The sequence below is a fragment of the Mercenaria mercenaria genome, chromosome 16 (genome assembly GCF_021730395.1).
Source record: "Mercenaria mercenaria strain notata chromosome 16, MADL_Memer_1, whole genome shotgun sequence".
Classification (NCBI taxonomy): domain Eukaryota; kingdom Metazoa; phylum Mollusca; class Bivalvia; order Venerida; family Veneridae; genus Mercenaria; species Mercenaria mercenaria.
In genome coordinates, this window is record NC_069376.1 from 39408763 (window position 1) to 39546953 (window position 138191).

Below are 138191 nucleotides of genomic sequence, written 5' to 3' on the forward strand. Positions count from 1 at the left end.
GCGTTAATGCAGGCTTTCCTTTGTCGACTATGTGCTAAAAGTAATATAACAAACATATTTTATCTATTACCTTTTCAAGCATGTTACAAATGGAGAACTTTAAACAAGACACAGCCTTTAAAACACTCATTACGTAATAGGAAACACGAAAACAACATATTTCGTTCTAACGGATTTATTTTTAAAAACGACATCTTATTCAATGGTCAAAAAATGCTATAACATATGAGCCGCACCATGAGGATACCAACATAGTGCGTTTGCGACCAGCATGGATTCAGACCGCATCTGCGCAGTCTGATCAGGATCCATGCTGTTCGCTTTCAAACCCTATTGCAGTTAGAGAAACCGTTAGAGAACAGCATGGATCCTGCTGGTCACAAAGCCACTGTGTTTGTTTTCTCATGTATGATTAGTCTTTAATTGACGAATCTAGTCCATACAACGTGATTTCTTTTATATACATTTGTATAAGCCTTGCTCTCGTTGCTTTATGCGTACCAAAACTAAATCAGTTTAAATATTTCTTACGATCGAAGGATGGACACAATTTTCTGAAACCCGTATGATTGTGTTTATTTGAAACCCTGCTCCTTTTATAATCTCTCTCGTCTTGTAATACATTTTTGCACATACCTTTTAGAAGTAAACCGAACTTCAACGCGCTCTTTCTTTCTCAAAGTAGTTTACTGTTTTCTATCCTAAGGTATCGTGGGTGCCTAAGAAGTAGTACAAGTAGTAATAATACATAATGTATAAGACATGTTTTTACATCGACTGTAGAGATCTGTCTTCACTTGCTGAAGCAACTAAAATACCTCGCTCAGATCCACAAAGGGGAATAAGTGATTGTTGATTGAATTCGACCAATGCGGCAATCCTCGGCCAAATAACATAGTAAGTATGAAATATCTCCTAATTTTTAATATTGTATTATATTGAAACAAATAACTATCACAGTTCGATTGTTTGGTATGTCCGTTAAAGCCGTTATGAATCTCCGAAATTCCATGCTCGCACATAATTGGAAACAAAATTGAATTATAAAAAATATTATTTTGTTTTTAAAAATAATGTAGAAATTACTGAACTGTTTTTTTCTAATATCGACCCCTAAGTGAATCCAGGTGCTACATTTTCGTGCATTTTTCATGATTATGAGAGAAATATCGTTTAAAGGTTTGATACCATACATACATTGTACTATAATTCACCATTCACTTACTTCCGAACGGAATATAGTATATACCGCTTTATCATGCTACAAATAGGAAAGTTTTTTTATTATAATATTCAAGTAATCATGACTTTTGGTCCCTTCTTGTCCGATAGCACCTCGTAAAAATCTAATTAATTCCTTCGGCACCAATTAAAAGCATCATTAATGTGCTATTTGCTCAATAGTACCTTGGTGTAGTTGATTTATGTCCAAATAAACGTGCTATTTGCCAAATAGCTCTTTCATGCATGAACATAATGCACACAGTAGTTTTACGCATTAATGTAGAGCACATATTAGGCGGATTGCCTAGATGTGTAATAAATCTGAAAATCGTCTGGCAGTGATTTCAGGGATATTTTCTCAATTTTGAATTGATATGTTTGATTTATACATAAAAAGCAGTCCGCATTAATCTTTATTGTCACAAACGGCATATTTCATACAGATGTAATAAAAGACAGGACGGCATGCATAAAGCATTATTACTTTGAACACAAGCATTATAAATTCATACATATTTAAAATACACACGTCGGAAGGAATAACATGAACAGTTAGCAATGAAATACATAAAACAGAACATAGCATGTTTATTTTCATTTCATTCTCAAGACAAAAATTGACATATTCATCAAAATAAATTGTGCTGTATCCAAGAAGAAAGAGTCAAAGTGATCACTTCTGTACGTTTATTAAGCAATATGTCAAAATGTATGCATTTTGTACCACTGAAAAGCTATACGTGTCTTATTTCGTATGTTCTAATGAACCAAGAATTTTCCCCTATAGCAACACACTTACTTTACACTCTTTATGTGAGAATACTTGTAAATTGGTGACTGTGATTGTTGTTAACCTTTACCCTGCTAAATTCCTTAAATGGACTGGTCCTTTCAGTTCGGGCAGTACCATTTATTATTTGAAGGGTTGTTCACTGAAAATTTACTGACTGAATAGCGAACAGTGCAGACCATGATCAGTCTGCACAGAAGTGCAGGCTGATTTTGGTCTGCACTGGTCGCAAAGGCAGAATCTCTTGCCGCCAGTAAGCTAAAGGTTAATATGAAACGCGTTTGTATTCTGTAAAATATATAAAAGCGCTCACTAAAGTCACAGGTAAAACCTATGGTGTAATATCGCAGTACTTTAGTTGAGCTGCAGTTTACAAGGTATGTATCGTTACAAGAATTTCTGCTTTTAGATTTTTGTCTTTTAGGCAATGAAAAACTTTCTGACATTTATTTGGAAGTCATTCTTTTTAACCAGAAAGTAATACGTGTATATTATGTTGGCACGGTTTTGGTCTGGAGAAACTTCGAGATTGCCATATTTAGGTATATTTCGAATTTTATGAAACAGCTGTTACAATATACTGTAGTAAGGTTTGGCGCTAGATGTTGTTTTTGCCATTGATCAAATGTCTCTTCATTCTTCTTCTACTTTATGTAAGACCCTTTTTTCATATGGAATGTTCTATGCCCTGCTGTGTTCTTTACAGATTATATATATTCTTGGATTTTCGTCTTTGTTGTTTTTAAGATCTACCAATGCTATAATCAATAACAGCCTTCGACATTGTGTTCTTGAAATAAAACCAAAATGATAAATGATATGAAAATAAGTGTGTGTGATAATTTGCGGAGAAAAATACAAGGACAAATGTCCAACAGGAAAAAAAGTCATATTTAAAGAACGTAGCCAACTATATTACACTCCACATGGAAACAGATATATATGTTAATATATTCACGTACACAAAGGCTTTGCATATGTACATAAAACACAAATGAATGCAATAATGGTAACATAGAAGGAATTCAGTGTCAAAACCTTTGGAACTGCCAGTGGCAAAGCACTTATCGGAATTTTTAACTAGTTTGCTGCCATCATACCTCACTTTTGCACCAATGTCATGATGCTATATTACATTAACTGTGGAAATAAACTGAAACCTCAACGGGTCTATTACTTTTAATTTACTAAATACTTGCGCAAGGAAAACAGTTAAAGATTTAGTTAGAGAGAAACTATATATAACGATTCAAATAGACTTAATGAATGACATAATTGCTCACAATAACACTTCAAGCAGTCTTAACAAATGGCAGAATGTCACAAGATTACGTTTAAAAGAACCCAACGAATGACAGAATAGCACAAAGGTCTTAACAAATGACATAATTACTCAAAATAACGTTTCAAACAGACTGAGCGTGTAATGTACTTACACACAACCAGCGTAATAGGTTTTGATATAAGATGACCCCACAATCGGTTTCCAGTAAGTACTGGCGAGGTTATGTGATCAGAAAAGTGAAAGAATTTGACTCATTACATAGCATAAAGAATGATACAAGAAAGCTCCTTGATAAATGGGTCCATTGGTTAGGCTACGTTTCAATGCATAATTAAGCTTCGTATAAATGTTGAAAAAATCGGCAGTTAATGTAGCAAACCTAAAATATCAATCGGTAGTTTCCATGCTACGAGTAGCTGGCTTTCCATTTATACCGGAGAATGCCGAAATCATTTTCAGAAATTACGGACCGTCATTATGGGTCCACCACATTAATGCAGAATTTTAGTTATGCATTTTTATTAAAGTTAGTGGGCGACTGTGCGTTATATAGTTCGAAATAAATATAAGATTATCAGCACATAATAAATGACTTTATTACAAGCCATATGTATGGAAAATTCCTTATAACCACCGTTGAAGGATGTCTACTGTCTCCTTGAATATTTAATCCCTGTGTGGAATGGGAGTTCTTTTCTTAATGGAAACACCTCATAAAAGTAAATCTATTACGTTGTTAAAACTTACTTTAATAACATGTTTCATTAATCATTTTATAATAAGTAAAGTACGAGAATTGATATCGGACTTGCTTTCTGGTATTTACCACTATGATGATTTTATGTCAGTACTGAAAATACCTAAGACATTCGATAGAATAATTGTTTACTGTTATTGGTAATAAACACGGGAACAGGTGCAGTCAACAGATATAAAACAGTAACAAAACTCTGTTTCCATGGAGACAAGTTTTCTGTTCCGACGAAACGTCAATAATATTGAAAAAAAGTCTCTCTTATTTAATGTGGGATGACTGTTTTGAAATTTGAATGTCAAAAAAACCTACTTTATGTAAAATGTCAAAACATTTATTAAAAGATTTAAAGAGCAATAATGTCTTTATTATTCATTTCCGCTCAAGAAAGTAATAAGATTTTGTTAGTCGTTTTTGTATTAATACGGTGTTAGCGTATACAAGTTACAGCCTATGAAAATGTCACTTAGATATCATTTAAAGAGTAAAGAAAACATGACGTTTTCTTCAAACTGTACCGCGCGAGTCTAGAAATTAGTGCCACAAGCAACGTTATTATGGCGTGCTGAAACAAATATGAATGAAAACAAGGATGATGAAATAACAACTAACTTAAGCAAATGACATAGCAGTTTTTAAAAGACGTATACTGTACAATATTAAGTTAATTGATTAATATTGTTTTCACTTTCCCTCATTTTTGGTCCCATCAATCGTTCTAACACCCATTTTTTCGTTTCCTTAGTTTTGTAAGTACAAAGAATGTCTATGTGTCCATCAATCTAAGCTTTAATGCTTTAATTACTATTTTTCTGGATTAAATTAAGCATTGATAAATAGATGAGCACTTCGCATGTTTGCAATGAATTCTAGAAATGAGACCTTTATGATCTTAGGCTAACATATTCAACAAATAACTTAAGCACAAATCAAAAACCCAACTAGCTTAGAAGAACAAATCATGTACGCTCCAATAAGTGATCAGAATACACCACAAATAAACGAAATACAACCTTAGAGCTTTCGCATGTGTTAAACGAGGAACACCTAGTATAAGGCCGTACAGTTGATACTGGATGTAGAGTCTGTACCTGCACAATAAAGATAATTGTCTTTCCTTTCTTCCACCTATTTTTAAAACATAATGAGCAAAAAAAAACGATCATTTGATCACTATTTTTTTAATTTTTTAAAATAAGTTTAAACGGAATTTGAGTAGTTTGGATAAATGTTAATGAATGTTTAAACTACTTTATGACTAATCCTTTCATCACAACAAATGAACTTGTTTTGGGCTGTCATGTCTTAGGTTAAAGCAATTATCCAATTGTATTTTTTTTTTTCAAACAATACTTCTCCGAAATCTGAACAAGTCCCAGGAATTAAATGGTGGAAGGTTTAAATACAATTGCCTATTCTTGATATCGACCATGGAATTTAACATTGAGTGAAAATCCTAGGTCTAATAAACTTCTTTTGAGTTGGCAGACCTATTAATGGAGGAGCAGGAAACTGTGGTTGGTAGCCCGTTTGAAACCTATAGAATGCCTTATAGGACGTACAGACTAGAATAATAGGGAAGTAACGTAACAAAATCATGAATGGTGGATTTAAGGTAATATTGTCTGTAAAAACATGACTTCGCGACAAAGAAATCATAACAATTTCTGGCACCATCAAGAACGCTGGCTGGTTCTGATCGTGGATAGCTTGGCAATGCATATATAACACCTTTAGTTATGGGTCAATGTTTCCCAGTTAACATTAGATTATGTCATGGGTCGAAAATGTCATGTTCATAATCAGACTGTTACTTATTTCAAACGGTGTCTACTTGTAGCGCTGAGCATAATACCAACCTTTATAAAGTGCTACATAATTGGACTTGCATTGGGGATAAAACCGAAATATGCGATTGACATATCAAGGCAATAGCTGTGCCCTTTATCCTATAATCCTATAATTTCGCAATACATGTGCATGTTTAAACACTAAAATAATTAATCACTGAATGTAAATAACTTCAGGACTGTGGAGATAATACCAAAAGAAATGATGGTTATCAATTTAACAAAAGGTTTACAGTTGTTGACGCCTTTCCTTTAGTAATTCACACCAAGAAAAGAACACTTCACTTCTTTGAATATGAGGTAAAATAGGAGTTACACCAGGCTCATAATAGATAAACCATTTTGGTGTACTCTGTGCGATGTTAACCCTTACCCTGCTAAATTTCTATAATGAACTTTGTACCATTAACTGTTAAAAGGGGTGTTCAACAAAAAGGTCCTGAGTGAATGGCGAACAGTGCAGATCTTGACCAGACTGCACGGATGTGCAGGTTGATCGTGATCTACACTGGTCGCAAAGGCAGAATCAATGGTGTCCAGTATGAGTAGGGCTAAGAATTATCTCATACCATTTCAACTGAGACTGATCAATGATACTGAAATTCTCTAAACCCTACGTTTCAGATATATAACAGCATATTAGAACAATGACAGAAATAAACAATTGAATTTGTAAATTAACACAGGTAACAATTTTTAAGACTTCTTTATTATTTAATTGACTAATCTTTTCTTAGTTTTATCAAAGCAACCGTTAAATTATACATCTAGATATGAAAACAAATTGTAATCATTATTTACTTGTACCCAATAGCTCTTCTACTTGTACTTAATGTAACCACCTTTGTTGTTGTTGTTGTTTTGTTGTTCTTTTGCAGCATTGACTTACCAGTTCCATGATGTACAGTAATCATTCATTGAATTTAGTGTTCCAAACTTTGTGGCAAAGTAAGTATTTCGTTGGCATACGGAAATTCGAAAGGTCTGAAGATTTGAAAAACCTTTGCAAGTGCTAACATCCATACGCGTCTTTCCACACAGCAATGACGTAATATGTGTAAAAGATGCTTTGTGCATGTTTCAAAAGCAAATAGAAATGTAAGGTCTCTTTTGCGGCGACCACTGATGTAATAAACAAAATGTTCACTCGTCTCACATTTTAGATAATGTATGGGGCACATTTATGTACTTTGCAGTATATGTTAGTAAGTAAGTAAGTAAATTGTTTATTAACGTAATATACAGTACATACATAGTACGATGTATTATCATTCCACACACACACAACAACCGGCCCATTGGGTATATATAACCTGTAAATTCATTACACATTTATATCATGTTCTAAAATGGGTATAATAAATAAAAGCTGAATAAATGGATATTATAACTTTATCTTATTATAATAGTCCATTCCATTGGTCTAGATGTAGTCACATGATCAATGATAAAAAGTCGTATTGACTCAAAGGCTGAGCCAAAACAATGCGACGTCGTACTAAATTTACTACGAAAAATGACCAAAGGCTGCAGATATTTGTATTTATTTTTTATACTTATAAGAAGGCTAGATTTAATAATAAAAGAATTGTTGCCTTTTAGGTTTGGTCGATATGTGGATTTATCGACCTCACCAAAAGGCAATAATTGTATAATATTAATTCATAAAGTTTTACAGATAGAAAAAATAACCATTTTAACACATATACTAAATTTTTCAAATAATTCTGTATCAAAGTTTGAAATCAAATTACAGCAATTATGTATTTTACATATACATAGTGTTTAAGTTATTGCAAGCTGGTATATGTCTCGACGGGAGTCTAACAAAACAGTGTAGGCCTACATAATTTTATGTTTAAACTGAAACAATTAACCTTTCACAGGACTAAGTACGTGTTTGTGCACGAAAGAATATCTAGAATAACTGAGAATAATTTCATTTGTAATCAAACCAGGAATTGTCATTGCAAATTATTCAACTGCATAATAAATGGAATTATTTTCGATGATATTCTGTTATCTGTTATAATTTTGGTGTAAAGTTTTGTTTTGCTAATCAATTGAAATGAAATATGCTCGCAATTTTAGATAATATGGTTTCTTTTAAACTGACGCAAAGCTATCAGACAAAGTATATAATGTCAGCTATAACTGTTGTTTCTCAAAGACAAATAATGCAGTTTTGGTGATTTTCCTGTTTGATTTGAGAATTTCTCGTCAGCAAACGACAAAATGTTTGTGATTTAACAAAAAGTCCTCGATAACTTATATTCGATGAAATGTATTCAGGCTTAATCAATTTCCTTTCTTAGAAACATTTTCTACAGCGTATTATATTAGATTAAAGTTTATTTGATATACTTTAAAGATGTCTCATGTATATAATTTTAATTTTACCATTACAATATTCGTATCTTTATATCATACCGTTTTGAGAGGCGGAGGCATTGATGTGAGTTTGTTATTGACAACCCAATTATCAATTGTTTTTATTACCCTGTGCTATTTATGTAAAAGTTTCAATATTAGTATACTTTGATGTTAGAAAGATCATGTATCGTTCAATACATGAGATACTATCCCTTTTCCGCATGCCTCTTGACAAAATATACTATCATGACAGTTGAAAACGTTCAAGTCGTACAGTAGAAAATCTAACACCGTCGGTATTTATTCATTCAGCAACATTGAAAAATTTGAATTTTCATTGCGAGTATGGCCTTTAACGTTTTTGTAAAATCAAAGTTAGTCTTGTTGAAATCTGTGCCATTCGCTTTCACTCCAAAAGAAATAGCCCTCAGAGCAGATTACAATACACCTAGCTTGCATTTTGGAGAGATTAGATTAAACATTGGCTATTCGAGAGTAAATGTAAAAGTGACAGAAAGTCGTTAAAATGATCTTTTTGATATGGCAATTTCTAAGTGCAATTTTCATTACATCTGGATAGGTCCCGGCCTAAATCTGGTGAAGATTTATAATGCTTTTCCTAATTGAGATATTCTATTTTAAGTTATGTCGATTCTTAACAAATAAGGTTAAGGAGGCCCTTTGCATGGTCGTTACATATCAGGTTTATCAAAACTGATATCAATTTATTATTTTGTTTCTTGTTGCCATTACATTTTGAAACAACAACATGATTACAGAATAAATAAGGTGCAGTTGCAAGCTAGGCTCAATGTGTAGCACAATGTTATCTAAATGTTTATAGTGTCATATCGAGGAACTGGACCGGTAGAAAAGGTCAAAAGATCTAGGTTACTGTAAAGATAAACTATTATTTTTACACTTGAAAAATCTCTATCTACAGATCTTTACAGTAGAATTTTAAAACAAAGATTTGGTGAAACAAAACACATTTCTTTATTATTCACTTTATTATTCAATTTTAAAAGCTTTTTTCAAGATGAACTTTGAAACAAAAAAGGATTCTTTAAACAAAGTATATGCTCGGAGCTGTGTTTCCAAGACAACATACTTACAACACTGTCTTCCTTAATTAAATGTTTTGAAAGAAAACATCTCATTTAGTTGTCTTAAATTTACATTCTGATAATAATTTAAGTATCACACTTTACAAGAATAATCTCCTACTGTCTATCAAAACACATATTTATTATAAGATCTGTAAGAAAATCCTTTAAAAGCATAGAAAATAATAACTGACACACGATATATTTGTACTTGAACAACAGAGGACTTTCGATAAACATTTTAACGAAAGAAATCTGTACATCTAAGTGAAAGATAAACTGCACTGAATTTATCGTTTTAAAGAAAACAAATTAATTCTTATCCCTAAAACGGCCTTATAATTATGTGAAAGCAGATTCGTTTATGGTATAATTTTCAGAAATCGTTTTAAGTATTTTCCATCAGCACAAATACATAAAGTATGGTTTAAAAGCTGCGTTTGATCTTAGTTTATCACCGGACAAGGTATTACCTCTTGCGTATATAGCAACCGTTCGGCAGACACAGCCACTATGGTTACCTAGCAGGTAAACCGAAAACCCATTCAGTTGACGAGGAATGCAAAAAATGGGTTATTCATTTTACCCCAATGCTTATTTAGGGGGCCTCCGTGACTGGTTAAGGCCACTGACTTAAAAGCACATGCCCCTCACCGATGTGGGTTCGAGCCTTACTCGGGGCGTTGAATTCTTCATGTGAGGGAGCCATCCAGCTGGCTTACGGAAGGCTGGTGGTTCTACCCAGGTACCCACTCGTGATGAAATAACGCACAAAGGGGCACCTGGGGTCTTCCTCCACAATCAAAGCTGGAAAGTCGCCATATGACCTATAATTTGTTCGGTGCGACGTAAAACCCAACAAAAACAAAATCAATGCTTATTTCCACTTTTTTCATCTCTCCTGCTATTTTCGCATTTAGCCTGCAAAGATTAAAGACGACTATTGGCTTGTAGAGCGTTCGTCTAATGACAGACAAAAAACTTAAAATTTCGGCTGATTTTGTTTCGGCTTTTATGGCGCACCAAAAACAGTATAGGTTAAATGGCGCTAAACAGGTCTAAAACATTTGGTTTCTCATCTCATAAACACGGAAGCATTAGGTATGGAGTCAACACTTACGCCTTCTGGACTCACCGAATTACAGTAAAACCAAGTGTTCATACCCTATTAGCCGCCTCTTACCATCAGGCAAGTGTAGTTCCAATTCTTTTCATACACAGAGAACAACATGGTGCATAGGTAAAGGTAGCTCTTAAAACAAATTCACCACAATTTCGGATTTAGGATTATCTCTATTCAGTACAAATAGACTCCACACCTTTTTCTATATTTTATTCGTGTTACTATTCTACATTTCATTGTTTATTTCAATAAAATTATATAGATCTACCAGTTAATAAATATGTTGATTTTTCCAAAACCAAAATGTTAAGTTCCTTTATATGTTTTCGATGAAATGAAATAAGTGCTGCATTCCTGAGAGGTTGTTTCAAAATTTTCTCTGCTCGACACCGACGCCTCGGTCAATATTCATATTTCTCGAGGTCAACATTACTGATATTAGGAATGCAATCACATATTCATTATCGGTTAACAGTAAGTCGGGAAATATGCAGCTGAAATATTATTCGCATGAATGCACATTTATTACATACGCATGTACATACGATATAAGTTCTTTATTAGCCTAAGCAAAACTTTCACGTGACGACACACATTGAAATGACGTCACAAATAACGCCATGCGCCGGTATTGAATTAGCGCATCATTATGGATAACTGTAGCGTCTCAGGTCTTGTTATAAGGAAGTAAGGACTGTTTCAAACTACATGACACCTGAAAAACAGTTTTAGATCCATATCGTGACTACATACAAGACGTTTCGTTATGCATGATACATAATGTCTTGTTATATGGTAATCTATTTTCTACATAATTATTACCTGAATTTCGTTCGGAAAGAAATAAGGGACACTAAATAAATAGAAAATTACAAATAAAATAAAAACGTAAACTAAATATGGATCGTAATTACGTCTTGTCACAAAACATGGCGTGTTCAACTGAAAAGGGCAGATAATATAACGCAGCGCGTCTCCGGATTAATGTAACTCTGAGACAGATAATTAAGGGCAGCGTTCATGTGGCTGTTCATGTAATGTTATGTGACAATAAAATTAAGATTTTATACATTTTACAAGTATTAGTTTAGACAAAAAACAAATCGCTAGTGTTACATGTAAAAGATAATCTCTGAATCCTAAGGAAAAGCCGGATATATTAATGTAAGATAGTCGATGAAATGCTTGCTAAAGATATTTATGGTATTAGGATATAGAATCTATAATAGTCTGTGAACGTTCAAAATGTTATTTTACCCAGAATCACCTGACATTAACATGCAAGACTAAGCATTTTATGCTTTGATTGAAAACAAAATATTTTCTTTTTTCTAATTTTTACTGCGCACAAAACATCACTCTTAATACACGAGATGTAATGTAATATATTTACAGGACAAACATAACAAAAGGGTACGATAATATTTAAAAGGCCCATTTAAGGCAAAAGGGAACCATATACTGTTATACATAATTTATGTTCTCATTACTTTGCAGAAGGCAAACATCAAGAGAAACATCATTGTAGACCCAACGGAACGGGACATTTTTCTTCAAATAATAAATCAGCGTGGTTGATGTTTTGTGCGAGAATACTGTTAATTCTTTTCATTCTAGATCAAACAGAAACGTATTATTTCATGTTTTTCAGTGAATTATTGAAATATTGGAGAGGAATATTATTTGTATTTGGTATTTTCACAGTGAAATATATTACTACACTTAAATATGTAAGAATATGAATGATAAATATTCGGTAATTGTCTAGGCTATTATAAATTTTAAAGTAGCTTGATCTGGGATAATAAAATGCCATTTTGTTATTGAATGAAATACTCCGTGTTTAAACAGATTATCGATGAGTGTAGTTTTTGTGAGCGCTATTTATGGTACTGTATCAGGTCATGCATATTAAATGAAAGTAGTCCGGCAACATACAATACAAAAGGTACAAAACGGATTTTTTCTGCCTGTTCGTACTTACTTGTAAAATACGTGCCGTATTTTTGACAGAATGTATATAGGTATATAATAAAGGTAGACACCTACATAATCGATATACATCTCACTGAATTATTTGTTTTTTCTTAACTGAGTATTGCGACGTCGAGATGATGCGCTCATGCCCTAATGTTGGATGTGACGTTTCGTCGGAATTCTGGTTTAACTAAAATGAGTTTTATCATATGTACGATCGAGTAACATTTCCTTAAACCTACACAGATCTTTGTACCAAAAGAAAAAACATTACAATATGCTTCATATATTGTATAATGTGTAGAGAGCACTTGGGCACGACTGGCTTACATTGTTTCTTCTTCCAATATTATCATATCCATTACATTTACATATAATAAAATACTGACATGAATCATATAGCAACATCAAATACCATTCAATTCATAAACATCAATTCAATAATTGAACATGCATAACATTCACTTAACATCGACTTAATATCAAAGTAATGAATAGTTTCCCGTGATTTACACTTAAAAAATAATCGGTAAGCATAGGTGCCCAAAGCTAAATTACATTACAAATCAAAACAATCGACACGATAACTCGCCTTACCAGCGTTACTAAGGCTACCAACAAAACAACCATTAAAACAAGATTTAGACTGGCCTGATACAACAAAATATCTATACCTATTCAAGGAAAATATGTCCCGCCTAATTCGCTTCGCTTGTCCGACGGAAAATTTATTTCGTTCATGAACATGAGATTTCAAATTTCCATGTGGTGTTCATTCGGTCTGAGAAATAGTTTGTCAAGGAGATCTTACATTGAAACAAACAAAACGTTTTCAGTCTATGTATTTATAGTTACCGAGGTTGTTTTCTTTCTGCTGAAGCGACCGTCTATTTCTAGGTATTAATACTGTAAGATGAAAACACTTCTGTCATCAAACTTGATTATTTTATTGTAAATAGATGGTTATCAGTAAATGATTTACACGGATCTGTTACAATTGTGTTACTTTTTTGTGTGGTTAAGTTGCCTGGCTCCCTGGATGCATGATTATTTTTTCAAATACTGCAAACCTTTTCAAAGTTAAGCCTCTAAATTAGCACAATTTATCTGATGGCTAAACCTATGTTCGGAGCCAGGGGCAATAAAAAATGCCAATACAGAAACAATCTGCTGGAGTTACTTCCACTGTTAAGGAAGAAAAATCATACGTGAGAAATATGACAGAACAAACATAGGAACGGGAGCCAGTCTAGCGTTTAAGGTAAATTAAATTTTACGTAACGTTTATTTTGTACACTGAACTCAAAAGTGATGCAATGCCATAACAGTCAGCAGCGGTAATCTTGGTGTACATGTGTAATCTCAAACATTAGTTAGTTAATAGGAACGAAAGACTCTCGTAAATACAAACTGGTAATATTATTGTGACTAGATAGGAAGACTTGGAATATTTATTTTAGTCATTATGCGACTCGCGCGAACGTTTTGTGTATAACAAAAGCAACATTATAGTTTTAATTCGTTTTTGAAAATTGTAAAAAGCACTGTACACAGATTGTGTCATTACTTGGTTGGGAGACTCGTATCGATGTTAGCACCTTTATTCACAAATCTTAACAACTTCAGACATATTTAATTTGGCCGTTTTTTCTTGACAACTTATTATACTAGATCCATAATTATAAAATTCATTGACCCTTCTGGTCCTGAACGGTAACTGAGCTTACATATATACATGTATATATATGGCCAAGATCTGCTCTAGAAAAAAGCAGACTAAATCACTCAAAGAATTCTCTTTGAAAAATTTGGCTCAAAAGTACTTCTTTCAACAAAATTAAATAATTTATTTGATTTCAAATTACATAATTCCCTCTGTTCATTATGAAGTAACTAAAAAGTCATATCAAATCTCCTAAGAAATTTGCATTTGGCACCTCATAAGCAATCAAACGCTGTAAACATCCCGTGCTAGTTTGTATTCCTTTATCATCTATCTTCGCGCAAACTCTTAGATAGCGCCCTTTGAAAACAAGCAGGAAAGGAGTGTTTTCTGGCGCGGTTTAATTTCCGGAATACCACGTATTTGATCAGACAAGAAAAAAGCATTCAAGATCAAGATAGGTATAATTGATGTATTATTAATGAAGAAACTTTGGACACGAAATCTTCGTGCGCTTAAATTAGAAAACAATGACAAACTTATATTAGCGTGTTTGTTTATCTATAATAAATTTGTATTTATCACAATCGTTCATCTAATGGATAATTCCACCATAATGTATTGTGTGTTTGATGTTGCACTGATTGGAAAAGCAAGTCTCGTACATTTTCTGATTTCTGATTCCAAGAAATCGGAAACATATAAAATTTTCTCAAAGGAAACATTTACATATCATACCATATTCATTTGACAATCTAAGATAACTAAAGAGACCATTTGATTTTTCAACTATTCTAATGGTAATCTGAAATTTGCCAGATGCATAAAGTTCACCTTTCATTTTTTACTTTTACAAGCCAGCAAATTATATTACAAATAACAGCATGTACGTTTTCTTGAATTTGAGTCAGTCAACATTTCCTACTATTTAATCTTAACATCCCTTTTAGTTACAGCCGTACTTTTGAAAAATACAATGTTTGCGTCATACATTGTAAGAAAATTTGGAACTGTACTTGTCCAAAATTATAGGTGTACTATCTATATTTATAGCCATTGATATAACATAAAATCAATGATTGCGGCCATGGAAATACTTTTTGTAAAATAATATCAACTAAATTAATATCTACGTAATCCAGACAATAATCTTACAGATCAGATTTGGGTTTTTTCTGCTAAATATAGAATACTGGAACTGTGGCGATATTTTTAAAATACAATCAAAGTTTATACGAAACAAGAATTACGTAATAGCGTCAAAAGTCAAACGTCATAGCGGCACGTTGGAAAGGAAAACCACACAAAACCGGCAAATATTTGGCGGAGGTAATATTCATGAATATCGTGTGAGATTCGGTGCAGGCCTCCAGAAATCATTCCTTTCTTATCTAGGCTCCAAACAACGATTCTATTAAACAGCAATTCACTGTTTGTGATAATACTTTAACAGAGTATCATTGAACACTGAGTGTAATACTAAAGTATTTACAAGTTATAGATCAAGCAGATAGCAGACGAATATTTTCACGACCGACGTAGTAAAAGTTTCGAATATATCCTAAATTCATTTTTAATATCATTGTACAAGTGCCTAAATATTCAAGTGTCTGTTTATGCAGCCTGTTTTTAGGTTTGTCAGGATACAAATAAATTTAATTTAATTTTATGAACTTGAGGATGATTTCACAAATTTAATTTAATTTAACTTAAATAAAACCTTCCTGAGAGGCCTTAGAACTCAAGACACCTTCCGAAAAATGACGAGCAGTTTCTACAAGCTGAACAAAAAATATGCAGGGCATTTATTACAGCGGCATTGTCAGCTGTAGTTTTAGCCCAATTCCGCTGACTTCTGCAAGTGAAATTAGAATTGTTTTACGCATATTATTATAGCTGTTCCACATATCTGTTTTTCTCTATACGGGATGGTATAATAAAACGTTTAATTTTTGGGGGGTATATCCTTATTGCAAGTAAGTTTTCTATTTTCTTGTCCAGATCTTAGATAGAATTCATAATCATCATGGTAAAATAACGTATAATGTATCCCTATTGACCCATTCCTAAATAATTTTATCAACCGTAGTTTAAGTATACCAAATAATTTATACAGTTTGGCCTTTCCAAATGGTAGTCGTTGCTTATCGCTATGACCGCATTTCTTAATGCATTCTTGTGGACTTTATAACGCTTTAAATATGGACGCTAAAAGAGGTGCATTTTCTTTAGTATGCATCTTGGTGACGTGTAGCGTCATAGGTAACTTTTTTATATTCACTGGATTCTGGATTTATGTTTTTCACATTGTACTCAAATTTGAAATAAATAAAACCATTAAGAAATACATATACTACATGTACATATGTATTTTATTGCAAATAAAAAAAATACGTAATAGATATACAAACACGTTCAGTTGGATATTTGGATTACCACATTGTATACTTTTTCATATATAAATCGAGTTATTCTAGGAGACGTTTTGTTTGCTTGTTTGGGGTTTAATGGCTTTTTTTTCAACAGTATTTCAGTTATGTTACGGCGGGCAGTTAACCTATAGCTAACTAGTGTTCCTAGATTCTCTACCAGTAGAAACCCGTTCTCCGCAAGTAATTGCCAGCTTCACTACATGAATCAGAGGTGGAGGACGAATTATATCAGACAAAATGTCTTTTATTAAATCGTCACGGAGAACATACGCCCCGGCCGGGGATCGATCTCATGACACTGCGCTGTCCATATTGAGTTAAGCGGGCTGACGTAGTTGTATGTAGAACGTCACAAGCAAAATGAATGTAACAAGTAAACAAGACATGAAAATACCTGTTGAAACCAATTCTTACTAGCAAAACAAGTTAATCCTGCTAACAATTAGAAATATAAAGCAGTATGTATCAGAACACTCATATGCCTATAACACTTGACCTTATACTTTTATAGATTGCACTGATTGCCCAGACACATGGGTACCTTTCGAAGGTTCATGTTATCTGTTTGGTCATCAAAAGCTAACATTTGTGGAGGCGGAGGTAAAATGTGTATACACTAGATTGCACCGATAACTTATCTGGTTGAAGCTCGCTAGCGGGAAACCCTGCAGTTTTGGAAATATGGATTTCAAAACATTACAAATCTGAATCTTTATATGTATATACATTTTAAGACAGTTCCAAAACTAATTTTGAAATGTACTATCGATATCAGCGTAAATGACCTTAAGTTTGTGATGAAAGATACATTTGAATTGTCTTTGGCTAACCCACATTCGAATTAGTACTGAAGTGTTTTTAATATTTGTATCAGATTAAGAAAATTTTAAAAGATCCGGATTTGCGAACGAAAAGTTGAACACTCAGTTCAAATTTTTTGAAGTTTACTTACCTGTTTTCTCTCATTTAGACACACGTTTTGTTTATTGTTATCGCTTATAACATTTGCTCCTTGCTTTCTATGACAAAATAATAGTTGTCATCTAGAGCATAACAACTACATATAACACTTAACTTACGTATAACCCGCACAACAAAGTTATACTGAGACATTTAGTACGAATCATTAATAATAATAAAAATGCGTTTCCCGGTATTTAAACATTGGCTGCATTAGAAAAGACTTGACCAGGTTGTATAAAGCCGAATCTTCCATAATTTGACTTTTTGTGTGATATGCTTTCAAAGAACATGCTTATGACTTTGACTGACTCGTCACCGTACCTTTCAGCATTACTGTAACCAGCATAGTGCTCACCTAGTGCACGTAGAAGGCCAAGAGGAGAATGCATTTATAAAGGACTACTTACGGTTTGAAAAAGGTAAAACTTTTAATCTTATTACGTGTACTTGAGTTGACAGGTTTTAAATCGTTCATAGATTTTGTGATATTTAAAAGAAGACCAGCATCATTGTTTGTGCCGTGTGGCGGCCGTAAAGTCTCACCGTACATTCAATCAGAGCTGTTATATTTCGATCTTTTCAGATCCTCCAGCACGTTATTTATGTTGTGTAAGTAGTACTTGTCAGTTTTTCAGCTTGAACATTTCAGTTTGGGTTGTTCTAATACTCCCGCTTTCAAAATAATCACCACTTGGATATGGTGCGTGTTTTTTTTATTTTTATTTATTTTTTTTTGTGGGGGGGGGGGGGTTGTTTTTGTTTTTGGCAGTCTCTGTGATATGCAGGCTCCATAGCCTGAGATGCTTACTCCAAATTTCATTTTGTTTAGTTCTGACCATTGTTTTCTAGTTTAGGGCAAGTCCTTTATTTTAATTTGGGACCATACGCAGCTTTTCATAGAATTTCGCTCTATGCATTATTGAAGGTTCCATTTACACCGTCTTATGAGCCCATCTTAGGATGTTTGTAAATTGTTTAGTACTTGTAGCATGCGCAAATGATAATTTCTACTCACGGAACGCATGGACGATAGCATGCATTTCCACTTGTGTTCTTGAACAGGTTCAATCAAATCGAGCCTGCAACTTTTCTTTTATGTCGTGCTGGGCGAACTGTGGAGTGTCGGCTTTTTCTATTTTATCTTGACAAGGAAAAATGAAAGAGTTCTGTCTCGGTGTGCTTGTTTTTAATACACATCAGTTTGTCTACTTTATACCAATGTTGTTATTGTCTTAAGAGACAATGATATAACTAGGAAAATGCAATTTTCAATTTTGTAAATATATAGAATTAATTCCACTGCTAAGACTACAAAACCAGGGTATCCAGTTAGAAACTTAATAACGTCGGTCAAAACTACTATTATTCGTGTACGATTGTGAGGAATTTGTATAGGGTTTTACACGTTGCCCGCTTAAAAATGAGGGAGGCATCCAAAACTGGAGTTTAACTTGTACTATCTACCAAACTAAAACAATATTTGTTTTGTTTGTCTAACGTGCCACCGGCATAATTATAGTGGTGCTTGAAGACCTAAGTATGTCCTCTGAACATTATTGCAGGCACAGACTGACACATGGGTATAACTACCGGCTGTTATCAATTAAAAAACACTAATGAATATTTCAAGAATAATAAAGCGATTTTTAGCTCACCTGATCACTGCTCAGGTGAGTTTTTGTGATCGCTCAATGTCCGGCGTCTGTCTGTCGTCTGTCGTCTGTCAACATTTAGCTTGTGTATGCGATAGAGGCTGTATTTTTCAACTGATCTTCATGAAATTTGTCAGAATGATTACCTTGATGAAATCTAGGCCGAGTTCGAAAATGGGTCATCTGGGGTCAAAAACTAGATCAATTCAAAGAAAAACCTTGTGTATGCGATAGAGGCTGTATTTTTCAACTGATCTTCATGAAATTTGGTCAGAATGATTATCTCGATGAAATCTAAGCTGAGTTCGAAAATGGGTCATCTGAGGTTAAAAACTAGGTCACTAGGTCAAATCAAAGGAAAACCTTGTGTATGCAATAGAGGCTGTATTTTTCAATTAATCTTCATGAATTTTGGTCAGAATGATTACATTGATGAAATCTAGGCCGAGTTTGAAAATAGGTCATCTTGGATCAAAAACTAGGTCACTAGGTCAAATCAAAGGAAAACCTTGTGTATGCAATAGAGGCTGTATTTTTCAATTGATCTTCCTGAAATTAAGTCAGAATGATAACCTAAATGAAATTTAGGCCGAGTTTGAAAATGGGTCATCTGGGGTCAAAAAGTAGGTCACTAGGTCAAATCAAAGAAAAACCTTGTGTTTGCAATAGAGGCTGTATTTTTCAATTGATCTTCATGAAATTTGGTCAGAATAATTGCATTGATGAAATCTAGGATAAGTGCAAATATGGGTCATCTGGGTCAAAAAGTAGGTCACTACGTCAAATCAAATAAAAACCTTGTGTATGCGATAGAGGCTGTATTTTTCAATTGATCTTCCTGAAATTAAGTCAGAATGATTGTCTTGATGAAATTTAGATAGAATTTGAATATGGGTCGTCTGGGGTTAAAAAGTAGGTCACTAGGTAAAATCAAAGGAAAACTTTGTGTATGCGATAGAGGCTGTATTTTTCAACTGATCTTCATGAAATTTTTTCAGAATGATAACCTTGATTAAATCTAGGTCAGGTTCGAATATGGGTCAACTGGGTTCAAAAACTAGGTCACTAGGTCAAATAAAAATAATACTTGTTTATACTTAAGATTTTTGCTCCAATTTTAATGATAATTGGTCAGAATATTTTTTTCCATGAAATCACTAGGTCAAACATGTTTACACTGTTATGGTGTGTTTCTCAGGTGAGCGACCTAGGGCCATCAAAACCTTGTGTATGCAATAGGGGCTGCAATTTAGACTGGATTTTCATAAAATTTGGTCAGAATGGTTGCCTTGATAAAGTCTAGGTCAAGTGTGAATATGGGTAGCCTGGGGTCAAAAACTTGGTCACTAGGTCAAATCAAAGAAAAACCTTGTGTATGCGATAGAGGCTGTATTTTTCAATTGATCTTCATGAAATTTGGTCAGAATGATAGCCTTGATGACATCTAGGTCAAGTTCGAATATGGGTCATCTGGGTCAAAAACTAAGTCACTAGGTCAAATAAAAAAATACTTGTTTATACTTAAGATTTTTGCTCCAATTTTAATGATAATTGGTCAGAATATTTTTTTCCATGAAATCACTAGGTCAAACATGTTTACACTGTTATGGTGTGTTTCTCAGGTGAGCGACCTAGGGCCATCTTGGCCCTCTTGTTATCTTTATTTATTAAATAGGACAAATTCCTGGAGTCCAATGTCATGCTTAAAGGATTTTTTTAAGATAAAAACAGTTGAAACTCGATATCTCAAACCTGCTCACCTAAAATTTTTGTCTATATCGAAGACATTTTCAATTCCCATCCAAAAAACACGAACACAAAACATCAATTTTCAAAAGTCAAGTATCGTTTATCTTGAACTAAAACTTTTCATCCCTTGGAATTCGAGGTACCGATTTTCAATCGTATCTCTATTTCGGCAGGAGATATGTGGTGGATGGGTTTGACAGATGATGAGGTTGAAGGTATATGGAAATGGTATGGTGAAGTAGAGAAACCGGAATTTACAAGTAAGTAAACGTGTGAAGCCGGGGTTTACTAATTAGTAAAGTAAGTTTGATTGAAATGGTACGGAATGATTTCGAACTCAAAATTTTCTAGCAAAAACAGAAAGCTGATGGAGAAAATGTTTGATATATTGGAAAAGCCAGAATTTACTAGAGAAAACAAAGTGGATGGAAAAATGATTTGACACACAAAATCCGGAATTTGCTAGTAAAAATGCAAGGTTTGATATGTAAAAAGCCGGACTTTACTGGTCAAATGTATGATGCCTGCAGACATTGTTATGCTTATCAGAAATACCGGAATTAACTTTTAAATAAGCAAGGTGGACACAATGGAAAAATTGGAACTTATTACTTCATTAATTTATTGTTAATTACTTTATGGTATAATAGAAGCCTCAGATTTTGCTTCAATGAGCCTTTATCACTAACCAGAGTTTCACAGTTTGAACTGGTATAACAAGAAACATCTGTGTCAACCACTTATGGCCTGCATATTCAGAGAATATTTTCAAAGTTTCAGAGCCAAATTGGGAAAGCTAGACCCGCCTCCGACGGCTATGCGTTTTGTTTCTTTCACGAATCAAGATGGCTGTTAATAATTTTAGCGCAGGGCTACCTAAGAAACATTTCTGTCTCTGAAATTGGACCAGTGTTTTGGGAGATGGGATTTGACAATTATTTTTTACCTCTAAAGACATTGTTTACTAATCAAAATATTACAAACAATCTTGGTATATCATCACTAAGCAATATTTCTATGATTGTTTCAGAATTAAACTAATGATTACGGAGATGTTGTTTGGACACCTATATTTAGCTCTATCGGTCAGGTGTTTAATCGATTCGGAATAACTGGAACAGTCTTTGTTAACTTTATCTATGAAAGCGACACACTAATTCAAAATTCGTTCAAACACACTGCAATGAGGCGCCAAACTATTTTAAATATGACGTTTTAGAACGAACTTTATGATATAAATGAGAAATCTACATGTTTTATGATTAATTTTATACTGCAAGTTGCCTGATTTGAAAATGGTGAATCATCAAAAAGGTTTTTTCATAATGAAAAGCTTTAGGATATCATAGGTTTGATCACTGAAAACACATAGTTCCGAGTAATGCAGATTTATTAAAGTACATGCAGCATAAGATCAACAGAAATTTATAGCGCAATGTTCCTTGAGATATGTCAAGAAAATTCTGTATTCTCTAATTTCATGTCCTTAACGCGAAAAAATATTAAGGTTATCCATTTTTAGATAATAATAATTTACCTAAAAGGCCAGGGTTTTTTTATATTTATTTAGCAATAGACGAAACATTCCAAACACATTAATATTACAAATCGACTTCTTTTACTAGACTGGGCGCCGGGACAACCAGATAACGGAGCATCTCATGAGGATTGTGCGGAGTTTGATCTAAGAACACATTATGGCTGGGACGGCAAATGGAATGATGTGTATTGTCACGCTCTTCTCCTACCCATATGCGAGCGCACGTAAGTAACAATGCGGTGGGGGAGACATATTTAATGACTGACTGCCAGACTGTCTGTCACAAAGTTTTTGAACGCAACTCCTCCGACACCACCAAGTGGATAAACACCAAACTTCACAAAAGTGTAAATGTGCATATAGTCAGTACATATCAGATAGGTGCTGCTCAGTGAATGTATGGGCCTTTATCTATCAAATTTCATTATGTTTTGGCCTATTCACCCTTTTTCATTTAGGAGAATTTACTTCACACCTTAAAAATGGTGTGTTTATTTTCTGGTGAACACTTGACTTGCGACACGTTAAATCGAAGCAAACAATATTTTTAAGAAATTTAAATGTTAAACCGCTTAGATACGTTTGATTTTGTTTAACTTTTAGGCATTTAAAACGATCTATGTCCAGAATTATTTCTGAAGATTCTGCTGTTCATTGTTTTAGGTGTATGTTCTTCTTCTCTGCTCACTTTAACTTTCAGAACAAAACCATTTCAGAATACCAAATATATCTTTATGTATTATAGGGGTCTTTCTTTTGACAACAATGGAATAATCGGATAAACATACAGTTTAAAATCGGGAATGAAATAACAATGATAAATGAATAAAAATACAGAAAGCAAAACGTTAGCGTTGTTATATCTTAATCAAAGTTACAGGATATTGTCTCCTTGACTTTGTTTCTGGGCATTATATTCTGCACACATCCTACAGGCTAACGACCGAGTTTTTCCTTTAGACCCATGTTCATGGCATCTGAGCATACTTTACAGACACATGAACGCTGAGGAAATCCTGCAGTCCATTACATCTAAGCATATTATACAGGTATATGACAGCTGCGAACATTCCCACAGGTCCATTACCTATGATCATATCCTAAACTTATATTGTCACTGAGCACATCCTGCAAATCTATGGCCTCTGAGCATATCCTACAGTTACATGACCGCTTAGCACATCATATATGTCCAAGACATCTGATCGTATCTTACAGTTACATAAACGCCAAGCATATCCTAAAGGTCCGTTGCCATAGAGCGTATCTTACAGGGCCGTCTCCTATGAGCATATCGTATTGGTTATTGACCTCTAAGCATATATTACATGTTAATGAACTCTCTGCATATCTAACAGTCACAAGACCATTGAACCTATCTTATAGGTCCATTACCTCTGAGCATTTTTATTTAACCGCCACGGTAGTCTACTGATAGGAACCCGCATTGAATTCTGGAGGCATTGGGTTCGGTCCCTGGCCGCGTCATACCAAAGACGTGACAAATGGTACTAGTAGCTTCCTCGCTTAGCATAAATAGGATAGTTCTAAGGCCGGTTGGCCAGATTTAACTTGATGGTGTGGGACATCATGTCACATGAACCTATCTTACAGGTCAATTACCTCTGAGCATTATTATTTAACCGCCACGGTAGTCAACTGGGCTCGCATTGAATTCTGGAGGCCGTGGGTTCGCTCCCTTGCCGCGTCATACCAAAGACGTGAAAAATGGTATTAGTAGCTTCCTCGCTTAGCATTAACAGAACAGTTCTAAGGCTGGTTAACCAGGTTTAATTTGATGGTGTGGGGCATCATGTCACATGTCTACAAAGTCAGCTCTATAAAGTTAGTAATTGTGTTCCCTTCTACAAGAAGACAGATTTGTTTACATGACTAAAAAAACGTTGAAAAAGACGCTAAACTCGAACATATACACACAAACTGAGCATTATTATCTTACAGGTCAATGGCTTCTGAGCATATGTGAAATGCACATGATCTCTGAGTATATCGTCTGCAGACACATGACCTCTGAATATATCCTACAGGCCCATGACCTGTGTGAAAGTTTAAACTGACAAAGCAGCAATATCGGTTTCAAAATTATCTGACTGAGGGAAGTACTCTCTTTGTATCTGCTACGGGATGTCCCGAAATCGAATGTTATCAGTTTTCATACTATTAATAGAATATTGTGTTATCTTCTGACTTTCAAAACTGATCTTGACACTAAAACTTTCTTTCTTGTCACTTGGTATCATCTTTTATTGTTAACGCAGAACAGTAGTTATTTATGTTACTTGTACTCACAGGATATCCCGCTACTTATTCGTGTGAGTGATACCGTGCTCATGTGGTTTCTATACATGTAGGCTGTTTAGGGTAAATAAAAACAATGCCAACGTATGACACGTATTTAAGAATGTTGAAAATTTTATAGACACATTCGTCCGTGGCAATGCATTAATTCGTACTGGTGAAAATATCAGTCATCAATAATGTTCATATGATTATAACATTTGAAGAAATGTATCGAAATTCATGTATTTTGACGTTTTGAAACGTATTAGTTCAGATAACTACATTTGCCACTCACCTTTGTAGATCTATACATACTCAACTACTAATCGTATGGACACTATACCTGCAATTTATTTTTGTTGATAAAATTTCAGTTATACGCATTCTGTCGCTGTTTTTGAAGATACCTCTGACGATGGACGAAAATAAACAAAGATACCTACCCGTTTGCACATAGATACCGTCCTCGTTATGTCAAAGATCAGTTAACTCTCCGCAGCGATTACTTCCCCTTACGGTACACTAAATGAACGCAATGGAAGGTAACCTCTCTGAGGAGCTTGGTAATTTATAAGAACTAGATGGTGGGTAACATCATGTGAAATCCGACCTTTAGTAGATCTATATGATTAGAATGTTGATTTTTAAGATGTAAAGAAGTGAGAGTGGATCGTGTTGGCAGTATTTTACCAATATTAAGCCTTCCCTAACACCCACCCTCTACTCCTACACATTCTATCCCCTCGTCTTCTTGAAGTTCTTCTTCTTTTCCTCTGTCAGTCTCTTTCTAAAAACGACAAAACTTGTGGACGCACCATGCACCTGTGCGTATGATAAGACCTTCCTTTTCTTCCCGAAAGGGAATTCGGACCCCCACTCCTGCATATATACGTATAGAGAGAGGCTTCGGCTTCATCAGTTTGCCTTATATCGTATAGGGTAATATACGCATCTGTTTATAGGCGCACCCTCCTTTAAGGTAGTGCTCATTACGCGACTTATTTACAAGTGCATACAATATACACTAGAGTGTATATAAAGTGTCTTACAGATGTACACTAACTGACGGAAATTAGAGTATCAGACCATATTTCTTCTTAAATAGAACCTTTTGTGTTTGTTCACACACTCCTCACAGCGGATACGTCAGGCTACGCTGCTTTAATGTACGTCAAGGGACTTAATCTGTGAGCAGATGTGTTTGTTCATACTTAAACTTACTCCCCTTAGATTCATAATCACCATTTGCAATACATGTATTCACAACATGACGACAGACGCCAAAACAGGTATTCCCGTAAGATGATATTTTAATAAAGTTTTGGTATCAGATGAGCTCTAATCACTCTGGAATAATATACAAATAGTTACCTAGAACAAGCACAAGGTGGATCCAGGATTTTTATCAATGAGGCCCGCCAAACTGCTAAAAAGTATATAATTTCACTAAAATATCTCGTCGTTTTCATTTTTTCATTTCCAGCCATTCCCCCCCCCCCCCCCCCCCCCCACCCGATAAAAGTCATGGCCAAAATTAACAAATTTTCTTAATTTAACACTGAAATTGTACGAAACTTTTGGCTGTGTCCCCCAAAATTTATGAAAACAATCCCAAAATGCTTCCTACGGACCTGGTTCAGGAACACATCACTGGCTTTGTGTATCAATTTCAGTCTCTTACTGATCAGTTACATTCATCAGGATACTCAATTTTCAATGCCTGTTAGATTATTAAAGTATTTTGAGAACCCTGAATCGATTTTAAACACTCTAAAATTGCTTGAGTTTGCAGGGCGTCGGAACGTGGGGAATGGAAATATATAAATTGTACCTACAAAAGTTAGTTTTAGTGGTTGTTTCTAGTAGCAGACATTTACAAAAGGGACAGAAAACCTGCCAAGGCAAATTTACAGCTGTAGAAATGGAGCGTCACAATGTCTGTAGGCAATACTTCTATCTGTAGACACCGCTGCAATGAAATATTAGTGGAACAACCGAATTATTATCTTCTCCTTGATCGGTAAATATTTTAGATAAGACAAGACAACACGTGCTGACAGACTTTGCTGCTTCTGAAGAAGTCGCAATTCAGTTGGTAAGTACACACAAGAATGGGTTTAAGTGGATCTTGGTGAAGAAATTTGAAGAAATTATGCGAGAAGTTTTCTTCGGATAGGCTACTTCCAGTAGTTGAATGGTATAGAAGACCCGGGTTTTATCTTTATCTTGGTTGGATTGCATATTATCGCTAAACTTTAGAAAAGGGGTCTCCGTCAATGTAATGTTCATTTCAATAACGAGGACGGTATCCGCTCGGTTGACAAAAACAACGAGGATGGTATCATGGTACGTCGTCAGATTTGTCGTATTTGTTCACAATTATTCATATCATATGAGATAGAAATTTGATATGGATGTAAATGAGGTATGATCTTACACTTTCAATACTCTTACGTAAAATACGGAATAAATATCTGTTTAATGTGTGAATATCCATTAGGCCTACACGTATATAAATCACACGAGGACGGTATCGCTCACATGAGTAAGTAGCCGAATACCCGGTGTGTTTTAGGACAACATACATATAACTCTTGTACTGTTGCAAAACAGTGTATAGTGGAAAGAATTAAACGAATTTCAATCTGCATTATATATTTAGAATATGTTTCACATGATATATCAGCCGATTATTGCCATACCGTTGTTGCTGTCTGCACTTGTCGATCTAAAGGAGAAATATTCAGGTTCATGTTTGAGAACTATAAATCTAATACACATTGAAACCATATACACATGTTAAATTCTACATAGGAAATATTATAAAACAGAATGAAATGCAAGAAGACTCCAAAACGGTAGCGGAAACAGACGTCCTCTCAACCAGCTCGAAAATTTTCGCAGCTTGTTCTCTGCTAATTTCCGTCAAAATATTCGTCCTCGTTTTTATTTGGTGAGGTAGTTACATCAAAATTTTACCTGGCTAATTAAGACATTTAAGGACATTTTTAATGCAAGTAATCACACGTACTATTAGAATTCCCAATTGGTCTGCCTGCATATGTCTCAAGTTATTACACACGAATTTAGCATGTTAAAAGACCTCTCACAGTTTAATTTGTCTAATAAATTACTCTTTACATTTTTGCACGGACATTTCGTAAATAAATTATAACATTTGTCCAGTATATATAGTTTATTTTGTAAAATAAATTATAAAATTGCTATTTTTGAAGCCAAAACAAAAAAAAATACGGTTATATGTATGGGAAACAGAAATGAGATGATTTTCTCCCAACCCACCGCATTGTCCTAATTGATAATTTTGCACGAATTTTGTATACATATTCAACACAATATAAAGTACATGTTTCGAAATAACATAATCATAGATTTTTAAAAAAAAATCTGAACATGTAAAAATGATATTTATCTTTGCAGAGTTTAAGTACACATCGAATTCATTGTTTTTATATGATGTATAAACAAGAAATTGAACTTAAGAAACCAAAAATTGAAAATAATAATATATTGTAATGTTTCGAAAAATGACTCCTGAACACTTTAATTAATAATAGATAAAAAACGTAAAGTTGGTTGACAATGTCATTTCAATTTGGTAAAGCATGTATCTTTAAATTTATACCAAATATATGTGTATTTATATGTATTTCGGAGGAATGTGAGTGAATTATAGACAGATCTCGTAAAAGTCAGAAGTTCTTTGTCTACATGCACGTAGTCACACACAAATATAGCATGCCAAAGTGGTCATCCCGTGTCTACTACAAATACTTAGATACAAATGCACACAGATTGACCGTGGCCGATTGGTCACCCTATGTCTACAGCAAAAAAAATACACATGGATTTGATTTGCCAAATTAGTCACCCTGTATCTACAGCAAAAATTACACACAGATTCAACATGCCAATTTAGCCAACTTGTGTCTACAGCAAACAATTACACACCGATTTAACATGCCAAATCTGTCACCCTGTGACTACAGCAAATAATTACACACATATCTAACATGCAACACACAGATTTAAGGTGGCAGGTTGGCCATCATATAACTTGAGCAAATAAGTAAACGAAACAGGATTCATTTTGCCAACTGGTCATTTTTGCACAAAACTTGATGTTCCAGATGTGCAATTGAGTAAGAATCAATGAAAAAAAAAATAACCAATTTTATTTCTCTATTCAGAAGTTAATTATTTACCGCACTTCTCAGGTGTAACGATACATCATTTCTGAATCTGTATAAAATAATTTGATGTATTGCCGTTTAGCTAAAATGCTAAAACAAACTTCCTTTAAACATGAACGTACTTTTTCTCACACAGAGCATATCCAATTCTCGCAGTGCAACCACCATCGCTCCAACAGAAACCATATGCTCCATTTAAAGCAACACAATCTTCTTTATTTAACGGAGTGATATCTGGTCGGGGTCGGATTGAACTACAACGGGAACAGAGTTTTATGTTTATCACTGTACTGACTTTATACTTAAAGACCAACCACAGAATAACTATTCTTTTGTGTTTCCACGAAGGCATTATACATGATTTGCACTGAAACATTAAGATATACAAGAATCTATTCTGTTTTACAGTTTTAAATTGACAGTGACATGTCGGAGGCCAAATGTCTAACCATTTCATTGATTTAATGTAGCAGTATGCACAGTACTTGATGTCGTTACTAAACTTTGTACCGTACTTTGTTTTTAACGTGTAAGATAGTAATTTAGCTGTGTAATATTTAAAACTTTACAATACAATGAAAAGAAATTATCTGCATAAAATTACTTGAAGTAATTTTTATTTTAGAAAAAATATTTCTTTATAAATGGTTGGCCGTCTTTTGGGCAAGTGAATACTCTTTCAGAAAAATCTGACTTCAGAGCCCAGTTGCAAACCGTTTACGCACACACGAGCGAGCAGACCTGGAAGCAATGTACATATCAAAATGCTCATAAACACCTTTCTAATGGCTCATTGTCACGTGAGCAAACAATTTTCAAAATGACTTTTTGGCATTTTTTTTTCTAAGAAAACATTATAATTGTAATATATTTAAGTGTATATGGCTCACAGACCAATACTGTATCCTAGGTACGTTACTGCCACCTGTGTGCTTACCGGGATTTTAGAACAACGTCTTTTTGAGTCAGCGTCATAAACGTCTATTGCAAAAAAAAACAACACTTAAGACTTGATATTCCTCCATAGACATACGTGCCGATGAAGCAATATTATGCATGAATATTATATACCCTTCTAAAATGCACTCATTTGATTGGTCGAAAGGGGTGCACGCGCGGGTCCGCAAAAAGCGATTTTGACCAGCAAAAGTGATAATGACTCTTGTGATATCACTTTTTCTTATGTGTATGAAATATAGGCCAGTCAAATGCACATGCGTTTGAGAAGGGCATATAATATAACAATTATAGACTTATGTTTCGGTCAATATGTGTTTTTACGGGCCTGTAAAGATGATATTGACCGAGGACGCAAAAACACGGACCTGTAAAGAGGATATTAACCTCGGACTGCGTCCTCGGTCAATATCATTTTTACAGGCCCGTAAAACACATATTGAGCTCAACATAAGTAAATAACTATATAATATTATATACCCTTCTCAAATGCGCTCATTTGATTGGTCGAAATGTGTGCACGCGCGGGTCCGCAAAAAGCGAAATTGACCTGCAAAAAGTGATAATGACTCTTGTGATATCACCTTTTCTTAAATGTGTGAAATATGGACCAGTCAAATGAATGCATTTGAGAAGGGCATATAATATAACAATTATAGACTTATGTTTCGGTCAATATGTGTTTTTACGGACATGTAAAAAAGATATTGACATCGGACTGCGTCCTCGGTCAATATATGTTTTTACAGGTCCGTAAAACATATATTGACCTCAACTTATCCGAGGTCAATATCATTGTACAGGTCCGTAAAAACACATATTGACCGAAACTAAGTCAATAACTGTATAATAAATCATCGGAATTGTTCTTGGTTCTCCTAAATTTTACTAGGGCCGAATACGTATTTTTCAGGAAAACTTTTAATTTTCCCAAGTGTAATATTTCCTTAGCGTCTAAGCAGATTTCTTTTTTGTCGCAGGAATAGGTAAAACACTGCATATACATGTATCCTATATGTATATATATGTTTAATTGGTTTTAAACAAATAGACAGTACTAGAGCTAAAGTAATTGCACATATAAAAAGTAGACACACGACTGAATTATGTTTGAACATGTATAAAAGAAAGTGATACCTATGGCATTCGTTTGTGTTCCATTCAACAAACGTTAGTTCAGCGTCTGTTGCAACCCATTTCCATATACCTTCGATATCAGCATCACTAGCTCCTATCCAGAATGCCGTAATATTACGCTGGGGTAGTTCTGTAAAATAACAAAGCCCATTTTTTGCTTCAGATGTTAGTCGTCACAAACATTAAAAATCAATTAAAGATCAGAATTAAAGATCTGTTTACAATTTACATCTAAGACGTCATCATAATTATTAAAATTTGCAAGTGTGCATGAACTCATATTTAAGCAAATACTGTAAACGAAGTTGCTCATAATGATAAAAATATTCTTATATAGGGTCTAATTGTCATTAAAATGTTTGTATTATTTTTCTCAATATTCTTAAATTGGGGGAACTTAGCAGTGCACTGCGGTACAAAATGGTAAACAAAATTGTATTCTTGCTAGAAACACCTTTCAAAGCAATGTAATATGTTTACATGTAGTTGCTTACCTGGTTTATAAAGTTTGTTTGTAAAGTACTTGATGAATCGATTTTCAGTTTCCGTCTCGATTGTTACAAGCTCACCTTTCTTGATTCTACAATAGCTCTGAAATATTGTCTTTGTGGTTTTCCTATTGAATATGCATTATTCGCAGACTAAACAAGCGAAGAATTCATTTAACTGTGCTACAGGCAGATTTTCTGGTTTGAGCGATAAAGCAGGTAAGAGGAAGAAAATACATTTTGGTTTGATACCGTTAATAATTCTGTAACTCAGACGCCTACATAAACCCAAAGATACTGAACACAAATTCCATTCCAACAGGGATATATATAAATAATGTTTTATCCTATACGTTTGTTTTTTTGTTGTTGTTTTTTTTGTTGTTGTTGGGCTTAACGTCGCGCCGACACAATTACAGGTCATATGGCGACTTTCCAGCTTTGATGGTAGAGGAAGACTCCATGTGCCCCTACGTGCATTATTCCATCACGGGCGGGCACCTGGGTAGAACCACCGACCTACCGTAAGCCAGCTTAATGGCTTCCTCACGTGAAAAATTCAACGCCCCGGGTGAGACTCGAACCCACATGGGCAAGTGATTTGAAGTCAGCGACTTTAACCACTTGGCCACCGGAGGCCCCCTTATCCTAAACGATGCTTCAATTTAATGCATATAAACATTCGACGCAATCATTCATGATGATGCATTTGAAACGTCACGTGACACACAATCATTAAGAAAAGGGGAGCAGAAATACCTTTTGGACATGCTCAATTTAATGTAATTTGTGTTTTCTTTATATTATTGTTTTAGATATTACAAGATGAATTTTAGGTCGTTTCTTTTGTTAACATTATCTGACGTAACATCGACGGATAAACAAGAAGTTCATGTATTATTGTCTATTCATAGAATTCTTGGGAAGTGCTTATCCAGCTTTAATAATCTGCGTTTTTAGTGAATATCAATTTACTAGAATCTTTTTGGGTGTAGAAAATATTGATCTTGCTCTTGGAGTATGACAGAAAACAGTTGAACGTAATGCTAGTTAAGACGTGTAAATATATTAACTATGATGTACGGAGTACGGACGAAATCACTCCCTAGTTCTACTTTAATGGCCAATGGATAACTTTCATCTTAGAAATTATAAGATTAATAATACTTTCCATTGAATATTTCGCATAGTTATGACAGGCTTGTCAATCACAATGTACTTGGACTCGTTGGTGTTATATTTTCTGGTCTTTTGCAGTCAAGAAGTCCGTTCAATATTTCTATAATAGAATTGGCTTAAGTAGGTTCCAGAGGCACTTTTTATTTCCGCCTATGAACAGCCTCAGTCAGAACAAATCTTTTTTTTTATGCTTCAAAATAATCTTATAGATTTTATTTACTTGAACTTATTTTTATTAGTATCATTATTATGTTGAAGATATGTAGATGAGCTTACCACTGCCTCGTTCCAGTCATTTTTTTGTTCGTCGGCAAAGAGGTAACATGATTGCTTGTATGTTATCCATCCATCGGGACAACATGAAGAAGCTAAAGATAATGAAAACAAATATACTAGCATTCCATTAAACATATATCTTACCTCATTTCCTTATAAAAATGCAGTAAGCATTTAACAAAACATATACAAATGAAAGCAAGATGTTTGGCCTAAAAGTATATAACGTATATAATGGCTATAATCAAAAAGTTAGTTCTGGTAAAATATGTTCTGATAAATCATGATAAATACTATAAATAAAAACTCCCAAACTTGTAAAACAAACAATAATGATAATAGTATTTATGAAAAAAGCGAACCTTCACTGACATCTAAAATTGCTGACACTATAAAAATCACAAACAACATTGCCAGCATATCTCCCAAATATGATGCCATCCGTGATCAAAAGCTGTAGATAAGAAACATCAATAAGATAAGTACGTAGGTTAATGTTATATGGTAAATAATGATATCTAATTTGATCAGTTCCTACTATATATTCTGACATAGTTTGGAGGCAAAATTAGTTCTACTTCTGGTAACAATTTTGACGTTCATATAAAGATTATATCATGAATTATCAAGTATTATATATTTATAAAATAAGAAGATCTTTCCGAAGCACAGAAGGCAACCAAGGATGATAATTGTAGCAGACTAGGTTTAACTGAGTCTTTTTGCGATCGGTATTGAAATGTGCAACACCTCTCACGTCTCCATAGTACCTCTATTATAGTAAATTTGAAAGCACTCCATGACCCCAAAGAACCAGAAAATATAACAGACCTAAGTCCAAGTACAGTGTTATATGTATTGTTGGGCCTTATTCCAGACTGACAGAATGAACAGAAAAAAAATGTTGTTACTTGCATTATTTTCTGTATTTCTTTTTTAAACCTGAAAGAAAGATAACTTGTGGGACATCATTTACAACTCTTAAAAAGCACAGTAATACCTCGTGAAGAAATCTAATCTTTTTGGTAAAACGTCATTACTATATTTTAACACAACTGTATCTTCAGTGCTAAAGTTTTGAACATTTTATGCAAAGCGAGTTGCAAAGGAACTGTTTTTGTATTTTGAACCGGAATCATTTCTAGAAAGAATCGATAGATGAGACTGATGATTCACGGGCTTCTTTACATCTCGTTTTACTTTGCAGACTGAACTCCAATACAACCTAATAAAAAAGCAAGAATGGGGAATATGCTGAATTTATCAAATACCTTGCTTAACTTTGTAGATTTGACTGTGTACGACAACCGGATATCATAACGGCTATAAGGAGGACTAGTTGAATTTGATCTCACGTCTGGTTTTACTTTGAAAACTTGGTTCCAAGGTAGCTATATAATAAAGACAATATTTAGGACTGTGCTAAATTTGATGTAACACTTTTACTCTTGGTTCCAGGGCCACCAGATAATCAAGGCATTAATGAGAAGTATGCTGAATTCGATCTAATGGCTGGTTCTACTTTAAGTATAGACTACTTCTTTATGAACCTCACCCTATCCAGCCTATATCAACCTCGACCCGATACCATTGATATCAAAAGACTTTAGCCTCTTATTCTCTATTCTTCAGTTTCGTACTCCTTATGACAATTTGAAATTACAGGTGCATGTAAATCTCAGTATCACTAGCTATGTTTTGTTTAGGATAACATTTTAAATACATTGTATTTTTTAAAATTCTACGGCACTTAATTAATGCTGCCAATAACTGTAATGATATCAGTTTAACGACTCGATCCCCGGCCGCGTCATACCAAAGACGTAAATAAATGGTACTAGTAGCTTCCTCGCTTGGCGCTCAAGCATTAAGAGGATAGTGCTAGGACTGGTCAGCCCGGTGTCTGTATAATGTGACTGGGTGGGGTATCATGTCACGTGTCTACGGCGTGATATTCCAGTGAGGCAGCACTATAAAGTTGGGCATTGTGCTCACTGCTACAAGTAGACACCGTCGTTTATATGACTGAAAAATTGTTGAAAAGGACGTTAAACTCGAACACACACACACACTCGAGTGTTATGCAGCCATCTTCCAAAGCATATCAAACAAACTTTCGCAATTATTTGTACCAAGCAATGTCAAAGGGAAGTTACCTACTATTCAACAGTCATTCTTTAAGGTTGATCAGTTATCTATCGTGTATATCTCCATTTTACTTGTGTGAATATATACCTTTAAAAATTGTTACGTACATGGGACAGTTCGATGTAACTTACTACAAGAGAGGTGGCAGCATACCTGTCCGAACCAGTCTGATAAGATACATTTTTAGTATATCGTCAAAAAAGGGGTATATTGACAAAAATATTAATGGAGTTCTCAAAACATAATTTATTTATACTATACAACCGGGCATAAATAAGTAAAATTTCCTGTGCAGATTTTTTAAGCATACTGGGTAATGTTAGACTGTCACATTTAAGGTAAAGGACCCGTATTAACAATCGGCAAATTAATTGGCAAATTACGTACTACATAACCGAACAATGCCTAATTGCAAAACGAGACTTATATTTTAATCACACGAAAATTGCCAAGAGATATCACGGGTGTATTACCTCTTAAATACTGGAGGTAATACCGCAGAATTCCTGATACTTTTAAAGCCGATGGAGGGACACACCTTATTTCAAAACTGAAAGTATCTATTGAAACTGTTTTAATTTACTAATCACCGATGAACGTTGTAATTTAAGAATGTTATAATGCCCTGTCGATGTATTTCACCGTTAAAAATGTTCTTGATGCGTAAACTACTTACTGCCTTTTTCATTTAAATATTTTACTACTTTGGAGGTGCATGATAACCAATGCGCTTTGATAACAATTTTCTTCCTTTAAGAATTTACCGTTGTGTCCATCATTATGTAACTTCCTGTGTATCAAGTCACCATTTCGATCCCCGCCAACTCATTTTGTTAAAGTGACATTAGATATTAGCTGCACTCGAAAAGAGAATCAATCTCGACTTTACGTACTTGAATTCAGAAAAGACAGAGGTGTAGAAAAGCAGAATAATTATAAAAAGTATATTATATCTATGTAAAAGCTGGTACAAAGTCTTTAAAACTAACAGCACTGTTACAAGCCTTTAATAATGTAATGAAAACACCCTTGCAGCTGTACCTCTAAATTGTATTGATGTCATATTTTTTAAACAAACACTAATCGAAGCAGATGTGATAAGTATTACATAATTATATAGCTTTGGATACTCTCAATTGTTAAGTGTAATACACTATTGCCTTTTATTTTGTTTTCCCATCAGGATTATGTTTAAATACTTAAATTTTTAAACAACATATATTTTTTGACATTGACATTGACAACGAGCAATTTATGTTTTACTAGGTGTTAATAGTTCGATTTCATTACGTATCTTTTATATTTAAGCAAAATATGAAAAAATAAATTATAAAAATGTTACAAAGTAATAAATGAGTTCGAAAGCCTTGTTTTTTTTTCGTTTTTTTTTTTTTTTTTTTTTTTCGTTTTTTTTTTTTCGTTTGATTAGTAATTATTTATCAGAGCAAATGCATCAGCCACAGTAAATGAGCTGTGGCACTAAACGCTTTGAGGAAAGTCCAAAAAGACTTATAAAAAGTTGTTTTTTTTTAAATAATTTAAACCTTTCCACACGACCACAAATGGTGAGCATCATTTTAAAGAGGTTTATTTTGTTGGATTTATCGTCACACCGACACATGATAGGTCATATGGCGACTGTCCAGTTTTAATGGTGGAGGAAGACCCCAGGTGCCCCTCCGTGCATTATTTCATCGCTTTTAATTTAAAGAGGTAGCCATACACTTCATAAACCTCTGTATTATACTAATTTGATTTTTTACCCTTAAGTTTCAATTTATAGTAGTATTTCACCGTATATTGAAGAATTAAGTAGTGTAAACGAAAACTTTTAATATGAATTCGACAACTTTCCGGAAAATAAACGTACACAAAGAGATTAAGTCATACCAGTTTAATGCATAAAATTATGTTCTAAAGGTTATCCTGAAATTCAGAAAATCTTAATGTGTTTCTCAACAGCATTACAACTATGAAACGATGGCAGTTAACCTAGCAAGTGTTCCTGGATTCTATACCAGTACTAACCTGTTCTTTGCAAGTTACTGCCAACTTCTAAGGTGGTTGATTTCTGCCATTTTGTGTTTTCGTGTTGGCGTGAGAAAACACGATAACACGACAAATTTTACACGCAAACACGACGTCTAGAGGGCGTCGACACGACACATTTATTTGTGTTTTTCGTGTTGGCGGGTGTAAATATGTCGTATTGGCGCCCTTTATTTGTCGCACTGTCGTGTTTTCACCCCGCCGAAATGAAAACACAAAAACTCAACAAATTAGGCAACACGTAAACACGACAAGTAAATTATTTGTCGACTTTTCGTGTTTTCGCCCAGCCGGCACGAAAACAAGAAAACTCGGAAACGCAACAAATATCTTATTTGTTGAGTTTTCGCTTTCTCGCTTTGGCATCTTCCGTAAAACATGCGCAGAACAATTACTAAACTGAACTCAAAGCAACTGCATGCTAGAAAATATATGTTTAAAATGAAAATTGACTCATGTTCTATGTATATTTCGACCGAATACCATTTTGTTATATACGAAGATATCGAAAGACGAAGGTCGAATATCAAAATAATATTTTCTCACAATTTAGAAAGAAAAATGCACCATGGGCCATCATTGCATTCCTAAATATCAAAAATGTCGATGTGAATACCATCTTACCCATCACTGTTTTCAGTCATTCCGGAAATACACAGTTTCCCGACGACTGTACTGCTCTGCGGCATCAGCTTTTTCTTAAAGATCTTGCAGACGGTTAACCAAATCTAACTGTTCAGCTTTAAGAGCTTGAATCCCAGTTTTAAGAAAATGCATTTGGGTTTGGAGATCATCTACCACACCTTAAACGATTGACTCTATCCTTAAACTTAACATTGAACAGATTTCCGCTTGAACGGATCCCTTGAATGCAGCAGCAATGAAATATAATTTTGGCTTTATTTTTCTTTGGTGCAAGATCTTCGTCCGGTGATGAAAAACCTCTCTTGTCTCTGCCAGTTACAGGTATACCTATATAAGTGTTCATAATATAGCGGTTTAACTTTTGTTGAGAAGTATACTTTGAAAATATTTATGCGTTCTGGTATATTGAACGTATTTCACGAGGATTTGAACATAGTCAATATAACGTCACGCACTCAATGTCAATACCGAAAGCGATTCAGCAAAACGGTTCACAAAATGTCAGAAAGCTTGTCAATGAGTTATAATTTTCTCTTATCTTTCATTTCAGCTTCCAAAGGCTACTTCGTAGAGACTTATCTGAAGAAGACTCAGTACATGTTTTCTTTCAAGAATATTTATTTAATGACGTACTGACACTTCGAATATAAAAACAGTCTTACGGAAACATTTACATTCTAAATGACCCATTTTCGTTTCATTTTGTGATAACAACTTTACTATTCTAATTTCACCTTATCTGTTGTGTCATTTGTGAAAGTGTCGGTCTTTGGTTAATTTCAGTGACAATGTCGATGTATATTTTAAATACATTGACAATATTATTAGTTTTTGGATATAATACCAGTGGTTAGTGATTAGTGTTTCAAACAGTTAATTCTATTATCGGTGTAAAGTTATATGGGAATGTCTCGGGCTAAGATAAGTTGGATACGCCCATTGTGTGCTAGATAAAACTGCAGGCAATAACAACGCACCTAATGAGTTTGAAAATTGACGGAATGAAAACAAAAAAAATGTGTTTTGATTCGTCCAAACTAATGATAAAGATAAAAATGATAATAAAGTGAGAGGCGTAAAAATATAGGTCATTTTAATGGAGAAAAGGCAGATGATTTTCGCGGAGTAAACTCTTCGAAATGTATTACTAAACATTATATCGGCAGGTCTGAAAGTTTGTCTTAGCGAAATACTTTTTTTAAGTGTTGTTTTCACCATTTTATTAAGGTCTTCAATTTAACATTTTATTTATGGATACTGTGTTCCTATTCTAGATATAATAAATGTATCAATATCTGTTTGCTTGTTTTTCCTATTATTTAGGTTGGGCCAGTTTTCGTTTGCTACAGTAGTGATTTTGATTTACAATGTAATCGTGATATTTTAAAATTCAGCCAATAAAAAGTAGGGTAATTTGCTCGATCTTTTGCTTGACAAATGTGAAAAAAATGGATTTCAAAAAAGTTTCCATAATTTTTCTTGCATATTACAACTTTTATATTGTAATAAGAAACTTAAATATCCGTTTTGTTTTTGTTGTTAATGTATATGTCCATTTGCTTAACTGTAAGATAGCAAATGAGTACAACGATTCGCATTATGTCTACGAAATTAAATGATTTTACAGTATCTTACATTTTACGTATTACAGAAAAAACTTCATCTGCCAGTAACAACACTTTCACCTGTATTTGAACAAGTTTATTATTGTTTATTATTGATTTGTCAGACGCAGTGGAGTGCCAGGATGACTGGACAACATATGGAACCTCGTGTTACTTATTTGGTCACCAGAGTCTTTCATTCTACTCTGCTGAGGTATGTTAGCTAAATACCCTTACAACTTGTTATGCAAACCACATTTAACTTTAAGACTATAGGCTCATACTGCATTTGTTTAAATTGTGGCTGTCGACGTAAAATAAAGGGTGACTGTGTAGTAAATTCGTTCCTATTCGTTTTCTTACCCCTGATAAACTGGATGATTTTGTTGCACGTCTTGCATTTATACTGTAATACCTGTTTGGTATACAAGAATGTTATCAAATACAAACTGACATGTAGACCGTAAGCTATATTTAACATTAAAAAGTGTGACAAGTTTGGATAATGCCATTTCGGATAAAATCAAGCTGTTGATTATTTTAAAGGCTAGCTTTAACATTTCGTAACTGATATTGGTTAATTCTTTTTTTCATTTTCGATTGAACATACCTATAAGCTACTTAAGCCAGAATCATGAATTTATCTAAGTGATTAGTATAAAACTGTACAATCAAGTGGATGGGGGCAGTGAAAATATTTGTCTATTTAAAATTGAGTGATTTCAAAACATATATGTTTTATAGACAAAGAATCCAGTTTGTCCAGAAATTATAATATTTTTGTTCAATTGTCTAAAATTGATATGTGTTCTTGTTTGAATCTACTCCTTTGAAAATGAAGCCTGTGAGTAGTATAGGGGCCTCTTTGACGTCACCAAATGCGTATGTGTGAAGATCACGTGCACAGCACGTGCGGCGGCCATCTTGAAGAACAAGCGCGTGGCGGTCATCTTGAAGAACAAGCGCGCGGCGGCCATATTGGATCCTATTTTTAGACAGTCCCGGAGGCGGACTCATTGAGGGTCAGATGTTCAACCCTAGTAATGACCCTTGAAGTACTTTACAAGCATAGGCATGTTCATGCTTCAACATGCACGTCTGTGAAATATAAAGTTTGCAGAAATGATCAAAATTAGTTATTTCTATCACAACCTCAACATGAAAACAACGTTTTCACTTTCCAATCATGCTTTGGAAAAGCATTTGGATGCTACTAAATTGAACGCCTCTGTGTTTTATAGCAAAGGAATGATGTATCGCGCTCTCGGAAATGTACTTATAAAGTTACAACCTAACGCTTCTGCACTTGACTGATTTTAATAAAAAGATCGACAAAAACACGAAGAAGTTCTCTATAAGTCACTTATGATAATACAAGTACATGAAAAAAAAAGTTCTTTAATGAGAATATTTCTACAAACAAGCTTAGACAAGTTCATGCTGCACCTATAATTGATATGTCCGTGGGTTCCCACTTCAACTGCCTGTAGGTAATTATACGAGATCGTTAAAAACCTATTAATGGACTACATGTTCATCACACACACGACCTCTCTACTTGTAATTAAAAGATCCCATCAGACCCCTAAACAGAGACAACAAAGGCATGCGAAATAACTGTAAATCCATTACACCTAATAACCCTGGGAGTACTGGACTTATCAAGTCAGTTCTCAGTATATACAAGAGGCGCTTAGTCCTATTTCTACGTACACTTTATTATCAATGCTTTGTGTCACGAATATGGTAAGTGTTCAATCTACATTGTATTTTTACAACATGAAATTATTGTACACTATGCAATTTCGATCTTATTAAACTGTATTTTTTATATAAAAAAAATCTTTATTTCTACGTACACTTTATTATCAATGCTTTGTGTCACGAATAACGTAAGTGTTCAATCTACATTGTATTTTTACAACATGAAATTATTGTACACTATGCAATTTCGATCGTATTAAACTGTATTTTTATAGACTGATGTGGAATAAACCACAGTCACTTAGTTAATACACATACAAATACATTTCTATAGCGCAAAAATGTATAAATAATATTCTTCTGCACTTCACAACGCCATTTCCAAGGAAATAATACTGAAAGTACGCTCCACACTTAATAGTTTGTTCATTCACTTCTTTTTTTTCACAAGATTTATTCCTCGTTCCACAGAACAGAATACATACTTGTCCATATCTTCAAAACAGAATTTTGAAGAGACAATTCCCATTAAAAAAGAATTAGTTTGAAGCCAGGCGGTGTCATGTTTATTACTATATGGTAATAGACAATGAGCAAATTCATGTGTGAGTGTAGAAACAAACTGCATAGCTCCAACATTATAACAACTGATATGAATCGAATGCACAAATCCTTTTGCAAATTCGGTAATTACAAACAGTCCTTTTATGGGTTCATTATGAATGTAGACATCTAAAACTTGGAAGTTCACATCCCTCTCTGATATAATTGATTTTAAGAATCCAAGTACCTGTAAAATAATAATAAAAAATAAACGTCTTCTGAAAAGTAAAAAAAAAAAGAAACAAACCTATAATGCCAAATTGTTTTAAACTGTATGTGAATAATATTCATTGAGAAATTAATTAATGGAGTGTGTATATAAAATCGTATTATCTATAAAACTGTCTCACAAAACCTATTTACATCATTTTATATGAATGACATATACCTCTAACGTCAAGGAAACTGCTGCTGACATGTCCAATATCTTTTCAGGCTGAACTTGAAGATAATTTGTGTCTTTACGAATGTACACATTAACTTAAATTAAGTTTTTTGATACTTCCAGAATAACCTTGTTATACACAGCGAAATCAGACCCATCTGCTGCAATTTGAATTTTTGTATTTCCTGTAATAGAAAAAGGAACGTGCACTTTACGGTATTAATCAATTTCATATAAGATAATGTGTCAAATTTTATTTTACTATACGCTAATTCTATTGTATTTCATCTGCACTATCAAAGGTAAACTAAATAACTAATCTTACCTAATTTATGCCCACTTTGTCCAGAGCATTTCAAAGCAAATATTACACTCTTAACGTCAATTGAAACGTTAAGCAATGCATTTGAATTCATATTTAAATATGTAAAAATACACCTTGATATGAAAAAAAAACTGGAATAGAGAGTCCCTTCTTTTCCAGGCTTTTAGATTAATTATAGGAAAGCAACCCCCTTGAAGATGCCTCATGCATTTTTCAATTAAATATTTCTTTGAATGTAGAGTTTTTAAGTGGTGGTCATTTACTTCAATTATTCTAATTACTTGCCCCCTATATATGAATAGAATTTTTTATAATGTTTTCTCAGCAAATGGTTTAACATGCATTAACGGTGAAAGGGAAATAAATCTTTAATACACGCTCTTCTGCTGAAAAATAGCGTTATCTTTTTTTTTAATTGAATACCAGTCTATACCGATTATACAAAACTGCTATTATCACTAACCACAACTTCATAGGACTAGACCTTGAAACGGAAATAAATAAAAAATAAAAAAGTGTAAACGAACATGAATTTCCTTTAAGTTGTATTCAAAATCATGATAAGTATTTTTTCTCAACAATTTGAGAACTGAGTCAGTCTAAATTCTACCAAATTTCAACCTGAAACATGTAAACAATAGCTGAAATTGATGCATTTCTATTTTCTTCAAATTACACTATAGTATAGTATAGTATAGTATAGTATATAGTATAGTATAGTATAGTATAGTATAGTATAGTATAGCATAGCATAGCATAGCATAGCATACACAATAGTACAACATAGCATACACAATAGCATAGCAGCACATAGCATAGCATACACAACAGTATAGCAAAGTATAGTATAGTATAGCATAGCAAAGCATACACAATAGTACAACATAGCATATAGCATAGCATAGCATAGCAAAGCATTACATAGTGCAGCATAGCATACACAATAGTACAGCATAACATAGCAGCGCATAGCATAGCATACACAATAGTATGGCATAGTATAGTATAGCATAGCAAAGCATACACAATAGTACAACATAGCATACACAATAGTACAACATAGCATAGCAGCGCATAGCATAGCATACACAATAGTATAGCATAGTATAGCATAGTATAGTATAGTATAGCATAGCAAAGCATACACAATAGTACAACATAGCATATAGCATAGCATAGCATAGCATACACAATAGTACAGCAAAGCATTACATAATGCAGCATAGTATACACAATAGTACAGCATAGCATAGCAGCGCATAGCATAGCATACACAATAGTATAGCATAGTGTAGTATAGTATAGCTAGGTCTATCTCTATCCGTTTTCCAGATATTAAGGTTAAAACCGGAATCATTCATCCGGAAACACCCGGTCTCACGCCTTTACTATTAAAGATAACCTAGTCATATTGGGTATCTAACCGAAGGTCTCGACGAGTACTATAAGTAGGTACACTCAGATCAATCACGCGTAAAATCAACATTATCTGCGCGTTTCTAGACTCGAACCTGGTCAAGTAAGGTATCATAGGAAAGGTCTCGTCAAGAAGATTCTGAAAATGCATACTTAACTCCTTCATTATTGAACAAAAGCTAGGCATGTAGGGTATCTAACCAAAGGTCTCGATAAGTACTATAAGGCAATAAACTTAAACCGGAAGTCAAATCACTCATGCGAGAAATGCGTAAAAGTAAGCTTACCCGATCCTTACACTTTGATAACCAAAATGGCAGCGAATGAATTTACAGGGAGAAATGTAATTAATAGAGCCAAAGCAATGTTCTGATTAGTCAGTATAGCTTAGCAATGCTCTGATGGACTTGTGATACGACGCATTCTGATTGTGCACTCAGGGATCACACGCATATGTCAAAAGTAAATTTAACCATGACTGAAGGTGTTACGATTTACTGTATATACCGACACCACCTCCTCTCCCTCCTCCTCCTCCTCCTCCACTCCTCCTCCTCATCCTCCTCCACCACTCATCTTTCTCCTCCTCCTCCTCCTCCTCCTCCTCCTCCACTCTTCCTTCTCCACTCCTCCTCCTCCTCTCCTCCTCCTCCTCCTACACTCCTCCTCCTCCTCCACCTCCTCCTCCTCCTCCTTCTCCGCCACCACTCACCTTTCTCCTCCTCCACTCCTCCTCCTCCTACACCTCCACTCCTCTTCCTCCTCCTTCTCCTCCTCCTCCCCTCCTCCTCCTCCTCCTCCACTCTTCCTCCTCCTCCTCCTCCTCCTCCTCCTCCTCCACTACTCCTCCTCCTCCTCCACTCCTCCTCCTTCACTCCTCCTCCACTCCTCCTTCACTCCTTCTCCGCTCCTGCTCCTCCACTCCTCCGCCTCCTCCTCCTCTTCCTTCTCCTCTGCCCCAAGAAAGCGTAAGAATGGCTAATAGAACAGAATAAAGCAGTGTTTTTTTATAAAAGATTTATAACTAAAATCGGTTTCACAAATCCATCAGTGTCCTGTTTGCCATCAGTCTTTCTCTAGGATCGACAACATGCGGAGACATCAACGTTATGTCCACGGAAATGACGAAGCCACGTTTCAACATCCATTTCCTATGGTCGTTTCAGGACCAAGTGGTAGTGGAAAAACTGAATGGACAAGAAAACTGTTATCATCAAATCTTGTAAGACCTCAGCCTCAGCGTATCATATGGTGTTTTGGACAATGGCAACCATTGTATGATGAACTTCGGCGTGAAATCCCCGGGGTCGAATTTGTACACGGTATTCCAGACTACTTTGAATGATTCCCAATATATAAATGTTAATCAAAGGAACCTGCTGGTCTTTGCCGACTTGATGACTGAAGCTAAATGCGATCAAAGAATTGCTGGTCTCTTTACCAAGGGCAGTCACCACAGGAACATATCTGTCGTATATCTCACCCAAAATTTGTTCCCTCATGGTAAAGCTTGTAGGGATACCGCTTTGAATACGCAGTATCTGGTGCTATTTAATAATCCTATTGACAGACAACAAGTAGCTACATTGGCGAGAAGAATTTACCCTTCGTCTGGTAACATCTTTATGAAACGGTTTGAACGAGCGACATCAAGACCGCACGGTTATTTGGTAATAGACTTAAAATCGAGCACCCTAGAGCAACACCGTTTACGCGATAACATTATCGAGGCAAACAATCCAAAAAAGAGAAAACGAACAGATGATGAATATAAACCAGAAGACTATTTCAATGGAGAAGGATACTTATCGGACAAAAATGATGACAAGGATGAAGATGAGGAGGAGGATTATGATGACCATGATGATAATGATGAAGATAGTGATGATGAAACAGAAAATAGAAATAATGATACAAGCTTTGTAAAGAAACGATCTTTGATCAAGGGACCTCCCGGTAAACGTAGAAAAGTTGAGATTATAGAAGAGCGATCACGTCGTGAGATTTGGGATAAGCGTTTTCAGGATCCTCACAATCTATTAAAGAACAATTTAGAGCTAAAGTTAACATCTATACGGAACAACGGCTCTCTTTTGAAGAAGCTTACCGTCGCACCGCTAATGACGTGCTACCTCAACTAAGAAAGAGACTGAGACAAAACTATGCCCGATTTCTAATTGACTTTTATGAGCTACAAAACGATCCTATTCAGCAGCAGATTCTACAGTCGGCTAAGAAACTACGAAGTCAGCACGGTATGACTGTCAAAGAATCTATTCGACAAGCCATTGCCCTTAGAAAAGACCTATTTGATGAGCTGTGGCCCGATCATAAAAGCAAAGAAGATGATGAATGAATGTTGTAAGAATGATTGGCGTGCTTTAACTTTCACCATGGCAAAATGGGTTCTATAGAGGTATACGATTATAAACAAGAAAAATGGGTACCGGATAAACCGGACCCGGAAAAATGGATACAGCATTTCAAAGACATGAGGGACGGATACGTACGGCCTGAGCATATGGGCCGTTACATCGTGGGTAGCAGTGCTCATCTTAGGAAAATGGCCGAAATGAAAGAGGAACAAGAAAGGGAAGCAATGAAACAAGAACAAAAAGGGGAAGATCTCCCCGTAGTAAAACTTGTGACACCTGTAACCCAAGCGGTTGATATTGCTAGGTTGGAAATAAGACGGTCACGAAAGCATAGTGATCTGAAGCGGCATAGGGATAAAATGGACACAGCTTTGAGTCGTGATTCAGACAGCCCACGACGTAAGAAATATCGCGAAAGCATGACCCAAGATACTATGGATTGGAACACCTATACATTTTAAAATGAATAACTACGAGCTCGAGGAAATGTTAAAAGAGTACCCTGTGACAATATGCGCTGCGGACCAACTTCAAATACGTAGGAAACAATACGTCATTTCGAATACAGACACGAGCCAGGGATCAGGAAAACATTGGGTGGCCTTTTATTTTCCAAAAAGAGGACCCGACGAATTTTTCGATTCACTAGGTAATAGACCAGAGCACTACAAAGTTCATTTTGAGCAAGCGTTAAAGAAGCGTTATTGGATGAACTTCAGTCAAGTACAGGATACGGATTGAAACATATGCGGGCTGTATTGCGTATATTATATTATGAACCGATGTTCCGGACGAAAAATGAAGGACATTTTAAAACTCTTTGATGTGTATCGCAAGAAGTTGAATGATGAATTTATTGTGTCTTATTTTAGCTGATACATGTAACCTGTATTAGTGATACAAGCTTTGGCAATAAAAGATTGAAGGAACAATATGCATTTGTTATTTATAACCCATACGTTTGAATTTGATTTGAAAGAAAAGATGAAGCGTTAGCAGGTGTGATGGTGTATACAATTAAAACAACATATTCCTTTATTGTATTTTATTTCTTCATCATCGTTTCACAAATTGATATCATGCTTCGCAATAAGCGTCTCTAGCAGTTCTAAATGAAGAATTGCATCAATAATATTTACAGATTTCGTAAGTAAAATACGATTATGTTTACTATTCTTCTCTTGGACTGGAAACCAATCGTATTGAAATTCTTGGCCACCACCTTGTATCACATCGTTGACATAAAGCGCTATTTCCTCGTTCTCAGGAATATAAGTCATCCAGCTACTTTCATTGATCGCCTCAATACTCAAATTCATCTTATGAAAACGAATCATGTCGATCAAAGTGTCTTTAAAAGATATAAAAGTGCTCTTTTGCTTTAACCACTGTTTTGTGCATTTATTTTACTAAGAACCATTCTATACGGCTCATACTCCAACATGTAATATAACGGTATGTAGGGTCTTTCTACACAGTCGGAAAATATTTTTCTACAGAGATCCGATGGTAACACATCCATCATTTATTCTTTATAAAACTGTCTTTTTAGTCTGTCCTTCATACACATTTTGATCAACACAAATCAGCAACGAATTAAAGTCAGACACGCTTTTAAATCTACCAATTTCTGTTTGCATAATGATCACAGAGCATAGTAAGTACATCTATGTAGATATTTTCGGGTCCTTCAGGTTCCGTACTGATGTTAACAGGGACAATAGGAATTTGGTTGCACCACTTGAATTCTATTTTCGGATGATATTTGCTCATGTAGTTTCGGAGCATGTACATCAATGTGGAGTAATTCATATCGAATTCAATTCTAGTTTTTTTATGTCCTTGTACTTAACATAGAGACACCCCTTCGCTTCCATAAAGTCGCGTAAAGCACACTCTATGTCTACCAAATAATGACCGCCAGGCAAATTAATCCCCATGTCCGTATACGGATCACCAGTGTGGATGATGGAGAAGTCTACATTCAAATTCGTCCTGTTTCTTATATAGCTTGTCAATAATTCTACCCAAATGTCTTCCGAAAACCCAAAATGTACTTTACTGTAATGCGCTTCATTAATCCATACTTTGTGATGTACTGGACACACTTCCTTTAGGTCAGCAGCGGAGGAATTCATCATATTCTCGAATACTCCCGAGCTATTTTCCATGATTTGACTTCTGAATGATTTTGTCTGATGAAAGCGCTATTATATACTTTTCATTCGAGGTATTTTTAGTAACAATGGGCATTCCTTTATTAAAATCAGTCAAGAGCAGAAGCGTTAGGTTGTTACTTTATAAGTACATTTCCGAGAGCGCGATACATCATTCCTTTGCTATAAAACACAGAGGCGTTCAATTTAGTAGCATTCAGATGCTTTTCCAAAGCATGATTGGAAAGTGAAAACGTTGTTTTCATGTTGAGATTGTGAAAGAAATAACTAATTTTGATCATTTCTGCAAACTTTATATTTCACAAACGTGCATGTTGAAGCATGAACATGCCTATGCTTGTAAAGTACTTCAAGGGTCATTACTAGGGTTGAACATCTGACCCTCAATGAATCCGCCTCCTGGACTGTCTAAAAATAGAATCCAATATGGCCGCCGCGCGCTTGTTCTTCAAGATGACCGCCACGCGCTTGTTCTTCAAGATGGTCGCCGCACGTGCTGTGCACGTGATCTTCACACATATGCATTTGGTGACGTCAAAGAGGCGCCTATACTACTCCTATGGTGAAAATAGGCACGAACTTTTCACACACCTTATACATTAATTTCTCGTTAAATCCTTGTTAAATTTACTCTCTTCTATAATATTTGTTAAAGATTTGAATAATTTAATAGAAAGTTTTATTTAATGTATTCTTTTATTTGCGCACTTTATGGCTCGAACTTTAACAGTTCATGTGCAATATTAAAAGTAGTGCTTTTTTCACCTTGTAAGTACACATAAAATATTTTTGGTAAGCTATTCCATCTGTTTTTCAAGATAAAAATTAATACATTATGAACCTTTCAATGCCTTTATACCTAATTTACATGACAAAGAACTATTTCAGAATTACTGCCGCCAACATAAGGGCCATTTGGTACATATAAATGGAGACGCAGAAAATACATTTATAAGAGAACATCTGAGGAACATGAAAGGTATGTTGATCTAATGGTACGTATAGACACAACTAGAGATATATTCTTTTTCGAAGTGGTCTGCAAGAGAGAAAACGTTTCAGCCCTTTGAAATTAGCCTTACGCGGTTTCGATATTCGCTATTTTGATGAAAAGCCGTGTGCATTGAGTTACATTTACATCCGACGAATGCAGCAGCAATTGCCGAGAATGAGAATACATCATCACAAGGAAATTGCCGAGAATGAGAATACATCATCACAAGGAAATTGCCGAGAATGAAAATACATCATCACAAGGAAATTGCCGAGAATGAGAATACATCATAACATGTAATTTGCCGAGAATGAGAATACATGATCAGACAGTAATGGCTGAGAATGAGAATACATCATCACTCGGAAATTGCCGAGAATAAGAGTACATCATAACATGTAATTTGCCGAGAATTAGGATACATGATAACATGTAATTTGCCGAGAATGAGAATACATAATCAAACAGTAATTGCTGAGAATGAGTATACATGAACACGCGGAAATTGCCGTGAATGAGAATACATAATTACACGGAAAATGCCGAGAATGAGAATACATCTTAACATGTAATTTGCCGAGACTGAGAATACAAGATAGCATATAAAATGCTGAGAATGAGAATACATGATCGAACAGTAATTGCTGAGAATGATCATACATGATCACGCGGAACTTGGTGTGAATGAGAATACATCACCACACGGAAATTGCCGAGAATGCGAATACATGATAACATGTAATTTGCCGAGAATAAGAATACATGATAACATGTAATTTGCTGAGAATGAGAATACATAATCAAACAGTAATTGCTGAGAATGAGTATACACGAACACGCGGAAATTGCCGTGAATCAGAATACTTGATCAAACGGAAATTCCCGAGCTGAGAATACATTATTACACGGAAATTTCCGAAAATGAGAAAACATAATCACACGAAAAATGCTGAGAATGAAAATTCATGATCAAACAGTAATTAATGAGAATGAGTATACATAATCACACGGAAATTGCCGTGAAATAAAATACTTAATCAAACAGAAATTGCCGAGAATGGGAATACATGATTACACAGAAATTGAAATTGCCGAGAATGAGAATATATGATCATACGGAAATTGCCGAGAATGAGAATACATGATTACACAGAAATTGCAGAGAAAGAGAAAACATGGCCACACGGATATTGTCGTGAATGAGAATACATGATCACACGGAATTTTCCGAGACTGAGAATATATAATCACACAGTAATTACTAAGAATAAGAATGAGAAAATATTATCACACGGATGTAGCCGTTAATGAGAGGTAATGACCACACAGTAATTGCTTAGAATTAGAATACATTATCACGCGGAAATTGCCGAGAATGAGAATACATGATCACACGGAAATTGCCAAGAATTAGGATACATGATCACTCAGTAATTGCTGAGAATACGAATACATGATTACATAGAAATTGCCGACAATGAGAAAATATGATCACACAGTAATTGCCGAGAATGAGAATACATGATTACACGGAAATTGCAGAAAGAGAAAGCATGGCCACACGGATGTTGCCGTGAATGAGAATACATGATCACACGGAATTTGCCGAGACTGAGAATATATGATCACACAGTAATTACTGAGAATGAGAATACATGATTACACGGAAATTGCCGAGAATGAGAAAATATGATCACACGGATGTTGCCGTGAATGAGAATATGTGATCACTCGAAAATTGCCGAGAATTAGAAAAAATGATCACAAGGATGTTGTCGAGAATGAGAATACATCATTGCACGGAGATTGCCGACAATGAGAATATATCATTACACGGAATTTACCGAGAATGAGAATACATGATCACGCGGAAATTGCCGAGAATGAAGTTACATCATCACGCGGAAATTGCCGAGAATGAAGTTACATCATCACACTGAATTTGCCGAGAATGATGATACATGATCACACAGTTATTGCTGAGAAGGGGAATATATGACCACACAGTATTTGCTAAGAATTAGAATACATCATCACGCGGAAATTGCCGAGAATGAGAATACATGATCACACCGAATTTGCCGAGAATGAGGATACATGATCACACAGTAACTGCTGAGAATACGAAAACATGATCACGTGGAAATTGACGAGAATTAGAAAACATGATCACACGGATATTGCCGGGAATGAGAATACTTGTTCACACGGAAATTGCCGAGACTGAGAATGCATTTTAACACGGAGATGGTCGAGAATGAGAATACACTATCACATGGAATTAGCCGAAAATGAGAATACATGATCACACAGTAATTGCTGAGAATGAGAATACATGATCACACGGAAACTGCTGAGAATGAAAATACAGCATCACACAGTAATTTCTGAGAATGAGAATACATTATCACGCGGAAATTACCGAGAATGAGAATACATGATCTCACGGAAATGGCCGAGTATAAGAATACATTATCAAATGTAATTTGCCGAGAATGAGAATACATGATCACAAAGTAATTTTTGAGAATGGGAATAAAGAATCACACTGAAATTTCCGAGAATGAGAATACATGATCACAAGAAAATAGCCGAAAGTAATTACGGGTTCACTACATTTACCCTAATAATTTTTTAAATGGACTGGTCCATCATTCAGTTTCAGCTGTACCACTTCTTTTGCAAATGGGTGTTCATTGAAAATTTACTGACTGGATAGGGAAAAGTGCAGACCATGATCAGCCTGCACGGATATGCAGGCTTTTCTTGGTCTGCATTGGTCGCAAAGACGAAACTATTTGTCACCAGCAGGTTAAAGGTTAATAAAATAGACGTGTTAAAGACATATTTTTGTCGTAGACCGAAAATACAGTATCATTCTCTGTCGGTAATCTTATCTTCAATGGAAACGTGCCAAAAACGTTTGACAAATTTATGCTTTCAAAAGCTGTCAAACTAAATCCAATTGTTTCCTGTGCTTATTACGTATTTGCTAACTTCAAAACCGAGGCTGGTTTCCTGGCCAAAATACGCAATCCTTTATAATGCTTTCTTTCATATTCAGTCAGGTTATTTATATCATATTTGTGATGATACATTTAATAATGAGGGGAAACGACTTATTACATAAAAGCATTGTCGTCACCTTAATGAACAATAATTACATTTACACATTTAGGGTCTGAAGATATTATGTATTATGAAAATATACAGGTATCTCAGCCAAAATTATAACATTATTATTTTTTCCATTTGTTAAAGACTTGCTTGTTTTGAGTCTATTGTGTGCGCCTTGTACGGTCATTTCACTGCAATCACAAGAGTAAGAATGATAATGAAGTAACTACCATAATGATTTGTCAATGGCAAAAACGCAGCTTTGTTTACAGGAACTGGTTGGTGGATTGGACTTACGGACGATGCTGTGGAAAATACGTGGATATGGTACGACACAAACGAAAAAACTGAATATACAGGTAAAATGGCATACGGCAAATCAAAGCATACCATAAATGATTTGTACATATTTCTTTGTCCCAGTTTTATAAGTTAAGATGAACCTGGTGAAATATACTATGAAATACTTCTAGAACAATTGTGTGTTTAAATATTACTTTCCCTCTATATTGATTTATCAAATACTGACGAAGACGAGAAGTTAAATGACCGAGTCTACTTCTAGTTTGTTTAGTTGCATTCCATGCTTTAAGACATATCTTACATATCTTATTTTCTTATAACAACATCTGTCTTTTAGTGCATAGTTGTTGACTTTTTTTTTCATCTTCGTACTTGCCTCGGCGCTGTTTTGTGTTTCGGTCTTTCGGGAGTATGGAGTTTATTCAATAATCTGTATACCGGTAATAGAATCCGCTATGTCAGAGCTAGGGGCGTAAGTGGTATTGCTTATGCCAATACCTCTCATTGAAAGATTTGATCAGACCGAGTTTGCTGCTTTCCTCATTTTCCTCTGTGTTTCCAAAAGAAATTTTTATACAACGTTTTTAAAATAAGACTGGGCACCAAATCAACCGGACAACGCTGGAAATAACGAGGACTGTGTTGAGTTCAATATGTCATCTGGTTATAATGGCCATTGGAATGATGCACCTTGTCACGTAAACCTCTTGCCGATCTGTGAACAGCAGTACGTAATAAGATGTTTTGTTTTATTCCATATGCATTTTTGGCTCAGTAGTCAACTTCAAATAGCGTCAATTGACTATTAGTTTATGTATATTGTATTGAAGTTAACACCAAAATCGCATTTTACTACATTTTCAATATGTAACAAACCATGGAGGTGTATAAAGAAGGTTAAGGCAAAGATATCCAGACTTACTGAAATAATCACCTAAAAATTGAACAATCTTACATTAACAGTTTGGAATTCTCTCTTACTAATTGAATTAATTGGGTATATAAACTATGAAAAAAAATTGCTAAAATCTTCAACGTTTTTTTATATATTATATAACGAAAGTACGTCAACCTATATATTTTGGAAAGGTCGTTCAAATCACTGGACGACAAAACGGACTAAAAGTTTAGGAATCCAAAATTATAGGTCATTAATGGGAATAAAATGTCCAACATAGCATATGAAGTGTCGATCTATGATTAATACTAGAGCAGTACACCTTCAACAAAACGTTTTAAAGCATTTTATACAGCGACCCCTGTTTGAGAAAACTTTGTCACGAGATCTACCTTCTAATTCATATTTTCAATACTACTAACAGCCGCACGGGATGTACCTCTCTTAACCATGTAAAAACGACAATACATCGGAAACACAATGTTTTAAAATCTATGACAGAATACTGTATAAAATACAGTGGAGTTATTACGTATAAAGTCACTGTTGCCATTACTGTAACCGGCCTTTTTCGAAGAAAAGAAGGGGGACATAGAAGAAGACTGCGTACTTCCTTCAATCCGTCCGTCCGTCAGTCACACTTCGTTTACGGTCCATAGCTCTGTCATCTGTGAAGGGATTTTGAAAATAACTTTACACAAATGTCCCCATATTAATTAGATGACGTGTCATGCGCAAGACTAAGAACCCATGCTCCGCGGTCAAGGCCATAAAAAAGTTATTAGGATCTGTTTCCTGTCCTATTCATAACTCTGCCATTCCTCAATGGGTTCTAAAACTAGTTGGAATGTTCCCCATAATACGATGGCTTGTCATGCGTAAGACCCAGACCCCTAGCGCCAGGGTCAAGGTCGCAATTAGAGGTTAAAGATTAATATTGTCTGTTTCTTTTCTGGTATATAACTCTATCATACATGAAGAGATTTTGAAACAGCTTGGCACAGATGTTCCCATAATATAGAAATGGTACATAAAAATTCAAATGGCACCTGCTATTACTTTCTGTTGAATACTTAATACCGGAGTATTTCAATTATGTAATGGTTTAACATCCATATTTAATTTCTCACGCTGAAAGGGAATGTTTAATCTTAAAAATGTGGTCCTACTTGGAAAAGTGAAGCCAACAACAGATAACTTATCAGTGACTATTCAATTATCTAAACAAAATGTGCATAGATTCGGACGGGTTTCCCAAAAATATAGTTTACTTCAAGATCTTTGAATAATCATTCAAACTAAACAATTGAGCATTATATTTCATTTTCATACGAACTAATTTAAAGACATTTAAGTATGTTATGATCATCGCGAAGAAAGCATTCGTGAGAAAAAAATATAAATAGACTATATGAATTTTACGGCATCGAATCCCTCAACATGTTACAAAATCCGTTTGCCAAGAATTATCAAGGCCTCAAAATTTGTTAGTTAAAACAGAGCGATATAAAAACAATGCATATTCAAACTGCTGATCCCACCAAAACCATACTAAAAACTGTGCCGAAAGAAATTATTTGACTTTTTATGACACGCACCTTGTGTTTACAAAAGTACCTTATCTGCATATTGACAGAGGCGTTCGAATTGCATTTACCTTCCGCAATCTGCCATGAAGAAACTTCTGATGGTCTTTAGTATAAATAAAATGGTTGAGTTAGTTAAAAAGAAATAACAATCACCTTTCTTTAGCTAATTCACTAAAACAACGGAGCCGATGTCGCTGTCACAAGTTCTCCTCTTATTTACTGCACGGTGCTTTGTTAAAATATTGCTAGTATGTGATAAGTGATATGCACTTCAGTTTTGCACTTGAATTGTTGTTGTTGCCGTTGAATGCGTTGCCTCTGGTACGATCTCTACATAATAAGATTACTTGTCTTATGCAAGACCCCTAGCTCAAAGGTCAATGTCTCAATGTCTATTATTACGATCAGATTCTTTTCCGGTCCATAACTCTGCTATTCCTCAAGGGATTCTAAAACTAGTTGATACAAATGAACAAGATCCCTAACTCCAAGATCAAGGTCACATTTAGAGGTCAAATTTTAACATGGTTTGTATTCTTTCTCGGTCCATAACATTCTATTCATCAAGCAATTCTAAAATTACTTGACACAAATGTTTCCCATAATGAGTTAATGTGTCATATCAGTCTCAGACTCCTAGCTTCAAGGTCAAGGTCCCACTTAGAGGTAACAGGTTTAAAGCATCAGGATCGTGTCCATTTCATAACTCTTCCATTAATTAAAGGATTTAAAAATCAATTGGCACAAAATATTCCCATAATGAGAGATGTGTCATGTGCAAGACTGAAGTCCCTTTCATAAAGGTCAAGGTCACACACAGAGTTCAAAATTGATAAGATCTTTTTGGTTAAATCAGTAACTTTTCTTTGCATAGATGCATTTTCAAATTACATGACACAAACAGTCACCATAAAGATTAATTTGATTCATGTACGAACTCTTGCTCAAAGTCGATGTCACTTTTTGACAATTTGGTAACTGTTTTATGAATGTATGTATATTCAAATAACTTGGCATATATTTTACCATTACAAGACATTCTGTCATGTGCAGAGGTAATGGTCACAGGCACCTAAGTTGACTTTTCATTTTTTGTTTTTACATCAAATCACATCCCTTTAATATGATGAAGTACAATACATGTGATTTATTTCGGCTTATCCCACTACTTTAAAACTAAACTTAAGTTTAAACTAACATAATCGTTATTGATAGATATCATAAGCTATCAACAATTGTAGACTTCCAGAATGTAGACCCAGGCTTTGTTATAACTTTATGGTATTTAAAGGTAAATGCAGCATTTATATGGTTGTAGCGATCTATACTCTACGTAGTATTTCTATGTGTCATTGTGTCTAAAAGGGCGGATGAACCGTATTCAAACTAAACACTGACTCATAATATGGTTGCAGTACATTTGGTTGATAGTAGTGTAGCTCTGCATTGAGCAAGACTAGAATTTACTTTTCTTCTTGTGTGTAATTTAAAAACAAGGTTCTTTAGTAACATAATATAATGCATTGCATTTCATTTGTTAATTAATTACCTCCTTTCACTAAGTTTCACTATTACTTAGAAGAAGATGTTTTGAATTGGCATGAAATATGATTTGTGAAAAAGGACCCTAGGGGTGGGGGGATGTTGGTAACTCTGTAACAAATGCTCGTCTCGCTTGTTTCATTCTATGCTTCCAAAGAATCTCCTAGTAAAATGGAAATTATTATTGGTAAAAATTGAGAAAAATAAACGCCTTTGGACTGTTAGCACGTGACAGAGGCCGATGGACGGTTCTATTATGGGCATTAAAATGGACTTTTAAAAATGTTCAAGCCGAAACCTTTCTTAAAAGAAATCTCCTAAATATATCAGTTATAAAGTAATAAAACTGTCCTTCATTACAGTATAGTGCTAATAATTTTGCTTTTGTAATTTCAGATTTGACAACGTGGACAGCGGTATTGTTGGTTAGATTTTGTATTGCATTATATATTAAAAAGCCATTAAAATATTACCTACAACAGCGTACTTCATTTTAACTTTCATAAACTGACAAATTATATGCATATCCTATCACAGTTTATCTTGTTTGTTAAATATCGTCCACTAAGCCATAAACAATACGGTACCTAAAGGGACGAAATTCATTCTTACACCGCTGTTTTGGAGTTTGGTAAGTTATTTATCTTTTCAAAGCATTCTTACAGTTTCATTGTGTTATTCTGCGGTGTAGTGTTTTGTAATTATGTCCTATACATTTTGATTACAAGACACGCCGCTAACTGAATGGTTCAGCAAGATTGTCGACTTATAATTTATCTACATTGAAACCTTCGTCATTTAGCTTAAAATATAAATAACAGTTGTAGTTGGTTTTAGTCATTGAGCAGGAACCATTATTTTATAGATGAAACGAAACATTAAACTAAATATTAATAATTCTTGTTATTGATGCAGTACGTTGTGATACAATAAATTCTTCTACAGAAATTGTTTTACACAGAGTTTGATCCATTTTTTTGACATACCTGTCTAAGTATTCACCATGTTATAACTGGGCAAGTTTGTTCAAATTGCAATCCCTGCTTAAGTAATTAATGTAAAACATAAGACAAGGAGTGGCGGAAAATTATAAGACGCTCTCCTACAGATAAGTAATTTGAGATTGTAACGGACTTTCAATGAAGGAAATGGTTGTGTCAATAATGTTTGTTCTATGGAATTGTATTCTTTCTTATTTGCATGTTCAATTGAATTTTTGTAACCGAATTGGTGCATTATATGCTCTGAAATATGATATAATATCAACATAACTGGGCAAAAATATCCTACTTTGGTATCCCTCTAGTTAGGTTTTAACAAGTATACACATTTCAATAAAATTTACATCAAACCAGAAATATCATTATTTCTAATACATTCTTAGACGAAGGGTGTCAGCAATTCAAAGTAAACCTGAGTATTCATCAGCTGCAAATATCCCTCTGAAATTTAAATAAACCTTTCTGCGTCCTTATGATGGTGATTCACAATTATTGTAAAAGTAAACTGTAGCCTCCGTGCCGTAGCCAAGTGGTAAAAGTCGCTGACTTAGAGTCACTTGCTCTTAACCGCTGCAGGTTTGAAACCTTGCTTGGGCTGTATTTCTTGTCAGGAAGTCATTCAGCTGACGTACCTGAGGCCGATGCTTCTACCAAGGTGCCTACTCGTACCTTGGCTCACTGAAAATTCTGATTGGCAAAGTATCTTGCATAATTGTCGTTAACTTGTGTGCTATGACTTTTTCTCATATGTTTCTGTTCAATCCGTGCATAATTCTTTCGATAACATATGTTAGATAAATGGTTTAAACAAGTGCCTGACGACTGGGATGCTATGAAAACTAAAAAGGTAAGTGTAGATTTCACGGAAGCAGACAGCCACAGAGTCATGCATCGTAAAGTAGGCCCACAACAAAAAGAAACTGTAACGGAAAAATAAAGCAGACGAGTTGCTTCAAAAATCCAACAACAAGAACAGTTTTATTATATGCAAAATACGAAAATGGGTAAGGGGTATATAAAGGGATGGAGTGTTTGGGAAAGTTGAAATAGGAAGGATAAAATTAATATTCGACAGGGACAGCAACGTTCCAAAAACGCAGTTTCCCTACACAGAAAACCACAGCACTGAAAACACGCATGTACACAAGACAAACACTCACATAAACGTACACATACACAATGAACAAACACAGACAAGCAGGAAAAAAACAACACAAAGGCGGCACCGCCTTAGGACAGCCGGTGGCCAAATGTAATTTCAGCTTCTCTGCTTACTTATGAGACCTGCCATTTAAATATCACATCATCAATAAAATAATTAGTGTGAGTGCCCCAAAAAAGAGAGGGTACTATTAGCCTGACATTTTAAAACAAAAATAGAGGGCCATTGAAATTGAAAGGTCCGCCGTTAATACAGATATATATATTCTGCATAGTAATTGTTCATATTGTCAAATTATGAAATTGTGGTATAATATACCTTTAAGCTGTTAAAGGATGTATGAGCGTTTTTTTAGGATATCCGCAATTTTTGAAAATTGTTTCTTCGAATATTTTTTTCTAACAAAAGTTTTGCTAAAAATTAATGCTAAATCATTTTAAAAAAGGCTAATAATGCACCATTTTACCAAAATGATTCTACTTGTTGCGAAAAAAGTCACCCTTTATTTTGGCTGGCCTACACCTAAAATTGGTATAGGATGTACAATGGGGTAGGGTCGGTTATTTCAAATATCTGTAAACGTAGATCAAACTTGGTTCCTGATATATAATGATAAGCTACAACTGAAATAAACGTTTTCAACAAAGCACTTTATATTTCCCGGAAATATAAATTAAAACATAAAGAACTAAAAATATTTTTAAAAAATCACCAGTTTTTAAACATTTTTTCTTAATAAATCTCTAAAGATGCACGGTGACCCCAACTTTTTTCTTTCCATTTTGAAGCATTTTGCGTGTCTTTGAAGCTGCAAAATATTTCTAAAACGTTAACGTCAGAACTTTTTGTAGATTTAAATACGTTTATTCCATTGAAAATAAATTGTCGAGATAAATTCGTGGATTTCAATTGTTGTAAAGAAAATGAATGGGGATTTCATATATATCCGCGGGTATTTCATTTCGCTGATTGATAGTTCTCATGGACATTTATTATTTCACAGTAATACAAAAAAACTATGTTAGCTTTACTTCCTTGTTTTATATGTAAGAGAAGAATGAATTTATATTAAAAGTATGCAGTATTTTACAAAATATTTTGAACCATTTAAAGCACGTCGTCTTTATGACACTGGACAGTGTTACTCCTTTAAAAATCATCAGCTAAGCTGGTACTCATATCATTTTAAATAATGAAATTCATTTCATACATTCACTGAAATCAAAAGTATCTAAATGATACATTTGTAATATTGAAGATAAAATCAGATTAAATAATAATTTTGAAATTTGTACTTACCCATATAATATAATCAGTCTGTAATGAGTTTCTACAACAGTTATCGATACAAAAAGACTCAGTTTTCGGTGATGGACTCTAATGTCCAATGATTTGAGTATATGAGCTTTGGTGATATTAGAAGAATCATTTGATATCTTTTGAACAAGGCATTAATTTTTTCATCATTGGATACATTAAGAATTATGTTAGCAAAGGAGTTGACTAATTTCAATGGAACAGTTTGCAGGGAAAGTTGCATATACTACGTGTTAAAAGACTATAAAACTGGTTAACATCTCAGTTAGTATTCCGGGTTTTTTATGATAAACTCTTGACCTCTCTGACAACCTTTTGTTTTAACCTTATCGTCTGTGGTTGGCACAGTTCAGTGCATCTCCTTGAATATGGAGAGGGTGTTGGCAATTTTATTAATACTTGGAATGTATAAAATTAGTGTTTTTATGTGTAATACTATAAATGAAAGGTGATATGATACTAACATTTTAAAACTCGAGACAAATCAAGACGAGTAAAACTGAGACTGGAAAGAATCTATTTTTGAACGAAATGATTCGAAACAAGAAACATCTTTAAAAAAGATGGTCGGCGTGATGTAACTGAAGCACAAGTTATATATGGGCAGAAACCTGTATTTTAAATCGTTTGGCAATGTTGAAAAGGGCCTCTGTGAAGTTTTGTATAAATGAGGACAGTAGTTCTGAAGAAGACTGTGTTTAGAAATTGTGGAGGGACACACGACGGACACCAAACAATCACAAAAGCTCACTTTGAGCCTTTGGTGCTTACAAGATGGTAACAGTAAGCAAACAATATTGAAATACGTTCTATACTTTATTTCTGGAATTGTTGGAAGCAACATGAACCCTTACCCTACTTCAGCTTATTATCAAATTTGTCTGTCATTCAGAATATGTACAGTACTGTTTTCACCGGAAAGATTAATTTAAAATTTAGAGTCTAAAATTTAGTAGTATCGGACATTTTGTTGCAGGTTACCGGTAGTAATGATTTGCACTGGTTAGAAATTGTTGCTGTAATGCAGGGTAAGAGTTAATGACTGTATAAAACAAATAACCTTTTTGTAAAAACAAAACTTAAGGAAAGGAAACTTAACAAAACAGAAATAACTTAACAAGAAAACTTAACAAAACAGAAATATGTCCGGATGAGCGGATGAATATTTGGTTACGCACATCTGTTCAAGTGGTACGCAGACAACCCGATGGTGCTGTACTTACAGAGGTTATAGATGACGAACGCGTTGTCATTTCACTCAGTGTCACACATGACTCAGAGTGAAGCATTTTCAGCCTTTCCTCCAATCAGCGCCACTCTTACAAAATCTCTCATTATGGCTGAAAATACCGAGAATACCTTACCAAGCAATCCGATTGGTACATTATTCAGGCGGCATAAGGTCATGCGAGGTCATAAAATCGTGCTTAATACGGCACGCCGAAAAAAATACAAGAAGTTGCAAAACTGTTTTCCACAATCACATGAAAATGCTTAAGTAAGTAACTATGCTGTATAAATGTGGTTTATTCAGCATAAACAGTTGCTTACATTATGTTTAATTAATATGAGCAGTGTTGCCGCAAAGGAGTGACCGAATTATTGAACAGTTTATGGATCTTCCTGTTATTTCTTTGGTCATCAAAGTCTGTTGTTTAACTCCGCAGAGGCTAGTATCGGATATTTCGTATCAGCAGTGATTTCATTTTTTTTTTCATTGATCATGTGTATAAATAAAACTGAATTGAAAAACATAGCTAATGTTATTTTTAATCTGATTGCTAGAGTAACTTTACAGTCAAACAATACATGATGAAGGCTTAATGTAAAGTGATGAAGAACATTTCGGGACTATTTCAGCATTATTGCAGGCAGCATACTGCCCACTTTGTACACATCAACGGAGACGGAGAATATACATTAATCAGATAATATTTGAGGTACATGAAAGGTATGTTTGTCTATTGAGACCTTTGGAATAAACTATTTTATAGGTTTGCAAGTGCAGAATATTAAAATGCGCATATCTGTAGGATCTAAAAAATGAAAATGAACTATTACATTTGTAGAACCATTTGCATTCTTTGTTCGTCAAATGGATTATGTCGTAAATCTGTTGACAGATGCAGGAGGTTATAATTTACAGTAACAGAAGTAATATTACAAGAAATCGTAATATCTTAAAGTCTAGAAAATATCAAGGTTTTCTTTTCATCTCAATTCATTTTGGATTCAGGTCTTAACTGGTGGATTGGACTAACAGACGAAGGTTTGGAAAATTCATGGATATGGTATGACACAAACGAAAAAGCTGAGTACAGGTATAGTTGCATATCAAAATTGAAGCATGCGGATTAACAGCTGTTGGAAATGATTTGTACAGCTCCCAGTATTCAAATTACATGGGAATATATGTAATAAAATAGTTGTTAAAATGCACAAGCCGATATACATGTACATTATTAAAACAAATTGAAAGAACAAAGTAGTTTGTTCGTTTGTTTGTTTGTTTGTTTTGTGTTTAACGCCGTTTTTCAACAGTATTTCAGTCATGTAACGGCGGGCAGTTAACCTAACCAGTGTTCATGGATTCTGTACCAGTACAAACCTGTTCTCCGCAAGTAACTGCCAACTTCCCAACATGAATTACCAGAGGTGGAGGACGAATGATGTTAGGCACAATGTAGTTATCAAATCGTTACGGAGAACATACACCCCGCCCGGGGATCGAACTCGTGACCCCGCGATCCGTAGACCAACGCTCTCCTTACTGAGCTAAGCCGGCGAGTAAGAACAAAGTAGGGACTGTAAATCATTTAATAAAATGTTTGCCAACATGTATTTAGATCGTTCACTGGGAGAACCAATGCTTAGTGAGGTAGTAATTAGGACTGTGTTGAGGTCGACATGAGATCTGGTTATTGTGGTCATTTGAATGATCGACCATGTGACAATCATCTCTTGCCGATATGTGAACGTCCGTAAGTAATACTATGTTCTGTGTATGCCATGCGAATATATGGTTTGATATTGAACTTCAAAAAACGATTGTTTGCTATCAGCTGAGCTCCATTGAGTTGTTATGAGTACACTTACAATTGTTTAGTTGTTCTTATATGGATATGGAATACTTACAACAGGGAAGTGTTTCAAGTGTCAAGCACATTATGAGTGCGAAGACAATACTATTACTTAATTAACACGATGTTTTTCTCTTTAAAAAGTAATCTCCTCAAATGTCAATTAATTGAGCTTTTTGTTTTCATTCTCATTTAATTTATCCCAGTTCAACATTCTGCTTTAAGTATACATTAATATCTCATTTGCTGATTTGCACTACTTTTATGTAAATATTTTCGTATTTAGTTTTGTGATGAACTTTTGGAAGTCCTGACGGTACATTTAATTATAGTAACCTTATCATGTCTGTCAGTTGCAATCACTTATCTAGTACTCTTATATACATTAACGATAAGCAAAGACCTGCATTCCAGTCCTGAAACCAGTGAAAATGTCGTTGAGTATTAGGAATGTGTTGACTATTGTATCGATGTTGGGATATTATGCAAGTGGTGAGTGTTAAATAAAATACAAGAACGATAGATAAATCCGATAGCAAGGATAAACACTCAGACACACTTCGTTTTTCCAATTTTCTTCGCGTAGTTTCGTCCTGGTTCTTTTAAGTAACTGCAGTAAACATTTATATTTGCGAGTAAAACTTACGCAATGAACAAGTATGTTCCGTTATATCTTACATATACGTATATACTCCTATAAAACCAGTTTTTCATATGTTTTAAGCTAGTGATTGTTTATTGTTAATTTGTAAGATGCAAAAGACTGCCCCGATAACTGGACAGTTGATGGAACCTCATGTTACCTGTTTGGTCACCAGAAACTCTCATTCTTCTCGGCTGAGGTATGTTTTTACAACATGTACTTACAACTTACATTGTGTGCATAATTTTTGATCTTATCTAAAGTCGATGCTGATATAACATTGATATCTCAATTCTTGTTACTAGTATACGCAGAGAAGTATTTTTAAGAAATGTAGAAAATCCATACATTTATTATATATCGAAAATTAATTTATAAAACTCACAATAATATTGTGAGTCCTAATAAGCACCTTAAGAATGTAAAACATGTAGAAAATACTATAAAAAGAGTTTAACAACTAAGTAGTACAACTTTTTATGTAGTATGTAGTAGGAATTTGCTTGTACATTACATCATAATCATAAAATATTGATTTATTTTCCATACGTTTTTGAAAATTATAATATTTCGACAGAAGAAATCATTTGGCGAATTTCTGAAAAACTTTGATTATTTACGTGGTGAAGAACTTTTTCAGAGTTATTGCAACCAACATAAAGGGCATTTAGTACACATCAACGGAGACCAAGAAAATACATTTATAAGAGAACATCTAAGGTACATGACAGGTAACGGACTAATGGGAATGACACATTTTCTTGTACATTTGCAAGTTCGAGAATATTTCACTTTTTAAGTAAATTTTACGGGTTCAGATCATTGAATATAATGTCAAGAAGTACTTTTTATTACAGCCAAAAAAGGAATGATATCATTTGTAGTGCCAATAAATCATTATAATTTAAGTTTTAGGAGAAAAGTTTGTAAACGAGTGTAACACTGAAAATATAATCGATTAAATCGCCCCCAGTCTCCTCCACTAAAAAACGTCACAAAAACGCAACTTTTGTTTCTTTTTAGGTGAGTTTTTGTGATCGCTTGATGTCCGGCGTCAGTCTGTCTGTCGTCCGTCGTCTGTCAACATTTAGCTTGTGTATGCGGTAGAGGCTGTATTTTTCAACTGATCTTCATGAAATTTTGTCAGAATGATTACCTTGATGAAATCTAGGCCGAAATCGAAAATGGGTCATCTGGGTTAAAAACTAGGTTAATAGGTCAGATCAAAGAAAAACCTTGTGTATGCGATAGAGGCTGTATTTTTCAATTGATCTTCATGATATTTTGTCAGAATGATTACCTTGATGAAATCTAGGCCGAGTTTGAAAATGGGTCATCTGGGGCTCAAAAACTAGGTCACTAGGTCAAATCAAAGAAAAACCTTGTGTATGCGATAGAGGCTGTATTTTTCAACTGATCTTCATGAAATTTGGTCAGAATGATTACCTTGATAAAATCTAGGGTGAGTTTGAAAATGGGTCATCTGGGGTCAAAAACTAGGTCACTAGTTCAAATCAAAGAAAAACCTTGTGTATGCGATAGAGGCTGTATTTTTCAATTTATCTTCATGAAATTTGGTCGCAATGATTGTCTTAATGAAATCTAGGTTGAGTTTGAATATGGGTCATTTGGGGTCAAAAAGTAGGTCACTAGTTCAAATCAAAGAAAAACCTTGTGTATGCGATAGGGACTGTATATTTCAATTGATCTTCATGAAATTTGGTCAGAATGATTGCCTTGATAGAATCTAGGTCAAGTTAGAATATGAGTTACCTATAGTTAAAAACTAGGTCACTAGGGCAAATCAAAGAAAACCCTTGTGTATGCAATAGAGACTGTATTTCTCAATTGATCTTCATGAAATTTGGTCAGAATTATAGCCTTGATGAAATTAAGGTCAAATTTGAATATGGGTCATCTGGGGTCAAAAACTAGGTCGCTAGGACAAATCAAATAAAAACGTTTTGTATGTGATAGAGGCTGTATTTTTCAATTGAGGTTGATGAAATCTGGTCAGAATGATTGCCTTGATCAAATCTAGGTCAAGTTCGAATGTAGGTCATCTTGGCTAGGTTTAAGATGCCACATTTTTGGCCCATTCTTAATGAAAATTGGTCAGAATATTTGTTTCCATGAAATCACTAGGTCAAACATGTTTACACTGTTATGGTGTGTTTCTCAGTTGAGCGACCTAGGGCCATCTTGGCCCTCTTGTTTATTTGAATAATTGACTGCAGGAGAACGCTGGTGGATTGGACTAACAGACGATGATATCGAAAATACGTGGTTATGGTATGGCACAAACGAAAAGGCTGAGTATACAGGTATTGTGAAATATGAGAAGTAAAAAATACTTCTGAAACTTGTTCTTATGTTTAGCTTTCAGTGGCATGATTATGTAATAAAACATCTGTTACAATAATCAATGAGATACCATTGAAAGTTTTGTATTTGATAGCTACACACGACTTCGAAATTGATTAATTTTAGATTCCGACTTAGAAATTGATAATTGTTATGTTCCGACTTAGAAAGTTATTAATGTTATGTTATGTTTGCAAAAATATACACATTACTTAAATACACATGTACTTAGACTGGGCACCAGGACAACCTGACGATAATGGTAGAAATGAGGACTGCGTTGAGTTCAACATGGCACCCGGTTATGGGGGTCACTGGAATGATGGTCCATGTGACTTTCATACATTTCCGATCTGTGAACGTCCGTATGTATATGTATGCTTTATTCCACGTTTATCTCGGGTTTAATATTTCACTTAAAAGAATACAATGTTTCTGTAAGTTCAATTATGTTAACTTGCAATCTAGACAAAATAGTGATTAATTAGCATCAATTCTAACAGTTCTTATCATTTCTTATTGAAATGAAATATTGGAAAACAACATATATATTACTTTATGATATATATTTTTTGCTGTTACATTTTATTCCGTACGGGTGTAACCTAAAGATTCTATCTCAAATCTATTCTATGCTTTTTAGATATGAAATATATCAGCGCTCAACGATAGTTAAAAATATAAAAAGTTATAGACAAATTTATATGATATAACGTCGTAATACCTTATGTGCAGAACCCTAAGTATGTTGTGGCATTTGCGAGATTCCTAACAAAGAACATCAATAGTGACGTCATAAAAATATGAAGTCAAAACAAATGTGCCGATTCATAACATCATACCACTTTGGTAAAAAAAAATGTTTGCCTCCGTATTTGTTCAATTTTATCATTCTGTGCACAAGTAACTTGCGAGTCGTTCGTTGGCTTACATGACTGTATACCTCAGCATTGTGTTATGCAATGCTTTCCGATCGGGGAGTTCATTGTGACAGCCTCTGGACCGAAAGAAGTTCAATAGGTTTTACGAAATTGTTTAGCGGTTAGTGTGTCTATATTGAATTAGAGGATAACATACAAAAAGACCCGAATCATTTGTGAGATGCTTTTGCGCTTTAATTATTAATTACGTAAGTTCCAGTTTAAATTTATTCAGTGACTGTATTTATCACTTCTTGATTATTCTATGAAATGCTTCGATGAGTTTTGAGGTGTATTAGGTGTAAGCCTTTGGTGTAGGTCTCCATTTGTAGTATATGGAAACCTTACATTTCAAACAACAATGAAAAATACTCAGCTTCTGTCTAATGAATTTATTCAGCTGAGAATATTTTTACTAACGATTGAATGTCGCGTCTCCGGAGAAATGTTTGATAAATGCACATGTCTCATATGATGACGTGATGTACTTTAATATTTTAAGGAAGTATAAGTAAAAACTCTGTATATTTCTTGATCGGCGCAACCGCCTGAGGACAGTAAGCATGTGATTGAGGTGGATGGTTCAACAATGGGCATGTAATAACCAACATTTATTGCAGACGTTCAAGCCGAAACCTCTGGGCAAAAAAGCTGGGGGGTTATATTTCTGATATATAAAAATTATATGTTACACTATACCGCTGAAACTTCGCTTTTGCAATTTCAGGTTTGACGACACTGACAACGTTATTGTTGGATAGATTTGGCAGTGCATTACTAGTATATGTAAAATAAAAACTATTTACAATTTACCTAAATGCAATACTTTTTCAACTTCCATAATCGGAAAAAAAATACATATCTTATCACAGTATGTCTGTAAAGTATAATTCCCTTTTCTTTATCAAGGGAAGAAATTCACCCAAAGAATTGTGTTTGTCCGCTTTGTTGGTTACTTCTCTTATCAAAGGATACAACTTCCTACAATTGAAATCCGAACAAAACAGAACAAGGAAATTCATTGATGCAAGCATCAAAGACGCCGCCAAGTGTTGTGTCTGAGGTACATTTATTGCAATATGAGAAATACCTAATCATTACTTAATTAAACTGACTGGTTACACATGATCAACATTAGCACATAATACAATATATGTTATAAACTGTAAAAAAAAACACATGAAATGAGAAAATGTTGAAAGATGATTATTTCAAAGTTGTGGTTCACAGAAACCATTATTTTTATTATCATAATGTAATGAGTGTTTTCTATTCACTGATGGAGTTTCATTGACCTTAGTCACCTACATTATAGATTTCAGAATGCAGATTAGGGGCCTATACACAGCATTTTGCTATTTCCGTTGCCAAAACAACCAAAAATTTTGTCCAAGAAAAAGATGATATAACATGCATAATCTCTATATTGCCCCTATTTACAAAACAAATGTCATGAATCTTTCTTATATGCTTTTGTAATATCATAAAATTCTTTCTTTCTTTTTTCGGACGAACGGTAAACTTGAAGTCCTCGTTGAACCGTAAGGTTACTAGGAATATGTCGGTGTCTAGATTCAAATCTAACATTACAATAAAATTTAGCAAGCATAATAACCCATGCCAAAGTGTAGAAAATGTTTTAATGAAAATCTTTTTTAAAGTAGACAGGAATGGACAGATACAAAAACAAACTATATATTTATAAAAATAAAAAAAAAGAAACAAACAAACAAATAACAAGATATAATACAACCAGAGCAATTGACTAGTCATATAAAATTAATGAAAATATATATTCAACAAGGAACTCTGTTTGAAAGTCACTGATGCTTTGATAATTTATTGTCCCATGGCTTTTGATATTTCGATCAAACCACATTTTAAGAAGTATTAACTTGTCACTGACAAATTCAGCTAAATGATGGCCCTTTATTGCACACCTTAGATGACAGCGAATATCTGTAAACAACGAGTACATGTGTATGACGCATAAGCTAAAAAATATAGAAATGAAAGTCAAAGGTTAGAAGCAAGATGATTTTATAAAGTATTTAGAAATATTCTGACCAGTTGAACATATGGTCACAAATTGGAAACTCAATGCTTCAAAGTTAAGGTAACCATAACAACTATATAAATATACAACTGTTAAAGGAATCTGCAAAAATGAGCGCATTCTGAAATTACATCACTGTACCTATCAACAAAGAAATTAAGACAAAAGGTTAAAAATAGGTTAACAGTGGCACTTCCTACGTTCATTTCTATATACGGTTTTTTTAAAGGAATTTTATGAAGGCAAAGTGTGACTTTCCGTATTTTTTTATTTTTTTATATTCTATTCGAAGTTAACTAAAAGGTTATTGTAAAATACATGAGCGCTCCCTTGTCCGCAATCCACGCGTTGCAGTACGGTATATCTGCGGTGTGTTCTATTTATAGAATACGAGAAACCGCTAAACCATAGGTAAGTAGGTCATACTAGTTCGTAGGGAACCAACTAAATTTCCATAGGCCCACATTGTAATGTTTCCGGTCATGGGACTTTCCTAACATTTAAACTTTTGATGCCACCTACTCAGGTTGAAAGAACTATCCAAGAACTATCGAAAAACTGCAGGAAATATATATGTTGACCATCACTTTTGGGCACTTTTTTCTCTTTGAACTCGGCTACCCATAGTTCGGCAATGACTTTTTTTTCATTTTTCATAAAAATGCTCTACTGATGCATATTTCTCACACAAAATGCATCATTTCATATTATTGTAGCCAGTAATCATGGATTACAGTTTTATTTTATAAAATAAGATAGTTTTAAACACATCCAACATATTTTGCACTAATGGGAGATCACTTTACATGGTAGATATATACTGCAGAATACCATATACTTTTTCAACCAATCAGAGGCCTCGTTGGTTACTTCCCTCTGACCTAAAGAGATAATCTTTCTTTTTCGTATGTCCAAAATATTGGTCAAAATGATAAAACAGACATTTACGAACTGAGATATGATTACCTTTTCACTCGGATACCCATATGCTGAAAATTGCTGACAAAATTTTGACGGCGGGACCTGCCTGTATTCTGAGATAGAGATAATATTTCACTTGAATCAAGAAACACATGATATATCAACCACCATACTCCTATTATTTTACCCATATGGTTCAAATGAGGAATACGTACTAATAAATGTCCCGTCTTATTGCTTGCATGTATATTTCATGAATACGCTGATATTTCTGTCGACGGTGTGTCTATTTCTTACCCCACCCACCACCAAAATCGCGTATATTCATAGATTTTGCACCTTATGCGACCATCAGACAACATTGAGATGCAAGAGTGTAATCAAAAGTGAACGATTATATAGCACTATGTGGTACAATCAAGAAAATTAATTAATTGAAATTTATAGGTACATTACACGGAACCCGGGGAGCAGTCGAAATAAGCACCTGACGTCCAGAAATTGCAGGAATTTGACTGCTGATGCTCCATTCTACAGCCTGTATTAGAAAATATGACGTGCAGTACATGTTAAAAGTGTAATGACACAATAAGTTATTTACGTTTTACCCGACTAGCAAAAAACTGACACATAAATCTTTATGTAGTCCCGAAAATAATGTAAAGAAGTAGGAAAATTCTCAAATGACCACTATTTTTAATGCCTTCTTCAGTTTCTGTAAAAGAAAAAATGCATTACAAGGAAAGTACCATGCATTTATGTCAACGTGTTAACACAATCTAACGAAAAATGTCATTGAAGCCACTCAAAATATACGGAACACCATAAAAATAAGCAAAAAATAAGTATTTTGCTATTAAAGGGAGGAAATTCAGATTCGTATTATCCTCTATTGTCAATCGCAATTGACAAATTGTTCCCCTTTAGTGAAAAATATCGTTCATTCCGTATTTCTCACATAATTAGCGATGTGCTAACGCAATTACGTGACTATATTTCAATAAATCAGCAGTGATTTTATCTATAAAGCCCCCTATGTATTGTTCAAATAAACCTTTGAAAGAGATACTTCTTTCATTTTTCGATAATAGAACTGCAAATAAAGTAAAAATGATATTAGCGACTGTTTCAAATACAGAGTTGTCTAAATTTTATACAAATTAACACAAAATGTATGAGAATGAACAAGATCAAGGTCCAGCTGTATCATTTCAGACATTCACTGGGCTTCTTTTTTTTTCATAAAAAAGAACGCTATTTTCAATATTTTTGCCAAATAATATACATTTCTTGATTTTCCGATTTATGCAGACTTATCTGGTTCCAGTTTTTGCTTACAATATTCACAATTGTGCATAAATAGGCTTGAAATTCAGTCAAAATCAGATGAATATGCACAGAATAGCATCTACGCTGCAATATAGCTTTCTGGGGCGGAAAAGTACCTCTCTGTCACACCAATACCAGTAGTAATCCCATTTTCATGATAATATTTCATAAAAAATCTATCTGAAGACGCGTTTCATGTTTTAAAAGAGGCACTAACAAGCAAATAAAACACATTCAACGTGTATTTCTCTGTTTACAGCCACCCACATGGCATGGCAATATAGCAATTCAGGGTACCCTTTAGGTCGTAGGGAACCACCTAAATTTCCATAGGCCCACATTGTAATGTTTCCGGTCATGGGACTTTCCTAACATTTAAACTTTTGATGCCACCTACTCAGGTTGAAAGAACTATCCAAGAACTATCGAAAAACTGCAGGAAATATATATGTTGACCATCACTTTTGGGCACTTTTTTCTCTCTTTGAACTCGGCTACCCATAGTTCGGCAATGACTTTTTTTTATTTTTCATAAAAATGCTCTGCTGATAGAACATGCATATTTCTCATACAAAATGCATCATTTCATATTATTTTAGCCAGTAATCATGGATTACAGTTTTATTTTATGAAATAAGATAGTTTCAAACACATCCAACATATTTTGCACCAATGGGAGATCACTTTACATGGTAGATATATACTGCAGAATACCATATACTTTTTCACCAATCAGAGGCCTCGTTGGTTATTTCCCTCTGACCTAAATAAGGTCAGAAGTAGAAAACTTGACTTACAGAGTAACCTCCCTTATCAATAAATCGGATCAACATTTTGACGAAATTGCAAATAAAGAAAATATTTTCTGCTCTACAAATAAGGAGAGGAAAGACAGAAAACATTGTTTTCTAAATAAGTTGAATTACATACATATTTTTATGTTTTCTTTTTGCCATTTTTTGTTTATTCACTAAAATCTATTGTGCAATATCGTGGGTCCTTTTACAAACTATTCACTGTGTTCATTTATCGTTCCGAAAATAAAAGTGTATCCCATATACTCGACACCGCCTCCTGGCGGCGTCGAATAATCATTTTGACTTTTAAAAGCTAGGTAGTTGCCATTTGACCTTTACCGGTAATTATGATATGATATTAAAACGCACAAAACAAACCAAACATGTCAGTTGAAACCAGAATATGCGTATGAAACGTATACTGTCTCGATTTTTCTCTGAACATTATTATATCTAATCACAGTAAGATGTGAAAAGTGGTTTGTTTTTATTTGCTTACCGGTGAAGTAGACATTTATTTGATGATGCAATGCAGTGTCTGTAGCCTCATATTTGAATGATATCCGTATCTTATTTTTTTCAAACAACGCAAGCAGAGTTATTTGGAAGTAAGAGAAAGGGAAACTACTCTTACTCTTAACAGACGTTCAGACAAATAGATTTTTCTTTCTTGTTAAAATATGAACCCATTGACAAGGTGGGTGCCTGAAATTAGTGTTATTGTTATTAGTTAATCGATTTCGGATCATTGATCTCTTCGGCTTGACATGGATGTTAAATGCAAAACAATTAACACCACGAGATGATATTCCAAATAGTCTATCTAGGACAGAACGAAGAATGTTAGCAGTTTTGTTCCTCAAAACAGTACTTACGAAATGTAACATTTAAATACTACATGCTTAAGGAAATGATAAGTATTACTGTCTTGTAACAGAAATGTTACAATTAGACATGCATAATTATGTACAAATAAAGGTCCCACTGAAAATAGAGCGTTCCGACGTTACTACTGACACCAGATTAAGCATTAAACCAAAAGGACAGACGTCTTCTTTGGTAAAATGACAGAAATTAAACATTTTATGCAGATATGTGTTCAAAAAGTTTATTATGTTCATGTTTCTGCAATTAGATGGACTTAAATCTAGAAAATCTTCACCAAATATATTTAGGAAATAATAAGTTTCTTCAAAGCGTGATTTATCGTAGAATAGCCCGTGTTTTGATTACTTATGCGTAAGAATATATACGAAGGCCATAGGCCTGAGTGATATATTGTTTCGCATAAGAACGAAAAACTCTGGTTATTCTGCGATAAATCACAGTTGGGAACTTGTTATTTCGATTCTAACAAGATATACTAGTATCAACAGTGCTACTAAAAATGGTTACTTTTTAACGACATGAACTACACTTGGTGCTACGCACCGGGATCATTCTATACATAGAGGATGGCGTCATTACTTTGCACGCGCATGGGTTATCGCAAATTCTAGAACGATCCGATTCATTTTCCTATTAAACAAAGAAGGCTGCAAACAGTTAATTATTATACAACAATTCATTTTTCTGACGTCACAATTATTTCGTCATAGCGTCAAACGGCTGGAAAAAAATACAATTGAAAACGGGCAAATATTTAATAAATGTCGTCAAGGATGTACTTTAAAATCCTTGGTAACGTGATAGAATCGAAATAATATATCTCATTTAGTGATTTGCACTTGAATAAAATCACTGTTTGTCGTTCAGATGCGTATTATTATATCACGAGGGCAACGCATCTGATCTCCAAACAATGATTTATTCAGCGACAAATCACTAAATGAGATATATTATTTTTTTAATAACCGTTGATTGATTTTCTCCTATGTGTATATGTTCTTTGCTGGTCGTGTTAGAATAGGAGATATCCAACGACTTTATATTTAGACATATTTCATTTCCTTTCCGCACCTGTAACAAAATAAAACGTAATAGCGTCTGGTGGCCTTTCGCGCTTTCGTAGAATCAACATTTATTTAAGAAATAATAAGTTCCCAAGTGTGGTTTATCGTAGAATAACACGTGTTTTGAGTTCTCAAGCGTAAGAATATATCACGAAGGCCGTAGAACTGAGTGATACCGGTATATTGTTTCGCATAAGAACAAAAAACTAGGTTTTATAAATCACACTTGGGAACTTGTTATATCGATTCTAACACGACATACTAGTATCAACAGTGTTAGAAAAGGTGGTAACTACGTCTTACGACCGTGCTACGCACCTGGATCGGATGATGTAATTGCATGTTGTATAGCATGTTGGATGATGTAATTGCATGTTGATGTTATAGCAAAATAAACCGAGATAGATTTTGCTCTACATGTATGTAAGTTATTTGCTGGTCGTGTTAGAATACACGATATTTATTTTGAAATTATTTCTGAAATGTCTAGGTCTGCACCTCTTAAATACGGAAATATCTTACATCCGAGACATATACTGACACTTTCAGACAACATTAAAATGGATCTTTTGGACGATTTGACGAAGTTCCAAAAATCTTCATAGGCCCTTGCTCCGTTACGGACCCCTGTGAGATTTGTGATTTTTCCGAGTTTAGATGACTATCGGCCAATGCAAATGCGACTTTTGTTTTAAAGTTTAGCCTTCTTTACTTCCGGAAATAGCTGAAGGTCAAGTTACGTCATTTTCTGTGTTGTCAATAACATACCTATGCCTGGCGAGATTGCATGTACAGCGGGAACTATTTTATATAAACATAAACTACATGTATATGTGGTATTAGTATGAAATTAAATCTGTACAGTAATTGTTCATATTTTCAAATACGAAATTTGGTCATAATATACCTCTGAGTTGAAGTCATAAACAATTTCTATCATTTATAATACTGTGTAATGCAAACATAATTATACTGAAACCTCGCAACGCGAAAATATGAGCCAATTTTCCAAACTAGTATCAACTGTTTGCCTGGGGTAAGCAGCCATGCAGTTCTTTGAACATAAACCTCTCCCCTAACCTACGCAGCATAACAAAATTACCAGTCAACCGATTACATTGGTGAATTACGCCTCGCCTCTATTGTTCTGTCATTTGCATGTATAGCTAGAAGTCGGCATTTGCAGTTTCGCATTTGACCGACTTCAGAACACTTATTCTATTAAGGCCAACTGAATTGTTGCCTGAAGCTTTAAAAATCTCCATGGCTTAAAATTCATTTTTTGAGGAATAACGGACTTCAATTTTGAGACTTATCTTTGACCATGGGCAATTCGCATCTAACACTTGAAACTGCTACCTTAGCAGTATTCAGATGCAGACGTCACGTCACTTCCTATGTATTCAGCCACATTGAAAGGGTATACCTTAAAATTATTTTATATCTTTGTAAGCATTATAGCATTGGTGGAGACGCAGAAAAAACGTTGTAGTTAGAACATTTAAGGCACGAGGAACGTTCAGTTGTTTAATTCAAAGGCAGTGATAAAAATCTCAGGTACTCTGTGGCTGGGCATACCCGCCGTGATTTGACCTATATGTATCCTATTTGACAGTATTTGCATATGTAGTCACCAACTTTCGATTTAAATGGTTCTACAAATTATCCAGAATTTGCCATTTATTATTTATTCTAACACGACCAGCGAATAACCTACATACATGTAGAGCAAAATCTATCTCGGGTAATTCTGCAATAAACCACTCGCGTACAATGACGTCATCCGATCCAGGTGCGTAGCACGGTCGTACCATATTTTCTAACACTGTTGATACAAGTATGTCGTGATCGAAGAATCGAAATAACAAGTTCCCAAGTGTGATTTATCGTAGAATAACCCGAGTTTTTCGTTCTTACGAGAACTTGAACAATATATCACTCAGGCCTACGGCCTTCGTGTTATATTCTTACGCATAAGAACTCAAAACACGGGTTATTCTATGAAAAACCACGTTTGGGAACTTATTTCTTAAATAAAAGAAGACAAGTTAGTTCCTTCGTCATTGTTTTTTCAACCAACGGAAGTTGACTGAGCCCGGCTTGGCAATGAATACGACATTTTCCACGAAATAGGTAGAAAGAGTGATGTTCTCGTGCGCGGGCGTTTTCACATAATGTCTAAACTAACAATAATACAGTCCCTTGTGTTGTTGCATTCAACAACGGATGATCAGTATTCATATTTCACCATCTTAATCTTTCTAAAGTAACAGTTCTCACAATATTGCAAATGGATTTGTCTGTGCCTTTCATAATCTCCGCTTAAATAATTAAAAATAATACATACAGAAGCATCTTTTTCCTTTTATTGGAGGTAACTTCGAGTGCTGTGTTATTATAAGACGCGCTTTAATAGACAACGGTACGGATAATACGAAAGAAGACGTAAAAATTGTAATTTTAGAGCTTTAATGGACTTTTAATGGAAGCAGTGTTTGGTTAATAATGTTACACCGTGTCGTAGTAAAACGAAATTTTCACTATGAAAGGAAAGGCATTATGTCTTTATTTTCATGCGCAAGGGGGTCTTAAAAGACAAGATATTGCGAGAACATGAAAAGTTAAAAAAAATTTGCTTGTACAAAACATAACAAAAAAAAGAGTAGAGTGTGTTTGATACGTACTAATTAGAGTTATTATAAAAGTACCTTGATTTGCAATTTTGTATTTGGTTCGAGTGGATTTTGTATGGCCTGGATCCAACCACCGAGTGTGATCAGGCCAGGTATAATCCATGAGAGCCGTATACATCTTTGTAGATGAAGGTACTGTTTAATGACTCTTTGATTATATGCATACATCTATTGTTATATCAGCAAAATTTGCTACAATTTTAGATACTGTAAAATCATTAAATTTCGTGAGCAAGAAATTTCGTGGTTTTGGAAAAAAGGGAATTTCGCGGGGATAAGAATTCGTGGGTATCAACTTTTGAACATCAAATGAATGGGAATTTAACTTGTTCGTTGGGATTTAATTTCGTGGATTAACTCAACCACGAAATCCACGAAAATTAGTCCCCCACGAATATTAATGATTTCACAGTACTCGTTTTGAAACGGTGAAGGTTTAACGTCACAACTAAAGTAACCATCGAACACTTTTCCGTATCCGGTGGAGTCGAATAATTTTGTATTCATTTGTGAAATACAGAACAGACAATTCGTTGGTATATAATAAAATGATATATTCAAACGATTCAAACAATTAGTAGAAACGATCTAAACTGTAACCAAACTATGTTCGAATATGTAATTTTCTTGTTTTTTTTTTTTTTGTTGTTGTTTTTTTTTGTCCCGTAAAATACGTTACATTTTTAGATGTGCTTTAAATAAAAGTTTAAATTATTCTTAATTAAAAGGCTAACATGTTAGTAATTCATTTTCATTTCATTGTGTCTTTGATGTCGAATAGAATCCAATCATGTGTTGCCACTATTTGCGACTTAGGTGGGAAGCATAAACCGGTTTAAGCTACCAAGTGGTGTTTATGCCACTGACCGTTCAAAAGCGTGCCCCATTGTGTTCCTTTATTTTTCGTTTTTTGTGTTTGATTTGTATGTGCGCGTGTGTGTGCGTGTGTTTTCATGTGTACGTCCATATGTTGGGAGTTGCGATTTTCGGAGGCTGCGTTTTTTTAACGTGGCCCATGATGCTCATTTAACATCTTTAAAATTCTATGCTAAAGTTGAGTTGCACTTACAGCAATGGAATACGTATCAAATCAGACTAGGACAAAAACAATTACTGTAATGTTTCTTTTATTTATAAATTTACTTAGTATTACTTGTTTTTGATAAGTTTTCAAGAAAAAATAAGTAACTTTTACAGCCCGTCTTTTCCTTTTTTGAAGTATACGTTATAGCGCCATAATATGTAAATGCTTTGCAACAGAATATGTAAACAGCGCCTGGGTGCGGGAATCTCTCTGTTAACACGTTTACTCTCCTGTTGAAATACCCTGAAAACAACAATAAACACCCGTTTCATACTAGAATTCAATAAAATTGTATCTGTGTGTTATTTTCGATGATATTTATTCAAGAAAGTTTTGTAATTTTTCTTGAAGTGATAAACAATATTTTCAGCAACTTTCGCAAACCGATGTAGTCAAACCAGACAAAAGTTGTAGTTAAGTGTAAAGGACATTTATGATTTCCAAAACACTGACGCGAATACCATTTCGAAAATAAGAGAATATCACGAAAACATATGTTATTTTTACTAGGAACTGCAGCTTACTATACAGTATTGGACAATTTGTACCGTTTAACATTTGTCAAAACATGCATGTGTTCTACCTGAGGATATCACTTTTCATGTTATTTCGGTTTACCATTTTTTAGACTTCCTTTAGAAATGGAAACGTATTTTGCAAATCAGTATTAACTGAGCAGTACAAAGTTAATAGTATTTCTTGCAGTTGTACATAATTATATTGAAATGTCATGTATATAATTCAGAAATCTGACGTGTTAGTCTATTGAGAATGAAGGTATATTAGACTGATTTTCATGGTAAATGAAATGATGTTTTCATTGTTATTGAGCCAGTGCGATAGTGCTCGAACATATGAGCAGTATGATAATATATTTACATTTCCTCTTAAGATGACACCGTAATTATTATCATACACTCATTAATGATTATAGTCAACTTACAACAGACTTGGTATGTTATGAATCTTTAAAACAAAGATCAAGTGCCCCAAATGAACAACGCGGTTGGTATTTCAACAACAATACGTATATAACTTTTGTCCATAGTATTTTATCGCATCAACGTTTCGGCTAATTCCTCCATCAGGATAATTCACATACAAATATAAACCAAATGAACAACAAATTTGAGGGGAAATATCACAAGTTTGCTACGTACCAAGTTTAATGACGATCCGCCAAGCGTATCAGCTGGATTTTAAGACATTTATATTATAGTTCTAGCGCCTTTAAAAGGGCCCAAGTGCCCCAATTTAATTGAATTTAAGAGAGGACCTCATAGTGATTCTACAAATCATCTTGGATGAGATCCATCAGCGTTTCATGAGAGGAAGTTGTTTAAAGATTTTCCTCCTCTTAGTTCTACTTAAAAAAATGAGGAGAGGACTTTATAATAATGCTACAGACAAGGTTTGATGAATATCGCTTAAGTGGTTCATTAAAAGAAGTCGTTTAAATATTTGTCTATTTTAGCGGCCCCTAAAAGAGAACAGGTGCCGCTTTTGAACAGTTTGAAGAAAACATTGCCTTGATGCTACATGCACAGTCTGGTGTAATTCTGACCACAATTCAGGTAGGGTAATGAAAAGTATTCTTAAATATATGTATACGGTTTGATGTTGGAATGTTGCAGTGGAATGAAATTAGTTCCAGAAATTAAAATGGAATACAAGCTATTAAAAAGTGAGCCCGGACCTCTTTTCTTGTTAGCGCACTTTTTCAATATTACTAAAATGATTAATCTGATGTTATTCCTGGGGCATGAGGTTTACGTCCCGAGTTTTCGAATTCTGTATTAAAATTTGTTGATGTTATGACTATTATTTAACAGTTCCAGTAATAATTGTTTCATCATGGACAAAGCTTGCAAAGCAATATTTAGGGTATTATGTAAATGATTGTGTCAAACATAGTCCGGCTGAATTTATAAACATTGCATTGACTTGCTCTCTTGAACAAATATGTTGACACTACTAACGTATAATTGAGCCGCACCATGAGAAAACCAACATAGTGCATTTGCGACCAGCATGGATCCAGACCAGACTGCGCATCCGCTGGCTGGTCAGGATCCATGCTGTTCGCTTTCAAAGCCTATTGCAATTAGAGAAACCGTTAGCGAACAGCATGGATCCTGACAAGACCGCGCGGATGCGCAGGCTGGTCTGGATCCATGCTGGTCGCAAATGCACTATGTTGGTTTTTTCATGGTGCGGCTCAAATATTCATAAGATTATATTCAAATTCCTGATAGACTTTCGAAATCCCTTATCATTTGTGTCATTTGCGATAAGCATGTAACAATTATCATTCGTATACTTAATATTGAATAGTCTAAAATACGTAGTGCTGTTAGGTTAGAATGTTGATGAATATTGAAACTGTAGTAACGTTGTTTTTGATATTTGGATTTAATGCAACTGGTCAGTATTTGATTCAAACATAAAATGTATACTTACTTAAACAATAGTCCCTAAAAACGCTTAACAATAGAACTTATTTCAGAACTGAATGTTTTATCGTGTTGAAATCGTGTTTAATTTCAGTTTTATTTTTCCAAACTTCCTAAAAAAAACATGTGTTTGTATTATAGGTTGTCTTTTGCGACACTGACTGCAAACCGTTTAGAGTGTCGTTTGTATTTAATATGATTTTCAAATTGCCTACAGACCGGGTATACATCGTGATTTCATCTAAATTTATCGGGTTTTTTTTTTAATTGTTTGCCGACCGACTGTTAAGTACACATTTTTACTTGAATTATGTTTCAAACATTTTCCCAAAGCCATGTTGAACTCATATTTTTATCTCGGTGTTTCGAGGGTTGATTTTTATGGCATTAAATGTTGTTTTTTTTTCTGTTGCTTTTTTTCTAAATTGCCTGCTCAAATCCAAAAGCATAGGTTTGTGCCCATTTGCAACATTCGCAATTTCTAAAAATATTTAATTAATATGAAGTTTGAAAAACGTCGGCCCAAATATTTTTGTTCGTAGCATATATTCTACATATATTCTATATGTTTATTGTAACTAAGTACCTCCTTTTTTGTAAGCTGGAACGGACTGTCTCAACAACTGGACCGCTCATGGTAACTCATGTTACTTGTTTGGCCACCAAAGTCTCCCATTCTACACGGCTGAGGTAAGTGTTTGACCGATCACCGGTAGCGAAATTCTTTATATTTATACTGATCATTTTATCAGAAATGATATTAAAGGCGGCAGACACCTTATAAGTCTACAAAAAATGTTTCTCACTTTGAAACATAAATAAAATATTATGTAAATTCTATAAAAGTAGGCCAAAGTTAATTATATAAATGTAGTCGTAGGCCAAAGTTAATGTTTTGTTGACAAGTTTCTTTGCAACTGTATTGAAATTTATGCCTTAGAATAGCATGTTTCATTAATCTGAAAATTAGTCAACATTGATGTTTAACATTTTCGTAAAATAAAACTTGAAAATACAGACATCAAAACTAATAGCACCCACTGAAATCTTTAAATGTTATATAATTTATTATATTAACATTTTCATCGAGTATATAAAATGCAGTTGACGAAAATCAATTATTCGTGAATGAAGCAACTGTGTATATTTACAGTGTAAGTTTTTCGCACAATTCAAATTAAGAACACCGAAGGCATATAAATCTAATAGAATAGAAGAGAAATATTCATGTGAATAACGATAAATGCCACCACTGTCATGATTTACACCCTTTTTCATATATTTAGAGCAGATTTCAATTGCTTTTTTATACATATAAGCATACTACGTATTGTAATAGGAAATTGAAACCGTTACGCCTGTACCTTGTGTTGAAGTAACATTAATGACAAATATCACGTTTTAATAAAATGCATTACTTTTTCACAAGTTACAAAAAATCTTAGAATAAATCTATGTTAAAACTTGATATGCTAATGAATATAAAATGTTACGGATTATAAAATAAGAAACAGTGTATGTTTATTAGATCTATTATTCTTTTGTCTGTTAATTGAACTATGCTGAAAATAAAGGTAGTGTCCTGCATAATTCAGGCACACTTATTCTCTATGTCAGTATGTTTGATTATGACGTTTTATTATATGTTGTACCATTCTTACATTTAATTTATCTTACATTGTCATTTAAAGTAACTGTTGGAATAAAACCTAGAAATTCAAAAACCTTCGAATGATTATAAAAAAAAAATATGATAAAGGCTATAATTCTTGTTATCAATATCTATCTCTACATGATAATAAACGAGCAAACATTTTTCAGCATTATTGTCGCCAACATAATGGACACTTGGTGCATATCAATGGAAAAGAAGAAAATGTTTTCATAAGAGAACATCTAAGGTATATGAAAGGTGTGTTTTGCAATGTAAATTAAAAACAAATATCACAGCCACGATATCGATTAGAGCAAACATTTTTTTAAAGTTAATGTATTTGATAACAATATTTTTCTAAATAATATGTCTCTTGTATTAAAAATGTATTAAAAACATGCGCAAAAATGATTTACAGTTGCTGTCTTAAAGGACCAGGCAAGCCTTAAAGTAATCTAAAAGCCATCATCAAGCCTTTCATAACGCTGAAAGATTTTTTAAAATCGGGTAACTATTGAAAAAGATATGGCAGTTTGATATTTAAGAAAATAGCTGACCACGGAGGCAGTCATTTTAGTTTGTTTATGACGTCATTTACACACTGCTGAATTCTTTATTTAACAAATAACCTTTTAAGTAGATTAATTCCATATGTTTCTTGAGTGTAAGATGTAAAACATGGTAATTTCTTTCATTATAGCTTGAAAAGGTAGAAAAATTGTTTTACAGAAATAAGTAAATACAGTTCAAGATATGTATCTAGAAATTTAATAAATCCGCCATTTTGTTTCTTGTTGCCATGGAAACAAAATGGCCTCCAATTTGATCAAATATTTAAATGCTCTTAACTTTCTCATTTTTAAGCCGATTTTGAAAAAAAAATTCTTTCACTTCTTTAAATGATTCAAGAAATTCTAGCAGACGGAATTAACATAAGAACAACATTGCCTTTACCTTTAATTAGCACGTCATTTACGCACGAAAAAATTGTATATTCCATTTAGGAAATAATTTCTTTCTTCATGATTGATAAAAAGTTTGTGTTGACGACATTTTTCATGGTGAGAATTATTAAAGAAACAAAAGGCCGGATGACGCTAGAAAATGGTTTATGTTAAAGATTTTTTTATCCAAATATTTTCGCAGGAATTCGCTGGTGGATTGGACTTACTGACGATGACGTTGAGGGTACATGGATGTGGTACGACACGAACGAAGAGGCCATGTATACAGGTATAATATTATGTATAATTGCAATTTTCATTTCATTTTTTATGTTAAGAGACATTGTTCTTCATCAATGTAATATATGTATATGTATGCATGTCTGTCTTTGCGAACTTTTTAGTCAAATTGAAATGAATAAATAAAACTTGAAACTTGATGTACAGTGCCTTACGATAGATCGTGCCAGTTCTTTTACAATCAATGATGTTAGTTACTCTGTCTTAAATTTTAATGACTTCTGATAGATTGTTTAAGAAATGGCAATGTGTTATGATTAATTTGGTAGCATTTTAATGATTGACGCGAGCCAGTGCAAATACGCAATTCTGTCGGGACTTTTCTAAAAAACGTACCTATACATTTTATGTTGCTATCTGATGTAAAGGTCAGGGGTTATATGTATTTTATTTTTGAAATATTGTAATTTTCAATTTTATTTTCCATTTGGATGATATATCGTTTAAACATCACTTTTTTTTTTCATTTTACTGGAATAATATCTTTTTCTTTTCATCAAATCGTCTTCATTTATACGTTATTTTTACACAATTTGAACTGACTGTACACTACTCTTGTGTTACAATATTATCAGAATAAATTTTCATTTGAGTCAATATCATTGATCTTTCTCATATGTACAATCCAAGAAAATTTCATAAACACACGGAAATATTGATATCATGTCACAAATTATTCAACGCCGTGCAGACGCCTGAGAAACATGCTACCATATTTGATCCACAAATCTTTACAAAACACATTTCAGAATGGTATTACACTTAAATTTAAGAAATAATTTATAGTAGACCGTGTTTTAACACTATTTATACACGATAGGCGGTTATACGCCACGAAGGCGCAGCACGAGTGAAAGTATTTCGTACGACGTATAACCGCCTGAGTGTATAAGTAGTGTTCAAACACGGTTTTGCTATAAATTATTTCGATCCTGATATGCCATTTGTCAAATATTATATCACTGTTTCTTGGCGCATCTATGGCGCCAAATGGTAGGTCGTCATTCCCACTCTGTTTATACATGCCAGGACCGGAAATAGTAATACGTATTGCGGCATAGTTCGATTAGGGCGCAAATGATGGCGAATTATTCTGCACAGCTAATAACCAACTCCGTTTGTGTGTAAATTAATTAAGACAGCTGTGCTATGTGACATTTCGTTTTAAATATGTTTTAAGTAAAATATTTGTTCAAATTTGAAAGTGCAATTTCTCGTTGCGTACATGGCGCTAAATATCACGTCGACGTGACGTCAACATAATATCCTTGTGATGATTTAAGCATTGCTAGTCATATTAGAATAAACATTCTTGACTGATAATCAAGCGCGGAAATTTATTCATGAATGTTTACGCAATCCTTCCAAAAGACATATAACCCATTTCCATGCTTTAATATTACTAAAACACAATTATGTTGACGTCATTCTGGCGTCACGTTGACGACACATCGACCTATAAGTTGGCCTTATACATGCGCCAGTAGATAGTACTTCCCTGTTTTTGTTCTACATTTTTATATAAAAGACATATTAGAATCGAGATGATATATAGCAGAACCATCATTTAATATAATCAGACCCTCCGAATCTGTTATACGCCTTAGTTAATGACGGTTCTGCTATATATTATTTCTTATTATAACACGACCCGATTTGCTTTCCTATCCAACAAAGAAGATAGAAACATGTGTTTTATTATGTAACAATTCGCTGTTTGCACGTCGCAGTTATTAACGTCAAGCGTCAGAACGGCGCGCTGGAAAAGAAACCCACATAAAACAGGAAAATATTTGGTGGATGTCTTCAAGGATATAAGATAAGATATACATAATAATACTTGATATCGTGTAAGAATCGAAATAATATATCTCAAACAGTGATTTGCTCTTGAATAAAATCATTGTTTGTTGTTTAGATGCGCATTATTATATCACTTCAGATATAATTCCTTCGCATGTGATCTCCAAACAATGTCTTTATTCAAAGACAAATCACTGTTTGGGATATATTATTCTTTTTTTAAGACATCGAATGACTTCATATTATTGACAATAACATCTCCCAGGTAAAGGTGGTTAATCAGACTTTGGTCAACTAATGGATTTGTTTAAAACTTTAACAGCTAATCATTTACACTTATTTGCGTTCACTGATTTCTTAATACATGTTAGATTTTCACTGGAAGTATTTTTAAATTCCGTTTGCCCAACCAAGATAGCGTTATTTTAGCATAAGAATGAAGTTAATAAACATATTTTGCATAAGGAATAATATGAATATACGCATTGTTATGTTATATTTGTCAAATATTTGCATTGATAAGTATATATTTTATCAAAATTCATTAGAAATACAAGTTTATAAAATTATTATTACCTCCCTTTGCCTAGCTCGGTTGCGCAACCAAGATAGAGTGAAAACATATGCATTCCAAAGATACATGCTTTTTTAAAATTTGTGTTTTGTTCCTGGTAGTTTAAATATCACAATATTTATCACACTCAAATGTAAAAAATTATAAGAATATTCCTATTAAATAAAACCCAGTAATGTCATATATTCTTATCATTTATTGTTTAAGATCTAAACCCTATACTTAAGCGTTTTCATATTTTGAAATAGTCAGATATTTACTTGAATCTGTCAAAAGGAACTGACTCACAGTGATATTTAGTGAAGTTTTTCTCCTTGAAATAAATTTGTGAACCATAATATAAATAAAATTACATAATCATAAAATTACAAGAGTATTCTCATAGTTTAAACACACCTATATTTAGACTGGACACCTGGACAACCAACCAATTCTGGCAATAATGAAGATTGTGTTGAATTTGATATGACAGCTGGTTACGATGGTCATTGGAATGATGCCCCGTGTGACATGCATCTTCTACCGATATGTGAACGTTCGTACGTAAAAATGTTTTGTTCGTGTCCTTGCAAATAACTGTTGTCATTGACATTATTACTATGGAAACAACGTACATTTTGCATACGCGACGTAAGATTAATAATTACGTACAAGCTAAAATTACTGTGAAGCATTATTCCATCACTGTGTCAAAACATTATCTATTTATAATTAAAAAAAAATAGTCTGCTTGCGATTACCTGACGATATAAGTATATGATTTTAATACTGAAAATATGTGAATTGCTTCCAAATGTTTAATCTATCTCATTATTCAAACAAATGAAAAGTTTGGAGTCATAAAAGAGTTTTTCCTTCATAACTTTTATTTACGTCACAACAATAAAACTAATAAGAGTATACAGATTCTACATAATGCATAACAGTTTAGTGTGCTTTCAAAGACTGAACATTTCTGTTTTGTTCTTAGATAAAGTTTAATTTCAATAAATGTCTATTTCAGTTCCGGCAATATCGATATCGTTGGATAGATGTGGATCAGTTCATAATAAAATCATTTTACCCATAATGCTCTGATTTTATTTCTAGTATCCATCATCTCATCGAAGCATAAAACAGAATAATAAGTGAAAAAGAATGGTTGGATGTTACTAAAGCAAACACTCGATAACAGATAAATCTAATTCACTGCACTTCATTCTATGAAATGATAAACATCTTGCATAACGCCTCTCAATAGTTCTAACAATTCCAGAGAGGTTGCTTTCTAATTTCCTTAACAATTGACATGATATCAGTTTATATATAAACGAAAGACAATCGCTTTTGATGCGTTCGTGAAGCGATCGTTTACTTTTATATATACAAATAACGTCATTATACCTGTTAAAGCTAAAGCAAATCTTTTTTCCAGAATTATGTGAATGAAAATACTGCGTTAGTTACAGTCGTGTTTATTCGTAAATGAAATTTACAAAAAACAAACTCAGACTGTTTTATTTCTGAATAATTAAAAACTCAAACAATATTTTGGTACATATAAAGAAGATATATATGCACATCTTGCCAAATTTCATAGTCAAGAATCCACTTGGATAAGAAAATACCTGCTATTTGCTTTAAGGCGATCATTTTCCTCAGAGTTAACATGAATTAAAGGGAGAGTCCATCATGCAATATCGGAAACAGGGAAATATAAACATTGTCATTATGGGAACATTTCATTTTTATCAAATAGGTCAATCATATATTTGAATGATATAGTAAAGACTGTTTTCTTTGTGCTCTTGACTCAATGCTTGGTATAACATTTGCGTAAGACAGATAAAACGCATTTACCGTACGTCGTGACGCAAAGTATGTTTTTTATTCCAACAATCGCCGCTCGTTCACGATTTTATCGTTTTTTTCTAATTAAAGACACTGACCTCCAGATTATGGCTAAAATGATCTTTCTTTAAAGTTAAAGTTTGGTCATAGAATGACCATTAGAGTAAGAGCTTTTTTAAAGTATCTTAAAAATGTCAAATCAAGGAAAAACAGATGCCCGAGTCGGGAATAGAACCTGGGCCACCACGGCAATAAAAACTTTCCCGGCATCTTGACAAATACACAACAGAGAGATACGTAATTGACGGTAGTTAAATGTAAATATTTATATTTTAGGCAGTTTACCTCCAGTTACCCGTTACAGACGCTTTTCAATTTTCAAAGTTAAAAATTGAGTAAAATCACCTAATTCTCATGTGTTTCCATAACATATACTCTGTCAGTAATTCAGATTCAAAGCTTTCCTAAGAAACATAGCATCAGTTTCCTGATATCTATATTTTTTCTCTCTTTTGTTTTTTTGTATTTTTTGTTGTCGTAGAATCTGGAGACCAATGCCTTTAAAGTATACACAATCGAAATATTTGGAATAACATGAATAAAGAAAGAACAATTTTAAAGATAAGATATGAGTCGCGGTTTGAATAGAACGTCTTCACACATTTGGTCACGGTCGTGTTTTTCATACTAAAACAGAAATTACGAAAGCTAGATTAATTTCTTATTACCAAAACGTTTTAAAAGTATGAATTATATTGCAATCAAAAACCTAAACAGCACCTTTGATATAGTGGTATCTTGCAAAAAGAGAGGAAAGTGAGACCATTCACCACAGTTTCAATATATACATTAAAACTCACATAATTTGATACTACTGTGAAGTCCTTGGTGTTTACATTTACAAATGTTTCAGTTCCAAAAGTTTTATATAAAAGAAATAGCGAACACTACAGGTCACCCAACACTATAAAAATGAAAATGTTGCAGGCCTATTCATTGACGGTAGTGGAAATACATGCTACCGTCAACGCCATCTAGCCCCAGGTTGAGGGGAACTCAATATTTGCATGTCACTAATACCAAAGAGAGAGACATCCGCATATTGCGGTGTACAAGGAATCTTCTTTGATACACAATGTGCAATTCCGTGAAAAGCGGTCCCCAGTTAAGATAACGGACTTGCTCTAAACGAGAAGGCAATGGGCATCTAAAAACAAACTTGAATTAAGAGAGGGGATCTGTGTGCACATTTCACAGAAATTGCCAAACACAGCCACTATATCCATATAAGACAATACCCAAAGCCATGAAATCGAAAGTATTGAAACAACCCAAGCCGGTACGGTAAAACACTAAACAGTACCAACAACACAACATAATTTTCTTGCTGAACGATCTGAAAGAAAGATCGAATTATAAGAGCTTTGAATGACTGTGCGGAGAGGCCTTCACGAACGCCAAGCGGAATAAACAGCACTAGTGCATAATTACATATGTACAGTGAAACACCGCTCGCTCGAGGTCGCAAGGGGATGAGCAAAATGCTCGAGTTATCCATGGTTTCGAGCGACCCAAACATTGACCAACATACGAAGAAAATTGAAGTTTGTTTTACCAATTGTCATCGAGACCATTGCAGAGGAAACGGTGATGCGTAATAATAACACACTCGTGACATTTTCAAAAAACGTATTACAAACGTTATTTATGATAGATCGTAAATGGCACATGTGAAGAAACAGCTAAGACATTTTTTTTTTTTTGAAATACTGTAATCGAATTCGCAATTTTCTTCCCCAAATTAAGATCTCATAATTATCGTCTCAATTTTATGAAAAGGCTATCTTATTTCCTTTATTTGCATGCAAACAACTGTTGATTAAAATATTAAGATCTCATAATTATCTTCTCGATCCCACAGAAAAAAGTAATAATTAATAATTTTGATCAATAAAATTTTTCTTCCACCTTTCATCAATAATTGATCTCATTATCAGATCAAATATACCGACAAACAAACATTTAAGATAGTCGGGGAATAGACCATGCAATTCTCACGACGTGCGAAAATTTTAAATTAACCGATACATTCTGACCGCCGAAGGTGTGAACAATTTTGACACCTCTGCTCGAGTTTGCCATAAGCAACAAAGAGTAAATTAATACACAGGGACCAGGTGTCATGCTCGAGCGATCGAGTTATCGATGCTCGACCCAGCCATGGTAATTTCATATAGAAAATAGAAGGAAATCGGCCGGGACCACATGAATTGCTCGAGCGAGCCCGGGTGCTCGAGTCATCGATGCTCGAGCGAGCGGTGTTCCACTGTATCATCAAATGTGCAGTTCAATGATTTAAAACAACGGAAAACAGGGCAATTTGGATTTAGATATTTTGTTGTTTCCGATTAGAATTTCACTAAGTTCACGAGACTATACGGTACGTAGTGACAAATATATACAGAAACGAAATATGCAAAAGGATTTTGAACAAAAGAGAAATAAAAAGCATTGCGTTTCGTGCATAAATATAATCAATTACCTCCAGTATTTCTTCGGTTGTTCGTCTGTTTGTCTCAACGTAAGCATTCAGAGAATGACAATACTTTATGTGGTTTCAATAAATGCCAAAGTCCATTTTTCAAATGTCAAATGTGGAAACATCTTAAAGTGCATGGCAGACAGTCCACCACTCACAACAATAATAAAAATATAGGCAAGAACGAAGACACTTTCATCACAGTGAAGATGTGGTTGAAAATAAGCTCATATTTTCGATCCGAGTCGCCAGTATATTGAATTTTAATGGAGTTTTGCTTTTTAATATGTTAATTGAGTGTTTATTTACAAGCTAACGATATGGCGCCAAACCTTAGATTTGCCGGTTTGCTCCCGGGAGTTCTATAATATTGCTGTATATCACTAAGTCTAGCAAACTGGTAAGCCTCTGAGTTATTTATAACTTTGATTCAATCCTTCCTTCCAGTTTTAAGAGCGTCTTGAACAATAAGTGACAGGAGTGGACTTCAAGGTCTTGACAAAATCTCATTAGTAAAACAACTAGTCTAAGATCTGATGGATGAAAAACAGCTAAGTCTATTTTAGGGTCTGAAGCATTTTGAGTATCCTCGGACAAGTTGTTGAAAAATTAATACAAATGACTATAGGACTGGGACAAATCGCGCAGCGGTAACATGGTGACAAAGTGACACTTTGTAATAACTTTATTAAACAAAAGTTCAAGTTCTATACATGTATCTGCAACTTTTTAACCAATTGTTTGTAGGTAAAGCATTGATATTTTTATATATTTTGTATTTGAAACATTTTTTTACATTCAAAAACTTTCCTTGGCATCATAAATAAATTGCTTTTGCAAATATTTTGCTCATGTTTAGTTATTTAATGTTTGTTTGAGAACTTGTTTTTATAGTCGCCACTGAAAACAGATATCGGCACTTATTCAACTATTCCAGAAGCTTCCCTGGTTCTTTTTGCGAGACATGAGTAAAGATCCCATACACGAGACTATTATCCCAGTATAAGTAGTTTTAAATGGATGTGCGGGGCTAGAACACTCGAACCTTGGTTTCTAAATCAGACATTTTTCCACTGGATCCATTCACCGATCTGGGTTCGAGACTTACTCCGGGCGTAGGATTATTCGTGTGAGGAAGCTAGCGTACGGAAGTTTGGTGGTTCTACCCAAGTGCCCGCTCGTAATGAATAATGCCCGGAGGAGCACCTGGGGTCTTCCTCCACCATGAAAAGCTGGACATTCGCCATATGATCTATAACTGTATCGGTGTGACGTTAAACCCAACAAAAACAAATACCACTGGACCATTTCTTCCGTTCTTTATAATTATCTAAATGAACGACTTTGTCTTATTTTTATGTAACCTGCAAAAAGGCCGTAAAACTTCGTACCCACACCATGAAGATACATATTGATAGAAACGGTCTAATCCAAGTCTGCATGCAGACTAAAATCAAGCAATCAAGCAGAACATAATAATATTTTTAAAAAAATCCATTTAGCATGCACGACTGCAAAATCCGTTAGATTAAGTGTGTTGTTAATAAAAACATATGTCTGCAATAAGTTAGCTGTACAATAATTTCAAATACGATAAATGTGTTTGCGGTGCTCTATGCTTCCAGGAATTCTTTCCTTACCTTTAGTATTTCAAGGTAATTTGGTTAACTATTTTGCCAATGTGAACTAAAAATTTCAAATTGGTATTGTTAGGATCGTTATCAAATGCTTACTAGTAGACTAGAGTAATTATTTAAATTTGAACTGAGTCAAAATAAAGGAGAAAGGCTAAGCCATTGACAGCTGTTAAGATATATATATAAACTCAGGAAATTGGTCTTTTCAGTACTTCCCAAACAGGTATCAAAATTATAATGTCGTTTTCCTTGAAAGTGCGAAGGTTATAATGTCATAAGGTCAATGTTCATTTACAAAAATTTACACATCCATTTTCTACCGACAGGCTGTTATGTCAGTGTTGGTACATGTTGAAGGTCTATACTTTTAAAGCCTTAATGTTACTACCGTACAAACATAACACTGGTTCTTTCTAAAAGAGGGTATAAAGCATAAATGAAATGGTGACGTTATTGTTTCAGCCAACACATTTTAACTTGAAAACGCTCTCGCTATTTAGAAAAATGATATCTGAGGCAAATGTCACCATAACATCTCAGAGCATTTTGGTATTGCATACAGTCAAACCTGTATTAAGCACGTGGATCTCGTGCAGATTATGGCGGGTGTTCAGAGGAGACCTAACTATCGTGCAAAGTCCGCAGGTGAGGCATTTTCTTTCAACCGAGTAAACAACGACATAAAATTTCCTGATCTTATTTAAAGTCCTTAATATACGACCATGTAGGTGTGTCTGAGCTGATACATCTGACTTCTGACGTATTGTATATCTTCCTATGTCTTCTGATATATAAATCTGAAAATCTAATTTAGAAAAGGTTACCTCAAACATTAATAACTTTTGCAATTTATCCGTTTGTCTCAATCTAGAAAAAATGTCTCTTTCTTTATATATTTGGTTATAGATATGATAAAACGGTGATCTTCTTAATAATATCATATAATTTATTTGTTTTCTTTCATTGCACTAAAATCAGTATTCTTATTTCTATATAAAATATATCCTTTTTTGGTGTATTTATTTCTTCATGAAATTATACGAAAATAATTTCTCCGTCTTCATAAATCTGGAAAAGAAAATATTTCTATGGAGGAATTGATATATCTCTCCAAATAAGGGTATTTGGAAATTCTAGTATTGAATGTTCTGTAGATATAATCTGAAAAAAAAAAACATCGTCTTAATATCTATATAGAGGCTAGTTGTTGACATAAACACATACGCAAGTTACAAGCAAAAGCAAAAATGAAAGATACATTGTGTTTACCAGTAAAAGATATTTTATTTTATTTGTAACATTAGTTTTTTCTTATTTCAAGCTTGAACATTTTGCTATTCCTTACCGATGAAGAAAATAAACTAGAAAAACAAAACAATTTCCATTTAGGACAAATATTTCATGCTTTCATTTTGTAAGCATTCATTTTGACATACGTATATTGTTATTTATTAAATCTGATCAAATATGGACGTTTTTCTTTTGTGATACTTGAGGCGTGACTATATAAAGTGTGTTTGAGGAGCATGTGTTGTAGTTCATGTCATACAAAATCCGTAGAATGTATTTTCAAATCTAATGCTATTAAACGTTGAAGTTGACTGCAATTTCCTGAACCATCACTTATCCAAAACGACTTTTTTTTTCAAATATATCTATTAAAGTCACAGCGGTGTTTACGACGTCTTATATCCGCCGCGTATTGTTTATGGGCTCTATATCTGAACGTCCCGTAGAAAATCTGCGATGCCACTTACAAACTAGTATCCGCAAAATAATTCTGATGCCTCTCAACATGTTGCAACTTCCTCAAATGTATATGGCAGATCTATTCCATCTGGCGACCTCCCGGTGCGCCATGACATCTTTCGACGTCGCCAACTTTACATGATGTGTTTGATCATTCGCATGACTTGTATGAAACGAAAACTGTTCAACTACTAATAAAGTTAATTATTTGAAATTGAGAAGCATGACTACAAAATGGTATACGCCTACGTATATTTGTCAAAAATGTTGACATAAAGTGTTGCTATAACAGTTTGAAGACGGATGACTCATTCTGTATTGTAGCGTCTTATTGGTTTTGCCGTTAAAATGTATCAGACCTCAATAACAAACTAAATAAAGACAAAATACGCATGTGAGTAAAATTATGCACTCGGACGTCAATACAATTATATGTTTAGAGTACATGTATACAATTTATTTGGGACAACTTTTTTTATCCCTTCAATTAAAACAGAGCTTTGAAATGAAATATTCTGATTTCACTCATTGTATACAAGCCCATAAGCGTATGTAGCAGCTCATAAGGATATGTAGCGTCGGTGACACCTTGCATCAAGGTCAAAGTGGCTGCTACTTTATGCGAAAAACACTTTCGGGCTGGTAACCTTGTTTTAGGCTTTCACACATTGTCACCACATTTTGTGTTTGTCATGTTTATATGGAAAACTAGCTTCGGATTACCTTGGACCGCTGCAATCAGGACCATTGTCTAGAACAATGATTTATTTCTGCCTCTGGACATAAGGTCGATTTCACTGTTACGGCAATAACGTTACGTTGGATTGGCATTTTACAATTTATCTTATTGTAAAGTAAGCTAATATTTAGACCTAGATTTGGAGTGACTTAACGTTAATTCAAACCACATTTGAGTTTAATATACGATATTGAATATATTTCATTTCAGATGGAAAACTGTCTCAAAATATTGAGAAAATGGACAATATACCGTTTTTTGATAAGGTTATCAAACATATTTTTACTGTGACTTTTTCGCATTTTGTTCATTTTCTCTTTTCACCTTAAATACATGAATAGAACAGAACTAGTGCTAGCGATGCGATCATGTGGCTATACATATATTAACTTTAAACTACTTTTCACCTATTCAGCTTTGCCACATGTGACTGATTTATATGTTTGCATTACTCAAGAATAGTTATGAAACTATAGAGAAATATACAAGTAAAATAGCAACTAAAGCGCAACTTAATTAGATACGAGATAATTTGATTAATAGAGCAGATAACGTGAAGCATTTCATAGATTGCTGGTTGTATGTGTGTGTAATTCAAGAATGTTTGTGAAACTATAGAGGAAACTACCAGAAAAGGAGCCGTTAAAATGCAACTGATTTAGATACGAATAACATACTGTCAAATAAAAAAAACAATTATTATAGTACAGTTCACTTGAAGCATTTTGTTTTGGCAAGTACTCGTACACACCCGTCTTAGGGCTCTGCAGATATATTAATTAGACCAGTCGGGTAACAATGAAAGAATTTATAAAACGTACTTAATGGCTTGCTCCAGGTAAAAGCTGTCATGTGTGTCTTTTACAACCACTTCCTCAAATAAATATTTCTTTACATTAGCCAGTCTTTTTTTATTAACTCATTTAACCTTTACCCTGCTAAATTTCTACAATGGCCTGGACCATCATTCTATTTGGGCTATACCATTTATTATTCGAAGGGGTGTTCACTGAAAATTTACTGACTGGATAGGGTAGGCTGATCTTGGTCTGCACTGGTCGCAAAGGCAAAACCAATTGCCGCCGTTAACAAACAGTCAGAACATCAACATTTAATGTCAAAAATGGTTCTATCCTCAAGTTGATTATTTTCCCTTTTACCTAAAACTATTTTGAAGCTCCGTTTTAGCCATTTTAATGTTGTGTTTTAAATGTATTGAATTTCTCATCTTAATCCCTGCTTATATACTTTCAGAGAGTTATTTTGCAACCAAAATTTTATTTTTGCCTTTCCAGGAAAGCTTACCCGGATTAGTGCTTTCACCAGTATGTTGTAGTAAACAGCTAAACAGATTAGCGAAATAAAAGTGTTCCTTTAGCTTAAATGGACATTTTGTTTTACGATATCGTATTGCCCGTTGATGGTGACATTTTGGCGCTCAATTCTCAAATAAGAAACAACTGGCCTTCACAAAACACTTCTTAATGGTAATGCTAAACAAAATCTAGCAAGATTAGCTCGCACACAAGGATGAACTGATTCGACAAGATACTACTAATGATACCTCCCTCACAAAAGAGCTAAACTCTTCCTACTGCTCTGAAGCAAGGCTGGCTGGTTTTCAGCTTGTAATGGTCATGTCGAGTGAGCAGGGCAAAAACAGTATTACTTATGGTCATAGTCAAGACTGTGATTCGGGTAGGAGTAATCATATAAGAAAAGACAGACTACCCTACTGTAGAGCTTTACACTGAGCTCCTTTTATATCAGTAGTAATGAACCAAGTTGTGTATAATTATTAATTATTTACCCTTGTTAGTGTACATATACTTGCAAAACCAATAGAATGTTGCACAGAAAGTTTTATGCTGAATTTGGGTAATGTTTCAATACCATTTAGATGTGCATTAACAAAAATTTCTGTGGAATATTTTCGGTTTTACAAGAGATTTCAGGGTAGTTATAACAATTAATTATAGATATCTAATTACAGTTTTATCCAGATTATTGTCATATCAGAATAAAGAAGAGCAAATCATTAAAGACCGCTTTTGTCGGGCAATGCAAATTGCACCATACCCTATTCACAATATTTTTGCTAAACTTCCGAAGAAAACATGTTAGGAAGGCAACTCCAATACTAATATCATTTTATTATATAAACATGCAATTGCAAACAAAACTGTAAATTTTTGTAGTTCATCCCATTGTCTATAATATATTGGCACATTTCAAAGATTATTTCAGTGCACTTTTATTTTAGATTTCGTGTCAAAACATCTTTCCAAAACAAAACAATCTTACGATTCATTCCAATTCGTGTTTTACAACGACAACAATGATAATTTTGACATTGATTTTATTTCGGTAGTCACAAAAAGATGTGGATAAAAAAACACAGTATATCTGCGAGCTGTCATAAAATACAATGACAAGTAGTTTGCCAAGAGAAAACCATATCATGTCGCTATGTGACGCTCTAGGATGAAAGCTTGTCACTTGTACATTCCAAAGTTCAACTGATTTAGCCAAAACAAGGTAGAACGAATTTAAAGTCCATAATATAGGGACTTAATGGTGACTTACAAACGCAGCTTTAAGGTTTATCCTTTCTTTGACTTTTTCGTATACCTTGTACTGATTATCATCTAATTACTATCCTATATCTATAACACGCTTACACAGGTGCTATCCAACTTTAAAAATGCAAATACTCACATGACCAAGAACTTAATTTAGATATTAAATTGATTGTCCTACTAATAACATTATTAAAATTTTGAGAAGTAAATCAGCGTAACAAAAAGGGCTTTCATGTTGAAACTTTTGGAAAATGGTGATTGATAACACCATTGCGTTAATCTTATGTTTTAAGGGTGATTTTCAACAAAAATATATTTTTAACGTACAAGAGCAATTACTTATTCTCGAAGGGACCTTTTGTCTAGAAAAACATACAATGTATTTACATTATTTTTTCTTCCTTGATTCAGATACGTGACTTTGGATCAAAACATCATGATGGTTTTTAAATTTACTTTTTTATTGTTTAACAATATGGATTCATTCTATGAAATCAAATATTTTCTAAAAGTAAAATTATTACTATAATGGTTTTCATTTGCCAAATGTTTGCTTATTTAATAGATCAAGCATATAATTTGGCATGTAAAAGCAAATCCACCAGATAAGTATTGAATTAAATAACGATCTCGGTCGGACGTAGGCGGGTAATTTGACTTAAACATCTTCTGTTGTTGTTTTTTTTAATTTAAAACAAAGGTTTAAAGGTTGTAAATAAACACAAATTGTCTTTCAGAGTTTTATAAGACAAGACAAGACAAGACAAGACAAATTTATTAAGACTTGCACAGTGTACATCGTCTAAACACATGAAATTTTACACATATTTGGTCACAAAATAATGAATGTATAATAATAACAGGTATCAAAGATTAGATATTTTGAAATATACTACTAAAACATTACGATAGCCGTGTAATATTCCCTTGAAGTCAAAACATGTGCAGAGAAGCGAAGTATTGTTTTATTTCCTCAGACTGACATGGTTGGTCTTTTTGTCCTACTTTCATGTTTGTCGCGTTTCCGTAATTGGTCGGAAATTATTCGGGATCACGTGATTTTAAAATTAATTCAAACAAATTTGGTGGACGCTGTATTTTGCATCTATTTATGAATTGTAGCCTCGTTTAGATAATACGAAGATGCACGACGGGTCCGTAAGCAATCGGAAAACATACTTTCGGTTTGAAATAGGCAAAAGGTATTTGTTTATTTGTTGGTCATTCTTGAACATATTCGTGACTATTTGGTCAGATCCGATGCAGTGGGTCATATTTTCAGTAAATATGAAGTCACAGCTACAAACTCTGGTTTTCATATAATACTCGTTCGGGCGTTATTAGCAGAACTTTAAAATCCTTTCTAATTATGTCACCTTGTTCTGCTGCCGAGTAATTAATCTGATATTCTGCAGGTCTAATCAAATCAAAATTATTAAAAGACGACCATTTGTTTATAAACTGTGGTCATGAATCGAATTTAAATATTGAATTGACAATCCTAATCAATAAGTATAAAAACTATTTGATAATCCTAATCAATAAGTATACAAAAAATAATTGACAGTCATAATCAATAAGTATTCAAAACACAATTGACAATCCTAATCAATAAGTATACAAAAAAGTATAATGTTCCGTCTAACACAGAAAATATGTCCAGGTTACAATGACCGGTATGGTATATATTGTAAAGCTTGTCTGGTAGATTTTTAATGCACCAACAATAAAACAAGGTTTGAATGAACATGAACAGACTCCGTGCAGGGTGATCATGCACTGTTCGCTGTTCAGTCAGTAAATTTTCAGTGAACACCCCTTCGAATAATGATTGGTACTGCCCAAATTGAATGATGGACCAGTCCATTTTAGAAATTTAGCAGGCTAAAGGTTAAGAGACCACCTATGGGAAGGGCGAAATGCGGTCTCATAACACACCTGGTCTTACAATACAATATAATTTGACCTTTAACAAAAATCAAAACGAACTGAAAGAGTGGTCTTGTAGTGCAAGTGGTCTCTTAATAGACGTGGTGTCTCAAGCAAGTTTAACTGTACATAATTAAAAAGATATTATTTTACAGTATCTTATTAAAGCACATCTCCAAGGACATTGTCATATATTTAAAATATATTTTTGATTATAGATTAAAAGATTTCTATACATTTCACATGTTGTGTTCTTATGGTGATAATGTACATTACTATCATATGACAAATTGCTGGAAGAGTACGCTTCAATTCGGAAAAAAGTCAGATTATTTTATTTAAAAAAAATGAAATTATGTTATTTTGAGAAATAAATTCTTAACAGATTTTTTGGGTGGTCTTTACAGACTATGTGTAAATATCCCAGCACCCACCAGTAAATTAAATTAATTTATGTTCTTTTGAGAAATAAATCCTTCTTTAATCTTGGTGGGTGTTTGCCCTGCCTAATATAACGTCAAATACTAGTTTGACAAGGTTAAATCCGACGGTTTGTCATCAGGGTATTAATTGTATTGACAAGTACATTCTATTTCTGACATTCGTAGAGGACAGATCGCTTACAAAACATTACCTCCCACACTATCCCTACATGTTCTTTTTAACTATGTTGTTGTAACATATTTCTGTCGTCAATTTTAATATCTTTTAGCTTGGCAATATCGCAGCATGCTGCTGGATCCTTTATCTGGCATTTGCTTCTAACTAATTTAACATATCAAAAATCTACAGTATACAGAACTGATTGTGAACAATACATACTGGAAATATACTCTTCAATACAGAATATAAGCAAACATTTATGCGTCGAATTTGTAATATGTGTTCAACTTTGAAATCGTCTCAGTGATGATTAAGTCAATGTATCAGTAATGTATTGAGTTATTTAGTATACGTGATTTTTAATTCATGATAGAGCTACTTACATAATAGGCCTTGCTAGCAGCATAGTACTGAAAGTCCTATTAGAACTCGTTCTACGTGAGACAAAATTTTAAAATGATCCACAAATTATATTGTTTCCCTAGTACAGACTTAAAGATACCACGACATTATCTGAAAATGTTATTTTGAAGTTATCTTTCAACAAAAGCTCTTAGAGTCATCATGAGATAAATTGTCATTTTACTAGAAAAAGCAGCATTCTGGTTAAAGATCTAAATTTTCAATTAAACTCTTTGTCTTCTAACTGATGACTTTTGATTCCAGACAGAACACCATGTGAAATATTGAGAAATGAGACTTCTTACTACTTTCTCAAAGTTATCAAAATATTCGATTCGATCAAAAGAGTTATTGTGTGTTTTTCACACTTATAATCTACTTAAATAGAATGATAAGAACCACTTGTAGTTAAAATATGCACCAAATGTGGCTGAAAGGAACAGAACAGAACAGAACATATCTTTATTTTCACCCAGGTATCACACAGAATACAACATGGGGTATAACAAAGAAACATTTGCAAGTTCAACATTGAAATTTTCCAGTACAAGAGAGTGACTAAAAAGAAAAATGTTATTGCTACATATATACTGTATACTATAACAAACCGGAGAGTTAATTACTAAGTACTGACTGTATATGGTACAAGGGGGAGAGACAGCTATTACAGATAGTGAGTCTCAGCTACGCTCTTTGGTTTTGACCTTATAACTCGAAAATAGTTCCTTTATTAATTTAGCAACAGTCATTCTAAAAATAAACCGCTATATAAACATTGTATAAGCGGCGCTTGCACAAAATAAACACGCTCCATTCATAAAATATCGTAGTACACACAAATTTCTTAATATAGTTTCATTGATGTAGATTGTGTAAAATTTATTTATCATCAAGTAGGTTTCATAATAGTACACAGGCTGAAAATAGGACTAATTCCTAGCACGAGAAAGTTGTTATTACTTGCAAAATCTGGGTAAAAAAAGAAACTTTCTCTATAATAAATATAATTATGAAAAGGAAGAAAGAACAAATATCTTCCGAGTTAATAAGGTCAAGTTACCGCTGTGATTGTCTAGCGACAAAAATTTCAAGTACATATATAGTGGTATTAGTGCTATACAAAGTAAGATGATAGAATTTACACATTTATAGTGGTATAAGTGATACAATTAGTTGAATTTTTCCATAATTATTTTTAAAAATTTACACAAGTGTTTGAGTGTAATTGTATTCTCAGATGCTAAACACAGCTTCAAAGTTAGATGTGGTGTACCACTTAGTTCTGACGCAGTTAAAAATTGTTCTCTCCGATGAGAGAAAAAATCACATTGGAGCAAGTAATGTGACTCAGAACCGACTTGATTTCCACTACAGAGATCACATTTTCTGTCCTCGTATGGAATCGCTTCGTAACGCAGACGTTCAACCGGGAGTTTGAAGTTGGCCGTTCTGTATTTAAACAAGATTAGAGAATTGTTGTTATCTAATATCTTAAAGTAATTCTCGAAAGCATGGGTGTCTTTAAAACTATTATAAGTTCTACCTTTATTAGATTCGCGAAGCTGTGCAAACCAGGTCTGTTTGTATTGATCAATCAGCGTTTGTTTTACTTGTTTATGGATTGATTTACTAATTATGCTATCCTGATTCTGCCATAGGTCTGGTCTACCGACTGAATTTAAGATGCTTTTAACATGAGATGCCCATTTAAAATCTCTATTTGGTTCTTTTATCATATATTGATACAATTGAAAAGATAATTTTGAAACTTTTCCAGTGATTAAACGATTCCAAAACGAAATTTTACGAAGATTTACTGTCGTCTTTTTGAATGTCTTTGGGCTAATCTGAACAAAACAAGATCAAATTAACAAACTCACAGTAAAACAACTTATTCGGACCTCAAACGCTGTTATATTATCATTGAAACGTCCTCAACAGCCAATTGTTTAAACGCGTTAATATGAGCATGTCATACATACGAATACTCTTTTGGTGTTGAACATGAAATACCCAGGAATTTTATCAAATCAGCAAATGGTTGGAGTATATACAATTACATTAAGCTATTTTCGTCCGTTATTTTTTAATTCTTTTTGTTACAACTTATTCATATCAGAAAACTTCTTCATATGGTCAATTCTTTTACTTATTCCGTTAGTGCAGCATCCGTGACGACACTTCATGTGGTCACAAAATAGATCTACTTTGATGAATTTCTTTAATAGATCAAACTATTAAGCTCTTATTCGGACATTTATAGTGTTTAGTTATATCTCTCATCTTATAAAATAAACATGATCATCCGCGATTATGTAATTTTAAAGATACTTTTAACACTTAGTAGCTCCTTTCTATTGAAATACCTTGCAAGCTGTGGTGTTTTTGCTTAACGTGTCTTAGGAGAGAGTTGAATGAAGCTCGATAGCTTTAAATTAATGGAATTTAGTTAACAAGTTCTCGTATTACTCTTTAAGCTATTGACGCGCAAGTTTAAGGAAGTTAACAGTCCCCCGCCATTATAGATGAGCGATAAATATGAAAGTAGAACATAGCGCTCCACCAGCCATTGCTAAGCTTTAAACCACAGGGTAACCGACAGTGAACCAAACACGCTGTGTATAATAATTGAATTATTTATTACCTTTGGGTATGTACAGCTTAGGATTTCGTTCAGAATGTCTTATGCGTCATTCAGGTTATGTTTTTGTAGTTTTTGAACTAATAATATGACGTGATTTTATCAAATCGAAAACTTCTAAATTCTATTGAGCTTTAACTGCAAATAAACGCCAATAAATTATGAAGAGTACAGGCAATTAGCCACGTCCCTAAATAGAAAAAGGAATCCATTTATGTGCAAATGCAATTACCTTTTCCCAATAGTAGCAATGATATACAGTAAACACGTCACAACGGCCCACATTTTCCTACAAAAAACTGCAATGTATTTACATTCACTTTTATTCTTCTGTTCAAATACGTGACCTAGGACCATAACATCAAAGTAGTTATTTGAGTCGCAATTCATATCATTTTAATAAGGTTAATTTATATATAAAAAGATAAAGTTTGTTTGGCATGGATTCCCTTGGATTTAATAATAATAGTCTCTTTAAGTAAAATTACCATTTTAATGTTTTTCATATGCCAAATCTTTGTTTATCCGGTGGGTATAATTTGGCAGGAGGGAACAAATGACGAGCTAGATATTGAATTTATCCCAGACATGGGCCAAATGTTGGAAGTTAATCGGACTAAATGATAGTTTCATGTATTTATCAAATTCAATTTTATTTACTTTTCGAAGAATACTAAACACTGTCTCAGCATTCTATTAACCTTTATCACTATGCTTCCGCTCGTGTGGGACTACACTGGCATTAAGGGTAAATGAGCAAGTATATTCAAGCTGTTTCATTTTCTTGATTCTTAAACCGTGTTTAAGTAATTTCGTAATCTATTTCGGCACCATTCGGTCATAACATTATATTTTTTTTAAATAACAACAAAAGAATGCCGAAATCGCATATGAAGAATACGTAATCGAATGCACACTGACAATTTCCATTACGAGTTCAATATTGGAAGTGCATCTAAGTCAGGAACATAAACAAGTATTAGGTAAATGAAGAACTTTATTTTCACCGCTTAAAGACCCACCACAACCTAGTGACCTACTTTCTTTCTCCCACGTGGACTTCGTGAAAATCATTCTGGAAATACATCTGTACTGAAAGATGACAGGTTCTCACAATTTCGTCTGCATATTTATTCAGACAATCTTTTATTTTTTTCAGTATAGTTTTAGAACATAGATAGATAACAATCATGCACATAAGAAACAAAGCTTAATAATTAAACCTATTATTGTGCATACCTATTACTATGCATACTGCTACACTGATTTAGACATTAAACACTTTGTCTTGGCCTTATATATGTCACTGTCAGTTTGTAACTAGATATTTGTATTTCTCAGTTTTGTATGCAAATCGTGTATAATTACCATCATGGAAATGAAAAAGATACAGTTATTTAGTGGCGCGTCTATAACTCAAGGCCTAAGCGGAAATAATTTTAGACAAAATGTGTGATAATTGTTATTATTTTCATCTTTCTTCTAGTTGTGATTATAATCATACTTTTTATGAAAGCTATACCGTACTACTTGCATTCAAATAGACCTACATTTGAAATAAAGCTCTGCCTAGCTTATCACAATGTTCTTTGCTATAACATTTAGACCGTACGTCACTTATTAGTTAGACTCATTTTAGGTATTTATGCCTTAAATTCTGGCTGAATTTATTTATATCAAATATTTGCTTTACTTCTGCACAGAACTTGTAAATATTTTCAGAGAGAAAAACGAAACTTTTCATGCACAACACTGTACCCTGCAGAGTTCAGTATTTTTGTTTGCGCGCTAATCTATCCTGTCATGCATTACTTTTTTCTTTTCTTTTTCAAAATTAACATGAATAGTATCAGAAACTTAGTCAACGTCATATTGGCGGCAATTAAGGGATTTGCTTAATGTAGAGGTATTTGATGATATGCTTTTATGAACAAAGCAAGAATCGTCAACGACTTCCCATGATATTGCTGTTTATTCAGATTTCCTTTCCAATTATTTCAGGAAATAATTTTTAGCTGTAACGTGATTGGACCTGTCTGCAATTCCCAATTATCAGACTTATACAGGGCTTGGTCAATTCCTTTTATTGGAGTTCATAATGTGTGGTTTTGTGATATAGTAATTTCAATGGTATGTATAATCGGGAAAATGTTATTCTAGATTTTAATGGACATTTAATTGAATGTGCGCCTAGTACTACTTATGGGAGACTTCTTGACAATGAAGCATTTTATCATAACAAGAAACCTACAGATAGTTGTGGAGACATTTTCAAACAATAGGCAAGGTTTTAAGGCAAGACTTAGTAAATGTCAGTTGCATATCGTTTCTTAAAAATCACTTCAATTTAATAGTGAATTTCATGTTTTGTAACTGAAAATTAGTATATACTTTTGTAATACCGTACAGGGCTTAGATTAGAAATTGGTTGAGTCATCTGTGGTTTATTGCTATAACATTTTTCACCAAGTCAGAGAAAATTGGTGCGACATGCTGCGTCACTAGCTGAACTGTTTTTGTTCTCCTACGGATGTATTATGCCATGTTGTGTCCGCCGTGTCTTATTATAGTGTTGGTGCCCTCGCTAAAACGACAACATAAAAGTTCGCTAAATCATGCTTGTTGTGTGGTTGTGTTGGCGTCCGCGCCAGCACGAAAGCACGAGGTTATGACAGCAGGACGCAAAAAAAGGACGAAGACACGACAAACTGTTTTGTGTTATTGGCACTTTAGTTTGTTGTGTTCTGTTTCTGTTCTATCATACTGGCTGGATGCAACGTGACAACACCAACAAAGACACGGAAAATTATTACGTTGTTGTTTCACCTTCCGGTTGACCTGCGTAGATGGGTCTTTATTGCTGTCAAAGTGTCACTCTGAAAACAAAAGAAAATAACTTTGTTCGTCTACCGCATTTATTAAGATACTTACTTTCAGTTACCTACATTACTGGACAGCAAAACGGTTTTTGTGTGATTTAATTGCATATGTCAATCGGAATGTTATTTTGTCGTATTGTCGTGTTGTTGTTTTATCATTTTAACACTTATAATCATCTCTACCCTAGCACCTTTTTCATTCGATGTTAACCACACTTACATGCAACTTAAGTCACATTAAGGACGTATGCTAGAATTTGGTGCGAACATTTTCCCAATAACAGAATTTCTTCAAACTTTGGATATTGAAGGACAATCATCTAAGAAACAAAAAAATGCAATAAAAATTATAGGTCACCGGTATCGAAAAAGAGTTATCTGCCCTTGAAAACGGCATTTCCCCCAAAAATGACATTTTCAAGGGCATATAACTCTTTTTCGAATCCGGTGACCTATGATTTTTATTGCATTTTTTTGTTTCTTAGATGATTGTCCTTCAATATCCAAAGTTTAAAGAAATTCTGTTATTGGGAAAATTTTCGCCCATCTCATATACAGGGAATTCTAGCGTACGCCTTTAAGATCTCGATTCCTTTCGAAAACTGGCTAGATTACCTCATGGGTTTTAGAGTTTCTGCCCCATACTTCTGCCCTGAAAGGGGCAAAATTTTCTATACTTCTATTTCTATCCCTTTCAGGCATATAGATGTTTCATTTATGCTTTGATTTGATACAAACTTGCACTTGATGATCTCAAGACCAAGTTTGAAACTGGGTCATGTTGGGTCAAAAACTTAGGTCAAATCAAAGGAAAAGCTTGTTAACACCCTAGAAAGCACATTTATGACCCTATCTTTATGAAACTTCGTCAAAATGTTTATCTTGATAACTCCTAGGCCAAATTTGAAACTGGGTTATGTGGGGTCAAAATGTAGTTCACCTGCTTAAATGAAAGGAAAAGCTTGTTAACACTCAAGAGGTCATATTTATGAGTCTATCTTCATGAAACGGAAAGAATCGTGATAATTCCTATGCCAATTTTAAAACTTGGTCATGTGCGGTCAAAAACTAGGTCACCACTCAAAATCAAAGCAAAATCTTGTTAACAATTTAGATACCACATTTATGACCTATCTTAAGGTAATGAAATTTTTCAATATCGCTTCTGTCCACTAGCACTGGATTATGTTGAGTTGTTTTTGATGTTTGTTTTTTTTTTTGTTGTTGTTTTTTTTTTTTTTTTTTTGTTTCGTTTTATGGTGTATTTATTAAGTAAAGTATAAAGTTTAACAACAAAATTGTTTTTAACAGAAACTACATTTTAAAATATTTCTAACACGGCAATTTCAGCACAGTTGAACACAGTGGACAAAGACAAAACTACCAATTGAGTATACACGAAATAAGAAATTAATTCGCACCAACAATATCTTATATGCACATTAAATATATAAATACGAGAGAGTACATATACAAATCCGTACTATCATGTTTAACAAATGACTGTAACTACAAGCAGAATACTAAGTAAAGTTGTTTATTTAAGTACAAAAAGTGCTGCAAGTAGAAGCAAAAGGATTCTCCGCGTCAAACAAAGCAGTGTACGCAGTAATGATAGAACTGGAGATGATATAACAATGCTGGTGTCTTTGCTGTAGCCCCCAAGTAAACAAACAGTCTGAATGTTGGGAGAAATATACATTGCCTTTGTAATGTGAGCAGGACTTTTGTTGTTGTATTAAGTGACCTAATTATTGACTGATTTTGACCCATATGCGAAATTGACCTCTATGTTGAAATGTATTGCATACACAAGGTTGTGCTTCAATTCAGACTAACGTAGTTGTTCATCCGAAATGAGTTTTAAACTTAGATCAGATGTTATCAAGACCATTATTTTGATAAATTTATGTCTAATCAGGAATGTGGGCTGTATATGATACTTTCAAGTTAAATGAGGAAGAAAGACTAAGATGTACAATGAACGAAACACAACAAACATCATTATATCCCGCTTAGGGGCGTAAAACTCACATTTTAAAAGGGACAAGAAAACTATTTCTCAAGTATTATATGTTGACGATTACGTTGGTGTATTTTCTTAAACGGTATTGTTGTTGTTGTTGTTTTCTTCAACTCCTCCTTAAGAGAACAGCTTCTGAATACGCAGCAATGAATATTGATCAAACAGTTCACTGCTATAAACACCTTTACCACTATATACAGTCATATACTGATCAACTGGTAATTTGGAAGAACAAACAGTCAATGTTGTGCAATCAACCACCTCTCAAGAACGGCCATTGTTCTGATATTGGTAAAGGTAAGCTATAAGAAACCTACATTGAGATAATAGAGCAAGGATACTTTAAAATGCAAGTCACCTTGGTACAAAGGCCACCTTTTTGCCTTATTATTAGGTGACATTTGTAGTTTGACTATTATTATGCATATCAAACATTTAACACATAAATACTTAAAAAATAAAATCGATGTATAAAACTAAGAATATAATACACTGTTTATTTCAGACGTTTTTACTGTGTAATAAGTCTGATGTTGATAACTGAAAGAGGAATGGGCATTGCCTACATTACCATAACAGAGTCCTGTACCTTTAACGGAATTACAATACGAGTTATAAACTTAATCCAATGACATAGTAACAACTCGATACACAACACACACCGCACAGCTATCCTTAACAATTACTTTTACAGAAGACAAACTTCCTTATAGTCCAATAAATGTAACACAATAAAATGGGTTTAAAAAAAAAATAGCATAAATAACTTTTCAAAGCAGTATCCGGAATTTCTGCTGGAATAAAAGGCCCATATCCCCCTCTCATATGAAATAAATGTGGCAAATGGCAAATAACAATACTTACAATATAATAGATCAATATTTAAGTAAAAAGTTAAATTATTACTCACGAAAAAGGTAAACATCTTTCTGGCCCATTCATCAAACTGAAAACAAAAGGAATTTTCCACGTGATGTCCGGCACAAATTGCTTTCTTCTGTGCTCATTTACGAAGTGCACTGCCTACTGCATCACAAAAAGCCATCACAAATACAAGAAAAAAATCTTTATATATAAAAGCGCAAAAAATATATGCATCTATATATTATTTGTTTAGTAGCAATTTGATAATAAAATATACTGTTGCCTCTTCTCATGTACTAGTCGGCTGACTTTCTTATATAAAAACGACACCTGTTTAGTTGTTTAAGTCACCTACTGTTCTACTCTGCATTTTAACTGCGGATTATAAATTAGTTTACTGGCTATTACTTCTTGTTATTTTCATCATTTTCGTCGTTAAAATCTAAGACCTAAAATAAGAATTAGATTTTTGACACGCATATAATTACTTTACTCTGTCGTTTATTTTTATTTAAATTAGCTTTCTACGTCATAATACCGAATGATGACTTAAAGTGTTCCAGTAAGAACCAGATCACACGTTTTCCTATACTGTCATAAAATAATGATTAAATCAAGCTTTTTTACCAATGATATCGTATAAGATACGATTTACGTAATACATATTCCATTGATGTATTGTAATCCATAGTGATCACGCACACTGTACTGTTAATAAGATATTTTATTCCTTCAGTTCTCATATAACGACCATTTGAGCTGGAACCGGAAACGTTTATTTCAACGTTCTGGGTTAATTACTCATTATATACGTAGTATCTGGCGTACAGTAGCAATTTCAACGTAATGATATTTTTAGCACGTTCACACGTCCGTAAAAACGACATTTATTCAACATTTGCTATAACATGCGGACAGGACAAATGCTAGAAATTGTTTCTAGGTATATCACTGCCGTGAATACTGACCGATTGATGAACAAAATGAAAACGGTGTGTAAGAGTAGAAAATATAAAATAAACAGCAAGTTTTGAGATCATTCTTGACTGACTTTTCAACTCTTGACAAGTAACAACATGGTGTTTTTTTTTTGGTTATATTCTAATGAAATTATGATAGGAATAATGCAAAAGCGAGATAAAATGTCATCTATTGGCAAACAAAGTCACAACCAATTATAGCCGTTTCAATTACGCGAAAAGCATTCCCTATTTTTGTTTCAGTGACAAAAATGTGATGGTATGTATGTGGTAAATATCACTGATGTGTATACATTGTGAGAACGAGTGAAATAAGAAATTGTGGTTCCAAAAAAAACGGTTGGATCTTAAAGCAGCATGCCTCCAGATTTGGCTAAAAAAATAATCTTTCTTTCAAATTGAAGTTTTGGTTATATTATGAACATTAGAATATGAATTTTTGTTTCTAAAATGTTTTAAAAATTCCAAATCAAGAAAAGAAAGATGACCGCGTCGGGAATCGAACCCCGGCCCGACGCGGCAATAAAGACATTTTCCCGTCATCGTAACCAATAGCGCTATAGCTGAAGTAGTGAATAATGACTTCAAAATATAGATATTTATAATAGAGACAGTTTACCTGGAGTAAAAGCGTGATAAACGCTTTTCGATTTTCATCGTAAAATGTAGTAAAAACAGCAAATTCTCATGTGTTTCCGTAACATAAAGTTTGTCAGTAATAAAGATTTTAAGCCTTCTTAAGAAATATAGCATTTATTTCAAGATATCTAAAAAAAATATTTTGTTTTTTTGTTGTTGAACGATCTGGAGGCATGCCCCTTTAATATACTCAAAGTGTTACTGTAAATTTGAAAGAGCCTGCATTTATTAATGAGATAGTTGCCCATAGAACGTTTTGATGGAATAATCTTATTACCAACATTTCATAATGTTATTTTGACATATAGTTCTTCTGACATAAATTCAAAATTTCAAACATAGTTTAGAGTGAAACTCGATATATAATTGCCAGGATATCCCATTCATACCACAGGAATAATATTTTGTCCATTGGGATGTTAAATTCTGCAAATATCAAATGCAAAGAAAACATGTTTTGTTGTTTAATACAAGCAATAATACAGTTTATTTTTATTAGTACATTATTCCAATGGCCGGTCGCATACTATATTTTAATCACTTATGTTTGTGCCAGAACATTATGTTAATTACATCTTTTATAACAATACGACATCACTTATTTATATTGATTCAACATCATGCAAATAAAGGATATACCTACCTTAATCTCTCTGCATCAATGCGAAGATATTAGTTGCCGCATTGTCAATACAAAACTTTCAGCTTCAAAGAAAAACGTCTGTCCTTTTAAATGAAAAATAACACATCTACGTTTCGGAGTATGGTCTGGTTCACTTTATGCTGCTGGTCACTCGCGCCGTCGATGATTTCGTTTTCTATTCTATCACGTGATCATTGCTGACAAAAACTAAAAGAAAAATGATGCTACTGAAACATTAGTATTAGAAAAAATCCGTTTTTAACAGTTTTGATGAATGATAATGATTTTTCTTTCTTAAAACCATGACCAAGAGTCTTCTTAACGACAGCATTGTTTCCGGGGACAATTTGTCTAAGTTTCCTGTAGTGTAGTGTTTCTTTAACAACATTAACATCTCATAAAGTGTGTGTTAGCGTGTGTCTTATTTCAGACAGGACACACAAGGAAGACTTCCTTTCTTTGCATCAAAACTATTTGCGTTCAAACTCTCTTATATGTGTTAGCACTTAATCATTGTATATTAACTGATAATAATGTTCAAGTCAAATACAGTCGTTAAATCACAGTTGGCTTGACTTCTTAATCATTTTATTTTCTTTATAAAGACAATCCATTGACGCACTTTAAAATATTAGGTTTAGTTTGCAAATTTCACTGAAATATTTTATCTTTGGTTACATACTAGTATCGAAGAAAATCATGGTCAAACGAATGTAACTTCTTTAAATATATAAACTAATTGCGTACGAAAGTAAACTGTCATACAGTGACGATCGTTTGTTATAAATACACTTTCAGTATTTTTACTGTTAGTAAACATTTATACTGTGTCTAGAGATGCATGCATTAAACCTAGTGCATAGTACTGTTAGTAAACATTTATACTGTGTCTAGAGATGCATGCATTAAACCTAGTGCATAGTACTGTTAGTAAACATTTATACTGTGTCTAGAGATGCATGCATTAAACCTAGTGCATAGTACTGTTAGTAAACATTTATACTGTGTCTAGAGATGCATACATTAAACCTAGTGCATAGTACTGTTAGTAAACATTTATACTGTGACTAGAGATGCATGATTTAAACCTAGTGCAAAGTACTGTTAGTAAACATTTATACTGTGACTAGAGATGCATGATTTAAACCTAGTGCATAGTACTGTTAGTAAACATTTATACTGTGTCTAGAGATGCATGCATTAAACCTAGTGCATAGTACTGTTAGTAAACATTTATACTGTGACTAGAGATGCATGCATTAAACCTAGTGCATAGTACTGTTAGTAAACATTTATACTGTGACTAGAGATGCATGCATTAAACCTAGTGCATAGTACTGTTAGTAACATTTATACTGTGTCTAGAGATGCATGCATTAAACCTAGTGCATAGTACTGTTAGTAAACATTTATACTGTGACTAGAGATGCATGCATTAAACCTAGTGCATAGTACTGTTAGTAAACATTTATACTGTGTCTAGAGATGCATGCATTAAACCTAGTGCATAGTACTGTTAGTACGAATAAACTTGTTAATTTTAAGTTTACAAAAACTGTATGTAACATTTTTTCATATTCTGAAATGTAGATATCTGGATCTATTATACCTTTAGTAATCGTCCGAATAAACTTAATATAGTGTTTACAATATGATATTTTTTAAAATAAATATAGTACTTTTATCCGTTTGTAAAAGATTCTATACTACCAACATCAGACCTGTTAAATATTTGTTTCGCACTTTGAATTTTAATTCTTTTAGCATGTAGACATTTAAAAATGAAAATGATGTAGTTATGTATGGAAGCATATCTGTAACATAATTCCTAAAGCCCCTCGTACCTTCGACGATCCCAATGGCAATAGTGTCTTATTAAATAGTTCTTTTGCTCATGAGTGGTTGAATGACTTTTCTTAAACCGTTTTATTGATGTATTTGTAAACTTATTTTGTGCAAACCCTTGTATCTATATGAATTAAACCATTTTCCCTGAAGAACACTCGTTTTATGTTCATGATACAAGAATTAAAGAAATAAAGTGTCAAAATAGGAGAGAAATGTGCGTGATCACAAGGAATTTTGATACTAATATAACAACTGAACATGTTTTACATAATAATATCGTTTGCAAGGCCTTCTCAGTAGAGAGGCAAGATTTAGTCAAAATTGTTTCTTTCTTAACGAAAACATATGGGGTGCAGCCTTAATTGTTCTAGATTGAAGCTAGTTTTCATTTTAGAGTATTAAGACGATATAATTTCAACCAGAGCGCGTTTCATTGATTGCCATCACGATTTAATATATATATTTATTCTTCATGTTCACGTTTTGAAGCTGAATAATTTTAAGTGTTTTATTGTAAATGACATCAGTAAAGATCCTAAAGATTGAATGAATGTATGCAGTAAAACGACGTCTAAAATTAGGTTTTGTCAGAAAAAACAAAACAGATTTTGTAAATTATGAAAATAGAGTGACACTTATTAAAGATGGTTTACTGTTGAGTTATAGGAAATCGCGCAAGTATTTTTGAAAGAAAAAACAACAGAATACATGTTAGAATAGTTTAATATAATATCCTCGTTATATTTTTATTCAGTCATGCGCAAGTGGCAATCCAGAGTGACTTTTCCTCCGTGACTTGGCGTCCAAAGTATCCATGTAAAAGATAAATGTATTTCTGAGTAAATGTAACATAGAATGCGAGACTACATGTATCATAAAATATTTCGTACATGCTACACACGGCTCAGTATATGATGTGTGCATACACAACTGATACTAGTAAGCGAATGGATGGTTGTATCATTTTATTGGATATGTAACTGGGTAGATATTTGAAGTATAAAAGTGTCTACTTGGAAATGTCAACAAGTATGTATATAAAGTCAGAATATATATATGGTATCATAACTAAACTAAAAGAAAAACTTTTCTTTTTGTTTTCTGAAAGGTTGACAAAAACCTTAACCTTCACTTTGGGTATCAATAAATTTATCTTTTTTAACATTGCTCTACGGCACTTTACACAAGAATGTTTACACCTTCCGTTTAATCATGCAGAGTTTCAATATGATAATAACCGCCGGGTTTAAAGGAATTTCTAGAGTATGTGTTACTTTTTCTGCCTTAAAAGGAATATAGATTAGCTTTTCCGTCTCTGAACCGCTGACAATAAAACGAGTAATGATGCATTAGTCTATGTGTGCTTGGACCCTAATTAAAGTTTAAGCATATTTCAGGCTTATTTCTGGAATATTTTTATTACTACGTTCACTTTAGGAGTAAACATTTTAGCAGTATTTCCACACCTGGGATATATTAGAAGGGTCAAAATCTTGTGGTTTTGATAAAACTTCGATATTTTCTGAAGTTGAGTAATTCAGTTATGATGTAATTGTACATAAAGGATAGAAAAAAACATTAACACAGACCCTTGACCTATAGTAACGAATTACTCCGTCATGCAAAATAATCTTAAGTCTAAATTCTCCACATACATGTACATGAGACGAATATAACCTGTGAAAAATAACGTGCCAAAGATCCTGAAATAGGTAAAACGCCTTTTGACGCAAAAACAGTTAATCGATTAGAATTAACAATGCACAGGACTTTGTAAGAAAAGTGCCTTTATACCATCAAAGCACTGAGAGGACTGATGTGGGCAACGGTTGATAGCTTCTGGTAATGGGTATGAAAAGTAAGCTTTAGTTTGGTGATTCTAGTTGAATTACTTTTGATTGAACAGATAAGCTTTTTCAACCCTCTTTTTACCAAATCAAAGGGGAGAACTCTGCTTTTACTCAGTCAAGGGGGATAAAACAATATATGTCTACTATCATTTATTGCTTGGTTGAACTCTACGCTTCCATGGAACCGTCATATGATCTTTTGTTAACAATGTTTATCACATGTTTGACGTAGTGGGAGTGAAATAGAGCCATAACATACTGATAATACACTAGTGTAATAAAGCTATGACGTCGACGTCGTTTATCTATAGGAGACGTTGGTCGAATTTACTTGGTCTATAATAGGTAAAGAAAGAAACAATTTTGATTATTCAACAGGAAAAGCTTTTGATAAAATTATATTATATGTGTGTCTTTCCACATTGAATTTATTAAACTTGTTGAATAAAATTGATAAAGAGCCTTGCATTTTATTATTTTTATTCAACTCGTTTAATAAATTCAGTGTGAAAAGACACTCATGTAATATCCTCTATATATTTCAATTTAGGAAAATATCCCGCAAGTTGTATACTTTTGAATCAAATATCTCCATTAAATAATTTAATGGTTTTGGTATTGTATAATATGTCAAATGTTTGCTTATTTTTCCACGCGAATGAAAAAAAGGACCCGACAGGGATCGGGTAAAGGCGCTAAGTTGGCCTCCTTCCTAAAGTTTATATTTATCCTGTTTGGTACACCCGTACCATAGTATTCTCTGTATCAATGACTTTTTGTACTTTTAGCATGTGTAAATGTTGAGTTCTGCTCAACCCGGGGCTAGAGGGCGTGGACGGTAGCATGCATTTCCACTACTGTCCATGAACAGGCTCAATCAAACCGAGCCTGCAACGTTTTCGTTTTTGTCGTGTTGATTATCACAGCAGCGTTGTTTGTGCCGTGTGGCGGCCGTAAAAAGTCTCCCCGTACATTCAATCAGGGCTGTTATATTTTGATCTTCTCAGATCGTTCAGCACGACTTTTATGTCGTGTTATTGGTACTGTTTAGTTTCTCAACATGACCATTTCGGCCTGTGTGGTTCCAATACTCCCGCTTTCATAGCCGTGGGTACTGTTTAATCACCCATTGGATATAGTGCCTGCTTTTTAATTTTGTCTTTTGACAGTTCCTGTGATACGCAGGCTCCATAACCTCATATTTCCTTCCTAAATTCCAATTTGTTTAGTTCTGCCCATTGATTTCTCGTTTGGGACAAACCCTTTACTTTATCTGGGGACCAAACGCCGCTCTTCATGGAATTACACGCCTTAACACGTGTATCATTGAAGGTTCCGTGTTCACCGCCGTTTGAATACATCTGCGGATACCTCTAAATTGCTTTTTATACTTATAGCATGTGTAAATGTTGAGTTCTGCTCAACCCGGGGCTAGAGGGCGTGGACGGTAGCATGCATTTCCACTACCGTCCATGAACAGGCTCAATCAAACCGAGCCTGCAACATTTTCGTTTTTGTCGTGTTGAGCGATCTGTGAAGTTTCCACTTTTCTCTATTTTATCTACAAAGCAAACGTGCAAAGTACTGTATACGCGCACTGTGCTACATTTCCCGTGCTGTTTGTCCTGTTGAGTTCACTTCGCACATACGCTGACCAGCTGATTTGAATACTTGTCTCCGCAACGTTCAGCTATAACATGTCTAGCTTTGACGGAATTCGAATTGGAAGAAAGTGATGCTCTACGGCGCGCTCTAGTAGACAAAAATCTAAACATTTATTATTTAAGATTGTTAATGGAATTTAGATTAGTTAGATTACTTACGTCTAGAGCGCTACGGCATTGCGACTTCGTGGCGCTCATGTAGATCAAGTAAGTATATTGCATCCTTTTAAGAGCCGGATAAGTATGCAAATGTAAATGTTTCAATGACAAGCACAATTTTACTCAAAGGTCCGTAACTGATAATGTCTGTCGTCAAAGTACTCTCTATACAATGGCGAGAGTGTTACTGGCGTATGGAAAGAAGGGTATAAAAAAATGAGTTGACAAATATTAAGCAACTATGCGGATCACGTAAGAAATATGTTTTATGAGCAGACAGAATCAAGCCGAGTCTGCTATTATGTTGCTTTGTTGCGTTCTATGCTTCCAAAGAATCTTTTCACAGATTTTATTTCCCAACAGATTTGGTGTTCGAACTGCCCGCCCGCTTAGATCACTAGGGAGAGCGCATATCTACAGTTCGCGGGACTATTAGTTTGATCTCTGGGCGGGGCGTATGTTCTCCTTGACGACATGATAAAAGATCATTCGTCTACCATCTCTGATTCAGGTGGGGAAGTCGACAGGAGAACAAGTTTGAACTGGAACTGAATCCAGGAACACTTGTTAGGTGTACTAAAATGTTCGAACTTGCCAAACATAGCTGCAAGTATACATCCATATTATCAAGAAAGACGGAAGCCTATTGAGAATAATTACTAGTAGTCACTACATAGGTCTGAATCGGTGACAAACAGTAAACAATATCTGCTTTTCTGGAGGTATTCTCAAAGTAGTATTTATAAATCCAGTATTTTGAAAAGGGACATTTAGCGCATACGCGGACACAAAAAAACACACCTGATATTATTTCAATATTTGGTACACATTACTTTGTGATATGACGACATACAGATGCATATTTATCTCAAAGAGAATTATCTTTTGTGTGGGGGCGGGGGAATGTAGCTTTCCTTGGTGGATATATTGGATATTTATCATTGTCTCTCTCTCTCTCTCTCTCTCTCTCTCTCTCTCTTTATTTTTTTTTGTTTGTTTCTTAAAGTAGTTTGTATCGATCTAGTTTGTTGATATGGAAGAATAACCACACACAGAGACACGGAATAAAAACATAGAAATTGATTTGTCAATATTTGGAAAACATAACTTTCGGATATGATAACATTCAGATGCAAAAACATCAAATAAGTTTTATTTTCCATTTACAAATTTGTGTATGCCAAGTTAAATTTTTATCTATACAGATTTCAAGAATACTTTGCCTTGTTACATGTTCAGTTACCTTTCTTTTGATAAATGGTTCATAATGTGTTGCTAGAAACTTTTATTCCGATTTTCGAAAGCAACGATATATTATAAATCTTGCACACAGTGTGAATGATGCTCAGATTAATTTGGAGCTCTTGCTCTATAAATATCAGTACAGTGGATTCGTCAGCGTATATGCCAATATCAATTGTCTAAAATATGTCACATCAACCATTGAACCTACTAATGAGGTCCGCCCGCTTAGCTCAGTAGGGAGAGCGTTGGTCTACGGATCGCGGGGTCGCGAGTTCAATCCCCGGGCGGGGCGTATGTTCTCCGTGACGATTGGATAAAAGACATTGTGTCGCAAATCATTCGTCCTCAACCTCTGATAATTCATGTGGAGAAGTTGGCAGTTACTTGCGGAGAGCAGGTTTTTACTGGTACAGAATCCAGGAACACTGGTTAGATTAACTGCCCGCCGTTACATGACCGAAATACTGTTGAAATACGGCATTAAACCCAAAACAAACAAACAAATACTAATAAGGAAACATTCGATTTACATTTCACTGTGTTCCTAAATGACAACAATCAAACAAAGCAAGCTATTATTTCGCGTCTTTGCATTCTATTCCAAGAGATGATATTTTAATTTCTGATTTGTTAAGTATCATTATATCATTATTGTTTTTTAATAATGTTTTTAGCACTATAATATATGCTACTATGGATACTTGTCCAGCTTTTGTTTGTGGAAGAAGATCCCATGTGCCCCTCAAGGCATTACTTCAACACGGGCGGACACCTTATCCGAACCATCGACCTTCAGTAAGCCTGCTGGATGGCTTCCTTAAAATCTAATAAAGAATTCTACACCTAAGCGAGGGTTCGAGCAAATTTTGTTGAGGGGCAAGTGATTCGAAGTCAGAGGTCTTTACCACACGGCTAAAGAGGCCCAAAACTAATAATACATAGGTGGAAATATTTTGTTCATTTCAAACAATAAAGAACTGTGTTATTTATTGATAAGTACAATTGGCGTGCATGCGTTTATATTTTTTTCGTACCATAGCATATTTAAACATAATAATTCTGGGACATTGTGTTTTTAATGATTACCATTCAAAACCTGTTACTGAAGGAGCTCTTATCCTGTTGTAAGGGCCCGTTTTAGCTTATGTCTTGTTGGTATATTAATATACTTGTTGCGATTTAATCTCCTTTTGGGTCCTTTCAGTTTTGCACATGGAAGAAGAAGGTCGTTTGCAAATAGATGCAAGGGTTGATTTTGCTTCTTATCGAAGGAATCCTCGATTGTTTATACTTGCTGATGTTTAATATGTTCGGCGGTTAGGTCAGCCTCCACCAGTATATCTTAACGTTGTGTAATAAGAAGTTTGTTTGTTTCAAGTATACAGTATTAGGCCTCTGTTCACATGGCCTCCACATCTGCATTTTAAACATATACTTTATATCATATGTATATTGACATTTATGTGAAGCTGTGACCAATTTCTGCCAACCATTAATTTAAACGAAATTAGATATTAACTGCTCGCTATAGTAGAATTGTTAATAGTAAAAAATAATGTATTCGTACAACTGTCTTGGGTTGTTCTTTTTAGTATCATTATTTCTGTGCCAAGCTATCTTCAGTAATTAACGACGTTTTTTTATCTTTAGTCACATATGTTTGCGGCTTCACATTCTTTATATTGCATGTTATATAACAGCACAACTTGACTTAATCACATTGCTAAATCTATGCCACGAAAACAATATCTGGATATCTATGATCTATTGGCGGGAAAATTAAGCGCTGCATTGTCAGATAAACACCTGCCATTTTAAATAAATAATGTCGCATCTACGTTTTTGTGTTTATTCCTTTGTATTTTATGTTGCTAGCCACTCGCTCCCTCGGTGATTTCTTTTTCTACTCCACAACGTGAAGTTAACTGAAAAAAACTAAAAGAAATATGTGACAAAAAGGCAATGTTATTAACATATATAGCGTCGTAAAAAAACAGTTTGATGAAAATATATAATGCCTATTTTCTATTAAAATAAAACATGACTAAGAGACCTTTAAAGATGGCAACGTTTCCGGCGACAATTTGTCTAAATTTCCTGTATTTCCTTTAACAACATTTATATCTCATATTATACGGACAAACCCAAATAAGCCTCCTTTTATCAAAATTAGTAAGTGAGCGCCTGTGCCTGAAACACAGGTGCCTGAACGAGTGGTACCTAGGGTCATCTTCCACCGTTGAAAAGTTGGACAAGTCCCCGTATAGTCTGAAGTTGTTTATTTGTGACTGTAAATAAAATCTGGAAAGTAGATCCCTCGGAAGCACCGAGAACAAGGCAAATAGTGAAAATTGCAGACTCGGTTTGATTGAGTCTGTTCATGGGCAGTAATGGAAAAAGCAACACTGCCCACGCCCCCTAGCACCGGCTTAAGCAGTATTCAATCTTCAAATCTAAATGAGTTGAAATCAATGATCCCGGAAGACCAGAAAATATAACAACACTGAGATGAGGTCGGGGCGACTTTTTACGGCCGCCACACAGCACTTAACACCCGTAAGCCTAACAAAAACAGCTTGTATTAGCATGCCTTGTTGTAGCATTAACTATAACTTACTATGATACGGTATTATTGTTTAAACTGCAAGTTTCAGACCTGTTTGGAAGTGTTTTCGTTCAGTAATTACTCTTGTTTTCATTTTCCTATATTTTCAATTGATAGAATTAAGTTAAACTGTAAGAAACGTATACTAATACTTTTGTTTTCTTCCGTCAATTTTTGTTATCCGTTTTCAAAACTGCAAAACGTTAATACACGGGATCGTCGTTCAGAGGATCGTAAAAGATCATTTCATTCTAGTCGTATTTCACTTGTTTCAATTATCAATGCGCTGCTTTGATATTGCTACTTTCAAGGAAAATGTTGAGAGTTTATCAGAAACGAAATAGATATAATAACAGCATAAATCATATCAGACATAAGTGCAAAAATATCGAAATATCAAAGACACAGTTTATTAAAGATTTCTTGTCCATGTTCGTATTAAATGTACTTAGAATCAGTGCTTATGTATTGGGCCAGCACCGTTGAAACATGTGCAATTTTTGTCATAACATATTTTACATTTTTATATTCAGCTCATTTGCAAAAGGTTTGTTTGCATTTATACTTCCAGTTTTCTGCGTCGAATACATAGGGTGACTACATCTTGCATACATTTTGTTTCAGGCACAATTTCGATTTAAGCGTGACTGTAATTTTTTAACGTTGTGTATTTCTATGCCTCCAAAGAACCTCTTTATTGGTTTGATGATGCCATTACATCATAATGACTTAACGATATATGCTAATCTTGTCATTTCAGCAATGTTATATTTGATCAATACTGGCATGCCCTATTAATGTTTCTCTTACAGTTTCATTTTGGTGCAGTTTAATTCTGTGATATCATTAATATACGTAGGGGGAATAATTTTTGTGGATTTCATTTTTTGGTTATTCACCAAAATAAATCCACAACAAGTTAAGTTCCCATTTATGTAAAAAGGCGAAGGAGACAAATTCATATACCTCCGCCTTACTCCATTCTCGCATACCAGATGTTAGCCATGGTTCCCTCATCTCGGGAACCATGTTGAACATCTTATGAATGAGAATGCCCCAACCCGAAACAGCTGTTTTCGTTAAAAAAACACAAAATTTCGTACATACGAAATTAAATGATTTCACAGCATGCGGAGTACACCATCAAGCCTGTATGTAATTTAATATAAGATATCAAACGCAGCTGGTAAGTGATTGAAAGGATTTTAAATACCCTACCTGATTATGTACTACGGACAAAATGGAATAAGACATCAAGCGATAGTAATGTCTATTGACCTTGATGTCCGAAGATTATGGAACACCATTATCTTACAGGGAAAAACATGTAAGATCATTTGGCATGCCTACGTTTCATTTTGTTGCAACATTGTCAATAGAACTAAGAATTCTGCATTAAGTCTTAATTTACAATAATCTTACACAGTTATTTCATTCGGGATAACCTGTACCAAAATGTCTGATCAACGAATATTACTCTGATATCAATATTACATTATTTTACACCCGTTTTCATGTTGCAACTGTTTTATTATTGACAACTCATCTGTCAAATGTTTTACATCATTCTCACCCTGACATACTTAAAATTACAATGCTTGATATTATACCAAAGGTTCTGATCATATTCACTTTCTTTTATGTATACATAATGTTTTTTCTTAAAATATACCTCACATAAATGTCAAATGCAAACTTCCCATTAGTTTAACTTGAATAATATATAATATTCCCAAGTAATTTTATAACTCATGCGCAAAATCGTTATCTTCAATTCTGCGCAGGTGATATGATCCATAATTTCATGTCACACGCGCAACAGCACTATTTTGTTTTTCTGCGCATGTGATATTAATTTTTCATATCACTCGTTTAGCGATTGATGTTTTCGCATTGATTAAAAGACTGAGACGATAAATTTTCAGACGATGTGCTTATATATACTTTAGGATTATATGATCTTTTTGGTGTTCATGCTTGTGTGAATCCAGCCGATTTTTCTTTTTATAATGGTTTGTTCAACGTGCCAAAAATTTCGAAAACAACTTTTCATCAAATATTGAAACCATCACCATCAGATTTGAAATTATCTAACTAAGAATATTGGTGCATATACTTATATGTTTCGTTTAGAAATAAGAAAGTTATCGGCGTCTTTCGAATGTTACTGCTGTCGATTTCTGCATCGGTGCAATGTTAATATAGGAGTCAGCGATATGTAAACGTCTCGACGATATCTATCAAAATGTCTTATTACACAGCAAAGTGACCACAGTTTCTGAGTGCTAACAAATCATTGACAGTATTATCATTTATGTTTTCCATAACCGACTGTTGGTATATTAAAATGTCTTAATATGGATGCTTCAGTGGAATACAAATTATTTTAAAACAAGGAATAATACCCCTAGGTATTCTATAAGAACCAGGGTCATGAACGGAAAAGTGCACTAACCCGTTTCAATCGTACATTTCTCAACTTAAACGCGCAGTTTGGTGAATGGGTACCTAGTATATTGAACAAGCGATAATTTATCTTCCATCGTGCACCAGTCACATTGTCTCAATATTCCATATTGCTGAGATTATCAACATATTTTATGCTTTCGTCAACGTTACTGAAAAATCTTGCTTGACCTTCCCTAATGAACATCCGGTCTAGAGGTCACGGCGAGTGTGCACATGTTTGACGAAACGTAAACAAACAAAAACAGAATTTTAAAAAATCACAATTTTACACTAAAACTCGAAATGATGAATGAAATTCATGTATATGATCTTTAATTTGAAATCGTACATTGGTCTGCATCTGTTCTGTTTATTTTATTCATTTTGCACATTTATGCTGCATTTTCACATTTTAGCGAACACGTGTTTTTTGTGTAACGTTGAAATAACTATAAAGTACGCGTTGTTTTTCTAAGATAAGATGTATTGAAAAAATGTGACCGGTACACAATGGAAGATAAATTACCACTTGTTTGATATCCATAGTACACATTTACCGCACTGCGTGTTTTAGGTATGAAATGCGCGATTGAAACGGGTTGGTATATTTTCCCGTTCATGACCATGGTTCTTATAGAATACCTAGGGGTAGGGTATAAGACGTACGGAGGCATTTTCTTTCTGATCTGGTGCCAGTGACCTTAGTTCTATAAACATAGAAACCAGTCGAATATAAATGCCCATGAAATACACAAATCTCTTTTATTCAGAAAACGTACCCTGTCATAGATACATTCAACGAGACACTGCTTACGAGTGCTAGTGAAAGATCTCGTTGGAAATATCATAGAAAATGCTACAGTTTCGAATTTACGCTAAACAAAAGGGAAAGCTCGGGACAATCTTATGATTATATGTGTCCCGTAACCGTGGCTGTAAATTGATGACTGTAATTGTCTTGTAAATGATGGAATTTGACCTTACGAAAAAAAAATATAATAATAAAGCCCTGAACATCGACATGCCACAAACAGACGAGCATTTGTAACAGCATGTTAGAAAGTCAGCTGAAGTGATCACTTTTAAATGAACATATATGGAATTTAAGACTGGCAATTATGGTGGAAAGAGAATGTAAATTTGAAAATTCCTCGAAAATGCTTTAATACCACTGCTGAAAAAAATAAGATATGAATAATTTTGAAAATGTTAGCTAATTAATGAAATATTCTTAACAACTCATCGTCTGTCATTTTCAGTGCTTTTTGTAAAATTATTGATTTCAGAACACTACATTTTGAGGCGGAAATTGCGCACCTAGTGATACCTATTCCATATTACCTGCAAGTGACTTATCTATACCGTCATTTTGATCTGATAGCTTGACACTTACATGTATGTCTGTCGAATACAAAGTGAAATCTGTTCGTTCAACGTTGTATTTATAACAAATTTTGCTGCATTGTGACTTTGCGTATACATGCTGAATTATGCCGCAATTGATACTGTGTCGCTTTGCGGCGTTCCATAATTCCAAAGGATCGTTTAAGATATTTGATCGACATCATTACGTCGATTTAGCCTATAGCTACACTATTTTTGTCCTTTAAACAATATTATCTGTGGTCAATATTCCTAAGTTTATTTTATATTTTCTTACATTATCTAAATAATCGCATGTTTTTGGTGGTGTGTAGCCCCTGAAACTTAATAAAAGATATTAAAATATTCTCTTTATATTTCTATGATTGTGTTTAATATGCCAAGTGTTTGTCTATTTAGTCTGGAACGTATGTTTTGACATGGAGTAACTATGGAAACTACGGAACTGCGTCGGAAGTTTTGTCTCTGATCTTCAACATCAAAGCATATCAGTGGCGAACCTTCAAAACATATAAATGTAAATATTTGTTTCTTTAGTCTAGAACCTTAGATTTTCTATCCAGAAGATCAGAAATTATCAATGATGAACCTATTCAAACAAGAACATTAAATCATATCAATGGTCAACTTTCTGTCAATCTATAACATCAAAGCATATCAATAGTCAACTTTCTGTCACACTAGAACATCAAAGCATATCAATGGTAAACTTTCTGCCAATCTAGAACTTCAAAGTATATCAATGGTCCACTTTTTGTCACACTAGGACATCGAAGCATATCAATGGACAACTTTTAATCAATTTATAACATCGAATCACATCAATAAGTAATGTTTGCTTCAGCCCAGAGCATCAAAACATATGAGTGTTGACCTTTTATTCCAAACAAAAACATCAGTAACCATTGACATCAGAAGCTATCAATGGTGACATTTTGTCTTCGATCTATAATATCAAACACATTAGTTGTGACCTTTTTGTCTTACACGTACATCCATTTATGGTGAACTTTTTGTCTTCAATCTGGAACCAATGTACTCAATGTTCATTTTCCTATAAAACATGATATAATCATGCTTTTGTACAAGCAATGTTTCGCGAATGATGTCATATATAAAACAATTTACGCAATAGATATTCATTTGTTGTATCTAAATCTCCTGTAATCACGCACACTGATCTTTTATAAAGATACTTAATTTCTTTATATCTCATATCATGAAAGTTTGAGGTAAAACAAATAACCTGACTTTTGAAGTGAATTAGCTAGTTTGTTTGTATTTGGTTTAACGCCGTTTTTCAACAGTATTTCAGTTAACCAAACCAGTGTTCCTGGATTCTGTACCAGTACAAACCTGTTCTCCGCAAGTAACTGCCAACTTCTCCACATGAATCAGAGGTGGAGAACGAATGATAAATGTGTTAATTATCTTACTGAAAATATCCAAAGATATTATTTTTGAGCTTGCTCAGTTTATAAAGAAAGTTATAAAACCTATGAATATGTTAACAGTGACATATTGTATAGCGATTTCTTTCACTGTGAAATTGTATTCTTACTAGATACATTGATAACAAAGGAGGAACGTACTATGACATTATTCATATCAGTCTTTATATATGTTTTAAGTATGAATGTACGGTCGTTGGGCTTTTGTTCTATGTCATAATTAATGATAATTTTTGTTCCCCATTTCACATATTCAAAAGATACCATATAAATTAAAATGATACTGGGAGTGCGAAATACGATTGAAATATATGATATTAGATGGATTTTCGCAATTTATGTTAGTTGTGTAGGAAACCGGAAGTAGTATTTTATCCGGATAAGATAGAATAAAGGCTGGACTCGGTATACGAATATGAAAATCGTTTTATTAATTAATGGCAGTTTATGAAACGGCAAAGTTGTTATCTTTTTATCGTTAAACAATTCCAAACAATATCTTAAAATCAGTGTTATATGCAGATCTCTTTAATAAGAGGCTAATATCTCAAACATATGCACACGGACCTATATATGTTTTTTCACCATTTCATGCACCAAATGTTTATCTATGACTGTAAGAGGTGTCATTGAAATCCGCATAATACACCATTTTTATTCGCTAGAATGTTATTGAAATTGTGACGCCAATTCTGACATTTTGTGTTAGGTCCAAATTAAAAAAAAAAACATACTAGTAAAAATCCAGCGCACGAACCAATCTTTGTATTTGCAGAATTTTCTTAGTATGTCCCTAGATTTTTAAATATCAGGGCTTTATTAAATTCTATATTGTAGAAAAAAATATTATCCGAACGTGCAAAACTACCTTAACAGAGGAGATCAGCCAGTAACTATTCACAATATATGTGAAACAAAGTAAATGGTAGAACGGTAAAATTTCAATTGGTCACAGTAAATTCAAAGAGGACTATAGCCTTTTATCAGATTTTCCTTCTTTCAAGGCATTCGCGTCACCACCAGTCAGTTGTCTTAAAACCAACATTATAAAATAATGTTATTTTTAACAACTGATAATTTGTTTGGCATAATGCTCTGCTTTATAACCTAAGTGTGACTTAAATACAGTAATACAGATATTTGTGTAGTGTCTAAGTCATAAGTTAATTCACACTCACTCCCCCTTCATATGCAGAGAGCCAGCCGGTCGTAATTTTAAGCTCAAATAAATGTAATGATATATTTATGCCATTCTAACAACAGGACTACTTTGTGTTGACTGGCATATTAAGGACGTAAATATCAGATGGAGAAAAAAAAACATCATTTTTTAATTTTCTATTATATTCACAACCAACTCGATTATACAATTTGTCTCTATTATTATCTTGTCCTATCAGACGGTAAGACAATATATCTTTAGTTACATGTATGCGGCAGCAGATACTGTTAGTTTCAGCTTTTATGATAATACTGCATGACGTATTCATATTGCTTTCATTACACTGAGTAATAAATTTATTTATTTATTTTGTTGGGTTTAACGTTGCACCGACACAATTATAGTCATTGAGTATTAAAGCATAGATATCTGACATTGAAACAGTTTGTAAAAATCTCTTCACTACTGGCGAAAGTGATAATTACTGTCTTAACGAAATGACCTTAAAACTGTATCAAGCTGACATTTGCCACTTTAAATGAAAAATTATAGCTTCTAGGTTTGTCAAGTTTTTTCCTGTATATTCTAGTCTCCTAGTCGCTCAAACCTCCGAAGATTTCCTTTCCTACTTTATCACGTGACCATTGCCGCCACACTCTAAAACAAAAATGTGACAGCTACACGATACTTTTAAAACATTTAGCGCCGAGAGAATACTGTTATTGAATTGACCTGTTGTAAAAGAACGCCTGTTCTAGCCTTTTAAACCACGACCAAAAGACTTCTTAATGGGCGAAAATGTATGTACATTTCATGTCGCCGCTTCTTACGTCATTTATATTTTGCATCTTATAATTGTATTTTAGATTTTAGTAGGCTTAAAAGAACAAAACTTTGCATATTTTTAACAAAATGATTTACGAATGCAAAAAGCATTTATTCACTTACATCCATCTTGCAAATGCCTCAGCATTTCTACTTTAAACAGAATTATAGTATTAGCTAAATAAACTCGACCCAATGCTTGTGTTCAATCTCTCTTTATTTGTGTCTAGTATTCGAAAATTCTACAACGCCAAGTTTAAGCAAAAACAAGAATTCTAAAATTTTCCAATGAAAATTAAAATTGAGAAAACGCTATCAAAATTGTGATTTTCCCGTGTATATATATTGAAGTCCAGATTTAGCAAATCAATAAAGCCAACATTCAACTATACGACCCTATTTCATTATCATCTTAGTATATCCGGGTTTGATCGAATTTCTACATTGTTAAAATTTTGATCCGAACATGCATATCTACCTTAATCTATTCGATTTTGTTACAGATCAATTTGATTCACACACATTCATTTACAGCTTATACTTATACATGCTGAATCTCTTATAGAACATGTTAGCAACAAATTAAATGAGTTAACTGTAATTAAGAAAGTACATGGGTCATAGTTAATTATGTACACCAATAAAATATCTAACATAACAACGGTAATGTGTTGATTTGTTTACCGTTTTATTTATTACTATACGATCAGTTAACATTAGCCATTGCACTCCAAGCATACTGGAAAAATTATTCTGAAATCATAACCTTTTCTTCGAAACGATTTGTGTTCATTTATTAAGGAACGTAAATGGCATGCGTTGCGTTTAAAATGTTCCATTATTCTTTTTGTATGTATATACATGTGTAACAGTTCCTTTATTTATAAAAACCCTGAGTTTTGTATTAGGTTACAGAAATTCATTCCATTTTAACTGTACAAACAAATAAGGTCTTTTATAACGTACAAATTGTTTTCAAAGGAACAATGCCACTCTTTAAATTATGGTATCATAATACTAATACCAGAGGTTCAATATAAGAGAAAAAGGATCCAATAGCAATTTGTATTCAGTGAGCCAATTATGAATCTATTTAGAAACATAATATATCATTGAATAAGAATTATTTCCTTTTTGAGGAAGATACGTAAGTCTTTCATAATGCACATCGCTATGTACAAAGCTTGAAAAATGGAAACATTACTATTTTATAATGATCATATGGTAATTGAACATAAGATCATCTTTATCTAACGCCGCCTTCCGCTTTTGTTGGACTAAGAGTTAATCAACACAGCGCATGTAAATGAAAACTTGACTGATGGAAAATCTTGGAAAAGCAAGAACCATTTCGTATTCTTAGCACACAGTTTCTGTTCACGGAATTATTTGTGCATCAACCCAGGTACCCAGTATATGAAATAATGCCCGGAAGGGCACCTTGGGTCTTTCCTCCACAATCAAAAGATGGAAGGCACCGTGTGACCTATGAGAGAGAGAGTGTGTGTGTTACGCTAACAAACAAAACAAATATTTGATACATACGCAGTCAAAAGAATGAACTGGTGTCTATGAATACCAGTTAAAGATATAATAATTATTAATGAGGTTGCTAATTATCAAGCCATGAACTAATCGTGCAACTACTGAATTTTACCTCTTGAACTATATGCAACGATATGTATTGTGTCACTACTGTGATGCCGTCAATTCTGGGATGTCGGGTGTATGTAGAACGAACGTTTCTGTGCAATTTTACTATTTTTATTTTATCCACAATAGTTCAAATTAACAAAAGGTATACATTTATAACAAAATAAGTAGTCAGCTTTTGAATACTGGTTATCCAGTTAATATAATTAGATAAGAAATTTTATTTCACTTTCAACGTCGGTTAACCGAACTAACAAGAAATTAAACATTAAAGTATAACACGCTTGTTCTGTGGATGTCCACTAACTAACTGTCTTTTCTCCTGGATGCTGCATTATTTCTTATCTTTTCAATTTAAGATCTTCAACCAATGAAGATTAATATCTTGACAATCAGTATATTCGAATTATGCAAATTATTCTTATACAGTCTTCTTTAGATCTTATCACATTTATGATAGTGATCGAAGGAAGTGGCAAACAATGGAACAAAGACCTTGTTAGAAATTATCTACACTTCGCACTCTTGCATTGCATAACAAATAATCAGCTTAATTATCTACAAATATTACAGAACCTAGCAACTTAAAAGTTTACAGCAGGACACTACCTTACTATAGTTCTAGTCATCCAAATAGGAGTTTAATACCAATATTTAGAGACATTTTAGGATAACAATCATTTCTCATTCATATAGATTCTAATCAATTCCCAGTGACCTTTATTTTACTAATCTTTCAGAAATGAAAATAGATTCATATTTTTATTGATGGAAATGTTAAAAATGTAAATATAATTTCTTGTTTGTAATTAATATCAATTAGAAATTTTTTTTCTAAATTTGTTACTTTAACAACAATTGGTACGTTATTCTATTAGTCGTTACGACAAAATGTATTAAGTCACATATGTTTGTGGCAGTTCAGTAAATATATAACAATACAACATGAGATAATTATATTTCTATTATTAAATAAAGTACAGTTATATACTGTAACAGCCTAGAACTATGCCTTCATCTATTTCTATTACTGGCGGAAAAAATAGTTAATGAATTGACGGAATGAATTTAAAACAGTCACTTTGACGCTTGCCACATAAAATGAAAAATATCGTTTGTACTTTTGTCGAATTGATATCTACTTATGTCAAATCTATTCTTACATCACGTGATCATTGTCAGAGAGGTGTTGCAGCGAGGAGATTCTTTTAATACATTTAGCGTCGTGAGAATACCGTTTTGGCGTTGATATATTGAAAAATAGAATGCATTTTCTCTCTTAAAACCATGACAAAGAGACTTCTTAAAATGGAAATGTTTCCGGCGACAATTTGTCTACATTTCATGTTGCAACTTCTTAATACATTTACATATTGCATCTGAAGCAGTGCGGGTTTAATAGCTGGTATCATACTCTTGTAGAGTCAAACAAAACAAGGCTTTGTTTATTTTCATCAAAACGATTTACAATGTTTTACTCCACTACAAAATATGCTCAGTACATCTAGACACGTATTTACCCTCGTTTTTTTAACTTTCCTTTATCATTTTCTTGTACATGTATATTTGAATTATATCAATGGTCCAAATACGTTTGAACAAGCACACAGTTAATAACGTTTGTAGGCACCATTTGCATTTACTAATGAAAGGCACATTCAGTTAAAATATATTGGCTGTAGAGCAAGTGTTGCGTTTCTAGATGTACTCAGTATACTAGTAGGAAAACACACCGGGCAATATAAATCAATGTAGTGCAATAGCTCCTTCTCCGTGGTAATTTACTACATACTAAAAGAGGCATTATTTAATTTTGGAATATATGTAAAAACATAAAAATCAAGAACTGATATTGTTAGTTAATATAACCATTTATGTCTACTGTTTGCAGCTCATATTAACGATGTATATGAATTATAATCTATAATGTACCTTAGTCCACCAAGCATACGACCCTAGCTTATTATTGACTCAGTATATCCTGAAGTTTTTGAATATCACGCTCAAATTTTACAATTGTTGGAAACATTTTTCATCCGAACATGCAGATCTGCCTTAATGATTAGATAAAATTGATTCATATACTGACAAAGATTCTGAGCCGCAGATAGCTTTAGTAATCAATAAATTAATTGAATTTATGGCAATAAAATAATTATAAGTGTTGTAGTTTATTACTGTCAATACAATAACTGATATAACAACGAGGACGTGTTGATTTGTTTTGCATGTTATTTATTTTATATTATCAGTTACCCTAAGCCTTTATTATCCAGTGTATGAATACATAAAGTGGAAAATAGTTCTGTGATCACAACGACGATTTGAGTGATAAAAATGTTCATTTATGAAGAAAATAAATGGCCTATAAGTCCATGTGCTGCATGTGAAAATTAATATTCCGGTAGTAAACTTCTATATTTATCGGGGGGGGGGGGGGGGGGGGGGGGGTTGTTTTTTTTGGGGGGGGGGGGGGTTCGTTTATTTTCAGTTCCTAAATGTATAACCTTTTAGATATTCAATGACTATTTTTACTACAATAGTTTATGTGTAGTGGGCCGCCGTGGCCGAGTGGTTAAGGTTGCTGACTTCAAATCACTTGCCCCTTTTTCCGCAAATTTGAGCTGAATTAGGATATACGGATAACCATTTCCATTTCGTCCCACTTCTTTTACCTCTGGAAAGATTTATACCCGGCCGTCTACACGGAGCTAGGAAAATCGATTCAAGCATTTATCTATTTTACCTAGCAATTTAATGATTAGAAATCCGTAGCTCCATAAACATTATAAAAAACCAACGTAATATAAATGCCTTTTAAATACATCTACCTATTTTATCTAAAAAAAAAAACGTACACGGGCCACAATACGAAACTGGCCCCTGCCAAATAAGGCTGCTAGTTTTCTACCTGGTTACAGTTTAAACCATACAAACAAAGTACTTTACAACGTATATAGCGGTTTTAAAGATAATTTTTGTTTAGAATTGTAAATATATATTTGATATTTAGTACATAAATATACTAAAACAATAATTCGAGAAAAAAAAACTCATCTTATTTTCTATAGACTTGTTTTTCGAAGATGTAAAAATAGAATTTGTATAACTTTTTAGAGAGAGAGAAACGTTTCCATCATGTAATTATGCAATTATTTTTCTCACGACATTTTTGTCATATATTGAACATAATGGTGCTATTTTCATTTCTTAAAAAGCCGGTCCCTTTATAACTCCAGTGCCAAACAGTCGGTCAATGTTTTTTTTTAAATATACCCAAAGAGGCAATGCCGATCCTTAAACTTCTGCTTTTATCATACTAATAACAGAGATTCAATTTAAGGGAATAGGATCCATTAATAATTTGCATTGATTGTGCCCACTTAGCCTCGTATTAAGAAACAAGATATTTTATTGAATGAGAATTAGTTTAGTTTTTTTTCTTTAGAAAAATGTACAACCAAACGGATGTTACCTTCTTCCTAGTGCACACCACTGTATACAAGTTAAACATCTTACTACTTTTATACATATATGCGAATTAATTTACGATCATTCTTGTCCGTAGCTGTGTACTTACACAGAGTCAATTAATTAAGTGCTATTCATGCGTGGGGTTTCATGACTAGTTTTATAAACATCTAGTATCATCCTTGTTCCACTTCATGTACAGCTCTGGAAATACTAACATGTAGTTATCATTGTTCAACTCGGAGTCAATAAAGTGAGCGTTAATCATTAACAAGTTTTAATACCAATACGTTTAAACACAGAGAACCAGATATCATACCTTTTCTAAGAACTGCTGTCTTATAACCATAATGACGCCTGGGATATTTATACTTTATTGAATGTCATGTGTCACATTACTGTATACATGTATTAAATGGAGTAAACATATATCCAAGGTTCAGAAGATTGAGGGGGCTAATATATTGACTTTTCACCCGCAAGTCATACATGAATTGTTTTATGACATAAATGTTGTTTTTGTTGTTGTTCTTTCAATTTTGTTTTCAAACATTGACTTTATTAGCCAAACAAACATGGACCGTTAATATAGCACAAACTGTGGCTCTATGATTTATGTAAATCACTATCAGATATATTATCTCTTAAATAATAGTAAAAAAGATAAAAGTACGATATCATAAATAAAACATGAAAAGAAATTGTTCTAACAACTGAGGTGGAATTAAATCACTTTAGTTCTTCACATCAATGAACAATACCGGGAAATCAATTAATCAATTAGTAAAAGAAAACTCATCAGGTTGCAGAACAATACCTTCATTTTAAAAGCTCAGAATACTCTAGATTTTCAGACATTGACAAAGCAAACCATAAAATAAGGTATTCGCTTCTATATCAGATACACAATGTATTGATGATACAAGCGCTAGTTAAGTGGATTTTTTACACTAAACCACTAGATCAATTGTAGGCTATCGTTAATGAAAAATACGTCCCACCAAATCTAATAAAACTAGTAGTCTGGATGTAAATAGGCCCAGAATGCTGAAGGAAACCAGATACCATTTCCTATACCTTTAGATAGATCTATTCAATAATGTATGTTTTAAAAAGTAATATCCTTATTTAAAAAGGGAGATAAATCAATACCTTCTAGTGTGTTACTGGCAGTACCAGTGGCATACAACTTAAACCAAATATTTTATATTTGTCTTTTAAAACGGCAGGCGAACGTTTCAACAATTATCTATAAGTGTTGGAAGGATTCAGTTAATATAAACAAAATTTTGCCCTACTTCACACAAAGTAACATTCTTAAAACTTGAATAGACTGAAGTCCATTGTTTTTATTTATAGGTTATAATGCAGTAATTCGGTCCAAAATGTGCTTCCGTGGTGTAGTCGAAAGAAGTCCCTAATAAATAGATCCTAATTTTTCCATTTTTCGCGCATTTGCGCGTAAATCGGGGGCCAAATGGGCATTATTTCACTCGTGGAATGAATTTTACATAAAATAGGACACGTTTCATGCTAACACTTGCATGTTTTCGAGTTGTTTACTTGAAAACGAAAGTAGGGTGTTTATTCTGCGGACCGCTTTCTGAAATGCGGCAATATGAGGGTACCTGACTTCAGTTGACTTGCATTTCACTGCATACTATTCAACACCCCTTTTTCTTTTCGTTTTCTTGAAGCAAATGTATGGATATCTTGTGGAAAATAGGTCTACGACGAAGTGAAAATCTAGAAACTGTAACAAAATTGGTCTGAAGTAGCTGAATTTTATATGAAACAAAGAACAATTTCTTTTATTGGTATATAGCCTATAAGAGCTGAAATAAGACTTTTCTCGAAACACATCACAATTAGTCTTTATAGTCATAAATCGATTGTATATGTTATAAAATGATGTTTTCAATGCAAAATAATCATTAAATTTGAAAATTTTTGAATTTTGACCATATTTTCTGTAGATGCGCCTATTTCGGCAGCAATTTCTGCAATAGAAAGGCCAATATTTTGTCTCCAGAATGTGTGAAAATGCACAAAATGCGTCCATTTGAGTCATATTCATGACGGAATGAATGATATTTCAGAATCAAAGTGAACATTAATGCATACAGGTGAAACTTTTACCAAAATTTACAATGAAGCGACCATAGAGCCTAAATTTAGCCCAGAAAATGGGTAGGGGGTGGCCTCACTTAAATGTCCATATTTCTCTAAAATCTCGAATTTTCACAATGAAACTTGTTAACATGTTCGGTATTACATCTTTCTTGAAAATAGAAATGAAAATATTATGAAATTTGATATAAAGATATCTCTTATAGGTTATAATGCAGTAATTCGGTCCAAAATGTGCTTCCGTGGTGTAGTCGAAAGAAGTCCCTAATAAATAGATCCTAATTTTTCCATTTTTCGCGCATTTGCGCGTAAATCGGGGGCCAAATGGGCATTATTTCACTCGTGGAATGAATTTTACATAAAATAGGACACGTTTCATGCTAACACTTGCATGTTTTCGAGTTGTTTACTTGAAAACGAAAGTAGGGTGTTTATTCTGCGGACCGCTTTCTGAAATGCGGCAATATGAGGGTACCTGACTTCAGTTGACTTGCATTTCACTGCATACTATTCAACACCCCTTTTTCTTTTCGTTTTCTTGAAGCAAATGTATGGATATCTTGTGGAAAATAGGTCTACGACGAAGTGAAAATCTAGAAACTGTAACAAAATTGGTCTGAAGTAGCTGAATTTTATATGAAACAAAGAACAATTTCTTTTATTGGTATATAGCCTTATACTCGTTACCGGTGCACGGACGAGTATAAATTCAGTCCAATACCGAAATTAAAGTATGCGAAGAACTCTTAGTACGGTATCTCTCTATATATACGTTCAATGAACCGTTTTTCATTGGAACAGCTGTCGGTTCGGGATTAGTTACAAACAGTTAGTTGCCTTTGTATGTAGCATTTATGGTTCGCGTAAGTTGTTTTGTGGACAGTTTGAATCTCGGTAGTGCCTTGAAACGATTCACCATAAACTCTTGCAACAGCAGAATCAAACTTGACCTTGCTCAAATTCTTTTGATCACTGTCACGTTTTCTGATATAGTAAAACCAGCTATGTCCATAATTTCCATCTAAGTCCTGAAAGAACAAGATTTTCTCCTAACTGAATGCTAATTTTCTTATATAACCTCAAAGACCATACCCTTTGTTTGTTGATTTGTGCAGTGACGAGCTGAATAAATTTGCATTTTTCGTAACTATGCACCTTGATTTTAGAACTAAACTGAGAGAAACTTCTCACATGGCTGCCATCTATTAATATCTTTATGCCGTTGAACTGACTTTTGAGATCATAGAAGCGATAGACCAAATAACAATAGGTGTTCCATAGTAGGTCGTTTTCGAACAGTTTCCTGCATTCCACCAATACTACTTCCTTTGCACTGCACCCAAGTTGTTTTGACAAATGTATGGTAATCAGCTTAAAGAAATGTTGTATCCAAGCTCATTTGTCACTTTTTCACACTCGTACATAAATGGTTAGTCTTCAAAGCCGAAGCAATATACTTTTTCAATTTTTATTTAAAATCATTATACGTTATACATGTGTATTTACTATCGCAAATTCTGTAAATATTTAGTATTGACGTGGGTTATGTGTAGGAGAATGCAGCAGCGACAGTGCATTCTATACAAATAATTCTTAAAGATATAATTATAAAATATTTGCCATATAAACCCATTCATTTCATATGCACAATCTATTAAATTTTGTTCATTGGTATCGGGTGGTTCAGAACAGCGGATAATTTAAGCCGCGATTGTTATATACAATACCAAAGGAATGAGGAAAAAAAGGAAATAAAAATAACAATTTTGAAATGAAGAAAATTTATTCAGAAAAGTAATAAATATTACACTAGCGAATATAATTGCAGAGTTAGGACATGCGATATTTCATAATATCTAGAACAAGTGAAAAATAAATTAGTAATGTTATCAATAAAACGTAAGAGTCACTTAATATTTCATTTTTTTAATGTTTGATGCTTTGTTAATAAGTATGTTTATGCCAAGTTATAGAGTAGTGTCTTTACAATAAATACATTAGATTCATAATAAGCTTAAACTAAAACGCACAAATCGGTAGCTTGCGAGTTCGATCCCCGAGTGCAGAGTATACGACAATTTGTAAATTAACTGTTGATTCGTGAAAAAAGAATCTACGGTTACTTCAATAGAATGACATTACTGAAATGGTTGAAGAAAAAGTAATGAACATAAAATTTCAAACTATTTATGATTCTTGCATCTTTATAAATTAACTGTTAACTAGAATTGTTGACGTAGCTAAGCTTCTTTTTAATTCAATGTTCAATGTATTATGATGACATTATGCATTCCAAGTGCTGTCAGCTTTGCTTGGTTTTTGTACTGTTCTTCTCATGACGATGCAAAAAATGAATTCTATCGCGTGATAGCCATGCAAATACGGAGCTCCTGAATTGAAACATGACACTTTTATATAAGATATTACATGTACATTCATTTTTTTATTTCGAATTCCAGATTTTGTAATTTCGTCAATACAAACTCTTATTTCGTTCGTTTTTATGAGATGTCATTACGTTTTTACAAAATGAAAAGAAAATAATATTTAGAATAAAGGCACAGATTATTTCGTACAACCGCAATAACATTTCATATTTACTACAAAATAATATTGCGTTTTTTTAACGAAATGTTATTTCGAAAATGTAGAAATAATCTGTATCTTTATTTTACATATAACATTCGTTATTTTATTTCATAAATACGAAATATTGTTTTGTAAAAGGAAATTTTTACGTAAAATTACAAATTTAAAGGATATTCTGCAAACCGTATTTTCGAAATATTATTGCATTTTAACGAAAAATTAGAGTGTAAAAATTCCTCATTCAAATATTTTTAATCATAGTGCTGCAGTTTAACGGCATGTTTTGCGAACTGAAGTATGTGTACATCTAACAACTCCAGTTGTAATAGCAGTAGTGTTGCTATGGTTTGTATAATACTGCTCCTACATTTTCTTACCTCAATAATTTACAATAAGACTAACGTCTCTTTTCAGAAAGAACGATGAAAATATCAGACATATGGTTTAACTATTCAAATGTTATAATTATGTTTACAAGCCTTTGTTACGGGTTTTATTCTGTTTTATAATCTAAAGTTTTTGCAGAGCTAAGATACAGCGTAATTTTTTCATTGGTTTTCTAATGACATTTAGCGTATTCCGGTTGCCTTCTAGTATATTTAGTAGCTATAACAATACGCATAGATACTGTGCTATATATAGTACAGACACTTAATAGCCTGAGCACCTGTGAAAAAATGGTAGTCGCATAATGGCGGATTCAAATAGTTCTCAGTTTTTTTGTTGCTTTTTTTGCTGTAAGAAGGATTTTTCCTTGAAGTCATTGCTATATATTGGTTGAAATCATATTGCATGCCTATACTTGACATACTGGTAGCCTTTGCATGTTGAAAAAAGACCCCAAACTGATTTAACATGTGAAATTTATTCATACACCCCTACCCTAAATTGTGATTGTCATTTCAGTGTAAAAAATACGGTGTGTCCGTTTGACCAGAAATATTTTTCTTGCATCAAACATGACCCCTACTTTTCTTTGGATATTTTTACAGTATAAATGTTGCTCTACAAGAAAATGTTAGTTAAAGAAATTTAAAATGGGTCTAGGTGTGTATTGCAGCATTGTGAAAAC

At 33.8% G+C, this 138191-nt stretch overlaps 4 protein-coding genes across 4 annotated transcripts; all 4 read left to right on the forward strand.

The window, feature by feature from the left end:
• The first annotated feature begins 16309 nt into the window (after nt 1-16309).
• On the forward strand, nt 16310-23327 carry LOC123539586 (C-type lectin domain family 10 member A-like). The gene is made up of 6 exons (XM_045324230.2): nt 16310-16407; nt 17089-17177; nt 17869-17959; nt 21115-21201; nt 22567-22705; nt 23227-23327. Exons 1-6 carry the CDS (start codon nt 16314-16316, stop codon nt 23261-23263), a joined length of 537 nt encoding a protein of 178 aa, XP_045180165.2. The 5' UTR covers nt 16310-16313; the 3' UTR covers nt 23264-23327.
• Nucleotides 23328-38580: 15253 nt separating this feature from the next.
• Nucleotides 38581-57386, forward strand: LOC123540190 (C-type lectin mannose-binding isoform-like). The gene is made up of 6 exons (XM_053527538.1): nt 38581-38724; nt 39605-39693; nt 49353-49443; nt 52848-52934; nt 53473-53605; nt 57304-57386. The coding sequence occupies exons 1-6, from the start codon at nt 38664-38666 to the stop codon at nt 57335-57337; spliced, it is 495 nt and encodes a 164-aa protein (XP_053383513.1). The 5' UTR covers nt 38581-38663; the 3' UTR covers nt 57338-57386.
• A 6443-nt stretch (nt 57387-63829) lies between these two features.
• Nucleotides 63830-68224, forward strand: LOC123541516 (perlucin-like). Its single transcript, XM_045327069.2, has 6 exons — nt 63830-63959; nt 64221-64309; nt 64751-64841; nt 66348-66434; nt 66707-66839; nt 68122-68224. Exons 1-6 carry the CDS (start codon nt 63899-63901, stop codon nt 68153-68155), a joined length of 495 nt encoding a protein of 164 aa, XP_045183004.2. The 5' UTR covers nt 63830-63898; the 3' UTR covers nt 68156-68224.
• A 12294-nt stretch (nt 68225-80518) lies between these two features.
• Nucleotides 80519-87049, forward strand: LOC123539749 (C-type lectin domain family 10 member A-like). The gene is made up of 6 exons (XM_053527539.1): nt 80519-80650; nt 81281-81369; nt 82501-82591; nt 83480-83566; nt 86361-86493; nt 86958-87049. Exons 1-6 carry the CDS (start codon nt 80590-80592, stop codon nt 86983-86985), a joined length of 489 nt encoding a protein of 162 aa, XP_053383514.1. The 5' UTR covers nt 80519-80589; the 3' UTR covers nt 86986-87049.
• Nucleotides 87050-138191: the final 51142 nt, after the last annotated feature.

Bases quoted from the DNA above. Each gene is read 5' to 3' on its own strand.
- LOC123539586 (XM_045324230.2), top strand. From the start codon at position 16,314: ATGCATTCTTGTGGACTTTATAACGCTTTAAATATGGACGCTAAAAGA. The intron at 17,178-17,868 runs GTAAAATGTGTA...CGTACCTTTCAG, and splicing joins TAACATTTGTGGAGGCGGAG to CATTACTGTAACCAGCATAG. The intron at 17,960-21,114 runs GTAAAACTTTTA...CTATTTCGGCAG, and splicing joins CTACTTACGGTTTGAAAAAG to GAGATATGTGGTGGATGGGT.
- LOC123540190 (XM_053527538.1), top strand. From the start codon at position 38,664: ATGTCGATGTATATTTTAAATACATTGACAATATTATTAGTTTTTGGA. The intron at 38,725-39,604 runs GTTAGTGATTAG...TTGATTTGTCAG, and splicing joins TTTTGGATATAATACCAGTG to ACGCAGTGGAGTGCCAGGAT. The intron at 53,606-57,303 runs GTACGTAATAAG...TTGTAATTTCAG, and splicing joins TTGCCGATCTGTGAACAGCA to ATTTGACAACGTGGACAGCG.
- LOC123541516 (XM_045327069.2), top strand. From the start codon at position 63,899: ATGTCGTTGAGTATTAGGAATGTGTTGACTATTGTATCGATGTTGGGA. The intron at 63,960-64,220 runs GTGAGTGTTAAA...TTAATTTGTAAG, and splicing joins GTTGGGATATTATGCAAGTG to ATGCAAAAGACTGCCCCGAT. The intron at 66,435-66,706 runs GTATTGTGAAAT...ACATGTACTTAG, and splicing joins CGAAAAGGCTGAGTATACAG to ACTGGGCACCAGGACAACCT.
- LOC123539749 (XM_053527539.1), top strand. From the start codon at position 80,590: ATGTTGATGAATATTGAAACTGTAGTAACGTTGTTTTTGATATTTGGA. The intron at 80,651-81,280 runs GTCAGTATTTGA...CTTTTTTGTAAG, and splicing joins ATTTGGATTTAATGCAACTG to CTGGAACGGACTGTCTCAAC. The intron at 82,592-83,479 runs GTGTGTTTTGCA...ATATTTTCGCAG, and splicing joins ACATCTAAGGTATATGAAAG to GAATTCGCTGGTGGATTGGA.